Source organism: Heteronotia binoei, chromosome 5, assembly GCF_032191835.1.
Source record: "Heteronotia binoei isolate CCM8104 ecotype False Entrance Well chromosome 5, APGP_CSIRO_Hbin_v1, whole genome shotgun sequence".
Taxonomy (NCBI): Eukaryota; Metazoa; Chordata; class Lepidosauria; order Squamata; family Gekkonidae; genus Heteronotia; species Heteronotia binoei.
In genome coordinates, this window is record NC_083227.1 from 153,094,010 (window position 1) to 153,238,188 (window position 144,179).

The 144,179-nt window shown below is 43.6% G+C and overlaps 3 protein-coding genes and 1 non-coding gene across 7 annotated transcripts in view; 1 reads left to right on the plus strand and 3 right to left on the minus strand.

Moving 5' to 3' along the window:
* HTR4 (5-hydroxytryptamine receptor 4) overlaps positions 1–2,763 on the plus strand; it is a 360,697-nt gene extending 357,934 nt beyond the window's left edge. For 2 of the 3 annotated variants that reach the window (XM_060240604.1, XM_060240603.1), the window contains one exon: positions 2,449–2,762. In XM_060240604.1, the coding sequence (XP_060096587.1) occupies positions 2,449–2,536 (88 nt within the window). In that variant the 3' untranslated portion in view covers positions 2,537–2,762. Of the gene's footprint in view, positions 1–2,448 lie in introns of all 3 variants that reach the window. The other variant, XM_060240605.1, reaches the window with a different exon arrangement.
* Positions 2,764–26,868: 24,105 nt separating this feature from the next.
* TRNAP-GGG (transfer RNA proline (anticodon GGG)) lies at positions 26,869–26,940 on the minus strand. The gene has a single exon. It is a non-coding gene; the product is annotated as a tRNA-Pro (tRNA).
* A 3,731-nt stretch (positions 26,941–30,671) lies between these two features.
* FBXO38 (F-box protein 38) lies at positions 30,672–74,732 on the minus strand. Of its 2 annotated transcripts, XM_060240606.1 has the most exons (22): positions 74,579–74,732; positions 69,470–69,652; positions 66,988–67,121; positions 65,391–65,554; positions 63,757–63,922; positions 62,709–62,846; positions 61,320–61,457; positions 59,404–59,497; positions 58,780–58,910; positions 54,507–54,677; positions 53,417–53,559; positions 49,979–50,198; positions 49,178–49,297; positions 47,355–47,534; positions 44,331–45,023; positions 42,138–42,238; positions 39,488–39,590; positions 38,617–38,783; positions 36,320–36,465; positions 34,777–34,880; positions 34,063–34,176; positions 30,672–31,317 (listed from the first exon to the last, which is right to left on the minus strand). In XM_060240606.1, the coding sequence occupies exons 2-22, from the start codon at positions 69,595–69,597 to the stop codon at positions 31,139–31,141; spliced, it is 3,534 nt and encodes a 1,177-aa protein (XP_060096589.1). In that variant the 5' UTR covers positions 69,598–69,652; positions 74,579–74,732; the 3' UTR covers positions 30,672–31,138. The 2 variants fall into 2 exon arrangements, with proteins under 2 accessions (XP_060096589.1, XP_060096590.1); XM_060240607.1 differs by lacking the exon at positions 66,988–67,121.
* Positions 74,733–79,456: 4,724 nt separating this feature from the next.
* LOC132572071 (serine protease inhibitor Kazal-type 6-like) lies at positions 79,457–93,060 on the minus strand. Its single transcript, XM_060238859.1, has 6 exons — positions 93,003–93,060; positions 90,075–90,108; positions 89,440–89,491; positions 87,262–87,389; positions 86,960–87,011; positions 79,457–79,468 (listed from the first exon to the last, which is right to left on the minus strand). The coding sequence occupies exons 1-6, from the start codon at positions 93,058–93,060 to the stop codon at positions 79,457–79,459; spliced, it is 336 nt and encodes a 111-aa protein (XP_060094842.1).
* Between the last annotated feature and the right edge of the window lie 51,119 nt (positions 93,061–144,179).

The following is a 144,179-nucleotide window of genomic DNA, read 5'->3' on the forward strand; positions in this document are numbered from 1 at the left end:
GGCATTACAAGGAAACTGCGTGTTACAGTTAGCACTGGCAACAGCATGAATGCCTACCAGTTTATGCATTTTGAAATGGAGACAGTTTCTATTATGGTCCACTATCCTTGGTGCAACTACAGCTCTTCTGCACCGTGCATGTCTTAGCCCAATTAAAACCTTCATAACACATGCCCTATCTCGTTATAAACTGCAATGAGACTTTCCCGCTATGGCCTGAAACACCTTTTGTTCTCCCTTCCTCTTTTTGATCTTTCTTTGTTTTGTCCCCCTTTTTGATGTTTGTTACTGACCTGAAGAAGAGTTCTGGGGAACTCGAGAGTTTCCTCACTGCCTTGTAGTATTTAATAGGTTCGGATGAAAGACACCATTCTTTTAGATTATTGTTCTTGCAGACCAGCTTGCAGGTAAGTTTTGAGTCATGTCAGCTGCCTTTCATTTCTGTATAGCAACTATGTACACCTACTGTAATGAACTCTTGGCAGGCCGTAGAGTTACTATTGGCCATAAAAACAGCGGTTGTTCCCGAGAGGACAGCTTCCCACCTGTGCCTAAAATGAGAAGAAAAACTGAACAGATGCTTTACTCCTTGCAATAACTAACATACAGCCGCATTAATCTTTCTGCTTTGTGTTTTTATGATGCAATTGTGAATTATGTTGTTTGCATTTGTAATTATAGAGCTGAACAGATGGCAGAAGGTTTATTTCAAGGCAAACACATCTATTAAAGTACCATAGTCTTGGGTTCCCAAGCAGTTGTTAAATGTAACCCTGATTCCTTAGAACAGAGGATTATTTGCTCTCTCTTTTTGGTCCTAAATCAATTACAGGGACAGAGAACTTTGGGCAACAGGTATTATGCAGAGCAATTCATCATGGGTGATATTATTAAAAATGCAAAAGACAGGTGTAATCAAAATCTCTTGTTTGACTACATCCAGCTTACCTTGATTCATACATCTTACATTCCATGTTCCAATGCAGTATTGTTCTTTGCAGCATTGGACTTTCCTTTCACCATCAGAGACATCCACAGCTGAGCGTCCTTTCGGCTTTGGTATCTTTGTACCCTCGGAAAATGTAGTCATGTAAGATTACAGAGCCAGCATCATTTGGGACTTTACTTCAAACTTATATACAGTTTAATCACACAGAGAGTGTCCATAAACGTTGAACATGAACCATTGCTAAGTCTCTGGAAGCACTGGCACCTATCTGATTCCTATGAGGTTGCACAGTTTTTGCACAAAAGGCTTAATTATGCAAAGAGGTCTTAAACGACACTGCCATGTTCATAGGTGGGGTCCATCATGATTATTCCCAAGGAATGTCAATTCTACAGCATGTTTGCAAATGTAAAAAGATCTTGGTAGTATCTGTTAATAAAATCCTTTAGCACTCTGTTTTAGTTGTTTTGCTCCTACTAACTCAAATAGCAACAGTAAAATGGTAATAGTTGTGGGCTTGACTTAAATGGCAATTCACCTCACCCCTTACATCAGGGGTGTCAGACTCATTTGTTATGAGGGCCAGATCTGACATAAATGAGATCTTGTTGGACCAGGCCATGTGTATCATAAAGCGCAATGCCAGGTAGCAGAGATATAAACTTTATAAAGGGCACAGGCAAGCACAAACATTTTTTTAAAGCTTAAAATAAAAGAAGCTTAAAACATTAACACTTGTTGGTCTTAAAGGTACTTCCTTTGTATCTTTCCTATGTGATCCAGAAAACTGGGAAAGGAAGCTCTGGCTCTTTCCTTCCTTCTCCAGAGGACAAGGAGGGGAAGGAACCTCAACCAATGGAAGGAAGAGAGGCGTGGCTCAGTACAGTAGCTCTACTGTGTGATTGAGAGAGCCTGGCAAAGCAAGCTATTCCTCCCCCCCCCCCTTTCTCCCAAAAGGGGGGGGGGAGTCTCAGCCAATGGAGAAAATATAGGGTTTGCTCTATAGCTCCTGCAATTGAGCAAGCCTGGCAGAGCAAGCTGTGATGCTGAAGAAAGCAAGAGAGAGGGATGAAGAAGCAGATGGCAGCCAGTTGCTTGGGGCCTGATGGGAGCCCCCCAGGGGCCTGATTCGGCCCCTGGGCTGCATGTTTGACACCCCTGCCCTACATGATTTATGACTGTAAAGCACATGAATATGAATATATGAAGCTGCCTTATACTGAATCAGACCTTTGGTCCATCCAAGTCAGTATTGTCTTCTCAGACTGGCAGCGGCTCTCCGGGGTCTCAAGCTGAGGTTTTTCACACCTATTTGCCTGGACCCTTTTTTGGAGATGCCAGGGATTGAACCTGGGACCTTCTGCTTCCCAAGCAGATGCTCTACCACTGAGCCACCGTCCCTCCCCACATGGATCTAGAGAAACTGTGGAGCATTTCAGAAAGGATCCTCAAGATATTTCTTTCCATTTTTCTAATTCAGTTTCCCCACCTTTCTTTAGGTACACGGTCTTGCACAACGGGCATCACCAGGAACATGACAAGCTTCCAATCCACAATGACCCAGAATCCCAAGAGTCCTGCTTCTGACTCAGGATCCATAACACGATCCACCCTTCAGGACTGTCAAAAGATCATCATGCTCCAGGAAGTTACTGCCAGATCAATGTTTGCTGGATTTCTACAGTGCTCTGCTGTACAGCTTTGGCATGGGCACCTGAAAGCAAAGGGGTGCTTGCCGACAAGAAAGAGGGGGCACAGTTGGCGGTGGAGAAAGAAGATGTTGCTGCTGAAGCATTAATGATACCTGGAAAGTCACAGTATTTGGAGTTGATAAGCAAACAGTAATAACGCATACACTGGGTCCTACGCTTGCTCCAGTTATTAAATTTGTGTGTGCACATACAGCACATACACACAGACACCAACTTTCTTGTTTTGCAGCAACAAGATGATTTTTTTTCCTAGGTGTCAATTTGATACAAAGTGATAATATCAAATCACACTTTTTGCTTTGCCAAAAATAGAGACAAAGAGATCATTCTTAGCTATTTTCAATTGTAATTGAGCTTTTACTTAAGAAACCCACTTCTGTGCAGCCACAGAAGGAACTCTCTTTTCTCTCAGTATGTTTCCTAGCCAAGTTAAGGAGCAAAGATAGCTGAAAGAGAGCTGAATGTGGTCCATAGAAATAGAATTAACTATGATGCGGAGGGACAGTCTGTGAAGTTCTGCAGCTCCCCCCAAATTGTTCCATTGTGAGTGATATGATTATTAGGCAACATACAAAAAAAATCATTAATAATATGCAGCTTTTACACTCCGCAGCTTGTCACCGGGGTCTATACTTGGATAAACTTTGTGTACTAATGGTCTGAAGAAAAAGTTGCTCAAGAGGCAGGAGATGTAAGAAAACAGTAGTTCATATATAGCTCCCTAAGTCTAGTTCACTCAGTACTACTTGGGTGCTTGCTTAATTGTGTGCTTCTAAACACCTTGTGTTGCTGAAGGGTAAACTTGAAAGACGGCCCAGTGGGATTTCATTCACCTCTGTATTTGCCCTCAGCTCATTTTGCCACAAGGCTTGTCAGAATGTATGTGATTAATGCCATATCTATTGGGTGACTTTCGGCTTGCTAGGGTTCCCTAGATATCAGCATCCCAAGTTAAAAGGGAATCGGAGTCCCACTTCAGGAAAGAAACAAACTATCAGGCATTAGAAGACAAAAAATTGGGTTCCAGAAGCAAACACTGTTGAGAGAAAGGGCAATAGAAGAGAGAGAGAGAGAGAATCGTTTGGCATATTCTACTCAGTAGGAGACAGTGTGATCAGACTAAAGACCAGGCTGTGGGCCTAAAGTTACCTGATCAGGGCTTGAGTACACAGGTAGACTATGTAATGCTCCTTACCCACAGTGCAGCCTGTAACTCTTTTAGCTGATATATTGTCTTGGCACAAGTTGTAAGTTGCTGGAGCCTGCCCACTAAGAGTGTTGGTATGAGATCCCCTGCACCTTTGGAGATTATTCTTTTCTTTTTAGAGGTTTCAGATATTTCCTGTATGTTATTATCCCTTTAAAAAGTGCCCGTGCCTATTACAGCAACTTCCTGCATGCAGATTGTACGACCCTCCTTATTGGCAATGAGGTCTGTTCTTTGCATGTATGTTGGCAGGCGCCGCTGTAGTCTAATTTTCATGCCATTGTAAATGTGCAAGCCCAGGCATGGATCTGTATACTTCTTTGCTGAAGATCTAACCCAACGATGACAACCCTGTTCTGGTAAACAGATAGGTATTTTGTTACATTGTATAAACACGTCGGTTTTTTTGAGGGGGAAAAAATGTATCGAAGAAGACCTGACATTATTTATTATTATTTTTTTAACGAGAATGGGATTTTCCCATTAAAAGCTTCCAATCACAGGAGCGAAAACATGTTAACGTTAGTGGATTTATTTTATTTTATTATTGTTCTCTGTTGCTATGTGACAGGTGTTAATTGTGAAATAATTTTTAATGGCAGAGAAAAAAAGTGCAATTCACAGACCGTTTCATTGGCCAGCCCAGGTTTAGGAGACTTGGGGTGTTATAGTTGTGGTATGAAAGCCGTAAGGATGACTTTATGACCTGTGTTGCTATGCTGTCATTTGGGGGCACATGTAGCCCTACATCTGGAGTCTTGCTGTCATTTGGGGGCACATGTAGCCCTACATCTGTTCAGATACATTGAGTCCAGATGCACAAGGGGCTCTTGCTCTGCTGACCAGAACCTGCAAGGTCTATGCTGAATATATCTCTGGTTTTTCACAGTATATGCAGCCCAGTCCTTGGGGAAAGCTCCTGAGTTTTCCCAGAACACTGCGCACGCTTGCTGTTCTGCGCCCCGTGGGGAGCCTTGGGAGGCTCTGTCAGCAGGGACACAGAGAACATATATGGATCTCAGAGCACAATTGCCATGATCGCATCCCCTGTATTTTAAAGCCAGAAGAACTAGGACAGGCCAACTGTGTGCCTCAGTGGCGCGACTGATGGCCACGCTTCCTCATGGCCTGTTTCCCATCCTTCTTGCCCTTCAGCCGGAAATCCTCAGAAGAGCCAGCCATGTGACAAATGGTACCATCCGCTACAATTCTTCCTTTCAGCCTTCTTCTGTGGGATTGCCACTTGAGGACTAATTATGACGCTGCCGCTAAAAGACATTCATGAAGTCTGGGTCCTTTTGAAATGCCACCCCCACCCCAAATCTGTCACTCCTTCCCCCTTTCCCTCATGAGCTCTGGCCATGCCGGTGATCCTTAGTTAATGTGCACCTTGTGTATGTATAATAATAGTAAACATTCTGCTCACCATTGAGTCAGACCTTCTCTGATGTATTTGAAATCTTTCTCTTCGGTACCCTGTTCATTGGGTTGCCAACTCTGACTTGGGAAATTCCTGGAGAAATGGGGGAGGTGCTTGGGGGAAGCAGAGTTTGAGAAGGGGAAGGAGCCTAGCAGGGATATGAAGCCGTAGAGTCTGCTCCCCAAAGCTGTCGTTTCCTCCAAGAGAACTGGTCTCTGCAATCTGGAGTTCAGTTGTAATTCCAGGAAGACTCCAGGTACCACCTGGAAGTTGGCAACCCTACCTTTACGTGTTCTTCCTGCCAGGTAGGAGCTGGCTATCCATGAACAGTTGACCCATCCATGTTGGCGAACTCTATTGGATCTTCCTCATGGAATCAATACTATTTTTGTACGGGCCTCAGTTTTGTAGGAAAGACCAATAGTTAAACCTGCCCCCCCCCCACTTCCAAAGGATAAGCACCTTCCAAAAGGGTGGGAGAATATCTAAAGGGCAGCCGTATCAGAACAGATTCTATACCTGGTTGCTTTAGAATTTAATCATACGGTATCCAGTAGTAATTTGAAAACCTGATTTGATTAAAAAGCAGGTATGGAACTTGCATCTTTGATAGTTCATATGTAAGCTTGACTGAATTAGGTTATTATTGTGAACAAGTGCAGACTCCTTTATTTGACATGTTTGGAGGACATGGTTTCCTGTTAAATAAAGCAGTGTTTTGTTGATGGTGTCTTGGTCATTCTTCAAACATTCATTTTCTGTTAGAACAAATTTTCGAGGTATGTTCAACATGGTCCATTTTTCCCCGAAATAACCTATATGCATGAGAATCAAACAGCTTAATTGGAAACAATGGAATAAGAAAGAAAGAAAAAACTGTAATGCTATGCAAATGTCTCTTGATGTAAACCTACTGGACAAGTGGGAATTACTTCTGAGTAAACATGCACATAGGTCTGTCCCATTGATTTCTATAGTTTTTCATTACTTTTGCTGGATTGTTCCAGCATATTTCCAGCACCATGATGCTTACCACACATTTTCTCTGCACAACCTGGTTTAGTTTTATGGCGAATCAGACACTTCTCGCAGCTCAGATACCATACAGAGGCACTGAATTCTACATCCTGAATAAACTTCTTGACAGAGTTTGAATGCGTAGGAAGGTGTGGTCCCCTGAGTGAGTAGATAGTTGAGTGCACTCCAGAACACTGTGGTAAAAACAAAGACTCCACAACAGCCAGTTAACAGATATATTTTGGGTTAAACGTAAGAGGCAGTCAAAGCAGGCAATGGTCATACACAGAATAGCAGTCCTCCAATATGCAGCACCAAATCACAGTCCAATAGAGAAGTCAAAGTCAGTCCAATACATTACATGAATCAGCAAAGTAGTCAGTCAGTCAGTCCTCCAAAGTAACAGTTCAACAGAGTTTCTCCTTCACATATGTTATTCATCCAGCATCGCCCAAGGCCAAGGCACGGCATGTAAGCCAAGGGAAGGTGCTGTGGGTAATGCTACCACAGATATAGTGCAGCCACCCAATCCTAAGCCTGATTGGTAACATGAGCTACACCTGTGCTTCTCGTGACTTCTATCACAGCTGTATAGTTTTAGTTGCATAACCTTGACTCAGCAGTTTAGTTCTTAAAGGAACTCAACACTGACACTTCTTGGATTTTAAATAAAGTTGCCAGCTTGCCCATAAACAAAAATATCCCACCCTTTTAATAGAAGTACTTCACATCCCATCGAGCCACTGTACAGGAATTCTTTTTGCCTTCCGGTCAGTTGGCAGACTTAATTCTAAAGAAAAAACAAAGGGGCTGTAATAAGTATACTTCACAGTCAGAAAGCTGACGACTTCAAAGTGGCAACTGAGAGAAGAAGCGCAGAGAGATCACACAGTGTAATTAGAGGATGATCAACCCTGTCTGGGAGACGTAAAGCAATAACGAAAAGGTGTGTGCTTCTTAAATGCCAGGGTGCCAGCAGCCATAGCTGACTCCGCGGTGACTGCTGCAGCTCACATGAACCAAGAGGTCAGCCTACTGAACGGCACTGCAGTGAAATAAAATCTTATTGGTGAATGGTGATGACATTTCTCCCCAAGATATTATTTCAGTGCTGTCATCTCTGTGCTTGCGATTGTTCGTTGTAAAGGAACACAGTACATCTGTCTACCAGTCCCATCAGGATCAACTGCCCTATGCAGTTTAAATCCCAGCATGTGGGAGGGATTTTTTTTAAAGCCCTGCACAAAAAGATTGCCCACATCACACACTTGGGATCAGGATTACGCTTCCTTGGCATTGCTACTGTTTGTACACTAGGATTATAATGCTCGCTTACATAAGTGCCGGTGTGCACAGAAGACCAGATCTATGCAGTCTGTACACCCTTTGCTATTGCAGCCTGTAGTTTCTGTGAGTCAAGGTTTATATGCATTAGGTTGATCTCTGCATGGATTGGCCCTTGTGCAAATGTTAAGTCCAACATTAAGAACATAAGAGAAGCCATGTTAGATCAGGCCAATGGCCCATCCAGTCCAACATTCTGTGTCACACAGCGGTCAAATATATATATATATATATATATATACACACACACACACACACACACACACACACTGTGGCTAATAGCCACTGATGGACCTCTGCTCCATATTTTTATCTAATCCCCTCTTGAAGGTGGCCATGCTTGTGGCTGCCACCACCTCCTGTGGCAGTGAATTCCACATGTTAATCACCCTTTGGGTGAAGAAGTACTTCCTTTTATCCGTTTTAACCTGTCTGCTCAGCAATTTCATCGAATGCCCACGAGTTCTTGTATTGTGAGAAAGGGAGAAAAGTACTTCTTTCTCTACTTTCTCCATCCCATGCATTATCTTGTAAACCTCTATCATGTCACCCCTCAGTCGATGTTTCTCCAAGCTAAAGAGCCCTACGCGTTTCAACCTTTCTTCATAGGGAAGGTGTTCCAGCCCTTTAATCATTTTAGTTGCCCTTTTCTGAATTTTCTCCAATGCTATAATATCCTTTTTGAGGTGTGGCGACCAGAACTGCACACAGTACTCCAAATGAGACCACACCATCGATTTATACAGGGGCATTATGATACTGGCTGATTTGTTTTCAATTCCCTTCCTAATAATTCCCAGCATGGCATTGGCCTTTTTTATTGCAAACGCACACTGTCTTGACATTTTCAGTGAATTATCTACCATGACCCCAAGATCTCTCTCTTGGTCTGTCTCTGCCAGTTCACACCCCATCAACTTGTATTTGTAGCTGGGATTCTTGGCCCCAATGTGCATTACTTTGCACTTGGCCACATTGAACCGCATCTGCCACGTTGACGCCCACTCACCCAGCCTCAACAGATCCCTTTGGAGTTCCTCACAATCCTCTCTGGTTCTCACCACCCTGAACAATTTAGTGTCATCCGCAAATCTGGCCACTTCACTGCTCACTCCCAACTCTAAATCATTTATGAACAAGTTAAAGAGCATGGGACCCAGTACCGAGCCCTGCGGCACCCCACTGCTTACCGTCCTCCACTGCGAAGCCTGCCCATTTATACTCACTCTCTGCTGCCTATTACTCAGCCAGTTTTTGATCCACAAGAGGACCTGTGCTTTTACTCCATGACTCTCAAGCTTTCTAAGGAGCCTTTGATGAGGAACTTTATCAAAAGCTTTCTGGAAGTCAAGGTAAACAACATCTATCGGGTCTCCTTTGTCCACATGTTTGTTCACCCCCTCAAAGAACTGTAACAGGTTAGTGAGGCAAGATCTTCCCCTACAGAACCCGTGCTGAGTCTTCCTCAATAACCCGTGTTCATCAATGTGCCTACTCATTCTGTCCTTGATAATGGTTTCTACCAACTTTCCCGGTATTGAAGTCAGACTGACTGGCCTGTAATTTCCCGGATCTCCCCTGGAACCCTTTTTAAAGATGGGGGTGACATTTGCTACCTTCCAGTCCTCAGGAACGAAGGCAGATTTCAATGAAAGATTACATATTTTTGTTAGAAGATCCACAAGTTCAACTTTGAGTTCTTTCAGAACTCTCGGATGTATGCCATCCGGACCCGGTGACTTATTAGTTTTTAATTTGTCTATTAGTTGTAGACCTTCTCTTTTGTCACCTCAATCTGACTCAGGTCTTTCAACACCCCTTCCAATATTAGTGGTTCTGGGGCGGGCAAACACTTCTCATCTTCCACGGTGAAGACAGAGGCAAAAAATGCATTCAGCTTCTCAGCCATTTCCCCATCCCCATCTCAGCCATTTCCCCATCCTCCTTCAGTAATCCTTTTACCCCATGGTCATCCAAGGGCCCCACTGCTTCCCTGGCTGGTTTCCTACTTCTAATATATTTGAAGAAATGTTTATTGTTGGTCTTTATGTTTTTTGCAATATGCTCCTCATAGTCCCTTTTTGCCTGCCTGATCACAGTCTTGCATTTGATTTGCCACTGCCTGTGTTCCCTTTTATTAATCTCACTTGGACTGGTTTTCCACCGCTTAAAGGAGTCCTTCTTACCTTTTACAGCTTCCATTACTTTGTTTGTTAACCATGCTGGCCTCTTCTTATACCTGTTTGTGCCTTTCCTAACTTGTGGTATGTATTTTATCTGAGCTTCTAGGATTATAGTTTTAAATAGTCTCCAAGCTTCCCCAAGGGTTTTGACCGCATTTACCTTTCCTTTCAGTTTCCTCCTCACATGCCTCCTCATCTCAGAGAATTTACCCCTTTTAAAGTTAAATGTGGTTGTGGCGGTCTTTTTGGGCAACTCCCTATTTATACAAACAGTGAAATCAATAACATTATGGTCACTGTTCCCAAGCGGCGCAATCACTTTTACTTCTCTCACCAAGTCTTGGGCATTACTTAGGACCAAATCCAGGATCGCCCCACCCCTGGTAGGTTCTGAGACCATCTGCTCCATAGCACAGTCATTGAGAGCATCAAGAAACTCAATCTCTTTCTCTCGACCAGAACACATATTGACCCAATCAATCTGCGGGTAGTTAAAATCACCTATTACAACACAGTTTTTACGTTTAGCCGCTATCTTTAATCCTTCCATCATATTATAATCGTCCTCTCTCTTTTGATTTGGTGGGCGATAACAAACTCCCATAGTTAAATTTCCTTTTGGGCCCTCTATTTCAACCCAAAGCATTATTATTATTATCAAAAGGGAATCTAATTCTCTGACCTCAGTCTTACTGGACCGTATATCCTCTCTGACATACAGAGCCACCCCACCTCCAACCCTTCCCTCCCTATCCTTCCGATATAACTTATATCCAGGAATCACTGTGTCCCACTGATTCTCCTCATTCCACCAAGTTTCTGAAATTCCCACAATGTCTATGTTTTCTCCCAACACTAAACATTCCAATTCACCAATTTTACTTCGGACACTTCTAGCATTTGCATACAAACATTTATAATTTCCCAGGCAAGCTAGGCCCGCCATCTCCCTCCTGCCGCCTCGAGACTCTGGCAGACAGTCCATACTGTTTGTCACCATCACAGTGGACAACTCTGATCCATTACCCGGTAGAAAAATAGAAGCCAACCCTTCATCTCTTTGAGACGAGTCCTCCCGAACCAGAGACATTCCATCTCCTGTCGGCTTTCCCCCAAGATTTAGTTTAAAAACTGCTCTGCCACCTTTTTGATTTTAAGCGCCAGCAGCCTGGTTCCATCCGGAGACAAGTGGAGACCGTCTCTTTTGTACAGCTCCCGCTTGTTCCAGAAAGCATCCCAGTTTAGGAAAGGGAGGGTGGCTCAGTGGTAGAGCATCTGCTTGGGAAGCAGAAGGTCCCAGGTTCAATCCCTGGCATCTCCAACTAAAAGGGTCCAGGCAAATAGGTTTGAAAAACCTCAGCTTGAGACCCTGGAGAACGGTGGCTTAGTGGTAGAGCATCTGCTTGATAAGCAGAAGGTCTCAGGTTCAATCCCTGGCATCTCCAACTAAAAGGGTCCAGGCAAATATTTTGAAAAACCTCAGCATGAGACCCTGGAGAACGGTGGCTTAGTGGTAGAGCATCTGCTTGGGAAGCAGAAGGTCCCAGGTTCAATCCCCGGCATCTCCAACTAAAAAGGGTCCAGGCAAATAGGTGTGAAAAACCTCAGCTTGAGACCCTGGAGAGCCGCTGCCAGTCTGAGTAGACCAATACAAAGGTCAGGTTAAATCACTGCAGTCCTGAAACCCCACTATGCAAGGAATTTGAATGTTTCTTGCTAGCTAAAAAGAATTTCAAGGACATAAAACATTAGATTAGCGGTCATCTACTCAACATTCTATTATCAGTTGTGGCAAAGAGAGAGAGAGAGGAGGAGGAGGAGAATGGAAATACACATTTGTTCCCAGGATCTGATATGTAGCTATAATGCCTCTGAAAAGAGAGACAGTACTTCCACAGCTAATAGTTGAACTTGATGGACTCCATGAATGTCCAATCCTTCTTAAAAGCTATCTAGGCAGAAGTCACCTATGATTTTTAAAGGTTAATTGATTATGAGCCCTGACCTGGATGGCCCAGACTAGCCTGATCTTGTCAGACCTCAGATCCTAAATAGGGTCAGCCTTGGGTAGTATTTGGATGGGAGAACATCAAGGAAGTCCAGGGTCATTGCGCAGAGGCAGGTAACAGCAAACCACCCCTGAATGTCTCTTGTCTTGAAAATCATGTGGGATCACCATAAGCCTTTTAATGGTGCAAACAGTCCCAAAAGCAACAAAGGTCTGCAGTGGCCCAAATTTTACATTTTGTAAAAGAAACATTCTTCACTAGAAAATGTGTGTCTTGTGCCAGTGGTGTGATCTAATGCTTAAAAGCATCGGCCTGTAATCTGGAGAACCAGTTTGATTTCCCACCCCTCCGCATGAAGCCTGCTGGGGGATCTTGGGCCAGCCACAGTTCCTTCAGAACTCTCTCAGCCCCACCTACCTCACAAGGTGCCTATTGGGAAAGGAAGGGAAAGCAATTGTAAGCTGCTTTGAGATTCTTCAGAGAAAAGAGGGTTATAAAAAGCCAGCTCTTCTCTTCTTCTATGAGCTTCTTTTAGATATTATGCATTTGCTTTAAAAAGAAAGAGAAAATGGTCAAGGTTACCAAAGTTACATAATTTTATGTGCATTAATTTAGATAACGCTGAATTCTGCAGCTGAGATTAATAGAACATTTTCTGTTGGTTCTACTCTTTTATTACTCTGTGCATATGGTCTCTATTCATTATCCCTAGGGTTGCCATGTCCAATTCAAGAAATATCTGGGGACTTTGGGGGTGGAGCCAGGAGACTTTGGGGGTGGAGCCAGGAGACATTGGGGGCGAAGCCAGGAACAAGGGTGTGACAAGCATAATTGAACTCCAAGAGAGTTCTGGCCATCACATTTAAAGGGACAGCACACCTTTTTAAATGTCTTCCTTCCATAGGAAATAATGGATAGGGGCACCTTCTTTTGGGGCTCATAGAATTGGACCCCCTGGTCCAATCGTTTTGAAACTTGGGGAGTACTTTGGGGAGAGGCACTAGATACTATATTGAAAATTTGGTGTCTCTAGCTCAAAAAACAGCTCCCCCAGAGCCCCCGAAACCTCCAGATCAATTTCCCATTATACCCTATGAGAATCGATCTCCACACAGGGAATAATGAAGATGTTTCCCTCTCCTCCCCCCCTTTCTGGCAAATCTGATGCAGGGGATTGGCCTCTCTACTCACAAGTTGCTGCCAACTTCTTCACAGCAACACAGACACACCATCCCAAATTGAAGCCTTTCAATCAAGCCTCCGGAGGTGCAAAGGCACATGTTCCTTTGCGGGCCAAGCGGGGCTTCCCCCCCCTCGCCAGCCAGCTGACTGGGGGTGGGAAGCAGCCTGGGAAAATGGAAGAATGGCTGCTGCGATCGGGGCTGGGTGGGAAGGGAAGGGCAAGGAGAAGCTGCTGCAATCCGGGGTGGGAAGGGAAGGGACGAGGAGAAGCATCGGGGATCGGTGGGAAGGGAAGGGGTGAGGAGAAACTGCTGGGATCAGGGCTGGGTGGGAAGGGCCACCATTCCCCCCCCCCCGCTTTCTGGATTTTTGGTGAGCGGGGAGAGGAGGCTCCAAATCGGGGGTCCCCCAGCCAGGCGGGGGATTTGGGAAGCCTAATTATCCCCCTAGCCTATCGTGGGCTGGAAAAGCCCCACTAATGGATGTATTTTCCTCCTGGGAAAGGATCTGTATCTGCTACCATCTTGTTTAAGAGGGCAGGAGCTTAATGATGCACAAAGAAGTTGTGCTCTGTGTAAACCCCAGGGCTTTTTTTTTTTTTTTTAGCAGGAATACACAGGAACACAGTTCCAGCAGGCTTGGCATCAGGAGGTGTGGCCTAATGTGCAAATGAGTTCCTGGTTGGAGTTTTTCTACAAAAAAAGGTCCTGTGCGAAACTATGGTGATGTCAGGGGTGTATGGCCTAATATGCATATAAGTTCCTGTTGGGTTTTTTTTTCCTACAAAAAAAACCCCCTGGTAAACCCAAATGCAATATTGTGTCCATCTTATTCTCCACCTCCTGCAAAAAACAAAAACAAACCCAAAACACTTAACTAGATCTAAATTGATTTAAATACATGTATGCTGACTTCAGTGACTGATTATTCACACAACACAGGTTTTTTTTTTAACCAAACATAGTAAGCATTAAAAATAGTGCACACTCATTACATAAAAATGCAAACAAAATGATTAGGGCAATCAGTCAGCGGATTAATTTTAGCACATTTATGGATGATTTTGTACACTCCGTTGTGCTTTGATTGAGAACAAGTACAATGAAGACAGCAAAGAGCCAAAGATGGCTATAAATTTCTCTAGTGTTTATGCTGGAATGACTGAAAGTGGCTCAGTCTGCCAACTAGGCATAACATCTGGATGGGGCTTTGTCACTCATTCATGCCACAACTGATCATTCTCGAGCCAAATTTGGGGAAATCAAATGTTTGTCTTGTTATCTTGAGCAAAACTTATTGTGGTTCATTATTTACAAGTCAAAACAGGAAAATCTCCAAAATTGACTTACAGTTTTGCTTCAGAACATTGGAACTTCCTTGGCTAAATCTGCAAGCACAAAGCAGGAAACTGACAGTGCACTCCTGTACAGAGTTATTCATTCTAAACTGATTTTAATCAATGGTCCTAAAATGGAGCGCTTCTGTGTAGGATTGCTCTGTAAGTATAGCAGCTAAAAGAGCTTGTGTTGCAGGTAGTCCCTCTCTCTTTCCCGTAGGAACGGGCATGAACCAGCTCATAAACTAAAGTTCATGATGAATTTGGCTGGGTTATGCTTCACAAAGTCCAGTTAATGGCAAGTCGACCTACAAACTTCCAAGCTGTTTGTGGAGGTTTGTGCCAGATCATGGGCATTTCCAATCAGACTGTCTCCACTCAATCAAAATGTTTACTCAGCTTCAAAGCAACGATTTGGAGGTCATGTACAGGAGCACCCAGGGGAGGTCCTCCATGACTTTGATCCTTTAGCTTGCACAGGATGTGTTCTATACACTCCTGAACTTGCAGGACATGTAGAGAAGCATCTAGGTCATTTCCTCAGAAAGCACTTTCCTGGGGGCATTTCCTTAGGGATTTTTTTTTCATAACTTGGACCCTGCAAATCCAATCCTCACCAAACTTAGAGGACAGAGCAATCCACTGATATTTCTAGCATGCTTGGGGGGTGGCTGTTCTACCATCTCACAAACTGAAGCAGTTCATGAGATGACTGAAAGCTTGTGATGGTCTGTAGTTCATGACTGGGACATTCCACAAACCATGAACTGAACCAAACTGCATTTTCTCAGTTAGTCCCCATACCTACTCTCTTCTCCACGCACTCACTTTCATCCTCAACACTGCTATAATAATAGTGATTATGTACTAATATTTAGTATTTACTTACCTCATTTATAGCCTGCCTTTCTCCACATGTGGGGACTCAGACCTACGTTGTTATCCTCTTTTCCATTTTATCCTCACAAGAACTTTGTGAGGTAGGTTAGGCTGAGAGTGTCACCTAGCAACCTGAGAGGATTTGACCTTGGATGTCCCAGACCCTTGTCAAACTTACATCCTTGATCAAGGACAGCCAAGATATAAAACAAATGCATCTGACTCTTCCACCCTACTAAATTTTAACACATAAGGAAAAGAAGGTTGTTTTCACAAGTAGATAGGAAAGACTCCATACACTTTCTCCAGGTTTCATTCAGTACTCCTGCCACACACTGAGTGCATGGGTTCTTTTAACTGTGAAGCTTCTCAGTACTGCATGCATTATTATAAAGAGATTGGGAAGGAGCCTGCTTGTTTGGTCAAATATTCTTCTAGTTTTGACCTAATGTCCAAACAGTAGAATAATCTCCAATAAAACAGAAGTTGACTATACCAGCACTAGATATATTTTATAGCCGTGTGTTTGTGCCCCAAACCAATTATGAAAAAAAAAAACTAAAAATGGATGAGAAGTTCAAGACCTATATCTGCTACACCAGCTTAACTGAAATAATCAAGTTGTGATGTTTACTCTTAGACTAATGAAAATTTAGCCCCCCCGGGTGGATCCTACTCAATGCTTTTCACCAGTTATCACCTCCTCCAAATTCTGTGAACAGCCAAAGTCATTTATCAATAATCACCCACAGATGGATAGTCAAGCTGAAAGTATATAGGCCTGTGAGCCAAAAATTGCAAAGAACGCAGGGAAAAGTTATTTCAGTCATCTTTTAAGCAATCAGATGTAAGGAGACACTAAAACTAGAGGAAAGATCACAAGAAAGATGCTAATCTGTCAACTTTTTTCAACATTAGCATTATTCTCAGTGTTGTACCATTAATACAAAAAAACTGAGATACCACTCTGGAGAACAAAGATAAGATTTTTCTAAAATTGTCTCAGGACAACACTGTTCCATTAAATAGGCAAGGTCAATCCATTCCCACCCACCCTTGTGACCAGACACTGATTCTTGAAGAAAACGAATGTAAGATTCAAACAGTGCACATTTCTGTCATTTGACATCGTGAGGTAGCTGCATCTAGAAGCAGATCTCAAGCACCATTAAAGGACTGTGAGTTAAACCGGTTGTTAGTTGCTAAATTATTTTGTCAATTTATTTGCAAAATCCACTCAGCATTGCCAAACAGAGTAATCACACTTTCAGAAATCACCATCTTATCTAGAAAGTCTTCCTCTTTGATTTGTGTTATGACTGTAAGCCTAATGGAAAATAAGTGGGAATAGTGTACAGGTAAGCCCCAAGCTTAATTCTCTTCCATTTGATGATCATTGACCATCCATTTAATGATCTGATGCTGGCCCAAAGCAGAAGGCACTTTACCCTAAGCCAAGTCTCCTCATCTGCTAAGTAGTGGGGGAGAGAGACTAAATGTTTTTGGTTCACAACCACCCCTCTTCCTAAGCTGTTACTGCTTCCAGCCATCTGATTGTGTTTGGTTTTGAAGGGAAACTGAAGTAAAGTTTTAGGAACCAGTTTTCCCATTGTTTTCTGTTTCCTTCAGCCGCTCTGTCTCCTTTTTTATTGTATGCATGTTAAATGGTTATGGAATTGCTAGACAGTACCCAAAATGGAGGTCAAAATTTTGAAAGCAACGCCCTCAGGGCACCAAGGTTTTTTTTACTTGTGTGGCTAGCCAATTAAAGTCACACAGTGAGACAAAATCCAGACAGCAAAAAGAAGTAACAAAAGTTTTATTCGAATAAGGAACAACATACAGCCAAAGGTTCAGCTCAGTTGTTCACTGAGCTCCAGTTGTGTTCAAACTTTTATACTTTTCATCACTCTTTCCTTTTACATCATTAGTCTTACATCATCAAGTATGTACTCTTGGGTTTTCTTTGTCTCTAACATTCATCTTACATTTGACAAACAAGATGTTCCTGGCTTATTTTCAACTTTACTGACCTTCTCATCCACAGGTGTGTTGTCAAAACTTCCTTATTAAAAATGAAATGTAACCTCTTTCTAGACACTGACCTTCCTGCTACCTCCAGTTGGCTACTTTCCCAGATGTTCCATCTCTCATGAATTTACAACCTTAAGTTCATATTACAAGCAAAACTTAACTTTATATTGTATAATCTTGCTTCTACATACATAGGCCGTTTTCGCACTCACGTTTTACTGGCGCCACGACCCTCCTGACGCCGGCGAATCTGCATGGATTTCGCACCAGAAGCGCCGGCGCTCCACCAAGCGCCGGCTACTTCCGTCGCTAAGCCAGCGCAAACAGAAATCGCAAAGATGCAGGAAAACGTTTGCGCTGGCTTAGCGACGGAAGTAGCCGGCGCTTCTGGGAGCGCCGGCGCTTCTGGTGCGAAATCCATGCAGATTCGCCGGCGTCAGGAGGGTCGTGGCGCCAGTAAAACGTGAGTGCGAAAACACCCATAGAGACTTGTTTATTAAGGAATTTTACATAATATATGAAAAGAATTGATAATAATACCATATCAGTAATTTCTTAGAAAAATTGAACTTTTATATGGATTTTCCAACTTTAAAATAGCATTTACTGAAATAATTTATTTTTCTCTCTTGAATATTTATTCTTGTTTATTCTTTAATAAGGAAGCTTTTATTGATTTTTCAAGATACCAAGTTTATATTTTATACAGAAACTATAAATAAAACTTTTCTTCTTAACCACTTGAGGGTCTTCTTTGTACAGAAATCATTGCTGTTTCTCTTATTATTTTAATTAGTTGTCAGCATTTGATAGTCTGTTTTCACCTAGTTCAAAGGTTCTAGACAGGAATAAATTTTGAAACATCTGTTCTGTTAGAAGTATCTTCTAGTTGGCAAAAGTCCCAGTCTAATTGGCTGAAAATACTTTCCAATGACAAGGTTTACCTTTACTTGTTAAAAATAATAATGCTGATTGCAACATTAATTCCTTGCTATGATCAAGCTGCTTAAACTTCATGCATTTCCTTAGCTAAATATAATATAATGGGAAGGATGGTGGCTCAGTGTTAGAGCATCTGCTTGGTAAGCAGGAGGTCCCAGGTTCAATCCCCAGCATCTCCAACTAAAAAGCGTCCAGGCAAATAGGTGTGAAAAACCTCAGCTTGAGACTCTGGAGAACCACTGCCAGTCTGAGTAGACAATACTGACTTTGATGGACCGAGGGTCTGATTCAGTATAAGGCAGCTTCATATGTTCATTTATATGTTAATAACTCTTGAACAATTCAATATAATCCAGTATTAAACATTTAGAAGCCTTGTGATAAACATACAGTAGAGGAAAGCTATTCCACATTTGACTGCTAATAAATCATATTAACTAGCAAAGCCTCTCCTGTTGTCTGTTTATTCAGAGACTCTTAATTAAATATCTTTTAAACCATAATGCTCAAAACTATTATTTTATGAACTTTCTCAGAAGCAACAGATTTCTTAGCCAGTGTTAAAACATTATGAGCTATAAGCAACATTTTGGAACTTTAAACATCAATTCACCTTTTGAAATGTTGATTAACTTTAAAGAAAGGGCATTCTGCCAAGTTATTTTCTCTGTTCAGAAACGTAAGCCATAAATTTCCCATTTTGACATCTCATTAGCAGATTCCACTGTATAGCTTGTAGATAATTAGGATGACAAAGGTTGACGGAACACAGATTGCTCCTATCTGCCAGTGTTGTCAACTGCTTTCTGGAGGCCCAAAGCCTGCTCCAGGAGATTTCCCAAAGATCTATGAAGCAACACTCATTTAGGCCTTGGGCTTACTCTACAATTTCATTACCTTATATCTCAAAATCTGTTGTGTTTAAGTTATAGTGTCTGTACAAGTGTGGATACTGCTTCTTCAGTGTACAGGCTTTTGAAAAATTCCCAATTTTTATTTTAAAGTCTTTGGATGTTTTGACAAACCTGAGAGGTTCCCTTGGGTTCTTAGACGACCCCCTTCAATCCGTGTTGGCCCTGTTGTATGCATTTTTTTATTCACATTCTGGAGCTGATGTCAGAAGTAGAGATGTCAATATGAAAGCTATTACGTAAATAATTATATTGCAATAGTTATAACTATAATACCTAAGCAGAAGAGACAGCTACTTAAGGGTATTTCTGAAGGTAAAGGTATTAAGAATCCAAATATTGTTCTCCTTTTGCTCCCCCCCACCAAAATCCTATGGGATTTGGTTCACATTATTTCCCAGCTGTGCTTCTAAAAGCACATTTTCGACTCTTTCTATCTAAAAAGCAAGCGACCGGCTTCACCACAATAATCACTGTACTGCAGTTAATGACATTATATGATCTCTACCCTTGTACTCATGAATGCCAGCATCCCCAAGCTGCTTTCTCCCCCATGTGCTGGCTTCTAACTCTGCATCCCAAGATTCATTTAAGGCAAACCAGCTTTAATAGCAAAAGAACACCTCAGCTCAGTTTTTGTTTCGTTAGTGACATGAGGATGATTGTGTTTTAAGTGGGCTGAAAATAAGCTCCAGAGCCACAGAACACAAAGTCAAAAAAGCAAAATGTGTCAGCAAGATCTCTTCAGCTCTCAAGAATAAAACAGATGCTGTTGTTGGCTTTACCCTTTTGCAGAGAAGTTATTTTATTTGCCAAGAGCTGACACAAGAACTCCTTTTGAGATGCTCTGGAGAAAGGCACATATGTTGGTTCACTGTTGGAGTGGGGCAGGGACTTTTGTGACAAAGTATTGCAATATTGTTAGGACTGAATTTTTAACATAGTAGCCACTCACACTATTTTTTTTTTTTTACAGGACAGTCCCCTGTTTGAGTTTTACGTCCCGCATTCTTTAAAAAAAAAATGCTAATGGACATTATAAATCCCAGGCTAGAAGAGAGCATGAGTCGGGAGGGATGATTTTAGTGGCTATGAGATTTCTGCAAAACTGCCATGCTATCTCCCTGTTGTTCTAGTCATTCACCAAGTCTGCCTAGTGACTCATGATCGTTGTGGTAGTCAGGTTGTGATTGGCCTGGACTGATCACCATGTTCAAAAGCATCTGTAGACATAAAACCAGCTTCATGTTGGCAAATCCCCATCATCCTAATTTGTTGGGACTGAGTGGGATTGCACTTCATCAACCTTTGGGCCGGTGAACTATCAAGTCAAGAGTACTTGCATGCCATTGGTTGAGTCCACTCCTCTCTCCCACCCGAAAGGGGCACTCATCTGGAGCCTTCTTCTAGAACCTGTTGTATTTTTCTTCTTACTCCTAGTCCATTATAAAAACTGAGAACTCCTTTAGCTGACAACAAGAGGCCTTGATGGTAGGCTTTGGGTCTCAGTGATGGGCACTGGCCCAGCTCCAGTTGTGCTGATTGCCCTGATGGATGGTTATGCCGCCCTCAGCTGCACTTTTCTTGCAAAAGAGGAGGGGGTTTCTGCTCAGTATGGACTCCAGAAAAAGCAGCCATTACTGAAAGGGAGATGGAAGCTACAGATGTGCTGGAGCATTCCCAGGCTTGTCTTGGTTGTATTTCAGGTAATGAAGAACATTACTCTTTCTTTAATCTAGGCAACTCAGTGTGGTCAGAATCAATAGCTGAAATGGTAAACTACCAGCGAGAGGTATGAATTTACAGAAGTAAACTGTTATAAAGAAAAGTGGGATAATTAATATTAAAGGAATTGTGTTTGTTTACTTACAATACAAATCACAGAAGAGGAGACTTCATGGCCTCAGAAGTAAGTAGAAGCTTACCAGGCAAGGCACTGTTATTATGGTCAAGCAAAATCCCTACCTTTTGGTCTCAGGTGGGAGTCATGATGTTTACTCTTCTTACAGAAAAAGGGGAGGGACGGTAGCTCAGTGGTAGAGCATCTGCTTGGGAAGCAGAAGGTCCCAGGTTCAATCCCTGGCATCTCCAAAAAAGGGTCCAGGTAAATTGGTGTGAAAAATCTCAACTTGAGACCCTGGAGAGCCGCTGACAGTCTGAGTAGACAATACTGACTTTGATGAACCCAGGGTCTGATTCAGTATAAGGCAGCTCACTGACTGGACAGGCAGTTAGGTAGGGGAGAAGGAAGACTACCAAGAAAAAAAAGCAGTAATAGGCTTGTCTTGATTATATTTCAGGATTTATATAACTAATATTATTGTTCTGCAATAGCATTAACCACAAGGAGACACAACAGTTTCTTCAAGCACTGTTTGTTGTACATGTTTCTTTTCTTTGTGAAATGCTCTCCTGTGAGACATCTCGAAATTAGGTTGCTCTAGATTACTTGCTGTGCTTTTTTCTGAGGATGTTTGTGTCTGTGTGGTAGGACTGCCAGCCATTGGTGGGCACCAATGTTGTGCTGTCACTTCTTGTGAAAACCTAGTCACAACATCACTGTATTGGGTGTGATGCTGTAGGATTCCCCTCAAAATCGGTGACTTTATTATAGCCTTTGAGGATCCTAGAGCATTATGCCAATGTCATAATATCACTTCTAGGTTTTCACTGGAAGGATAATGAAACGACACTACCCCCACTGTCCTGGTTGCAGAGAGGTAAGCAGAGACCAGGTAAGCAGGAGACCAGGTAAGCTTAATTTGTGGTGATTATATTTAAAGGAATCTGCCTTCAGCCATTCCATCAATAGATAAAAATTTCATTTGTAGTTAAGTCAAATTAATCAAGTATTCTTCTGTTGCTAATGTGAAGCAAATCACTGTTATTATGGTCAAGCAAAATCCCTACTTTTTGGTCTCAGGTGGGAGTCGTGATTGTTTGCTCTTCTTACAGAAAAAGAACCCCCCCCCCCCCGAGAGAATGTTTTTATGTGATCCAGGTTTAGTGGGTAACACTTTGCTCATTTAAGAAAAATGTAATTGGTAGTACATGGTCGAAATGATGATTTAAAATTATAACTAGCCCCAGCTGGCCTTGATGCTTTTTGTGGGGGGGGGGGGTGTGGCAGAGGGCGCCCCTTGAGTTGTTTTGGTGGTCACCCCGATTTTTCAAAATTTTAAAAACTCTGCATGAAAAAAAATATGAGTTATCAGCAAAATGACCACCAACTGTTGGGAAAGTATATAGAAAATATTAATAAACAGGATGGTCAGCTACAATTTCCCCACATTATATAGGGCTTCCCATTTTAATTCTGACCTTGTGATGATGGGTGCTTCCACATACACTAAATAACACATTTTCAACACACTTTCAGTGCACTTTGTAACTGGATTTTGCGGAATTAAATGGCAAAATCCACTTGCAAAACATTGCTGAAGTGGATTGAAACTGCATTATTTAGCATCTGTGAAAGTGCCCGTTACCTCATCTGTCTTCTTCCTTCAGCTCTCCATTTCATCTTCTCATCCTGGCTTCCTCTTCCTTTGGACTCTCTTTTCCTTTCACATCTGATTCCTAAGCTGGCTGGTTCAAAATTAATACAAGCCTCATGGTCTACTCTGTGCAATGTTACCTTATTCTGAGCTCATCCTGCCTCTTTGTCATCCTTCTGGCAGCCCTACGCAGGCTGTAATCACATACACTAAATAATGCACTTTCAACCCACTTTCCAACTGGATTTTACTGTGCGAACTGGCAAAATCCAGTCGGAAAGCGCACTGAAAGTTCATTATTTAGTGTGTGATCTCAGCCTCAGATATTCAGAGCTAGCTGCTTTGTAATCATGGAAATGGCTCTTGGTAGTGGAGGTCTCTCGGGCTACTGGTTAATAATGCCACATCCCTGGCAGCTTTCCTATGAATTTCCCCTGCTGAGGCTGTTAGGCAAGACACTCATCTCTGGAGGATACCATTCCCCCCCCCCCCAATGATATAATGTTGTGAGCCGCCCTGAGTCCGCTTGCGGAGAGGGCGGGATATAAATTGAATGTAATAAATAAATAAATAAATAAATAAATGATAAATAAATACTTTTCCCTTCCAAACTCCACAAAGCAGTTCTGAAAAAAGCAGTTATCCCTCTGTGCAGGCACAGTGGGTGTCGAAGTGACAAATTTAGTAGGATATAGTAGCCACAGAGTGTCAGGCAGGAAACATCGTTCAAAAGGCTGAAACACTTTAAATGAAGTTCTTAGATTTCAGACTGGAACAGCAGGGCTCATCATTGAAAACATGTCATTTCCCCATCTATCTTAAAGAGCATTAATTTGGGTATATAAAAGCTCCAAGATAAACCAAAATTAATACTTCAGGATGAGTTTCCTTGTTTACTCTCATCTGCAAATAACTGGCATGATTTGTGGATTTCCAATAGTTATTTCCGCCGACAGAGCCAGCCAATAAAGACATCATTCACCAAGAACAAATAAAAATGAAAAATGAAAAAAAAAACCCTCCTTTTTTTGCTGACCATGAAATTCTCAAATAAAAGGTATGGTAACAGAAAAGCTGTTTTGTAGACGTTTTTATATTACAGCTCCCGGGAGAAAAATTCTTCACTAATTTTAGTACTTTCTCTTTTATGTTTTGAATATTTTTATAGGAACAGTATTTCGGCACCAAAAAGTTTTTAAGCCATTGTTTTATGAAGCAGCTCCATCTAGTGGTTGGATAGGACAATGCGCTAACTGTTGAATTGAAGACCCTCCTTTCCTTTTGGACTTAATGTACAGCTCATGATAGGACACAACATGCAAAGACTAAGACATTAACTGATGTTTGTCACTGATTTACGAATAAGAGTGAGCGCAAGTAAGAGGATAACATTTCAGACATGGGGGAATGTTAAAATATTTTGCAGCCATCACTTACAAGACTGGAATGCGGGAGGATCTTTTTCATGCAACATTTATCACAAATATTAAACAAACAGGACTTTAAATGGTAAATCAAGCAGAACTAATTCAAGTTCAGTGCCCAGTCTTCTGGGGCCTCATTTCTCTCTATTTGAAATGAGACACGTTATGCAAACCATCTTTAGAATGGTTGAAGATGATTATCGCTAATGTGATAAAGATATTCAGCATTTGGATTTTGTAATCAGATGGTGAATTCCCTAGATTTTATCATACCAAGGTTTGTTTTTTATCTCCCATTTTATTAGTCTTCATAAATAGCATTAAACTAAAATCTAAATACAAGAAGGAAAACTCAACGGAGTTTCCTAAAGGTGTATGACAGTGAACAGGAGTTTGTAAATACAAAATCCCATATCTGAAATCAATTTCATTTAAGAACTGGAGATTTGTCCTAAACTATAGTGTGTGTGTGAGAGAGAGAGAGAGAGAGAGAGAGAGAGAGATAGTGTAATGGCTGCAGCTGGAACCTGCAATATGTTTGGGAAGGGGGAGTTCTGTGCCAAGGTCATGTGAAATTTCAGTTTGTATAAATCATTTAAACTTTGCACATGCATGATTGTCTTGCACACTAGACATCTTCTTGCCCCAACAAAGTAACAAAAACACAGTCTAGAAATCTTACACAACTACACACAGGTTTTATCTGAAGGGAAGGGAATTGCTTTTGAGATTTACTAGCTGAGTCATATGCTTTTAAAAGTTTAATTATACTTTAGCAACAAGTATTTATAACACCTATAAAATCAGCCAAAAAACGGAATAGAAAAGAGGAAGTAAAATGGTGGGGTGGGGTGGGGAGGAGAACCAACACCAGTGATTTAATGCATATGGCTGAGAGGTGGGAGAGAAGCAAGTGTGGTCGGGGAGATAATACCCTCCCCTACATCAACAGAGACACCCAATATCCATTATTTCCAGTGCATTCCAGGTAAACATGGAAATGGTGTAAAAGAGGAAGTGACATTAGTGTAAATGTAACATATCTCTATATGTTAAGGTAAGTGACTAGTCATGTTATAGGTCACCTGCTGTCATACTGTCATGTTAGGGAGGGGCGGTGGCTCAGTGGTAGAGCATCGGCTTGGTAAGCAGAAGGTCCCAGGTTCAATCCCCGGCATCTCCAAAAAAGGGTCCAGGCAAAGAGGTGTGAAAAACCTCAGCTTGAGACCCTGGAGAGCCGCTGCCAATCTGAGTAGACAATACTGACTTTGATGGACCGAGGGGGGTCTGATTCAGTATAAGGCAGCTTCATATGTTCATACTGTGAGGTTTGACAGCCCATCCAGCAACTCTGCTAGCAGATGATGAATGTGTGGGTTTCCTGTAGCATGTCTTCTTTTTTTTTGCAGCCCACAGTAACCATGTTTCTGAGCTTGCTTTTGATGTTTACAACACTGGAATGTAACGCAACACGCTTGTTGAACTCTAGCAAGTATTTCAACTCAGGACTGGTAGACCACAAGGCAACTTTGCATGCATTGTAAATTGATATCTGGATAGGCACATCTTTCAGTACATACAAAGGCACCATGTCTGCAGTCTAGAACACTGATTTTTGTTGTATAACGTAAAACGTCTCCAGGTGTGAACATCTGATGACTAAGCAGATTTCCACTAAACTATGAAAGCAGCAGCTCTAATTCTTTATTCTATTTCTCACATTACTAGATTATCAAATTTGAAGGTAAATTGTAATTTTTTTTTTTTTTTTGCTTGGAAAATGTGAACTCTGCAAGCTTCAGGCAAAGGGTCTTAAATGTGCTCGGTCCATTTACATGCAAAGAGGCAGACACAAATGCAATCCTTTGAATAAAATCGACATTTGAGATTCCATTATAGGCCACTCTGGGGTTTTTATAGTATGGAGACCATGCCAATAATGAAAACATAATGACTCTGGTTCAGGAAATTAAAAAAACTTTTGTAAATGAAGGATCGGGATGAAGGACAGGGGTAGGCTCCAGATTCCAACAGAAGCTGAAGGTTGCAGGATGCTAAACTCTGGGAACAATAGACCGCCTCACAGCTCTCTCACTTTGAAATCATATGAACATAGGAAGCTGCCTTCTACTGAATCAGACCCTCAGTCCACCAAAGTCAGTATTGTCTACTCAGTGTCAGACGTGTAACTTACTGGAACTGAACTGTAGAATAGAAATGCTTGACATGACTAACGCCATGATGTGCTTTGATATGACCTCTGCTTTACTAACCCTGAGAAATGTAGCAAGTGCCTTTTCCCCAAGCATATTGTAACCGCAAGGAGCAAAATCTCACACCCGGCCGAGAAGCCATCTGCGGCTTTGAAGTCAACATATCCAAGGTCCCTTTCTCTGAGAAAGAGATAAGGCCCTGGGAAGACCCGATCGTCTCCGGGGGTGTGTGAAAAGGGCTGTATTGTTTCCTGCTTTTGAAATGTAGAAGAGGCTGGCTTCAGCCTTGGGCCAGTATCAAACTCAATCTGCCTTTCTGATGACTGTTTGTTCTCGAATAAATGGATTAATATTTGCAACAATATGATCCGTCTCTATTTGAAGTTCCACGTCTTGACACTCAGACTGGCAGCGGCTCTCCAGGGTCTCAAGTTGAGGTTTTTCACACCTATTTGCCTGGACCCTTTTTAGTTGGAGATGCCGGGGATTGAACCTGGGACCTTCTGCTTCCCAAGCAGATGCTCTACCACTGAGCCACAGCCCCATTCATGGCTCTCCAGGGTCTCAAGTTGAGGTTTTTCACACCTATTTGCCTGGACCCTTTTTAGTTGGAGATGCCAGGGATTGAACCTGGGACCTTCTGCTTCCCAAGCAGATGCTCTACCACTGAGCCACAGCCCCATTCATGGCTCTCCAGGGTCTCAAGTTGAGGTTTTTCACACCTATTTGCCTGGACCCTTTTTAGTTGGAGATGCCAGGGATTGAACCTGGGACCTTCTGCTTCCCAAGCAGATGCTCTACCACTGAGCCACGGTCCCTCCACTCAGTCATACTAATTAATGTATATAAAAAAATACAGCTGTTGCTTCAAACTCTCACCCTAAAGCAGACAGCTCCAGAGATGCACATAATGGACAATGCAATTGGATTCAAATTCTTTGCTGTTTTTGGTAGGCTGAATAGGAAACATGTTCATATCCAACTGCCACTAACAACTGGATCGTTTCATTTGAATTTGGGCTACGTTACCCTGCTTCACCAACATATAGCTGTTTTTAAATGGTTATGCAGATGGGTGATTATGCAAGCATTATGGCTACTCAGACAAAAGATGCATTGGGCTATATTTCATTTTGCACAGCACAGCAACACAAACAATTCCTAGCCCTTTCTAACTTTCATTATATGAAAAAAAAAAAAAAAGATTTAACGGATGGGGGGGAAAAAAATCTTAATATAAAGAAGTCATTCAGTCGCCAGCTGAATGGGATATACTGTATACACACAGGAAGCTGCCTTATATCAAATCAGAATGAAGATAAAAAAGATGAATGGTGCAAAGGAGAGAATCTTTCAATGATTGAATAGTCTGGGAGTATATAATCATTTATGATTCTTTAAGATTTTTTCCTTCGCACCGTGTTCTTCTTTTTCATCTTCAGTTTGCCATGGTATGGCCCCCTCTCTCTTTCCCCCCCCCAAACAATTTTATTAGTAACATATGGTAATAAATTTCAATTTCTTACATCATTAATAATTACTTTTTTTAATCTATCCCATATATTACTTTCTACCCACCCCCTCCCCCCGTTACTTGACCCCCACCGGTGTTATATACTTAAAATCTTAATATTAAAGGTACCCTTAATTAATAAGAACCAAAATTAATATCCTCCTCCCTCTTGTACTTAGTCATTATCAAAAATTGTCCAGTGTCCTTTTATTTTCCACTCTTTTTCTACGTATCTTCTGAACTTTTCCCACTCCGTCTTAAATACTTCTGAATCATAGTCTCTTAAGGTTCTTGTTAACTTGTCCATTTCACTCCATGTCATGACTTTTACAATCCAATCCCATTTCTCTGGTATTTTTTCTTGCTTCCACAACTGCACATACAACGTCCTAGCAGCTGAGAGCAAGTAACAGATTAAGTACCCTCTCTTCTTACAGCAAATGAGTTCAATGGTCTATGAAATTAAGTATTGTCTAGTCCAGCTGGCAACAACTGACATGGAACTCAGAATGCTTTCACATACTGACCACCTGATGCAGGGACCTTTCCATGAAAGAACTCTGTCACTGACCCATGACCCTCCCCCCAAAAGTTAACAGAAGTGCTGCTGAACTAATACGTAACACTTAGCCTGGGGATGTGGAATGGTATAGTAGCCCGCCTCACGGCCTCACTGGATCTCTATTCTTTAGTCTCTTCGGGGTATTTTACTTGTTTATTTGATGGGGCCACAGCAGCTTTGTTTGTTCTTCCCACAAAATATAGGCTCTTGAGAACTTTAACTTAAACCACAGATTTATTGTAACACAAAGTTCTTAACTTGGGGATATGGGAGATATTTACACAGGCTAAAACGTTGCTCAGTTGTTTCAGGCTTTACAATCACTTTTTCTTTTCTTGAGTCTCTCACAGTTACACAGTTCACAGTTTCCCTTTAACTCACTCTCCACCTCTAGCCAAGGTCTGGCTTCTTGGGATTGATGTGTCAAGTCTCACCCCTCGACTGGAGTCTCTCCTCTCAGCCCTTCTGGTGTCTCAGACCCACATCCACTCCCTCAACCTCCTCACTAGATCTTCAGAGTTGTCTATAGGTGTCTGTGACCATTCCGGTCTTAACTGACTCACACACACACAGCCCTCTTGGCTGGTTTTGTCGAGCTTGCAGTCTCTGGAAGACTTCCCCGTCTCCGCCTCAAGCTCCTTCACAGGATCAGCTGTCCTCTCAGCCTCTCTGGTAGGCTCGAACTGACCCTCTCAGTCTCTGTCAGGCCACCACACTGACAGACCCCTCTGACAGGCCACAACTCTGTCAAAGATCGACTGACTGACTCAAAGCCTCGGCAGCTTCTTTCTCTCTCAGACTTTTCCCTCCCTGAGAGCTCTCAGCACTTTGCCCCCACCCTCAGGTCACCTGACGCAGGCCCTGTGCGTCTTCAGTTTATGGTTAGCCCATTGCTTTCCGTCACACTGACCCATGACCCCCCCCCCCCCGAAAGTTAACAGAAGTGCTGCTGAACTAATACGTAACACTTAGCCTGGGGATGTGGAATGGTATAGTAGCCTGATCTCATCAGAACTTGGAAACTAAGCAGGATTGGTATATGGATGGGAGACCACTAAGGCAGGCTCTGCAGAGGAAAGCAATGGCAAATCACTTCTGCTTCTCACTTGCCTTGAAATCCCCTTGCTGGCGTTGCCGTAAGACAGTTGCAACTCGACAGCACATTCCACAAACATCATCCAGCAAAGAAACTGATCAATGATTGCTGACATCCAATACGAATGCATTTAGTTCACTGCAGTTATGAAGTTCAAGTTTCTACTGTTATCACCTGTGTGATTTGTATGCACTTGTTTTAGCTTACTCATGATTATGACTTAATAATAAGATAAGATATTGTATTTATATCCCGCCCTCCACTCCGAAGAGTCTCAGCGGCTCACAATCTCCTTTACCTTCCTCCCCCACAACAGACACCCTGTGAGGTAGATGAAGATATTGGATTTATATCCCGCCCTCCACTCCAAAGAGTCTCAGAGTGGCTCACAATCTCCTTTACCTTCCTCCCCCACAACAGACACCCTGTGAGGTAGATGAAGATATTGGATTTATATCCCGCCTCCCACTCCAAAGAGTCTCAGAGCGGCTCACAATCTCCTTTCCCTTCCTCCCCCACAGCAGACACCCTGTGAGGTAAATGAAGATATTGGATTTCTATCCCGCCCTCCACTCCGAAGAGTCTCAGAGCAGCTCACAATCTCCTTTCCCTTCCTCCCCCACAACAGACACCCTGTGAGGTAGATGAAGATATTGGATTTATATCCCGCCCTCCACTCCGAAGAGTCTCAGAGCGGCTCACAATCTCCTTTCCCTCCCCCCCCACAACAGACACCCTGTGAGGTGGGTGGGGCTGGAGAGGGCTCTCACAGCAGCTGCCCTTTCAAGGACAACCTCTGCCAGAGCTATGGCTGACCCAAGGCCATGCTAGCAGGTGCAAGTGGAGGAGTGGGGAATCAAACCCGGTTCTCCCAGATAAGAGTCCGCACACTTAACCACTACACCAAACTGGGAACCAATGACTACCATATAGTTTGCAGAGACTGATCACTTGGAGGCAAAATGAGCACTGCAGAATTCAAGCAGAACTTAGAAATAACATAAGCAGCCTCACGTTGAATTGACTGTTTTAAATTAATTTCGCACAATCTAGTCCACACGTGTTTTATTTGCTAAATTCCAAAACAGCCGGCTGCCTTAATGCGTATTTTCCAATAAAAAGAATAAACCATTGGCAGTTTTCCGCAGATCGTTTCAGTGGCTGCTCTTTCCGCTTCTGCCATTCTTCACCGGTGTAACTACTTCAATGCAGCTCCCCTTGAAAAATGCACAAGACTCAAGGAGTGTTGAACAGATTTACTCAGACTGGATTCATAGGTGGCTCGAGAGGAAAAAAGGCACAGATTAAAAGACTCCTGAACAGAGCATATGTTTTTTTTTTCTCATGACAAACAAACAAAAAAGACTGCTATGAATCATACAGGCTAAGAAATACAAACTTTTTTTTTTCCTTTGCTGTAAGTTGCCTTTATTAAAATGGAACTTAAATTAAATTTCATTATATAAACATAAGAAATAAAGTCAACTTTAGGAAGGATTTTTCCTATGTAGAATCCTCAGTACTCAAACGCAACTTCTCGTTATACATGTACTACAAACTCTATTCCAGTAGGCATTGGGGCAGTTGTGAAACACACAAGTTCCAAGACCTCTCAGTGCATAAGGCAGTGGAACAAAACCACTTGCTTTTGTCACTGGCGATGCCAGTCAAAAGGGAGGAAGGGCTGGAAGCCTGCAGGGCGATCCATTCAGATGTAGTCGTCCTCTACTGGCTCTCCATTCACATCACAGTAATGGATGAAGATTGCTACCACCCGCTGAAACACACCTTTCTTCATCTGACGAAGCTCTGAGATCTCTTCGCCTATCGTTTCCATGCAAATGTCGGCTGACAGCTGTCCTTTCCTCCGAGGAGCATAAATTGTAGCTAAAAATGTGCAAGAAAGAGAGAATGGAGGAGAGTGGAGGTTTTAGAAAACACTTCTTCAAAACAAGGCGTAAGCATTAGCATTTAATTTGTAATCCCCAAACAAAGAAATAACATCATTAGGGTTTGTAGAATCTTTCGGGCTCAAGTGCCGTGTTCTACTGGAGAAAGTTTTTCTTCCAGACGTTTCGTTCTCAGCTGCGGAGAACATCCTCAGTGGCGTTGCAGCCGGAGCAGGCGCTCTGACCTTGGCTGCTGTGCATTGAGTGAGACCAGGGCTGCTGGAGAGCTGCTATTTCTAGGTTGGAGGGGAAAGGACCACACTCCCTCCAGCCTAGAAATAGCAGTTCTCCAGCAGCCCTGGCCTCACTCAATGCACAGCAGCCAAGAAGGTCAGAGCGCCTGCTCCGGCTGCAACGTCACCAAGGATGTTCTCCACAGCTGAGAACGAAACATCTGGAAGAAAAACTTTCTCCAGTAGAACACGGCACTTGAGCCCGAAAGATTCTACAAACCCTAATGATGTTACCAGCCGTGAAAACCTGAAATCTTTGATAAAGAAATAACAAATGTAACAACGATGGTGGTTAGTCTACAGATAAGCATCTATATAAAAAGGCTTCTAGGCAATTGTCGTCTATATGCCATATGTTCAAGTATTAATAAGGTCGTAAGGTCCTCAGTCCATTGGAACACTGGAGGTGAGCATTTACCTCTCCACTGTTGTCAATAACCAGACAAATCACCAAAAGTATTGTGTTCATTAATACAGGAATGGAAGACTGAGGTCCCAAAATAAACAACAAAATCTGCATAAAGAATAATTTTAAATTCTGAAGAGAATTTAAACAAAACCACAAATATTGTTATCTTGCCTGACAATACAAGCCAAGGGCTCTAAACATAGGTCAAAAATAGGGAGAAAGAGGGGGACGTCCTCTAGTACTCCTCTCAAAAGGTAACGGTGTGGAAAATATGCTATTTGTCAGGGTCCTAGATCTGGGAAATGAATAAAATAATTGCAATCCATTTTAAGAATTAACGAGGAATGCCGAATGTAATCAACGTGGCAAAAATACATTTCCAATCTAGTTGCTGAAACATGTACAAGAAGAGAAAACGGAAGCAAGAGAAGTTCACTGGAAACCACTCCATAGCCATGAGATACATCATTCAGATCAAAGTATATAAGGTACAGAGATAGGTAAAGCTATTCGATTTAAGCATCAGCCTAAGGATACATGATGCTTGTTTTGTTTTTTTTAAATCTTCCCCTAAGAAACCATACATTGCTTTGTTCCCAAGAAATAGTGCAGTTGGCTTTTTTTTTTAAATTACCAGCGCCTGACAACTCTAGCACTCGCTTCCTATTTTGCAGTATTTCACTGTGCCCAGAAGTATATTATTTTGCATTAACTTGGCAAAAACCCCACCCTTTCAGTGAGGATTGCTGCATATTTCGTCTCAATTAGATGGAAAGAAAACAAAACAGAATAAAAAATCAAATTATAGGCAGAAATATTTTCCCATGGAAATCAAAATGAATGCAGAATTGGCACAGGTATGATAAGAAAACTGAACTGTTGAAACGTCAAAACGAGTCCAAAGTGGCCAAAGTAAGATTTCTGTATAATACCTGTAGGGCAAACAGACTACACTTGTATTTGGATGTGTACAGGATTTTCACTGGGCAGCTTTCAATTCCAAAGATGCTTCCTTGCTCACAGTTTGGGATTGTAGAACTGGGCGGAGGGGGCTGGACTCAGGAGACAGATAGCTAACATCTGGATTCTACCTTAATCCTCTCATGAATTCCCAATTTACCATCGCTTGGAAACAGACTAACCTGCCTAGCACAGGATATCTATCTCTATGCCTAAGCCCTATTTGGGGAGGGACGGTGGCTCAGTGGTAGAGCATCTGCTTGGGAAGCAGAAGGTCCCAGGTTCAATCCCTGGCATCTCCAAAAAAGGGTCCAGGCAAATAGGTGTGAAAAACCTCAGCTTGAGACCCTGGAGAGCCGCTGCCAGTCTGAGAAGACAATACTGACTTTGATAGACCAAAGGTCTGATTCAGTATAAGGCAGCTTCATATGTTCATATTTGAAGAGCTGACCACGCCCTTCTACCAACTCCTTTCCACGGCCATTCATTGGCTGGAGGCTCTAGGAATATGGTAGACACTCCAGGATCAGGGATTGGCAGAGGCATCCGGAGGGCAGAACTGGAAGCAGTCTGCCACAGACCCTCAAAACATACACTAGATAAAAAAACCTCATGTCAACACACTCAAATCCCCTGTGTGATCACACAGAAAGATAAAACCAATACAAATTACAGGAAATCACCAATTCAGCAACCAATGTTAACATAATGGGTCAAAAGACAAGAGACTCCCTTCTAAACAAAACTTGTTTCGACTGATATTGAAAGGACACCAGTGAAGTTATCCCATATGCCTCAAATAACGCAGATACTGCCTTGGATCTCTTTAGCGTGCCGAAGTGAAGTGACGTAAGAATACTGCAATAAATAAAGTCTAATACATTTAATAATCTATGGGAAAGGCACTTCTCAGAGCTCTGGCGGAACGAACTGCCCGTCAGAGCACAGAGTGAAGTCTCACTCGCAGTTCTTAATGAACAGGGAGGAATGCACAGCCGTTTATTCAAGCTAAGTTGCACTAGGAGCCACTGGACAGAAAGGAGGCACTGACACTTTATCAAGAATTTTTACTTTTACTTACTTTTTTCATCATCCTCAAAGTCATATCTGGCATAACCATTAGGCTCTGCTGTTCTGAGAGACCTTAACCAAGGGAAGTCTGTAATCATGGAGTAGGGGGCCCCATCCACAACACCTGCAGAGACAAAGGGGAAAAAATAACCCTGTTGCTCCGTCACCTACAACTGTCTCCACTCCAGCTCCAGTTTCTCAGACTATCTTAAAAAAAGGTTGCCCCACAAATCCAAATTGACATTTATGCTTTATACAAATGACTGATGGTGCATTTTTACATCTGCACGTCTGGCAGCTGATAGGTGGCTCTCTGAGAGAAGAAATCCACGCCATTCTACTGGCAGATTTCTAACTCTAACATTCAGAAGGCATCTCTCTCTCTCTCTCTCTCTCTCCCATCAGAGCCAGCATGCTGTAGTGGATAAGAGCGACAGGCTCTAATCTGGAGAACAAGGTTTGATTCCCGCCCCCACTCCTCCACATGCAGCCAGCTGGGTGTTCTTGGGTCAGTCACAGTTCTCTCAGAGCTCTCTCAGCCTCACCCACCTCACAGGGTGTCTGTGGTGGAGAGAGGAAATGGATTATAAGCTGCTCTGAGTGAAGGGCGAGGTATAAATCCAACTCCTCATCCTTCTCTTCTTCTCCTCCCCTCTATTATCCAGGATAATACAATTTTCTTTAAACAATGCATGCATAGTTGTTTTCTACCTATAATGCTTACCTTCTAGAGTATAAATGTCTCTCCCCCAGGGATACTTTGCATATTTTTTCAAGTCCTCTTCTGTTCGTGTGGCTTCAGGGAAGAACTCATATTTAATTAGCTCTCTGAAGAAAAAAGAGGAAGAAATAAGGAATCTGGTTAAACATCTACAGAACAGCACATGAATTCATCAGTGAAGAAATAAATATTGACATATATCAAACAGAAAATTTATTATACAACAATCTACCCGTTACATCTTTTCAGTTCACATCTCTCAAATATACTGGGGGTCAGGCAAGAAGCTGGTTTTTATACTCCGCTTTTCTCTACTCTAAGGAGTCTCAAAGTGGCTTAAAATTGTCTTCCCTTCCTCTCCCCAGAACAGTCATCTTGTGAGATAGGTGTGGCTGAGAGAGTTCTGAGAGAACTGTGACATCCAGCAGGCTTCATGTGGAGGAGTGAGGAATCGAACACTGTCCTCCAGATTAGAGTCCTCTGGCATCCAATACCTCAGACCTTGTTTAAAAGTTAATCCGCAAAAAAAAATAATTAAAAAACCCAACCCTACACAATAAGAATTTTGTTTTGTGCACTGAATAGCCAGAGCTATTAACATACAACAGGGCCAGCCTCACCTAGCGATACAGCTTTTTGTAAACCTGAAAAGTCCCAGATTGCAGGGTGGGCATCATCATCATCGTTTTATTTATATCCCGCCCTCCCCACCGAGGCAGGCTCAGGGCGGCTAACAACACATATCAATACATTCATTATACAGTAATTGACAAGACTAAATTAACAATTTAATTAAAATTCTAAAACGATAAAATTAATATTAATATGCTGGTGCTATTGTACAGATGGTAAGTTTACTTAGCAGCCTCTCTCTTTAGTCAGTGAAGGCCATTCGAAAAAGGATAGTCTTGCAGGCCCTGCGGAACTCTTTAAAATCCCGCAGGGCCTGCATTTCTTCCGGAAGCTGGTTCCATAGGTGTGGAGCCACAACAGAGAAGGCCTGGGCACGGGTATTCTGTAGTTTTACCTCTTTTGGCCCGGGAATAGTCAGCAGGTTCTTCCCTGCTGACCTCAGTGCTCTCTGGGGTTCGTATGGGGAGAGACGGTCCCTCAGGTAGGCAGGTCCTCGGCCATATAGGGCTTTAAAGGTGATAACCAGCACTTTGTAATGAATCCGGTATGTAACTGGCAGCCAGTGCAGTTCACGCAGCCCCAGCTGTATGTGCTCCCACTTTGACTTTAAGGCACACCCACCCAGGTTAATAGGCACATTTGTGCATATGCAGGTGTTACAAAAACAAAAAACAAAAGAACAAAAAAACCCTGAACAACCCTGCTGGAGTTGAACCAACAGGGAGACTAAGCAACAGGGCAGGGGAAGTTGAAGTGGGGATGCGCACGATGAGCTGGTGAGCCAGAAACACCAGGGGGTTGGAGGCAATGGAATCCTCCCCCCGCCCCCCGCCTCAACAACAATTCCTTATGGGTCCCCAACTTGTATAAGATCTATTTTGAGAGAAAGAGAGAAAGGCGGACGCAGACTTACTGATTAATGTTTGCTATGGTATCCATCCAGCTGCGAATGCGCACCTTGTTGCGAACGTTTGGAGGATTACTGAACTCATGGATTATACAGATGTGATATGGATAAGGGCCACTGAAAATCTTCTGCTCTAGAGTCAACGTGTCAACCTGTGGACAAAGTTACACTGGCTTATACAGGGCGCTTTTTTTTGTAGAAGAAGCCCAGCAGGAACATTTGCATATTAGGCCATACCCCCGACACCAAGCCAGCGGGAACTGTGTTACTGCTCAGAAAAAGCCCTTTGTTTATAACTAAGAGAAAGATTATCATCTGTCTGTCTGTCTATCTGTCTATCTATCTATCATTTGGAAGTCCTGCACAAGTTTCTCAATAAAGCTTTGTTAACTCTTCTTAAAAGCACAGAAGAACCAGCAAATCTTGCAGTAACCTAAAAACCATTCATTTCTTATGGAATATTAGCCCTTGGAATATTAGCCCTAGATTGGTAAATTAAATCCCTTTACATACCACTCTTATTTGTAGTCAGAGATGCCAGCCAGTTCTGGCTTACTTTTCTGTAGTTTTTGCTTTTTCTTATTTGTTTTACAGGATATTTTGGGTGCTTTACATTTTTAGACTATTTTAGCGCTAAGTATTTTAAGAGTCAAAAACTGGCTAATTAACAGGAAGCAGAGAGTGAGTATAAACAGGCAGTCTTCGCAGTGAAGGACGGTAAGCAGTGGGGTGCCACAGGGCTCAGTACTGGATCCCATGCTCTTTAACTTGTTCATAAATGATTTGGAGTTGGGAGTGAGCAGTGAAGTGGCCAAGTTTGCAGCTGACACTAAATTGTTCAGGGTGGTGAGAAACAGAGAGGATTGTGAGGCACTCCAGAGGGATCTGTTGAGGCTGGGTGAGTGGGCATCAACGTGGCAGATGAGGTTCAATGTGGCCAAGTGCAAAGTAATGCACATTGGAGCCAAGAATCCCAGCTACAAATACAAGTTGATGGGGTGTGAACTGGCAGAGAATGACCAAGAGAGAGATCTTGGGGTCGTGGTAGATAACTCACTGAAAATGTCAAAACAGTGTGCGATTGCAATAAAAAAGGCCAACGCCATGCTGGGAATTATTAGGAAGGGAACTGAAAACAAATCAGCCAGTATCATAATGCCCCTGTATAAATCGATAATGCGGCCTCATTTGGAATACAATTCTGGTCACCGCACCTCAAAAAGGATATTATAGCACTGGAAAAAGTCCAGAAAAGGGCAACTAGAATGATTAAAGGTTTGGAACACTTTCCCTATGAAGAAAGGTTAAAACGCTTGGGGCTCCGTAGCTTGGAGAAACGTCGACTACGGGGTGACATGATAGAGGTTTACAAGATAATGCATGGGATGGAGAAAGAAGTACTTTTCTCCCTTTCTCACAATACAAGAACTCGTGGGCATTCGATGAAATTGCTGAGCAGTCAGGTTAAAACGGATAAAAGGAAGTACTTCTTCACCCAAAGGGTGATTAACATGTGGAATTCACTGCCACAGGAGGTGGTGGCGGCCACAAGCATAGCCACCTTCAAGAGGGGGTTAGATAAAAATATGGAGCAGAGGTCCATCAGTGGCTATTAGTCACAGTGTGTATATAAATGTGTGTGTATATATATATATAGATATATATATAATTTTTTTGGCCACTGTGTGACACAGAGTGTTGGACTGGATGGGCCACTGGCCTGATCCAACATGGCTTCTCTTATGTTCTTATCTGACACAGACTAAAAGGCAGGAGTTAACAATACCACCATTAATAAGGATAATTTGGTAAGCTCAACACGTGGGCAGGATTCTATTTGTGGTAATGTACAGGTGCTGGTCAGATTAACAAACGAGAACTTGAGCATGATACATTCAAGTATAACGATAAATGTGAAAAGCCACATTGTGTCACCATTGCAGGCAGTACCAAATGGCCTCGAAATGTCAGTGCCACTAAAACATCCAAACCAGTATAGTTTGTTTGGATCCCAAAGACACGTTTCATGAGGGAAACACGAGGCTTAACAATGTTCCTGTTTAATTCAGGAAGTGTTACTCTAACATTAGACAGACGCTTAATCCCTTAACGAGGTATTCAGCATGCTTGTACTCCAATTTGGCTGAAAAGCTTCAGAATGAATGAAGCTGGAGACTCCACCAACCGGCTTTGAAGGTCAGCCTTAACTTTCACACTGGCCAAGTCTGACATGAAGAAACAGAGCGCCAACGTGAAACAATACTAGCAGCTTCATCTGAGTTAAGCGAAAGACGTCTTTATACCTGCTGCATTGGGCGTAAGTAAATTATCCTGTTTCTTTCCGGGGGCATCCGCAATATTTGATCCAACACTTGATCCATATTTAACTTTTTGCACTGAGCGTAGTCAAATCGATTGACAATTGGTGCATTCTCTACTTTTAAGTGCTTGAGGACGCGGCATCTGGTAGCTGCAAATGACAGGGAAACAAAACATGGTAACTCAGCGACAGATACACAAGATAATGCACATGATGATTTACTGTTGGATTTACCAACACGCATGCGCCACTAACCCAAAACAAGATCCTCCCCATTACAAAAGGCTGGTTGCAAAAAGTTCCAGTTGTTCTGCTGGCTTCTCGGTCTGTACCGACATTTACAAACCACCATATCGGTTAACAATTTTCACTTTCTCATTTTGCTAGGACACTGAAACTAAGAACACGTTGCGAAAGAGTCACTTTTTAACTATGTCCTTCTAAGCGTTCCTCAGGTCTGTGCTGCTCTCTTGGCTCTTCCCATTCTCATCACTTGCCTTCCTGTATTTTGTGGAGCTCTATTTCTGATAGCCCAGCAACAGCACAGACCGCCTGTAGGTGGAGGGAATGGCAGACGGTTCAACAAGCGACAAATGACAGCAGATAAATCTTTCCAGGTCAGTGGAAAGGCAACAGCCTACAGGGCACTGTCCACCTTCTATCTGACTGATAGTACCAACTGAAGATGAAGAACAGCATCTCCTCAGAATTTATTGTAACTTTTGTTTCTCCATTCCTGTTGCTTACATAATTAAATGAGAAACTATAATGGTTTACTATTTAGAATAGACGTGCCGAACTTGGGAAAAAGTCAACTCAAATTGTCAAAACTCCTGACAGCCAAACATACATACCATGAATAAACATCATTTTAGGGCAGTCTTTCAGCACTAGGTCTGTTATGCCACAGTTCGTCAATGTGATTCCAACAAGGTTTTTGGACTTCAGTGTCAGAACCTGGAGTTTATTTTCAAAATTAAAGAATACTTTAAAGAACAACATACATACACACACAATGAAATACAGGCCTATTATGCACAGGTGTTTTCCCTCACTTTCACTGTGCATGCCCATAGAGATTCTTTTTGTCATTCTGTATTTATTTTCCTCTCTTCAGCACTCAGTTCACTTTCTGGTCACTGTTTTCTCAGGTTTTCTATGAGTGCTTTTGTGCAGATTTTCTCCTGGTTTCACTTCCAAGCCAAAGGTAATTCAAAAGTGTAAAGATGCCCACAGATTCCGCCCCCCCTTTTGCTGCCATTCGAAGGTCACTCCCCTCCCCTCTACTCTGCACCTTCCACCACCCCTCTTGTCAGCGTACAAGCTCAATTTTCCCCTTGTTTTAAATTTTTAAACTTGTTTTGACAAGTGGTATGAGTCTAGTGATATGAGACTATTACTAGTCTTGGATTGCTGAATTTTAAAAACTTAAAACGACAAATGGAAAGTTTAAAAGGAGCTGTGCAAGGTTTAGTTGAAAGGGGGATTGGAGAGGAGGCAAATGACCACATCTCCATGTGTCTCATGCAAACAAAATAAAAGGGGAATGAAATTGACATGAGATGTGGAAAGAGAGAGAGAGAGAGAAACAGACAGACAGGGATGATGGGAAGCTTAAAGCTTTGAAAACACTATCCCCTTTAATGCTTTAGTGAACAAAGTTTTTTTTTCCCCTGGGGGAGGGGGGGTCTGTTTTGGAAATCTCCAGAAGCCTAACATTAAAATGGTGGCTGAGTCACATGGACATTCTGTGAACCAGTGAACTCAAGAATCGCTTGGGATCAATCCATTTGGAGGAAAGAGTGCAATCTGCACAGGACAGGCTTTAAAAAACTGCCAGGATTGTGACCAGCACGCAGGATCAAATTAGAGAATCAGGAAGAGAAAACTACACAAATTTGCAAGAAAGGGCAGGAAGCCAGTATTACTATACTAGGGCTTCAGCATAAATACCCTCCCCCGTTTTTTTTTTTAATTTAGTGGCACAAGACTCTAAAAGTCCTCCAAAGCTTCTACAAGAAGACTCCTCCCCCATACAAATTGCAACCCTGTGCAAAGCATGGTGGAGTTGCAGCTGACTTTGCACAGGCACACACACACACATGCACATTGTCAACAATCACAGCTGGGTTCCAGCAATGCCACTGGGTTCTACTGTGCATTCTGTATGCTCAACGTGTTCCCCCCTACTGAACATATGAAGCTGCCTTCTACTGAATCAGACCCTTGGTCCATCAAAGTCAGTATCGTCTGACTCAGGGCCTCAAGCGGAGGGTTTTCATGCCTATTTGCCTGGACCCTTTTTAGTTGGAGATGCCGGGGATTGAACCTGGGACCTTCTGCTTCCCAAGCAGATGGTCAACCACTAAGCCACCGTCCCTCCCCTAAGAGCTTTGGATGGCACTCCCCACAATTGACGTTCTACCTTTATTTAGAACACTGCATTTTTAAAATTGTAGCTGCAGAATAAATACACTGGAGGAAAGAGAACGGGCCATGAGGAAGGCAAAGAATCCAAAGCAAAAATTAAAGGCTTACTGCTCTGAAATCGGCAGTAAAATGTGCATGCGTAATGGGCCATGGGGCAACAAATGTCCTGTAAAACATAATCAAAAATATTCTTACTGTAAGAGATGGGACAATGTTTTGCAGTATGGAACTGCACAAACTGAGCAGCTAAATGGAGAACGTCTAACATTGTTAACGACTGTGACCTAACTTCTTGCATCTCTTCTGTTGGCATTTCCATTAGTTTTATCAGCAAGACAGACAGTGATTGACACAGATTGCAAGGGAAATGTCTATTTTCAGTTAGGGGTGCACACAAAAAATTTTTTCGGTATACCAAACTCCCAAAATATCAATGTATACAGATATTTCCAAATCCCAATATTGGTATAATATTGGAATTTGGGAAATAACTGGTATTACTGAATATATTCAGAGCCATACCTTCCCTCCCTGAGTCGCACCGCAGATTGGCACATATCAGGGAGTGAAAGGAAGGTAGTAATCCCTTTAAATACCTTCCCTTTACTCCCGTTTTGCTCCGCTTGCTTCAGATCTGTTGGGTTTAATTGCCAGGGGTTTCGATATAGCTGAATAACATCAGCATTTTTCAGGCTCAGCTGTATCAATACCCAAATACAGACCTCTGATCTATATCTGACTTACATAATACCCCAAAATACTAATAAGAGTATTTATTCAGCTCAGTTTCTGCTGAATGAACACCCCTAGTTTCAGTCATTATACACAAAGCGCTCAAGGAGTAAAATATGTCAGAAAAGAAAATTAGCAGAAAAGGATATACCAGAAATCCTCCAAGATTAACTGATGTCAGAAGTGTTGTCAAATGCAGACAGAAAAATGATTCCCCCTCCCCAGGTAGATGGTGTCATTCCCCAAAAATACAGCCAGCCATCATGACCAAAAGGTTTGTGGTATTGTAGAGCAACCAATCATTTGGACTTTCAAAAAGCTGACAAATGAAAGAGGCCTTACCTGGACATGATCATCTTCAATCACAGGATCGCTGGTGCTGGTGGACTTGTCTGCTGTCCGTTTTCGCTTCACTGCATGCCGGAGCTTTGGTTTGGTTGCTTCTGGAGAGGTGGTGGTGGTGGTGGTGGGGGGGGGGGTAATAAGAACACTGGAGTCAATTTGTCATCTCACACAGAAGAAAATGAAGATGATGATATTGGATTGATACCCCACCCTTCACTCTGAATCTCAGAGCGGCTTACATTCTCCTTTCCCTTCCTCCCCCACAACAGACACCCTGTGAGGTAGATGAAGATATTGGATGTATATCCCGCCCTCCACTCGGAAGAGTCTCAGAGCGGCTCACAATCTCCTTTCCCTTCCTCCCCCACAACAGACACCCTGTGAGGTAGATGAAGATATTGGATTTATATCCCGCCCTCCACTCCGAAGAGTCTCAGAGCGGCTCACAATCTCCTTCACCTTCCTCCCCCACAACAGACACCCTGTGAGGTAGATGAAGATATTGGATTTATATCCTGCCCTCCACTCCGAAGAGTCTCAGAGCGGCTCACAATCTCCTTTACCTTCCTCCCCCACAACAGACAACCTGTGAGGTGGGTGGGGCTGAGGGGGCTCTCACAGCAGCTGCCCTTTCAAGGACAACCTCTGCCAGAGCTATGGCTGACCCAAGGCCATTCCAGCAGGTGCAAGTGGAAGAGTGGGGAATCAAACCCGGTTCTCCCAGATAAGAGTCCATGCACTTCACCACTACATCAAACAGAATAGCAATAGCATATCCTGAATGGCTGTTTAGAAAACAGGAGACAAAATGTCTTCTAGAATAATAGTTCCAGAACAGTGTAATAAATAAGATACAAGAACTTATAACTTAGTGCAAGGGAAAGTGGTTTTGCTTCTTAATCAAAAACTGCACCAAAACTGCTCTTCATGAAATCTCTAGTCTAGAATCACCAACCTAATCATAAAGAAGAAAATACTTGCTTAAGTATTGCACATTATCACATTAATTTATTGTGCTGATGATGGACAGAAGACTCCGACAACTGAAGCATGCTGAGTCACATGACACAGAACTTTAGGCAAAGTGAAAACAGAGTTGTCTTATCACAAAGTATAGCAAACTTCTGTGACCTATTTATTCCGCAGTTCTGCACATGCAATCCAATCATGTAATGCCAGGAGGGCACGCGGACCCCCTGACAACACAATGACACCCTTCTCCTTTAGCCAGACCACTGTTACAAATTTTGAATTTACAGCAAAAGAGTAATAAGCCAACTGCTCCCATGTATTGCAAATATCTGAGGAATTTAGAGTTCCTTCCAATTCAGTAATTCTACGACCAAACACCATACAAACATAAGTCAAGTCTGCTTTGCTAAGCCAAAGTTACGTACGTCAGCTATGCAGAATCTATAAGATTTGAAATACAAGAGGAACATGTTTTTGTTCACAGATTCACATTAGATTTCCCCTGAAATTTACAGGAAAGTGACACATACCAGAGTTCTGCTCACTGAAGCAGACAAAAGGGAGGATTGTTAAATAAATATCACCTGTCTACACACAACAATGAAGCAAAGACGACTTGTGAATGAAAATCACTAAAGGAGGAAGTCACTGCACTTTCAGCAATCGCAAGAGACTCACCACTTTAATTTTGAAAAAGACAACCCCTCAGAATTCCTAACCTGTTGGATCCCCAAGCACAGCTCTGCCTGTGGAATGCATCTTTCTTCTCTGCCCCCTTCCCTGCTGAAGCACCTAGGCGGCCCCACCCCGCAAGCTGCTCCTGGGGGTCCAATGACTTTCATAAATAGTATAGGACACAGCGCAGCAAGCTGAACTTGATAAAATCCACATAAATAACAGGCCCTCTATTATACAAGTGAGAAAGCCTTTTAAAACAAGGCTAATGACTGTTATGTTAATGGAGAAGTCTGAGATGCACCTTGGGAAAAAAAAGAAGAGCTCTTCTATCACTTCTTCCATCAACCAATTATTCTTCTGTTTCAATTAATGAGCAGTTGTTGTTTTTTTAACAGAAAGAAAATGCGTGTCTGCTGACAATAATTTACTCCTTCTGTTATTGTTTCCCCGTGGCATTCCCATGTTTGCCCCATGTTCCATCCCGTCCTCTGATAAATACACGATGTCTATTCAATGACGCTTATGCAAAAGCACCCGTACCTGATTGAGACACTAGGGGCACATGGGAAAGTCTGCTTCTGGCTCTTGTTACTGGCCTGCGGGGGAAGCCTTCATTATACGCCATTTCATACCTCCCTTGCTGCTCAGAGGGAGCGTTCTGTTGCTCAGCGGGTCCGGATACTCTCTCACTAGTCCTCTCACCGCTAGTGTCCCCTGAAGAACCACAGGCTGGCAACGTTCTCAGTGAGAATTCTGCCCCTCCCACATTTGGTCCGTTCATGCCACAAGTGCCGCTGGTGGACGGGCATTCGTCATCGGACACCCCATTCGTCCTCCTTTGTTGGCTCTGGGACACGTAGCAGGAACATCTGGAGCAAAAAGAGTGCTCCTCGCTGTCATTCTCATTGGAGCCTTCGCTTCTGCAGAGGCACTTCCCAGGATCTTCGGCAGCAGGAGCCTCACTGGAATTATTAGCTGTCCTTGTGTCATCAGGGCTTTGAGAAGCAGTGGCGGCCAAAGTCCCCGGGGGTCCTGTGCCACCACCGCAGCCAGGGTAACAATCTTTGCTTTTATTCCTCTCGGTTGTCACATCGCTGGCCGCTTTCATATCTGCCTTGATCTGCTCGCTAGTGACTTGACAGCCCTTTTCACAGCTGCTCTCCTCCGAGAGAAATAACTTCACTCGACTGGCGTTGCATCTCTTCCGCAGTGGAGCTTTACCCTTGCCGCTCACTGCAACAAAAATAAGACTGGGTAAAAGGTAACAACACGATGACAGGTAAAGTTTATTGTCTATGGACAATGGCTGCTACAATCTGATCAATATGACACACACGTATAGAACAGTCACAAATGGCAGTATTAAAATCATCTAACCAAAAGGTACTGATCAAATAAAAAAAAAAATGACTCTCTATATATGTCTCTAGCCCCCCATTTTCTTGGCTGCAAGAGCAAAAACTAAAACTCTATAAGAGACAAATGAATCAGTGTCTGAGAAAATAAAAGCAGCTGAAGGAAGGCTTAAACCCATTAAAACCTGTAAGAAATTTGGTTCTAGGCTCAGAATAGAGAGGACAAGATGATATGACAAGATGGGGAGGGACAGTGGCTTAGTGGTAGAGCATCCGCTTGGTAAGCAGAAGGTCCCAGGTTCAATCCCCGGCATCTCCAACTAAAAAGGGTCCAGGCAAATAGGCGTGAAAAACCTCAGCTTGAGACCCTGGAGAGACACAGGGCAGGGCTATGGCTCAGTGGTAGAGCATCTGCTTGGGAAGCAGAAGGTCCCAGGTTCAATCCCCGGCATCTCCAACTAAAAGGGTCCAGGCAAATAGGTGTGAAAATCCTCAGCTTGAGACCCTGGAGAGACACAGGGAGGGGCTGTGGCTCAGTGGTAGAGCATCTGCTTGGGAAGCAGAAGGTCCCAGGTTCAATCCCCGGCATCTCCAACTAAAAAGGGTCCAGGCAAATAGGTGTGAAAAACCTCAGCTTGAGACCCTGGAGAGCCGCTGCCAGTCTGAGTAGACAATACTGACTTTGATGGACCAAGGCTCTGATTCAGTATAAGGCAGCTTCATATGTTCATATAGTGTGACAGATCTTCTGGAACTCGGGCTCTGCAAATGCAATGGCAAAAGGACCTGCTGTATTTTGGAGTAACGTCCAACCAACAGAGCCGCTGGCATGGTTTGAAACCGGACTGAGGTAAAGGCTATTCTCATGTTGGGAGAAGGAATATTAACCAAACAGAGGCTCTAACATGGTCCCTTGTGAACAATTTGAACCACTGGGAGAATTTGAAATGGGAAATTGACTGCATAGTGAATCACCCAGTCCCGGATGCTAAAATAGGTACACCCTGTTATAGGTACACCCCGAGTGTCATCAGATACAGAATAAAAGTGGAGAATGTGATTATAACTGGCTCACTTGGCAGCATCGTTTTGTAGCACTGCCTGTGAAATAAACTGTTTTGCTTTCTCCGTAAGAACGCTATAAGGCAATGGGAAAAGTTAACTTTTCCACATCACAGAAAACGGAAAACTATTAAAACAAATTATATTCATTAGTCAGCTTAGGCAGATCACATTTGTTTATATAGTTAGCAGTCTTCTACAGTACCTATCCGGTCAAATGACATCCTGTTCAAGTGTATCAACCCTACTTTTATTGGATATGCATTTTATTTACCCAGGGCATTTCTTGCAATAGTTGACAGCAAACAGATTTTTGATAGGTTCTTTCTAATATATGCAGACATTACTAGAGATGTAAAATTTCTGGAAATTTTGAAACCACAAGGGGGAAAACGCCCCCCTTCCAAAAAAGAAAAAAAAAAACCTATGGGGGAAAACTGAAATTATGTCATACTTATTTTCCTATCGACCGTAAGGTTCACTTACTGATTAACAATATATGCATCATCTATAACTTCATTAGCACATAAAAAGTGCTTTGTCATATTTATGGCATTTAATAGTATAAATATATTTGTTTTCCAAAAAAACCCCTACAAACATACCTATAAAAAAACTACAAACATACATAGTCCTGAGATCACCAGAGGACAATTCAATTTTAAAAAGAAAATAAATGGACTTGGTAAATCTCAGAATAAGCTGACAGAGCATTTAAACTTCTGTATAAAACTTCTCTGTACACACCCAATTTAATTCATTACTGTTACAAAAGAACAGATATAAACTGTGCTCTGCTTCCATTCCTGACTGAATGATCCACAGTCTCAAAAGCATGAAGGAAGAGGATTCTGTCAGAACTAGATAGGTTTCTAGAAGATCTAGGGCTGATGGTATTCTCCTTCTACATGGTAGGAAAGAGATAAAAATGCATTTTAAAAACAGAAGATTCCATTAAGGCTGGTCTTTTAATCAATCACAAAAGCCAAGAAGACTTTTTTATAGAAATACCAAAGACTGCCAATGAAAAGATAGGGTAAGCCTACCTCCATCCAATAGTAAGGTTCCTGTCATGGATCATATGCTTTTAGCTCAAAAAGGACTATTTTTACTACAATCGTGAAAGAGAACAGATCCAAACTCTCACCTGAAGGCTCCCGGATTTCCACAGGCTCTCTTATTTTCTCTTCTCCGTCTGAATAATTTTGTGCAATGCTGTTTGTAATGTAGGATCTTGAGGTCGCTATGTTTTCATCTTCATCTTCGCTATCTGAGTCATGAACGGTAATAGGTGCTAGCTTTACATTGGGCTGAAGGCCACTGGGTCCTGGAAAAGAGTTCCACCAACGGGTCAGTATTCTTGCCAGAGACAGTGCTGTCAGGTTTGCCTCGGCTAAGCAGCTTATTCCCTCTTCTTTTGGATTCTAAGCATAGGTCCAGACCAGCTAGCTTTGGGACAATCTGCTGTTGGTAAACTACTGCAGACTAGGGGTATGAAAAAAAAATCAATATTTTTCAGGTTTGAATACACCGAACGCGAAAAATATCGATATTTCCCAATATTCTCAAAGCCCAATACCAGTACGGTGTTCAGATTTTTTTCCCAGCTCCATTATACTTTATGGGGGCCATTTATCAATCAAGGGATAACTGGGGCTGGAGGAGGCCTGTTTTTTGAGGTAAAGGCACCAAATCTGCAGCATAGCTGTTGGTGCTTCTCCTCAACGCCCCCGCCCGCCAAGTTTCAAAAAGACAGGACTGGGGGTGTCATCAGTTACACCCAAAGAAGGTGCCCCCACCCTCCACTGCTTTCAATGGAGGAGAAAAAACGGGCGTTGAAAGGGATCGCAGTCCTTCTCCAAGCTACGAGTGAACTCTGAAGGCATTTAAAGAGCTTGCAGTCCCTTTAAACACCTTCTCCAAGCAGTGAGTCCACCTGAAAGGTGTCCGAAGAGACTGCAATCTTTTTAAAACACCCTTTGACTATCAGGCAGTCAAAAAAAAAATCCAAAATTTTTTTATGACTGTTACCAAAAAATAGATATAAACTGTACTCTGCTGCTGTTCCTGACTGAATGATCCACAGTCTCAAGAGCATGAAGGAAGAGGATTCTGTCAGAACTAGATAGGTTTCTAGAAAATCTAGGGCTGATGGAATTCTCCTTCTACATGGCAGGAAAGAGATAAAAATGTCTTTTAAAAACAGAAGATTCCAATAAGGCTGGACTTTTAATCAATCACAAAAGCAGAGTTCTATATTTTTGTGACTCTGGGGGCTTGGCCGTTTTCGAATCCATTCAACTACTACCTGTCCTTAGTTACTACGTCGCATTAACTCCACTCAGAATCCAAAGATTTCTCCTCTCCATTGTAAGTGTGCTGTGCAGTTATTTGGGGTTCTGCATTTTATCTCCATATGCTCATATCATATCAAAATGGCCCTCCTCAGTCCCCATATCAGCAATACTGAGATGACAATATTTGTCTGCCTTACAAAAGTGCTGCCAAGATTACATTATCTCAAAATGAAACCCACGATGCTGTTAGGTTGAAATGGCAGAGGTTAGGTTTAAATGGTCCATCAGCCGTTAGGTTTAAATGCCTGTGAGCTATTAAACCCATCTGTTTCGCTCCCCTCCCCCCGCTTTGAAGCACGGGGAAATGAAACCGATGGGTTAAAATGGCTGGCAACCGTTTAACGCTTCCCTGGCAAATCAACCCCCCTTTGAATCTGAACTTGCCAGTTCAGGACAGGTTTTTGGGGTTCGTGCCCATTCCTACTCTGAATATCTGAAACAATTGTTCAGTATTGCTTACTGTTACTAGTATCAGCCATCACTGCCAATTAAAAGCTATTTCATTGTTCTTAATACTTTGTATTCCACTAAAATAAAATCTACTGCAATATACCATAGCAGAATGGTTCAGTGAGCTAGTGAAAACTGCGGGAGGGATGCTGACATGAGTTACCTGCTTGTTCCTCATCAACCTCCATGGGAAGGAGTGCCTGATTTGTTGCAGAGGCTTCACTGTGGCTCTCTGCCAGAGCCACTCCATCTTCTTGCGCTGCCTCCTCTATATCGTTCAGTGCTGCAAAGGGAGATAAGAACCACTCAGACAAGAAAGATGAGCCAGCGGAAACAATTCAAGCATAGCTGCATGGTGATCTTAGCAAGACTTCGAAGTAGTTCAACTTTAGGAAGAACATCTGTCTGTGGTCCAGGAAAACGCATAAAGTAGGCTCTTGGGGTATTTGGAAGATCTAGTTTTCACTTTTGATGGCTCTGCACCATAAAGGCATCTACAGGGGCTTCTCAGGACAGAAAGTATGGCCTTTAAACGAAAAGCAGAAAAAATTATCTCCACTGAGGCACTAGAATACTAATGTGCGTTCTCTTTCTAGCTATAGAAAAATGTATGATGTTTACTGTACCAAAGGCAGCATTAAGTTTTGCTGGCATCGGTAAGCAGAAGTAAAAGATGATAAGCTTGCTTAAAACTATATTGCTGTGGCCTGGAAAGCCACAACGCTGACAGGTCAAAAGGAATGGTGTGTAAGACGATGCACATAACAGGAACGTGTTACTAGACGTTGTAGAGACGCAACTGAGTTTTTCAAAAATTCATTTTTCCCTGCGGACACGACGAATTTTAAAAACTTACGACTCTCAAATCATCTCTTAACAATTCGGGGGGCATTAAACGCTCGCCATCAATAACTGCTAAGGAGCAATGAAAAACGACGAAGCAAAACCGTTCGAGTTTATTTACCCTCTGCTGCAATCTGCTGCTCTTCGGCCTGTTCCTCCTGCTGCAACTCATTCTCATTCTGGTCGTTTTGCTGCTGGTGGTTGTTGTTATGATGTATGTTTGCATTATTGTTCTGGTGATTGTTATTGTTGTCGTTTTCATTGTTGGAGTTCTGATTGCTGACCAAGGCGGAGGACACACCAATTCCTGTGCCAGCACTCAGACCTACTCGAGCACATCCCTGAAATACAAGGCAAAGACTAAGGGCAACCTGCACAGGATTCTAAAACAAAATAAAACAACCACACAATACTACCAACAATGTCTTCACTTTAAAGACATCGCAATGGACTGGCTCCAGCGTCTCCCTTCTGCTACAGGAGGGAGCCGGCTTCAATCCAACTGTTTCTTACACAGAGAGACCTAAAATTTTGGGATACGACTTTAAGAAAGTTGCAGAGACTTTTCTGCTGGGATTACAAATGGAAAAATTTCCAAAAGAAGATAGAACTCTAATTTGGTACTTGCTCTCAGCTGCCAGGACATTGTATGCGCAGTTGTGGAAACAAGAAAAAGTACCAGAGAAATGGGATTGGATTGTGAAAGTTTTATCGTGGAGTGAGATGGACAAATTAACAAGAACTTTAAGAGATTATGATTTGGATGTGTTCAAAAAGGAGTGGAAGAAATTTAGAGGATATATAGAGAAAGAGTGGAATGTAAAAAGACATTGGACAATTTTTTAACATGAATATGAGAAAAGAAAGATATTGAACTTTGATTGGTTAAGGGTATCTTTATAATTGAACTTAAGTATATAACCTCGGCAGGAGTCTAGTAACGGAGGGAGGGGGGATTGGAAAATATCATATGGGTTAGAGATAGTAATGATATAATTAGATACTGTTACCATATGTTATCAATAAAATTGTTTAAACATGAACAATGTCTTCACTTTAAAGACATCACAATGGACTGGATCCAGCGTCTCCCTTCTGCTACAGGAGGGAGCCGGCTTCAATCCAACTGCTTCTTACACAGAGAAACCTGCAGGGCAGGTGATTCCACACTGACATGCACTACTGCAATTACAGTGACACCTGAGCTCTGAGTGTGCCATCTCTGATCTCTCCACAGCTATTTCAAAGCTCCTGTCCTCAGAGGACAAAACCATAGCATAAATCCTGTCTGTTAAGGCTGTTCAGAGAGATGAAACAAACAAGCCAGTTGATCAAGATGTCTAGCTATTCTAGAATGATTAAAGGTTTGAAAAACTTTCCCTATGAAGAAAGGTTAAAACGCTTGGAGCTCTTTACCTTGGAGAAACGTCGACTGCGGGGTGACATGATAGAGGTTTACAAGATAATGCATGGGATGGAGAAGGTAGAGAAAGAAGTACTTTTCTCCCTTTCTCACAATACAAGAACTCGTGGGCATTCCATGAAATTGCTGAGCAGTCGGGTTAGAACGGATAAAAGGAGGTACTTCTTCACCCAAAGGGTGATTGACATGTGGAATTCACTGCCACAGGAGGTGGTGGCGGCTACAAGCATAGCCAGCTTCAAGAGGGGGTTAGATAAAAATATGGAGCAACATGGCTTCTCTTATGTTCTTATTCAAAAGTTGCACTTCTACTGACTATCAGTTCAGTATCAAGTGACAATCTACAGCCAAGATCAGGGAGCTGTTATCCAGCCATTAGGATACAGCATTAGGAAACACTAGCACAACATGGGTTCTTAAAGTTCATAAACACACAACAGCTGATGAGATGACTATCAAACGGTGAGCATGTACCTAGTCCCTCCCCATCTCATCCTCATCCTCTTGGAATCCTCTCCTCTGAGTGACAATATAGTGTTCAGGGAAACAATCACATTTCCAGATAATAATTATGCTGATGGCGGGGGGGGGGGGGGGGGAACTGGGGGAAGATCCTGCTAGTTAACAGCAGCTAAACAACATCTCACTGAATTTGTCCTCCTCGTCTCTGCACAGAGAGGAAGGCTTGTCAATGCCTGGAGGCACAAGTCAACGGGCTTTTGTCCTTCAGTTCTTAGCCTGAGAATCAGGCCTACAGCTGGGTAGAAGACCCACTAGAAGGCCTGCTGGACTATCAGAAGCCTCCCTCCTCTTATAGAACTGGATTGTAAAAGTCATGACATGGAGTGAAATGGACACGTTAACAAGAACCTTAAGAGACTATGATTTAGAAGTATTTAAGATGGAGTGGAAGAAGTTCAGAAGATACGTAGAAAAAGAGTGGAAAATAAAATGATATTGGACAATTTTTGATAATGACTAAATATAAGAGGGAGGAGGATATGAATTTTGGTTTTTATTAATTAAGCGTACCTTTAATAATAATGTTTTAAGTATTGTACACCGGCGGAGGGTCAAGTAATGGGGGGAGGGGTAGGTAGAAAGTAATATATGGGATAGAGAAAAAAAAGTAGTTATTAATGATGTAAGAAACTGAATATATTACCATATGTTACTAATAAAATTGTTTGAAACAGATAAAAAAAGAAGCCTCCCTCGTCTTTTTAAAAAAAACAAACACAAAATATTCTCTCTGCGTATTGGCAGCTGCTTTGGGCCCCCACTGGAGAAAAAACAATATGCTCAATAAATATTCATGCACTTTAAAAAACAACAACACAACCACCTACTGATTTTTCTCTCTCTTTTATTTCCAGTGGGTTTGCTTAGTTTCCCTAGTAAGGGGTATATTAGTTGCTAGGTATATTAAGGCTGAGATGAGTGCAGGAACTGAACAGTAGCATCTAACGTCATAATGGCAAAGATGTCTCCCAAAAAGAGGAAACGGCATTGCTCAAGGAAGGAAAGAAGCTCTCCATTACAGGTTCCCCAAATGCATTATCGTTGTCCTCCTCTACCTCTCGGCTTCAAATAACAACATCAAAGCACTTGAGGAGAACGCAGCATTTAAGGAAGAGAATACAGACAGACTCATAGAGGTGTGAGGGCTACGTACGGATATGTACAGAAACATGCAATCTAGTCGCAGACCTCTGTGCACTGCTCACTATTTGTGCAGTTCAATTTTAATACACTCCGGGAGCCCTTGGCATATCTTCTTAAGCATCAAAACAAAAATAATGGGCAGAGCCAAAATGACATACAGGGCAAGGAGACCTCTAGCAAAATAAGAGCCTTAAAACAATGTATCCTCTTTTTTAGATAAGTAGTCTAATAATCTGCACCATGCTTGCCTTAGTCCTGTTATAAGTAACTGGAGTGAACAAGTTTGCATTTTCAGGAATTACTGTGTTCCCAAGCTAGTCACTCAACTATTTTAATTTGCTTAAAGCCAGTCAGCAGCAAAACTATTAGAATTTTTAAAAGTGCATGCCAGAAAAGGTGTTTTCATATTATTTTGGGGCTTTTTAAAAAACACACACATGCAGAGCAAATGTTAAAACAACCACCACTAACCTTGGGAGGTTCCCGAAACATCTGGTCCAGAGAGATAAATTCCAGGCTTGGCAGCAACTCAATAAACTGACTAAAAGAGTCTAGTTTTATTGCATGACATCTTACTAAGGTGAGATCAAACAACCGAGTCCATCTTGAGTGATCTATGGAAAAAGTAGAAAAGTGGGCTTACTACAGGTTTTCTTACCTAATAAATTTCCCACCAACTCCTTCCAAATGCAAGTAAATCATAAGCCTTCCCTCACTGCTTCAAAGGCTTTCTCCATTGTTACTATACTTTTTAAAAAGCTGTATTTTCTGTGGAGGGATGGTGGCTCAGTGGTAGAGCATCTGCTTGGTAAGCAGAAGGTCCCAGGTTCAATCCCCGGCATCTCCAAAAAAGGGTCCAGGCAAATAGGTGTGAAAAACCTCAGCTTGAGACCCTGGAAAGCGCTGCCCGTCTGCGAAGACAATACTGACTTTGATGGACCCAGGGTCTGATTCAGTATAAGGCAGCTCCATATGTTCAATGTGTTCATATGTTACTCTGATGCACCCGCTGATTACTGAATTCAGATTAAAATCATACATTTACATACAGCCACAGAGGCTCAAATATAACTAGAGAAATCTTCAGATAATTAGGTATTTCAAACACAAAAATTAACTTCCACTTTGGATCACCATAACCATCAATAGTAGGAATATAAGAAGAAAAAGAAGATATTGGATTTATATCCCGCCCTCCACTCCGAAGAGTCTCAGAGCGGCTCACAGTCTCCTTTACCTTCCTCCCCCACAACAGACACCCTGTGAGGTGGGTGGGGCTGGAGAGGGCTCTCACAGCAGCTTCCCTTTCAAGGACAACTTCTGCCAGAGCTATGGCTGACCCAAGGCCATGCCAGCAGGTGCAAGTGGAGGAGTGGGGAATCAAACCCGGTTCTCCCAGATAAGAGTCCGCACACTTAACCACTACACCAAACTGGGTGTCCTGATACTGGCTATAATGATACTTACAGAGTCTAATAAAGGACTGTAACGACCACTGACCATGATCACATGAAGAAATATAATCGGCCAGTATGCGGCTACATTTTAATGCATGCAATACCTGTGATCCAACTGCTTGGGTTATGTAGATGCGGACAGTTGTATATGACAAGGTATTTAATGGAAGAGAAGACTTCATTCACTGCTTTCATTCCTATATCAGTAATTATTCCCGGATTTTCAACGACATCAGCTAAGCCATACTTCACGAGATCCGCATTGATCATTTTACCTACATACAGAAAAACAGAGATTTTAGCTATGGGCTCCTGTCACTAACAGAAATTCAGTCGGGCCACCAGTTACAATTATGTTACTTAAAACTGTGGTTGACTTGCTAAAAATGGCTGGACCAAAACAGATGGAACGAAGCCTTGAAAGAAAAACAAGCAGATGCTTCAGAAGGTCAGAAGCTCGCATCCAACTGAGCCTTTATTTGTGATTGGGGAGGGACGGTGGCTCAGTGGTAGAGCATCTGCTTGGGAAGCAGAAGGTCCCAGGTTCAATCCCCGGCATCTCCAAAAAAGGGTCCAGGCAAATAGGTATGAAAAACCTCAGCTTGAGACCCTGGAGAGCCGCTGCCAGTCTGAGAAGACAATACTGACTTTGATGGACCAAGGGTCTGGTTCAGTATAAGGCAGCTTCATATGGATATGGATTGCTCTAATTAATGCTCCTATTCTCCCAAACTTCCCTATGCTTGCACTACACCAGCTGAGACACAAACGACTCCATATGCAAGATCAGGCTTGCTCCTAAATTTCTATAGAGTGGCAGGACAAAGGGCAATATAAGAGCAACATGACTGTATAGGGGAGGAACCCTTCTATTTAACCATACATTGCCTTTTCCCTTCGTTTCACCCAGTGGGACTCCAATACCAGTTATAACCTTTGCAGTGGCAAAAGTGGGTTTAGATAGTTAAGCGCGAGTGGAGGGAATGAATAAAGGGGCTACGGCTCAGCGGTAGAGCATCCGCATTGGTATGCAGAAGTTTCCAGGTTCAATCTCCATCATTTCCAGTTAAAAGGGCCAAGTGGTAGATGAAGTTAAAGGCCTATGCATGAGACCCTGGAGAGACTCTGCCACCCTTACTAGGTAGTACTGACCATGATGGACTACAGGTCTGATTCAGTAAAAGGCAGAAGAAGAAGATGATATTGGATTTATATCCCGCCCTCCACTCTGAAGAGTCTCAGAGCGGCTCACAATCTCCTTTACCTTCCTCCCCCATAACAGACTCTGTGAGGTAGATGAAGATATTGGATTTATATCCCGCCCTCCACCCCGAGAGTCTCAGAGGGGCTCACAATCTCCTTTCCCTTCCTCCCCCACAACAGACACCCTGTGAGGTAGATGAAGATATTGGATTTATATCCCGCCCTCCACCCCGAGAGTCTCAGAGGGGCTCACAATCTCCTTTCCCTTCCTCCCCCACAACAGACACCCTGTGAGGTGGGTGGGGCTGGAGAGGGCTCTCACAGCAGCTGCCCTTTCAAGGACAACCTCTGCCAGAGCTATGGCTGACCCAAGGCCATGCCAGCAGGTGCAAGTGGAAGAGTGGGGAATCAAACCCGGTTCTCCCAGATAAGAATCTGCACACTTAACCACTACACCAAACTGTCTCTCAAGGCAGTTTCATGTGTTCAGTCAGCTTCCCCCCTCTCATGCTTTCAAGTCCTCTGTTGCTTTATAGGGGACTTGCTGGACCTAATCCTGTTGTTCTCAAGTTGAACTGTGTCCCATCTCAAAGAGTGGCAGGAGCAATGGGCTGCAGATTTGGGGGTCGAAAGGAGACATAAGAACATAACAGCATTGCAGTCAACCTCCCAACTCAGGCACTGATATGAGACCTCTCCAGAGCTTGAGGGCATATGCATAATTTGCCACTTTGTCGGGTGGATCTCTAAAGTGAGCTTCTAAGTGCAAAACGCATGTGCCGCCCCTTCCCTCACTCCCAGAGTGGGACAGGCAGTGCTCTCTCTAGGACGCAAAGCATACCAACCCGGAAACCAGCGGCAGCTATAAGCCTCCACTGTTTCCCAAATGCAAAAGACAATAGCAGCACAACATACAAAATACAAATATACCAAAAATATTGTGCAAATCACACTATTAAATAGCTAGTACAAATTAAATTATATTACATAGAAACATACAAAGATTATCGTATATCCAAAACATTTTAGCCACACAGAAGTCTCAAAAGTATTATTTCAGGGAGGACCCCTCAAAGTCTCTTAATTTCACAAAGAGAGTACTAAGACTCAAAAGCAAAGTTCCAAAGGAGTCCCTCCGTTGCTTGTCAGCTTCCGAAGGAAAAATTCTTGCCTCCACGCAACCACCGTTTTTTAATTGCGTTCCGCTGCTCCTGCAGCTTCCTCATAAGCCAACTGAGATTCACAGCCAAGTTTTCTCTCAGGCGCCCATTTCAGTATCTCAGTTAACGGCCGTTAATACCCTCTTTGGGTGCTCTCTTTGTGAAATTAAGAGACTTTGAAGGGTCCTCCCTGAAACAATATTTTTGAGACTTCTGTGTGGCTAAAATGTTTTGGATATATGATAATCTTTGTATATTCCTACATAATATAATTTAATTTGTACTAGCTGTTTAATAGTGTGATTTGCACAATATTTTTGATATATTTGTATCCACTGTTTCCCAGGCTGGGAAAATACAGGTGCGTGCTACGGTACCTGCCTCTCTGTTTGCTTACACTCTCTTTTGGGAAAAAGGGTAAGTCGTGCAACAATAACAGGCAGAGAGGACACAGAGGAATTGATGGTGGTGGATCACAGAAGGAAAGAACGCCCTTGCTGCCCTCCCTACAAGTTTTCTTTCTTTCTTTTTACCGGATTGTGTTAGCATGCTAGCTATTTTCATGAAGTTACCGTTCATATTGGGGATATCATTCTCATTTAAGAGTTCCCGGAGACACAACAGATTTACATAATAGTGACGGATCCCTCCAGAAACATCTGATGATAGCAGAAGTCAGAAGAACCAGATTTCCTTCAGTAAACCCAAGTACAGCTTGTTTTAAGAAAGCACCGGCAGGAAGGAGTAGCTGCTCGTGTATTATGCAAACATGCTATCTGCACATCTGCCGTTTATATGACACGCCAAGCCTTAGGTCAGGGGTGAGGGCAGAATCGCTTCCTGCAAAATTTCAAACTGATGAGTTCCTGCCCCAACTGCTTCTTGAAACGGCAGCTACTATAGTGGAACTTCACACATCGCTTCCTCTACTCTTTACACCTAACCTCAACTACTCTTTACACCTAAAGTCCAAGCAAGAAAAATGTGTGTATATGGTTATGCATGGGTGTCATGAGTATGCAGTTCTGCTACCCTAGGATTCTGAAAATGAGGGAAAGGCACACTTCGATCTTTACAAGGGCTCACGGATCACTGCCGTGCACATGACACTGGAGAATTTTTGTTAGTTGTATAATCACAACTAGTATTGTGGTTCTATTGTGTACGGTGGATACGTGCATTGTGTAATGTAGATACATGTATTCTCTAATAAAGAAGATGAAGATGATATTGGATTTATATCCCGCCCTCCACTCCGAAGAGTCTCAGAGCAGCTCACAATCTCCTTTCCCTTCCTCCCCCACAACAGACACCCTGTAAGGTGGGTGGGGCTGGAAAGGCCTCTCACAGCAGCTGCCAGAGCTCTGGCTGACCCAAGGCCATGCTAGCAGGTGCAATTGGAGGAGTGGGGAATCAAACCCAGTTCTCCCAGATAAGAGTTCGCACAACTTAACCACTACACCAAACTGGCTCTCCAATGTGATTTTAAAATAAATATACAGAAGCAGATCAGAAATTTCCCTATCTTTAATTTCGCTTTCCACGAGCTGTCCTTTGGAGAGCTGTTACACAGTGCGAAATCGCCAATCTGCTCTTATTTTCAGTTCTTATACAGTCACATGAGAGAATCCATATGCCCACAGAACTCGGGTGTGTTTAAATAAAACCTTGTAAAGACTTAGATACGCTTTCCCTTAGATTTCCCAATTAAGGAAATGCAGAGTTGTTACACCCATAAACACGCCATCCCCTCCCAGTGTCCTCCATCTTCACTGACACCAAGGAGACAAGGACTGCACAGCACTCCTTAATGCCAAATGAAAGAGCAGGACATTGAATGGGAAAATATCAGAGCAGAATCCAAGGGAAACCACAGAACAGAATACCGTCTGAAGGGAACTGAGGGAAATTTGCTTATCCTTACTCTGCTTATCCTTAAGATCAACAGATAAAACCCAGACCAATTTTGCCTCAGCTGATCAGGAGCGCAAAAGAAAAGGAAAGATTTTCATACACTGCAGCAAAAACTCATCAACATATCCTAGATGAAGGGTTTCAAATTGTGGAAACTCCAATTCGGCCATTTTTAGTGCGGAGAATACACCATCTTTGGTTAGGGAAGGCTGGATTCGTACTTCATGCAACCTGAAAAGTAGAGAAATAACGCATGAAAAAAAATCATACCTTCCACACACAGTGTGTGCATGTGTGCGGGTTAGAACCTTTGGTCCAAATGAGGCATGTGTGAAATGGGAGGCTGGACTAGATGGACCACTGGTCTGTTCCAGTATGGTTCTCTTATTCTTAAGATAATAGCAAAAACACTTTCTTAAGTTGCTCCACCGAAGTCTAAGGAGCGGACGCTTGGCACACTCATGAGACAATGCATTGCAGACACCTATTTTTGGAAGTTACCAGACGCTTCAATGGCACTCTTTGAGAAAGCTATTATTATATTCGTTTTACACAGTCCAAGCGTGTCCCAGAAGAAAGCAAGGGCTGCGGTAGAAGAGCATGGAAGCCGTTACTCTTGGCATGGAGCTTAAGGTGTTTTAACTGGAATGCAGAATTTACTAACATAAAGAGGATTCGCTGGCAAAGAAAACAGAAGAGAAGACTGGGGACATAATGCAAGTACCTTCGTGCAGCGGTTATGATGAGGTAGCCGAGGTCCACTTCCAGAGCATTCTTGCAAGCTCCCAGAACGATTGTGTGCAAATTTCTGAAACCTCCTAGTTTGACAGGAAAGAGAAATAATGCAGTATGAAGACACGCCACAGAACTGTGTAGAGTATGAGTGTTTTTGGGGGGAGGGAGGAACACACACAAAAAAACCCAGCTTCTTTTTAAGCTAGGTTCTGTTGACTCTTGGTAGCGCTCATGATAGCAGTAATATATCAGATCTTGTTCTGATCCGTTATTTTTTTTTTCAAAGCAGACATCCACCTCAGGAGTTGGAAGAAGTGTGCGCTTTATATGGTTCAAATGAAAATATGTGTCTTTTTCACCATGGACGTACAAAGTCAGCTGTGTGTATTTTGTTTCTGAGCTGTGTACACGCAGTAAAAAAAAAAATGAGATGCTGATATTCTAAAACTGTAAAGTAAGGGGTGGCCAACGGTAGCTCTCCGGATGTTTTTTTTGCCTACAACTCCCATCAGCCCCAACCAGAATGGCCAATGGCTGGGGCTGATGGGAGTTGTAGGCAAAAAAAACATCTGGAGAGCTACTGTCGGCCACCCCTGCTGTAAAGTATGCACTTTTTATCTAACAGATTAATTGCAAAGTAGCAGATGTTGTCTGTGGTCTTCCTGGGCCACACTCCCAAGCGGTTACTGTATTAACAGCAATATTATATTACTCATCTCTTTCTCAATAAACAGACTCTTACTGTACCTTGGAAAAAGCAGTATACTTTCACACCCAATTAGATTCCATCCACATAGTCCTCTGTTTTCTCAATGGAAGGATCTACAAGGGATCTACTTGTGTGCAAAACCCATTCATAGTTCAATTTTTGTGCAAGGCTGGAGCAGGTTGAAAAAAAATTGGCATTGTACACCTCACACCTATACGGCAATATCCGTGTAATGCAATGGTCCCCAACCTTTTTGGCACCAGGGACCGGTTTTGCCACCACCGCCACGGTCCGCCCCCTCTCCTCCCTCGTGCCGCACCGTGCTCTGCCCCCCCTCCCCCACCCGCACAATCAGAGGAACGATGAGGCTCGGAATCAGCCCTACCCACTTTGACAAGGCCCAGGCTAATTGTAAGTTGTTTGAAGAGCAGGCTGGAGAAGCCTCCTCCAGCGCACTGTTCAAATAACTCAGAATCAGCCCGGGCCCTGCCAAAACAGGTAGAGCCGAGCCTCATCCCCCCCACTGCACGTTCAGAGTGGTGCTGCAATGAGACTCCAGCAGCTTCAACACGGCCTGGGTTGATTCTAAGTTATTTGAATAGCACGCTGAAAGAGGCTTCTCTCCCTCTCACTTCCAGAAGTGAGGGAGGGGGCGAAACCCCTCCTCCAGTCTGCTCTTCAAACAACTTACAATCAGCCCGGGTCCTGTCGAAGTGGGTAGGGCTGACTCCGAGCCTCGTCAATCCTCTGCACCTGTGAGCGAGGGAGGGTGGTGGTGGAGCACAGCGTGGTGCTGGGGAAGGGAAGGGGCGGGCCATGGAGGTGGTGGGGAGCCGAGCCTTGTTGTGCAGGGGTGGGGGTGGAGGATAGGGAGTGGCAGCCCGGTTGCTAATAGGATTTAGACTGGTACCGGTCCGCGGACTGGGGGTTGGGGACTCCTGGTGTAATGCATATAGAGGGCCATCGGTGAACCAACCCTAAGCCTGAAGCAAAATATTCAGGAGTTTAAAATTCAAATATACAGCAGAAGAAATTAGAAATTCAAATTCACTCACTTTCAAATACTAACAGAGACACTTTTTGGAAAACAACTACAAAAATAATCGCTTTTATAAGACGGTGTGAAAAACTAATGGGAAACAATTCCGTTTTGAGAACTGCTTGCTATTCTCATTCCCAAATAAGAAACTGCATACCAGATCTCCAGCTGTCTTCTACAACATGCTGGATAAGACCTCCAAGGAAGGGAACTCGAACTAATTCTAGATGTTCCAGGTTTCGGGCAGAAGCCAAGCCTGTGACCAAGGGGACGTACTTCAATGAATTTGTGGGTCCTATGAAAGAAAGAATTTTCAGCAGTTAGTATTATCATGGGTGGGTAGATAAGTACAGATTTAGGGTATGGATTTAGAAACATATTATACACAATGACATTTTAAGCAGCCATATCCACATAGGAATACTGCTAGATGCCAGCACACACATACATAGGCTAGTTTTGGGGCTGGATCCCACAGAGGATTTCTGTGGATGGAGCAGAGGGTGACTCCCCCTCCTGTGGTTGACCTCCAATCCCACCCTCACCATGCTGTTCCTGAGGTTTCCTGATGGCCTAGAAGCAGAAACTGGGTGGGAATTTTGGGCTGCAACATGAAGGGGGCAAGAGAGGAAGTCATGCTCCAAGAAGGAAAGCCCTTCTGTCTGTGGAAATCCTCCATGGGAATCCATGTCTTTATATTTCCATCTATCAACTTCTAGATGGGCTCATGTTCCTTCCTGTGGATGGCTTCCATTTTTGTTTTTATCCACTTTTTGTATTTTAATTGGTATAATTTTAATTTATTATTAAGAAGATAAAGAAGAAGATATTGGATTTATAGCCCGCCCTCCACTCCGAAGAGTCTCAGAGCGGCTCACAATCTCCTTTCCCTTCCTCCCCCACAACAGACACCCTGTGAGGTAGATGAAGATATTGGATTTATATCCCGCCCTCCACTCTGAAGAGTCTCAGAGCGGCTCACAATCTCCTTTCCCTTCCTCCCCCACAACAGACACCCTGTGAGGTGGGTGGGGCTGGAGAGGGCTCCCACAGCAGCTGCCCTTTCAAGGACAACCTCTGCCAGAGCTATGGCTGACCCAAGGCCATTCCAGCAGCTGCAAGTGGAGGAGTGGGGAATCAAACCTGGTTCTCCCAGATAAGAGTCCGCACACTTAACCACTACACCAAACTTGCTCTCCAACTGATTTAACTGATTTTATATAATAAAAAGTAGGATACAAATATTCTGGGTATACACTGGAGACGCTTACACCGCATAGAGGATTAATTTATCCAGAATTCTAATCTCCTTTACACCATCTCCCTTCCCCTCAACTGCCAGGAGCTTGAAAACCACCACCAAAAGTGAACTTCAGTTCTCACGGCACTGTTGGCAGAAGAGTCAATAATAAACAAAATGACTATTCTACTATTCAGGACAGCTATGTTCTACAGCCCTTTACCAAGTGTTATATGTTAACACTGTATTACAGTCAACTTTCTGAACTCCCATACAAGTAAATGTGACTGGGTCGACTCTTTTTACCTGCACAATTTCTCATGACAAAAGTGCGTAAGCTGATGCAAAGAAAATCTTTAAAAGGCTGTGGTTTGGTGAGCCTCACCCACTTCAGATACAGATGCCTCAGCATTGGGATACAAGGGATGTCAGGGACATTAACTCCTAAAAGGCAGCAATATAAAGCAATGTCAGGTTCAAAGATCAACAGTACATTTCAGGGATAAAAATTTCACTACTGCTCCAAGTAATTTGTTCTCAATTTTTGTAGGAGGTTTTTGGATTTGTATCCCAAGGCAAAAAAACAGCAGAGAAACTAAGAAAGTACAAGCATGTGCACGTCAAATTCACACAGCTGTGCAACAAAACACAACCTGAAATAAACAGTTACTGGAATAAATAAACTGGGATAATAATAATAATAATAATAAAAAATTTATTTTTATATCCCGCCCTCCCCCGCCGAAGGCAGGCTAAGGGCGGCTAACACGACATGGTATGTACCATGATTACGGTAAAATACAATCATTACTACAAAACAATTAAACAATTAAAATAGATAAAATTACATTTATAAATTAAGTTAAAATTAGATAAACAGTTAAACCATTGTAAGTTATAGATTTCGGTGCTACAGTTCAAACTATGTATAGGATGGCTAGATGTCGTTTCCCGGGTTTTATCTTAATGTGAGCTGAAAGAGGGCAGTTTTGCAAGGCCTGCGAAACTGATTTAGGTCTCGCAGGGCTCGCACCTCTTCTGGTAGTTGATTCCACCATTGGGGAGCCATTGTTGAGAAGGCCTGCGCCCTCGTTGTTTTCAATCTAACCTCCCTTGGTCCAGGGACTTTTTAAAGATTTTGAGAACTCTGACTGTCAGGTTCTGTGGAGCATTTAGCAGGTGCGGACTGCTGTCTCAGAGTCGTGGTTGGGGGCCTCCCTGAGACATCTGACTGGCCACTGCTAGAAACAGAAAACTGGCCTGATTTCGCACGCCTACACTTATATTCTTATAATACGGCTTTTTAAAAAAAACAAACAAACTGAATTCACCAAGTACTTCATTAAATTCTTACCTACTAAGTGCAAAGTCTGAATTTTTGCTCCTATTGGTATTTTCAGTTTGTTTTCAGGTGGTATCGGGAAAGCGCCGTTACGATTACGAAACTTCCCCAGGATGTGAACTTGCGGCATGTACGTCCAAATTGCTTCCACCAGCTCCAGATGGGATGTCTCGACACCCTAAGGGAAGGTAACAGAAGAGTGAAGGTAAAACAAAAACAAAAGAAAAAACCCACCACCCATAAAAGCCCTCTCTTGACTAAATTATATTACAGGCCAAGAATCAAATAAAAAAAAGTTAAACTAAACTTATGTGCCCCAAGCAAATAGTGGCCATATTGTTGTAAGAATTTGTAATCAGCCATGTGTTGGAGAAGGGGATTTTACCCTTGCTCTTTTATAAATTCAGGGGAGCTAACAATTAAGAATGAAGCAAGAACATTAGCATCGCTTAAAGATACAGATCCAGTGCCATAAGTCCATTCCATCACACAAAGCCCATGTTTTAAGGGTTTTTTAGGTTGGTTTCTTTTTTAAAGCAGCAAGTTTAGGCACAGACACTCTTACGGCAAGTATCACACAGCTACAATGACACCATAAAATATAAAATGAAAAAAAAATGTGACAGCTGCTGCACTATACACACAATCTGAACCTTTTTTAACAGCAGTGATTTTTTGGGGGGGCCTTAGAGTTGTACGTGGGTGCACCTGTGTGTTTTAAGTTTAAAAAATAAAGGCAGAAAACGGCTGATAAACTTGCAGGGAGAATAAAAATGGCTTCTAGCTGCGAAAGCTGGGATGAATGTCACATGACAGCTACCAATGCTTCTGCAAGCCTGTACAAAACAGCTACCCATAGTTCTATAGCCATTGAACTCTATTAGACCCACATGGCTTCATTCTGCAAGTAATCCACAGATCATGAAACCAAGTTTTATCACATGCAGATAAGTACACATCTTTGTGTTTCTCAGCCATGGATTTTGGCTCTGTGGTTACCATAGAGATTTTATGGCAGAATTCCAGATTAAAGCAGAAGACTGCAGCTGCCAAGTAAAATAGTAGCTGAATTAAAATTACAAGTGCTTCAGCTGCTCAGATGACATACAGAACTAACTGAAAAGAGCTGAACATTAACAATGAAATAAGGCACCATCTGTCTTTTCATAGAAGTTTTTATTTCCCAGAGCCAGTTTGGTGTAGTGGTTAAGTGTGCGGACTCTTATCTGGGAGAACTGGGTTTGATTCCCTACTCCTCCACTTGCACCTGCTGGCATGGCCTTGGGTCAGCCATAGCTCTGGCAGAGGTTGACCTTGAAAGGGCAGCTGCTGTGAGAGCCCTCTCCAGCCCCACCCACCTCACAGGGTGTCTGTTGTGGGGGAGGAAGGGAAAGGAGATTGTGAGCCGCTCTGAGACTTTTCGGAGTGGAGGGCGGGATATAAATCCAATATCTTCATCTACCTCACAGGGTGTCTGTTGCGGGGGAGGAAGGTAAAGGAGATTGTGAGCCGCTCTGAGACTCTTTGGAGTGGAGGGCGGGATATAAATCCAATACCTTCTTGATTCTCTCTTCACCACCCCAAGCATTAAGGATAATAAATGCCAATGATGAACATTTCTTTGCTTTGAATATATAAACACTGACCAGCAGATTTGGGCAAGCTTGCAAGGCCTCTAAAACTCCAGGAATACTAAAAGCTTCATAGCCACGAACTCTGCGCCTGTCAAGATGCCTCGGATGAAGCCCATATAGCTGTTCAATGTCTGGCATCTTCTTCAGGAGCGTCAGGAAGCTGGAATCTGTGAACCCTTGGGAAGACAATGCACATTTTATCTAAATGCAGGATGAAGTGTCTATACAGCAAGGAAGGCTTAAAAGTGCAAATTGAGACTCTACAACGCAAGACCTGTTACTGTGGCATTAGTTTAATTAAATGGATACAGAAAAAGGGGAGACTGTATCCTCTGTTCTGTTATTCTCATCCTTTCAGAATTTCAGAATCCTTCAGTAGCTAGGACAGATAGTGTGCATGTGTGCACACACATACAGAGACACAATATGGACTGCATACAAGAAAAGGGTAAGACTGATATGTCAAGTTTTCAAGGGAATTCTGAAGCCAAAAAGGCAAAATTTAAATGCGTATGCTTCTAAACCATATATATGTCAATAAAGATATTAATGCTTAACAGTTTGATTAGACTACAGTTGTTCATTCTAAATGGATGTTATTGTTCTTTGAACAAGTTTTTCTCCCACAAACCTACATTGGTTTATATTCTGGCCCACATGCTCACATACAGATTATGTTATCAAGCAAAGTCACCCAGCCCAGAGTTCCTCAAGTCTCGTTTCTTTACTCTTTTAAGGACAGACACCACACATCGTCTCTTTAGAAACAATAACATATTGTTTCTCCACCTACCCTGGCTCGTCTAGATGAATACAAAAAACTCTGCAAAGTTTTCAGTCTATCACTCTAGGAAGCAAGTCCCACTGATCCAGAACAACCCTTAAATTGACTCCTTTTCTATTTTAATCTGGATGGCTGCCCTATCATTTTCTGCCTCGACTATCAGAGTACAATGTGCTCTCCACCCCAACCATGTGAAGTGAAACGGTATCTACTGCGTTCATTATTCTTGCAAGCTTCCCTTTAAAAAAGCAGCGTCATCTTTGGCAACCTTCTTATATGTACTTTGTAGAATGCCCAATTTTTGGTGCGTGTTATAATCACCGTATCTTATACTCATATTTCCTTTCCTAAGTGTCACAAGCATGTACCTGCAGCTCGTATCGCTAGATGTCCATTGTTGTCGGACTCTCATTTTAATTTCTCTCTCAATCATTTCTGTCATCGTGACAAAAAAGCACAAACATTTCCCAAACCAGCAACCATTCAAGTCACAAACTCTGGGGAGGGGAAGGGGGAAGTTAGTCCTCGATCATTCTGCTTCAGAAGAAAACCAAAAGCCATGCTTCGCTGGTTAAGACACAACAGCAACTGGAGTGTGCAAGGCGAAGGCGTGGACAAGCCCAAGGTTCACTTACGCCCTACCCAGTCACAGATGGTGTAATGCCTAAACCAACCCGGAATGCTGAATGTGCTGAAAATACTATAGAAATGTAAAGAGATAAAGGTGATATATACACTTTCCACCCCATGAAGTGCTTTGTAAAGGCAGCTAATTATAGTCCGGGCCAACATATCACAGCGCAACAGTGAAAGAGCAGCACTCACCTGTCGGCATGTATTCCCACCAGCGGCCAGCACAGAGATCCACAACCTTCACCACCCTCAGGTATAGTGTCACTGCTTCTTTTAGCTTCCTGGAGAGGCATTCCATGCACATGATATCCTGCAGGGGGAGATACCTGAGTGGCGGTGGAGGGGGAAGCAGACAGAAATGGCAGTTAAGCTACGTATGGCCTCTTGGAGATTTTTACTTACACCAGTGCCTGTGGGCACCATGGCACCTGCTGACACCTTTCTTGGCACTCGCCAATTGTCTTTTGAAAGTGGGTGGGGCTAGATAGAGCTTTTGCCTCCAAAGTCTTCTGATTGGCCGTCAGAGATTTGATCGGTTGTGCAGATTTTTTTAAAACGCTGCTTTCAGCAGCAGCTGTTGTCACAGCACAAGGATCTTCGTTGCGTGGCTGAAGGTAAGCTGCAGCAACTGTTTTGCAGCTGTCTCCACAACACTGTGTCAAAATTCCAAAGGCTCCCATGGGCCCAAAAAAGGTTGGGGACCCTCGATCTCGCACATAAAATCTATACGGTGCAATACCCATTCACAGGTACTTCCTCTGATATTTATAAGGGAGAACAAATTCAGCAGGGTATATAAAGCGTTTACTAAAGGTGCGCTTTTGTTGTGGAAAAGAGTGACGATACTGCTGTCTTGAGGACACACGTATTAACAATTAGTTAACAAGTCAGCTAGTGCAGAATGCAGCGGCCAGACTGCTAGTGGGACTACCTCGGTGGGAACACGTGCGGCCTAGGCTGCGGGAACTGCACTGGCTGCCAACTGTCTACCGAGTTCGTTACAAGGTGCTGGTTATCACCTTTAAAGCCCTATATGGCTGAGGACCTGCCTACCTTAGGGATCGCCTCTCTCCATATGTTCCCCAGAGAGCACTGCGTCCCAGCTCACAAAATCTCTTGGACCAAGGAGGCCAAATTAAAAACAACCAGGGAGCAGGCCTTCTCTATAAAGGCACCCCAATGGTGGAATCAGCTACCAGAAGAGGTGTGGGCCCTACGGGATCTTAATCAGTTCCGTAGGGCTTGCAAAACCGCCCTCTTCCAACCAGCCTTTTAAGATAAACCTGGAATCATCATCAAGCCGTCTTGTACATACTGCGACTGTAGCACCTTTATACTGTTTTTAGATTGATGATTTTAATGTTAACTTATATATTGTACAATTTATATTGTTCTGTTTATTGACTGTATTATTTTGTTTTATCGTTATACCATATTTTATATCATGCCTTGTAAGCCGCCCTGAGCCTGCTCCGGCGGGGAGGGTGGGGTATAAATAAAAACTTATTATTATTATTATTCACAATTAATACAACTTGGTTGAAGATGGTATAATTCCAGTTAATACTCGGTAAAATCTGGAAAGATGATCAGGTTTGGCAAAACAATATAAAGTTATGTCTAATCTTACCCTTACAGGCAGGGAGGCAGCAAACCCTACAAATACCCATTGTTCTAAAATGTTATCATAACTGCTACGGTAAATCCTTACATTTATATGGTGATATTGGACATTAGGTTTTAACAGTATGAAAGAGCTCGAGTCATTCAGATTCACTGAAAGGTTTAAAAAATGCATTCCCTAATAATGATTGCTCTCTAAAGCGGCAGTACATTTATTGGTACAGCCAAGCAGAACTCTAATCTGCTCATGAAGTAGTGTACAGAGCGTGGACTCTGTCACGCTCCTGTTGTAGAGCTTCCTTCCAGCGGTGTTTTAATTTGGAAAATTTTCAAGGCGGCTCTGATTTGTATCCAACAGAATTCACTTCATGGTTACATCGTGTTCAGGATCCCCTCGCCCTCTGAAGAGTTTTGTTAGCTGCACTGAATCTCCTTTGGGCTAGAAGAGTGGGGGAAATCAAACTACTAAATAAATCAACAAAGAAATATGATTCTTTCTGAACTCCAATACAGCCGCATTGTGCATTCTAGCTAAAAGAGTACATACAGGGAAAGGGGAAAGAAACAGCATTGCTAAGTAAGAAATGGGATATTTGTTTAGGTCTGCAAATATAACACTGGACTGTTCAACAGATGTCTAGATGCCATCACTCAGGGTTAATGAAGTTGCTATTTGAAAGTATAATATAAATTCCAACACTAATTTTCACGTCATGGAAACCAAGCATATAGAACAGTTCCTTGATATCAAGCTGATACTGAAGAAGCAATTGTTGCTCCTACTTGTGAAGAGTCACAAATGATTCATGGGTGCAGTGTGTCATAAAAGTTATTTCTAATTCATAGTAGGTACAAGCAATTTCAAAAATATCAGTACATGCAGTCCTTCAGATGAAACTAACTTCTACACGGTCTCCCAACTTTGTCTATATAAGTGAAATGGCATGTATTGTGCTTTGTAGAGTGAGCAGATGGGGGGGGGGGGGGGGGGAATAAAACCATCATTTATTAAAATGAACGTAACTAAGCAACAAATACCTTCTTCACCTACCTAAAGATATGGCATAGCACTTCATGTGAAAGCTGGTTCATATAGTCCTTGAGTTCAGCAACTTTGGTACATATAGGGCCTTCCCTGCTTGTGGAACACATTTTCATATTTTTCCGCCTTGGTCCCATCTTGGTAATGTTTGCCAATTAGATGGATCGGTGCTCACAGGCAGATAGTGTGCATCTGGAAGAGAAAATGATGCCATGAGGAGAATGTAATAATGCAATGAAATATACAGGAAAACATAAGACTTGCCACACTAATATGAAATTTAAAAAATAATAAAATACAAAGGACCTACAATTTTAAAAATGCGTATGTGAAGACATATATTCAAAACATCCCAGGTACAATTAAATATAGAAGGAGTATTCTGGACAAGAGGAAATGTGATCTCAAGAACAAGCAGAAGAAGAAGATATTTGATTTATATCCCGCCCTCCACTCCGAAGAGTCTCAGAGCAGCTCACAATCTCCTTTCCCTTCCTCCCCCACAACACACACCCTGTGAGGTAGATGAAGATATTGGATTTATATCCCGCCCTCCACTCCGAAGAGTCTCAGAGCGGCTCACAATCTCCTTTCCCTTCCTCCCCCACAACAGACACCCTGTGAGGTAGATGAAGATATTGGATTTATATCCCGCCCTCCACTCCGAAGAGTCTCAGAGCGGCTCACAATCTCCTTTACCTTCCTCCCCCACAACAGTCACCCTGTGAAGTGGGTGGGGCTGGAAAGGGCTCTCACAACAGCTGCCCTTTCAAGGACAACCTCTGCCAGAGCTATGGCTGACCCAAGGCCATGCTAGCAGGTGCAAGTGGAAGAGTAGGGAATCAAACCCGGTTCTCCCAGATAAGAGTCCGCACACTTAACCACTACACCAAACCGGCTCTCCAAAAGGATCTAGTTAAAAGATCTAGTTAAAAGTCTTATCATCAGCCACCAACCTTGGAGAAGTCTACAATATTTGTGACAAAATTGATTCTATTTTATCAGAGGCACAAAAGCAGCCCCCAAACTTGATTTTTACGTTACACACATGATCCAGCCTACAACATACTGTCGTAAAGCTGCCATAGTTTGCTTATATTGTTTTACTGTTTTAAATTGCCTTGTGGAGTTGGAGAGTACAGAACAGAAGGCTTTCAAAGGGCGCATGTGGATAAGGGTGATTGAGCAGACATTATATACCAGGATTTCCAAAATATTTGTGATAAAAATCTCACTGAGGATTACTGACAAAGCACAGTAATCATGGGATAAGACGAAGGGGCCTCTTATGGACTGAAAGATGGTTAAAAGGCAGGAAGCAGAGAGTAGGAATAAACGGGCAATTCTCACAACAGAAGCAAGTGAAGAGTTGTGTCCCAAAAGCATCAGTATATGGTCTGGTGCTATTTAATTTGTTCCTAAATGAACTGGAATTGAAGGTGAGCAGTGTCATGGCCTGTCAGAACTTAAGAACTTCAAACGGATCCCATACTTGGTTACAAAGCTAGGATTTTATTAGAGAGAACTAAGCACTGGAAGAGGCAAGATAACAGTGATGGCGAGAGCCAGCACCAACTCAATTTTATACACGTAAAGCAAACATCTCACAAAGCCACAATTCACACCGTTACAGGCACATCTGTCTTCTCACCATCACTATCAGTAGAGAGGATGCCTCCCTACTCCGAAGGCCATGCTGTTCGGCTTCAAAGGGTCCCAGTGTGAGAATGTGCAGAGACATAACATAACTCATTCTACAGCCCCAAATATTTTGGATACCAGTGGGGCAAGGTTAATTACTATTCAAGCACTTTGGGTTAAGCAAGGGTTACAACATGGAGTCGGTTTGGTTCAGTAACAAAGCAGCTCTGAGCCACAGTAAGAGTACAATACAGCATTGGTCACATTATAGGGCACCAGCAGTAAAGATACAAGTTCTGACATGGCCAGACCTGCAGATGGCATCACATTATTCAGGACGGTGAAACCCAAGGAGGATTGTAAAGTGCTATATTTGGATCCCTTTGGGTGAGTGGGCAATAATGCAGCAGATGAGGTTCAATCTAAGTAAAGTATAAAGTGATGTTTACTGGAAGAATCTTAATTTTAAATATATGCTGATGGCGACACAAGTGGCAAAGACTGAAAGGGAGCAAGATCTTGGGACTGCAGTGGCCAGAACAATGACAACGGCCAACTCAACATACAGCCGCAGTGATAAAGGTCAACTCCATGCTGGGCATTGTTAGGAAGGAGACTGAATATAAAATAGTCAATATTGTAATGCCTTTGTACAGAGCTATGATGCAGACTCAGTTTGAATGGTGTGTATAGTTCTGGTCACTGTATTTCAAATAATACTGCAAAAGTGCCGAAGAGGCCAACCAACTATGAGGAAAGGATAAAAAGTCTGGAAGTTTCCAGCTCTGAGAAAAGACAAAGGGACAAAGCAAATTTACAAAATTATACAAAGTGGATAGGGAGAGTTCTTCCTGCTCTCCCATAATATTAGAATTTGGAGCAGCCAAGGAATATACTCAGGAGGGATGTAAGGAAGTACTTTGTTACTTAATGAGTGATTAACAGAGCAATCCTAAACAGGTCTACTCTGGCTTATTCAGTGAGGCTTACTTCCCAGAAAGTGTTGCTGGGCTGCACTGTAAATTATGGAATTCACTGCCAGCAAATACAGTGATAGCAACAACTACGGTATATATGTAGCTTTATAGTGAGTACTGACAGATTCAAGGAAGAAACATCACTAACTCTGACACATAAAGAGACCTTTCATATGTATAGGCAGCAGACCTTGAATACCATTGCTAGGAGGCAACCTCAGGGAAAAGCCTTGGTCTGTGTGCTCCTTAGGTCAATGCCTGGCTGCTGGACCACTGGTCTGATACAGCAGGACACCTCTTATGAAAAACCTTAAATAAATCCCACATAAATGCAGCAAAACATAAGGCTTTATTTCATCCACACACATGCTTTTTTCTCCACCATCAGTGACTCAGGTGAAAAGACAGCTTTGCTTTCCTAAATTATTTAATGCATTCAAATCTATGTTCTTCCTAAGGACAACACTACAGAAATGCCTCTTAAAGCAGAAACAAAATTAATAAAAGGAAGCAAACAAACAAACCTCCAGGGACCCACAACACAATTTTAATCTGAAGTAGATGTAACACTCCTGAAAGCTTCCCTGACTCACACCTACTCTTGACCCAAGGAGCCCACTTATCAGCTTTCACTATATTCTATATGTATGAGGTAGTGTCAGAAAATCATTCACTGACACTATGAAGCAAAAGGCAGGATTCAAGAAGAATCACATGGATAGCAAACAGAAGCAAATTAGCAATATAAAAATATGCTAGGGGAGACAAGAAACTTCTTGACTCTCTGCTCTTTTTTTCCTGTCAGACAGATTGACCTAGATATTTACATCCCACCCTTCCTCCAAGGTGTTCTCTGCAGAAGCAGCTCTGGGTTCTATCTCCAACTTGTCTTCACAACAGGCCTGTGAGGAAGGTTAGGCAGACAGGAGGAAAAAAACGACATAAGGTCAGCAGTGAGTACCACGGCTAAGTGAGATTTAAACACACGTCTACCTGATCCTAGGCAGATACTTTCATTTATGCACACGTTGCTTTAAAAAACACCCAGGCTCACAAACTCCGGCGATAGCCCTATGAAACACAGTTAGAACTGCCCCACGCACTTCAGTTGGATTTATTTCCATGTAAACATAATTGGGGGAGGGACGGTGGCTCAATGGTAGAGCATCTGTTTGGTAAGCAGAAGGTCCCAGGTTCAATCCCCGGCATCTCCAACTAAAAAGGGTCCAGGCAAATAGGTGTGAAAAACCTCAGCTTGAGACCCTGGAGAGCCGCTGCCAGTCTGAGTAGACAATACTGACTTTGATGGACCAAGGGTCTGATTCAGTGTAAGGCAGCTTCATATGTCCATATGTGCCCTTGCTAGCAAAAGGCCCCATATCTACGGGTCCAGAAAAAAGGAAGCAGCATGGATAAGCATAGAAGAAGATATTGGATTTAATAGCCCGCCCTCCATTCCGAAGAGTCTCAGAGTGGCTCACAATCTCCTTTCCCTTCCTCCCCCACAACAGACACCCTGTGAGGTGGGTGGGGCTGGAGAGGGCTCTCTCAGCAGCTCTCCTTTCAAGGACAACCTCTGCCAGAGCTATGGCTGACCCAAGGCCACGCTAGCAGGTGCAAGTGGAGGAGTGGGGAATCAAACCTGGTTCTCCCAGATAAGAGTCCGTGCACTTAACCACTACACAAGACTGGCTCTCAGTAGACAAACATTCTGTGAGGTGGGTGGGGCTGGAGAGGGTTCTCACAGCAGCTGCCCTTTCAAGGACAACTTCTGCCAGAGCTATGGCTGACCCAAGGCCATGCCAGCAGGTGCAAGTGGAGGAGTGGGTAAATCAAACCCTGTTCTCTCAGATAAGAGTCGGCACAAGAAGATATCGGATTTATATCCCACCCTCCACTCTGAAGAGTCTCAGAGCGGCTCACAATCTCCTTTCCCTTCCTCCCCCACAACAGACACCCTGTGAGGTGGGTGGGGCTGGAGAGGGCTCTCACAGCAGCTGCCCTTTCAAGGACAACCTCTGCCAGAGCTATGGCTGACCCAAGGCCACGCTAGCAGGTGCAAGTGGAGGAGTGGGGAATCAAACCCGGTTCTCCCAGATAAGAGTCCGTGCACTTAACCACTACACAAGACTGGCTCTCAGTAGACAAACATTCTGTGAGGTGGGTGGGGCTGGAGAGGGCTCTCACAGCAGCTGCCCTTTCAAGGACAACCTCTGCCAGAGCTATGGCTGACCCAAGGTCATTCCAGCAGGTGCAAGTGGAGGAGTGGGGAATCAAACCCTGTTCTCCCAGATAAGAGTCTGCACACTTAACCACTACACCAAACTCCTGGGAGGTCACCCCATCCGCAGCGTCCCCCTCCCCATTCTCCAGGCAAGCACAGAAGAAGCACCAGGAGGGCAGCCCTAGGTGGGAAATGCATCCAGACAGCAAGCTGCCCGACCCGGACCACCAGCAGGGGGGAAAGATGCCAGAGAGAAACCAGCGCCCGGCTTCTCACCTGCTCTGCGTGGCACAGCTGCCCCTTGTTATTGGGACTCTGATGCGGGAAGCCACTCTAACAGGAGACACTTCCTCCCACAGCAGCAGCAGAGCACTTCCGCTTCCTCTTCGTCACGGGCCGCTCCCGGAACCTTCTAGGCCGGCCCTCCAAAGAGATACGAAAAAAAATGAACTTTCCGTGCGTGCTCATTTCCGGTTCAATGCGTGCGCCCCCTTCCTGGTGCGGGAGGACGGTCGGTAGGGAGAAACGTACATAAATGGGAATAGAGGCTTGATTCAGCAGGGCAGCCGTGTTGGTATCAAGCAGCGGAGCACCTTTAAGGCTGCCGACGTTTTTAGCATGCGGCTTAACTGCATGAGCCTAACCGCTGGCTGACTGCTGCAAAAATCCCCGGAGAATGAGCTGCAGTGCGCAGAATGTAGTGAACTGTTTGCGCGCTCTCGATAGCTGTTGCGTTCTCGTCGTGGGAAACTTCATTTGGTCCGTGATGCAGCAGCAAGGTTGTTAGGGGAGCTGCGGTAGAGGAGCATCAGCGCATCGCTTCGTTCAGCAGATCAGCGACCACGCAGCGCGTCGTCGTCGTTTAACGTCATGCTTCTTTTGTAATGCAACGTAGAACACGGTAGCTTTAAAGCTCTGCAGCGGAAGGAATCTGCCCGCCTTGCCGATTTTTTTTTTTTTTTAAAGAAACGTTACATTCTTGTTGGTTTTCACCGCTCTCGCCGCGCACGTGGGTCTGAGAGCTGCAACTGAGAAGCGGAAATCGTGTTACAAAAATCATCTCGTCCCCAGCCCCGTTCCTCTTGGCGTTCAAATAGGGTTGCCAATCCCCAGGTGGGGGCAGGGGATCCCCCGGTTTGGAGGCCCTCCCCCTTCAGAGTCATCAGAAAGGGGGGGGGGAGGAGAGGGAAATGTCTGCTGGGAACTCCTATTCCCTAGGGAGATTTATTCCCATAGAAAATCATGGAGAATTGATCCACGGGTATCTGGGGCTTTGGGGGGGGGGGGTGTTTTTTGAGGTAGAGGCACCAAATTTTCAGTACAGCATCTAGTGCCTCTCCCCAAAATATCCCCCAAGTTTCAAAACGACTGGACCAGGGGGTCCAATTCTATGAGCCCCAAAAGAAGGTGCCCCTATCCTTCATTACTTCCTATGGAAGGAAGGCATTGAAAAGGTGTGCCGTCCCTTTAAATGTGATGGCCAGGACTCCCTTTGGAGTTCAATGATGCTTGCCACAGCCTTGATCTTAGCTCCACCCCCAATGTCTCCTGGCTCCACCCCCAAAGTCTCCTGGCTCCACCCCCAAAGTCCCCAGATATTTCTTAAATTGGACTTGGCAATGCTACGTTCAAAACCAAGCAGAAGCCGAGCAGCGCCTTTAAGACTTGAGACCAATTTCGCACTAGAGCTTTAATCCTGGTTTAACTCTATCCCCAAACTGACTTTCTACACTAGAATCAGAGAAACCAACTTTATGACTCTATGATTCTCTGGTTTTAGTGCAGAAAGTCAGTTTGGGGGCAGAGTTAAAGCTCTAGTGCGAAATTGGTCAACTTGACGTCTGCTTTGTTCTACTACTTCAGACCAACACGGCTGCCCACCTGGAATGCACCGCATTCAAAACCAATTATCTGACGGAAGTGTGGAGGCGCACGAAAGCTTATACCCAGAATTAAAGTTTGTTGGTCTTAAAGGCGCAACTGAACCTTGACAGACAAATCTTGCTTGGAGGCAGAGCTCCCTTGTGAGGCATGTGGAGTGAAGTTGACAGCGGCTTATTGTAAACAATACTGAAATGCAACCCTTTAAGGTGTTTGGACAGCTGCCTGAGTGCCTTCCATAAAAGGCAGAAGCAAAGACTGGAGTTCGTGCTCCATCTAGCTCAATGTTTCCCATTTGCAGGGTCGGGACCTGATACCGGGCCACGGAAGCCTCAATACCGGGTCGTAAGAGAAGCCAAAGCTAGCCCTGCTCCCAGCAAAGCATGAGCTCTGCTCTGCTTCCTTCATTTCCCATCTCTTTGTTGTGCAGATAAAAGCTAGGCTTGAAGACTGACACAGGCTGCAAAGCCTGAGCTCCGTTTTCTTTCCTTCCATCCCCCAGTGTCTGTGTTGTGCAGAGAAAAGCCAGGCTTGAAGACTGACACAGGCGGCAAAGCCTGAACTCTGTTTTTCTTCCTTCCATCCCCCAACGTCTCTGTGCTGTGCGGAGAAAAGCTAGGCTTGAAGACTGACACAGGTTGCAAAGCCTGAGCCCCGTTTTCCTTTCTTCCTTCCATCCCTCAGCGTCTCTCTGTTGTGCAGAGAAAAGCTAGGCTTAGACTGACACGGACTGCAAAGCCTGAGCCCCGTTTTGCTTCCTTCCACCCCCAACGTATCTGTGTTGTGCAGAGAGGAGCTAGGCTGCCTCTCCTTCCTTCTCTGCCCCCCCCCCCCACAAGTGTTTGAAATAAAAGCTGGAGTTCACTGGCACTTTAGACCCATGAAGTGTTCTTCAAGGTATGAGCTTTAATGTGCCTTTCAGTATGTTCTTTTGGGGAGATTTCCCTAAGAGGCAAAGAAGGGGGAGATGTTTTTTTCAGCCAAGAGGGGCAGGGAGTGGGCATTCCAGGAGCTTTTTTTTTTTTTTTTAACCAAATGACCCCTGGGCAGAATTGTTGCTGGCTGGGGTCATCTGATGGTAAGGCTTTTTTTTTCTTTGTCCCCCCTTCTTTCTTTTTTTCCTTGCAAGTGATGCTCTGTCTGTATTCCTGGTGCTGTGTGTGTGTGTGGGGGGGAAGCAACAGTGGGAGGGCTTCTAGTGCTCTGGCCCCACTGGTGGACATTCTGGTGCTTTTTGGGCACTGTGTGAGAGAATTTTGGATTGGATGGCCTTCTGGCCTGACCCAACATGGCTTCTCTTATGTTCTTTCTTTCCATTGTCTTTCTTTTCTTTTCTTTTCCTTTCCTTCCATTTCATTCTTTCTTTCTCTTTCTTTCCTTCCATTTTTACTGGATGAAACTTTTCTGTTCATCATATTGTTGTTGCAGTCATAGCAGCTCTGCCAATGTAAAGTTGGCACCCCTAGTTGTAGTCAGCTGGCCTTGCTATGAGATTTCTGTGTGAGAGGTGTGAGGCAGAAAGAGATTATTGGAGATTACTACTGTATATCTCAACAGCACTGGAAGTGATGGTAATATGAACTTGGCACCATTTTACTGGTTCTGCTTTTAACAGCTATCTGACACCAAAACTAAACTCCTCCTGTGGATATTAAAAAGGATGAAAGAAGTTCACTAGCTAAATATCTGCACAACAGATTGCTTTTAAAGGCATCGGAACCACAGCCAGTATAAAGCTGCAAGCCTCTCATAAATATCCTTTTTGGGATAACTGCAGAAAAGCTTGTATGAACTTCATATAACTTGAAATTAATTCATTAATTGCAGTGCAATTCTCTGCTACCTTTCCCAGCAATTTCTCAGTGTTTCAGTCAAGGAAAAGTATGAAAAATAGCTGTCAAAAGATTTTCTTGAAACCAAGCAAGCTTGGTTGTAGCTTGAGGCAGGGTTCCAGTAGTAGCAGCTGAAGGAAGAGCCTTCTAAATGTGTCAGCATATTTTGAGGTAGAGCAGCTGCCTGGGCCCAGTGTGGGTGGTACACAGTGCTGGCATTCCTGATGGCAATGGCAACAGCACTCCCAACTGCATACACTGTCCAGTGCTGTTGAGGAAGGGGTGTGTAGGTGGTGCAAGCAATTGAACATGGGCATTAGGAGTACTTGCAAGCTAGAGAAGAACACATAAACAGATAGGTGCATGCAGGTGTCGGGGGTGGAAAGAGAGGACCCTAGGAATGTATGAAAAAGTTGCCGACCACCCACTTTCCACCCCATTTTGGCTCAGCATGAGTTTCAGAGAGATTTTTTTGAAAACAAAGTTACTTCAGAAGAAGAGGCAGGTTTTGGAGGGGTGCCCTGGAAGTGACATCACAGGAAGTGGTGGAGTTTTGGTTCAGTGTGCCCTGAAAGTGACATCACTTGGCCCTTGACCTGGAAGTGACACTACAGGAAATGACATAATTTCTGTCTCCCGGCTCCACCCCCAAAGTCTCCTGGCTCCACCCCTGAATTTTAGTGGGTCATGAAGGAAATGTATAAAAATAACTGGGCCATGGGGGTGGGGGAGTTTGGGAAACTGATCTAGCTCACTACTAATGTTTTTGTTGTTTGTTTGTAAAAAATTACTTTGTAAGCGTTTTAAACTGCAAATAACTGTAAATAAGGCTGAAAGGGTGACTGATGATAATCCTCTGGTGTAGGGTTGGACTTGGAAATGATTTACAACAACCTTGCATTATAGTCCAGTTTTAATCTCCACAATAAAAATTATTTCCAGCGAAAGTGGTTTTGAACAAATTATTCCCTCAAGACACTACACAATGATTTGTGCTGATTACAAAACAAAGAGAAGAAGAAGAAAGAAGAATTGCAGATTTATATCGCGCTCTTCTCTCTGAATCAGAGACTCAGAGCAGCTCACAATCACCTTTACCTTCCTCCCCCACAACAGACACCCTGTGAGGTGGGTGGGGCTGAGAGGCTCTCACAGCAGCCGCCCTTTCACGGACAACCTCTGTGAGAGCTATGGCTAACCCAAGGCCATTCCAGCAGCTGCAAGTGGTGAAATGGGGAATCAAACCTGGTTCTCCCAGATAAGGGTCCACACACTTAACCACTACACCGAACTGGCTCTCACACCAGAAATAACTTAGTTCAATTTCCTTTATTCTATCAGGGATTCAAGACAAACTGACAATTTTTTTTTTGTATCAAAACATCCCAAGAAGGCCTGTCTTCTTTTTAAGAACAATGCTTCCTTGTCTGCATTAAGGCTTTCAGTATTTGCCCTGGGAAGATGCAAAGAGAAAAATAAGAGTTAGACTCATAATACCAATATTGCATGAAATTAAATTAGACAATTTATATTTTAAAAGTTTTAAAGGAAGAGGCGGCTTTACTTTAGTAAAGTACTATCGCCAATGTAAGGACTGTACTCAAGGATGTACAACATTCATGTTATAATTAAGCTCATTTCTATCCTCCCCTTCTTCGGCATTCTGTAAGCAGAGAGATGTGGGAATCATTCTCCATTATTATCAGTAGAAATATTCTAAGCTATGGACAGTAAGAAGAGTGAAACAAGAGAGATAAGGATCTTGTTGACCAGTAGCATTCATGGGGTTTGAAGAGTTCACTGCCAATGTCTTGGTTATAAATCCTCCTGGTTAACAATGCTGCTTACAGATCATAAAATGCTGCCTGGGAGCTGACTTGTGAAGCAAGTTTTTAACCACAGCAAATTATTTTGAGTGTCAACATGCAAGCCAAGGATCCTGCCATCCAGGCCTCAACTTGGGCAGGAGTTCACAGGAGTAGCAGAGCTCCAGAACTTCTAAATTTTATTGTGCTTTTTCTTTCTTAACCCCCCCCCCAAAAAAAAAAAACCCAATCCATTGTTCAAACCCCCTTGAGAATTTTGCTAAACTCTAAGATTTGACAAACTTTCGAATATTTTTTTTAAAAAATGGGAAAGCAACCAAAGCATATAAAACAGACAGATGGAAATTTTCATCATGCCACTGCGGCCACATAGGAGAAAGTAGGGTTGCCAATCCCCAGGTGGAGGCAGGGGATCCCCCGGTTTGCAGACCCTCCTCACCACTTCAGGGTTATCAGAAAGCGGGGGGAGGGGAGGGAAATGTCTGTTATTCCCTATGGAGATTTATTCCCATAGAAAATCATGGAGAATTGATCCGTGGGTATCTGGGGCTCTGGGGGGCTGTTTTTTGGGGTAAAGGCACCAAATTTTCAGTATAGCATCTAGTGCCTCTCCCCAAAATACCCCCCCAAGTTTCAAAAAGATTGGGCCAGGGCGTCCAATTCTATGAGCCCCAAAAGAAGGTGTCCCTAGCCTTTATTATTTCTTACGGAAGGAAGGTATTGAAAAGGTGTGCTGTCCCTTTAAATGTGATGGCCAGAACTCCCTTTGGAGTTCAATGATGCTTGTCACTGCCTTGATCTTGGCTCCACCCCTAATGTCTCCTGGCTCCACCCCCAAAGTCCCCAAATATTTCTTGAATTGGACTTGGCAACCCTAGGAGAAAGTAATTTTAAAAGTATGATGGGAGTAAGGTTTTCCTATGGCAATTATCATTCAAGAATCATTTTAAGGTAGATGCCAAACTGATTTAATTTAGTATACCTTCCGGTGATGTCAGGGGTGTGTGGCATATGCAAATTAGTTGTGCAAAAGACTTGTGCTAATGAGCTCTGGCACCTCTTTTTTCTACAAAATGACCCCTGCTGCCATCAGATAACAAAAGAAAGCCCCTGCCCCTGATATTCAGACTTAACACTACCTATGTATTTTTATATGCTGGAACATTCAATGAAGAAATTTCTCTGGTGGGCAACCCTTTTCTATCCTCCCAATTTTTTCATCACCTGTATCAGGCAGTGTCAAGGGAAAGGTATTATGCTATTCATGATGCTATTCATAGTCTGATCTCTTTTTTCACATCTTTGAAAAAAAAATTAAATATGGGGGGAAGGCCCAAAAAAAGGCCCCAAAAATTGTCAATATGGGCTGAGGAGAAGCAGTTGGTGCTGAATTTTATTTTTCTTAATTTTTCAAAATTAACCACTCACAAATAGAATATGAAAAATCAACCTCTCAGAATTAGATATGGGCCAGAAGAGACCCAAGGGACCAACTGTAGTATGTGTTATGTATCGAACATAAGTTGTTATGCAGCATGGCGATCGCCACTGAAGGTGACCGCTGGGTCCCCAGATGTAGCTCGCCAGAAGCCCCGCCCATCATGATCTGTGGCGGGAAGTTTGACTGGCCAGGATTGGCCTGGTTAGTTGAGGAGGCAGTTCTGGGCAATGTATATAAGCGGGGCCCGGCCCGCATGCTCCCTCTCTTGTAATGTGCTACTGAATAAACCATGTTGCCTTCAAACCGTCTCGGTTCTCAGTACATTACAGTATGCAAAGACTTTCTGTGTAGTCCACAGCATAGGACTTCACTGATAATGCTCAGCATTATGTGTCTCTTTCTTTCACAATGAAATATAGAAAAAAGGTTGTGTAGCCCACACAAAGTCGTTTCACTGGAATCCTTTCTTTTATATATCTCAGCTGCTCAATCCTGTGCAGAAGATAACGGTACTGAGTTGCTATCTAATAGCAGGGTTCTTTGGGAAGTTATTTTTGTTATTCACACGGATGGAAAGGGTACAGAGACTATTTGCCTATGTCTCAACTAGCGATGGAGTATATTAGTGAGCAGTGCCACTGTTGTTAGCCCTTTATACAGTTAACTTTAAAATTCATTGCAAATCACAGCTGTACATCTGTTTCTGTGATGTGGTTTGGACACTGAAGGATCTTGGAACATAAAGCCTTTAAAAATCTAGTTCATAAAGGTCTCTTAAATCTTTTTGTTTTAATTTCCGCCCCCAAACTATAAATAGGAGAAGAAAAAACTTCAAGTGAAAAGATTTAGCAACAAAAATGTTGTATGTCTTTAACTTTCCGGACCTATTTTGTATGTTGTTTAGAGAAATAAAATAACAAGTGATTATTCTTATTCCATCAGAAACCTGCTGTGTTTTCCTATGCAGCCCTCAAAGGGAAAGGGAAAGGGAAATCCCAGGAAGCAAATACAGCACTCACTTTTTCTATAGAAGCCAGAGGATTTGGTGCAAACTGCATGATAACACTAAAGGTAAAGGTGCAAGCACCAGTCGTTTCCGACTCTGGGGTGACATCGCATCACGACGTTTTCACAGACTTTTTATGGGGTGGTTTGCCATTGCCTTCCCCAGTCATCTACACTTTCCCCCCAGCAAGCTGATAACACTGGGGAAGGAAAAAATTGCCCATACTCCTTTTGCTGCAAGTGGATGATGGTGAGTGGCAGGCTCCCTTTCTCCTCACACACCTTCCTTCTCAACAAACGTGGTTAGTAGTCATCTTGCAAAAGAACGGTTCAGAGCTCTAGGGGATAGATTCCTTTGTAATCTGTAGCCTTATAATGCTGTTGGTAGGAAATGGAGGGGAGGTATGACGAGCTCTCCCCAAACCCATCCTAAGCAAAACAGTCTAGAATGTTTGCTCCAATAACTTGCAATTGTCTTGGTCTGGGCTTGGAGATTCCAAAGCACTGATGAACATATGAACATATGAAGCTGCCTTATACTGAATCAGGCCCTTGGTCCATCAAAGTCAGTATTGTCTTCTCAGACTGGCAGCGGCTCTCCAGGGTCTCAAGCTGAGGTTTTTCATGCCTATTTGCCTGGACCCTTTTTTGGAGATGCCAGGGATTGAACCTGGGACCTTCTGCTTCCCAAGCAGATGCTCTACCACTGAGCCACCGTCCCTCCCCAAGCAGTTAACTTTAAAAGTTAACTGATACAAGCAATTGCAAGATTTTGGCACAAGAGACCCACAGCATTCTCACTGAGGCAATCTTGATGCTGGCACCACTTCCCAGAAAACACATTATGATACTCCACCTCCATGGAAACATAATGGCTTTTGTGGTAGGTGAAACATCATACCCTACACTATCCTCACAAAAGTTTTAAGGTTTGAGTGACCAGATTTTTAAAAAATACCCTGTTGTCAAGGTTTTCATAATATCAATCTTATAATAACGTTAGATGGAAATTGTTGGGTTGAGGTAAGAAAGGACGGAGCATACTGTTTTCCCATTGCACAAGATTGTAAGACAGCATAGGGACCTTATGTGGAGACAATTCAATCTGAAATGTCTTCTACGTGTTTGTTCACTATTTCTCACTTCAGGAAAAAGTCTTATGGCTTGTATGTATATCTTATGCAGGCTATATGTAAGTACTAGATTTACCTTCCTTTTACATTTGCCTTCATGATGTAAGGTTAGAGTGCCTTTGCTGCTTCTGAAAAAGCAATGAAATCATGTTACATTTGAAGAGACTAAAGAACGTTTCTGAAAAAAAAACAGATGGGCATTTCCATTGTAACATCTAAAGATACATCTTTTATGGACAAATCCGCTTGTTTTTGATTTTGTAGTAAGACAAAAAATATCACCTCGCTGAGATGGATGCAACATGTATGCATCCCAGATACGAGAGGAGAGCAAGAGACATCAGCATACAGATGCTGTGTCTTGACCATCTCTCAATCCAGTGAGGGATCAATGAAGCAGCCCCTCTTCCGGTCTCACACCTATTCCTTCCAGGTTTTGCTAACCTGGTTTTAGCCTTCTGGTAGGAAGTGAACTACCAAGGGTAGAGGGCTGTGGTCTATTCTAAACTCACAGCTGAGGCCAGAAACATCTGGTTCTCTGTGGAGCAGGTTCACCATATTGATGCCAACTAGGTATCTAGTAATATCAACGGGATGTCTTTTATTGATTTTGTTGGCTTAAAACTGCCTTTATATAAGCCATCTCTGTCCACAAAAAGTGTCACTCAATATAATCAATTCACCTTTCAATATTCTAAAAAAGAAATTATATAGCTTGTTTCCGGCAAAATCCCTGACACATCATTTAAAGCATATTTATGCATTGCTTGACAACAGTCAACTTACCTCCAGGCGTCACAAAAATAACATTTGTTACTGTATGTTATCCCATCACTACCACAGATAGGTTCATATATATCTATGCATCCAACAGGCTCGCCCTTCTTTGGCACAGGATATTTGCTGCAAAAAGCCTGCCAAACAAATGATAGAATAATAATAATAATAACATTTTATTTATACCCCGCCCTCCCCACCAAGGCAGGCTCAGGGCGGCTTACAGGTATGGCAAAGCCATTGAACAATAAAACAGTTACACAATTCAATAAAATTACAATTTACTGTTAAATTTTTACATAATCTAAAACAATCTAAAAACAGTCTAAAATAATCTCTACTCGCTGTTATCTCAGTTATTAGTATTTGTGATGGCGTGGTGTTTATTTCAAGCTCCATCTTGAAAGGCTAGCCGGAAGAGGGCGGTTTTGCACGCCCTAAGGAATTGACTAAGGTCCCGTAGGGCCCGCTCCTCTTCCGGCAGCTGGTTCCACCATTGGGGTGTTTTTATAGAGAAGGCCTGTTCTCTAGTTATTTTTAGTTTGGCCTCCTTTGGCCCAGGTACTTCCAGGAGATTTTGTGAGCTAGATCGTAGTGCTCTCTGGGGAGCATATGGAGAGAGGCGGTCCCTAAGGTAGACAGGTTCTCGGCCATATAGGGCTTTAAAGGTAATAACCAGCACCTTGTAACGAACTCGGTAAACAATTGGCAGCCAATGCAGCTCCCGCAGCCTAGCCTGCACATGTTCCCACCGGGGTAGGCCCAATAGCAGTCTGGCTGCTGCGTTCTGCACTAGCTGCAGTTTCCGAGTTCGGCACAGGGGCAGCCCCATGTAGAGGGCATTACGGTAGTCTAGCCTCGAGGTGACCGTTGCATGGATCACTGTTGCTTTATCCACCTCTGCCTTGTGTGGATAAAATCCATTAAGCATTTTCATTAGTGCATGAATAATATTGCATGTTCCTCCAGGCTTTTGGTTGAGGAAGCAATGGCACTCTTGTACCCTCAACCCCCCATAAACATTGCCCATTTGGTACTGACGATGTTATGTTCATTATCTGCCATGTAATTTAATGAATGTTTTATTAACTCATTTTTCATTTAATATATTGTATTTTGATCTGTTGTTAGCCACCCTGAGCCCTGCTTCCAGGAAAGAGCGGCCCATAAATCAAATTAAATAAATAAATGTTGAACTGCAGTGGTCTGAGGTACAAACCAATAAACTCTATAAATCCAGTTGAACTGGATAAGGATGGAATGGGGGGGGGGGGAAGCATTTGGTGGACATTACCCTTACCTTACAAAATGGACATGACTAGATGTTTTATATGAGCCTTTGTTTTCTAATTCTATATTACGTTTTTATTCTACCATTTGCTGATCCAAAAGTCAGCCAGACCAATAACATTTATTTATTTTATTTAGTTAATTTATATTCCGCCCTTTTCCCAAAACAGGCTCAGGGCGGATGACAACATAGATAAAACAATTAAAACTTACAATTAAATAGGACTGGTGTAATCTGGCTACTTCTTGAAAACAAGATTCTGATCCAATTGGTATATATATCCATGTGTTACCCTGAATTTAGCAAATACTGCTAAAATACTACTAGTGAGAGTAGTATAGTAAGTTGAGGAAACAACTCTTTGAACCAAGTACCCATAAGCTGCAGATCAGATCCTGTAGGAGATGAAAGCCATGAAAGGCTGACGATCTGCTATAATATGAGGTAAAACTTCCAGCCGCCCCCTCCCAGACCATCTCTGTTAACATGTAAATTATTTAGCCCCCATCTAATTAATCTTTAACTCTTAATGTCTGCTTAGTACATTCACCACACAGTAAAAGGGAAAAACAGAGCTGGGTGTCAGCATACTGAGGGCACCTCAGTCCAAATCCGTGGACAATAATCATCATGTAGATTAACATCCACACATGGGGGAAAACAGGAGTCCTAAAAGGTGCCAGGAGTAGAACTAAAATGCACAGCATCATCCTCTTAAGCTTTCAACACCCCCCCCCCCATTTTTGTTAGTGGTTGGGTAGGGCTAAGGAACATGTAACTTTCACTTTAATACATTTTTTAATGCAGCACAGGATGCCTCTTCTAGGTATTTCATTTAGGGTTGCCAAGTCCAATTCAAGAAATATCTGGGGACTTTGGGGGTGGAGCCGGGAGAAATTAGGGGTGGGGCCAAGATCAAGGCTGTGATAAGCATAATTGAACTCCAAAGAGAGTTTTGGCCCTCACATTTAAAGGGATGGCACACCTTTTCAATGCCTTCCTTCCATAGGAAATAATGAAGGATAGCGGCACCTTCTTTTTGGGCTCATAGAATTGGACCCCCTGGTCCAATCTTTTTGAAACTTGGGGGATATTTTGGGGTGAGGCACTAGACGTTATACTGAAAATTTGGTACCTCTATCCCAAAAAACAGGCCCCCCCAGAGCCCCAGATACCCACAGATCAATTCTCCATGATTTTCTATGGGAATAAATCTCCATAGGGAATAACAGAGTTCCCAGCAGACATTTCATTCCCCTCCCCCCCCCTGCTTTCTGACGACCCTGAAGCGGGGAGAGGGTCTCCAAACCGGGGGATCCCCTGTCCCCACCTGGGGATTGGCAACCCTAATTTCATTCTAAATATCTTTTGCTATTGTTGTACAAGTTTGTTGGCTATTTCCTAGTTGAGGGAATGTTTCTTTGGCTCACAAGTAGATATAATAAGGGCTAACCATAGAGAATAGATTTACCTCCTCTTTACATTCACCTTTATACCGTATTGTTAGAGTGCCTCCACTTTGCCTGTAAAAGAATGGAGTAAGGTTAGATGTCAAGACGGTAAGGAACATGACTGAAAATTTAATGAATGCAGACAAGCAAATTCATTGTAACATTCAAAGAAACATCAATGATTTACTTTAAGCCGCTCTAATATGAGGTACAATTATCCGTCCATTCTTCGCTTTTTTTTTTAAAAAAAGTGGTTTGTTTCTAGCAAAAGTTTTGATACTTTTTAAAAAGCATTTTCATGTCTTAGTTAACTGCTACTTACCATCTGGCAGCACAAAAAACACACTTGTTCCCATGCGTGAGACCGTCGCTGCCACAGATAGGCTCGTACTCCATTGTGCACACAACTGGCTCACCCTTCTTCGGTGGAGAATACTGCTCACATATAATCTGCCAAAGGAATGGTGGAGAACCGTCCACATACATTTAGCACCCGACGATACAATGTTTATTCCACCATTTGGTCTTCCGAAAGTCACCAAGACAAATTATACGACTAGAATGCAACTCAGCCCCTTCATGAAAGCAGGATTCCACTCAAACCAATGTTCAGGCCACACAATGTATAAACATGCTACCCATAACTCAACACACTTTGCCAAAGCATGACCTGCTTGGAATAGGGACATGCCAGCCAAAGCTGATTTTAAAAAGTACTCAATACTTGAACGCTACAGGGCTGATGGGGATTCAGATCCATCCAGTACGGCCTGGGAATCTTCTGAGCACCTCTGCCTTGTGTGGATAAAATTTAAATTGTTTCTGCCTCAGCGAGTTCATTTCTGTCTAATACCCATTTGGCATGCTCACCACAAAGTGAGCAACAGATCTGCCTGTTGGCATATAGAGGGCAGCTGACTTCAAGCCTCTGAAAAAGTCTTCATCAGCAGTTCCATCTAGTTGTTAAACACAAGTGGGAAAACGGAGCCCTCAAAAGCTCAGCTGGAAGGAGGGGTGTGCATTCAGTATAAACCGAGCCAACCTCCCCACTAGGGTTGCCAAGTCCAATTCAAGAAATATCTGGGGACTTTGGGGGTGGAGCCAGGAGACATTGGGGGCGGAGCCAGGAGCAAGGGTGTGACAAGCATAATTGAACTCCAAGGGAGTTCACATTTAAAGGGACAGCACACCTTTTAGAATGGTCCAATCCTTTTGAAACTTGGGAGGTGTTTTGGGGAGAGGCACTAGATGCTATACAGAAAATTTGGCACCTCTACCTCAAAAAACAGCCCCCCCCAGAGCCCCTGACACCCACAGATCAATTCCCCATCATTCCCTATGGGAATCGTTCCTGGAGGTGCATAATGGCTGTGGGGGTGGGGCTTCCCCCGCCGGCCAGCTGGCTGGGGGAGGGGGGAAGCCTGTAAAACCAGGGGATCCCCCGCTGGGACCTGGGGATTGGGAAGCCTACTCCCCACCCCCCAAACACCTTACCAGTATTTGGGGGGGGTATTATTTAAGCCAAATACAAATAAGATGTTTGGCTACTGGTGTAACTGAGACAAAAATAAAAGCCAGATTTTTTTTTTTGGCTTTTATTCAGTATATTCAGCTATATCAAATGGGCAATGGGAGCTGAGAGCTCAGCTGGGGCTGGCTCCTCCTGCAGCTTAGTTTAAACCAAGCTGCAAGAGGAGCCGGCTCTTGCCATCTCAGCCCAAGAGCCACCCCAGAATCAGCTTGGGCAGTGGGGCATGAGAGCTCCCTGCCACACAAAGATCCTGGGGCCAGTTTCTCCTGTGGCATGGTTTTGAAATTCCAATTTTTTTTTTGAGGGGGGGGGTGTCCAATAGACCAGAACAATATATATATATATATATATATATATATATATATATTGTTTTGTATACCCCTAATGGGAAAAAGCAGAGCTAAAATCTCACAGCAACACCTTCTGGAAGCATCAAGACTCCAAGCCCTAATCCAGTACGCTGCAAAGTTATTGAGTAATGGCCCCCAAAGCAATTTACTTGATAGTTGTTGGGTAGAGGTAGGAAGCACGCTTCTTCAGCACAAAAATTTAATGCAGAAGAAGAAGAAGATATTGGATTTATATCCCGCCCTCCACTCCAAAGAGTCTCAGAGCGGCTCACAATCTCCTTTACCTTCCTCCCCCACAACAGACACCCTGTGAGGTGGGTGGGGCTGGAGAGGGCTCTCCCAGCAGCTGCCCTTTCAAGGACAACCTCTGCCAGAGCTATGGCTGACCCGAGGCCATGCTAGCAGGTGCAAGTGGAGGAGTGGGGAATCAAACCCAGTTCTGCCAGATAAGAGTCCGCACATTTAACCACTACACCAAACTGGCTCTCCTGCACTTCTGGGCCTGCACTTCTGGGTGTTTTAATCTGAAAGATCTTTGCTATTTGTGGGCTATTACCCACTTCACGGAAAGGCTTTGTGGCTCAAATGTGTATATAATAAAGGTTAAGTCTAGACTTACATCCTCTTCGCATACACCTTTATATCGAATCGTCAGAAGGCCTCTGTATTTCCTGAAAAAAGAAATGAAATAAGGTCAGATGTCAAGAGACTAAGGAACATGACTGAAAATTAAATTTATACAGATGGGCATGTCCATTGTAACATCTGAAGATACATCAATGAAATACCTTTATTAATTTTTTTTAAATATGAGTCGTTGTTGCCCTTGCAAATAAAAAAAAAATGTAATCAATCATTAGGGTTTGTAGAATCTTTCAGGCTCAAGTGCCATGTTCTACTGGAGAAAGTTTTCCTTCCAGACGTTTCGTTCTCAGCTGCAGAGAACAAAACGTCTGGAAGGAAAACTTTCTCCAGTAGAACACGGCACTTGATCCCGAAAGATTCTACAAACCCTAATGATGTTACCAGCCGTGAAAACCTGAAATCTTTGATAATGTAATCAATCCATTCTTCATTTTTTTTAAAAAGTTGCTTATTTCCAGGAAATGTTTTGGTAGCTTGTTAAACGGATTTTTGCACCTCAGGTACATCTTACTCACCATCTGGCAGCGCAAAAAAAGCACCTGTTGCTATGTGTCTGGCCATCACTGCCGCAAACAGGATCATACACCAGCGCGCAGACAATAGACTCACCCTTCTTTGGCACAGGAGATCCATAACATATATCCTGACAATGAAATGCCAGAAACATTTTCAAATATATTTCACACTTGACAATAAGCTGTTTGCTTATTAATAAACGAACGGCACTGAACTGAGGCACAAACAAACTCCTGTTCCTTAGAACTCATCTGAACTTGATAAGGATGCAATGGTGAATTGTGGACGTGGCGAAAGAATGCAAAACAGACTGTATATTTTTATAGGAGCATTTCTTTTCTAATTGTATATTGCATTTTATTCCATCATATTTTCATCGCGAAGTCACCAAAACTAACAACAGCTGTACAACTAGAGTGTAATGCAGTATCTTCTTAAAAACAGGATTGCCCTCCAGTCTATATTCACACCCCAAGAAGGTTGGGAAAAGTTCCATTAAGCCAAGTATCCACAAGCCACAGACTTCAGCCTGTTGATTAGGGTTGCCAAGTCCAATTCAAAAAATATCTGGGGACTTTGGGGGTGGAGCCAGGAGACTTTGGGGGTGGAGCCAGGAGACTTTGGGGGGGGGGAGCCAGGAGCAAGGTTGTGACAAGCACAATTGAACTCCAAGGGAGTTCTGGCCATCACGTTTCAAGGGACTGAACACCTTTTAAATGCCTTCCTTCCATAGGAAATAATGAAGGATGGGGCACCTTCTTTTGGGGCTCATAGAATTGGACCCCCTAGTCCAATCTTTTTGAAACTTGGGAGGTATTTTGGGGAGAGGCGCTAGATGCTATACTGAAAATTTGGTGCCTCTATCTCAAAAAACAGCCCCCCCAGAGCCCCTGATACTCACGGCTCAGTTCCCCATCATTCCCTATGGGAATCGTTCATGGAGGTGCATGATGGCTCTGGGGGCGGGGCTTCCCCTGCTGGCCAGCTGGCTGGGGGAGGGGGGAAGCCTGTAAAACCGGGGGATCCCCCGCTGGGACCTGGGGATTGGGAAGCCTACTGTTGATCCTTGAGAAGTTCAAATGTACAAATGGCTGGCTATAGAGCTAAAATCCTCCAAATTGCCTTTTGGATACACCCAAGTCTTGAATTTCCATGTTGGCCAGGGCATACAATGATACCAGGTAAGTACGGTTGACAGCTCTGAGTTGGGAAATACCTCTGGATTGGGGGCAGGGAGGGTGGCGATTGGAGAGGGCAGGGTTTGGAGAGGGAGCTAAGCATGGTAAAATACCATAGAGTCCACCCTCCAAAGCACCCATTTTATCCAGAGGAAACAGGTCTCTGTAGATCAGTTGTAAATGGGAGATCTCCAGGCCCGCCTGGAAATTGGCAACCCTGCAGGTAGGTGATATATGGCTTTATGTCAGCTAGGAGGAATTAAATTTCTTTCCCGTTGGACACAAGTGGAGAATAGCAGAAACAGCTGTAAGGAATTCAGATCTGTCCTCTGAGTAAAAAGAATAGATTATAATGGGGAAGATTCTCCAGAAATGCAGGCGCTGGAGGTAAGGCTTTCGTGTACAGCAGCCTGTTAACATGGACATTGTCATAACTGAAAGCAGACAGCTGTGAAGGCTATTCCAAATTTATAAAAAATGTGATGTTGGACAAGTGAAAAGCCCTGTTGTGGTCCTTTTAATTAGGACAAACCAATGGGAGTATTGGGAGCTGGATAGGATTTGTATGTTAAACATAGCATCAAGACTGAAAACCCAATCACAGAATTTGGAGCCAGCCAGATGGGCATCCTGGCAGCTGTCTTATAGAGAATAATGCCAAAGAATTTGATGGATGGATGATTATAAGCAGCGACCTAGGTAATATCTTTCTGCAATGGGGTACAGCACTGCTTTGAGAACTGACCAACTGGAAGAATGAATTATATATAGAGAGAGAGATTTATTTCTCACAGGATTTATCTGCTTGCATCAAGCATATTTGGGAGGTGGGAAATTAGTAAATAAGAATGTCAAGAGATGGGTGCAAGATGGGTGGATTCACTACAAGATAAATTGAGCTCGGTTCGGGTCCTAAATAACAAAGCTGAAAAATATTATTAACCAGTGGGTGGACTGACCTTCCAGCTTAGATATCCAGCATCTGGAAAATAATTTAAGAAAGTGTTAAGAATTACCATCTGTGGCAGAAATTCCCAAACTTGCTAAGGCTCAAGAGTGCTACCTACAGTGTCTGGGATCTTGGATCTCTGGAGATTAGAATGAGCCCTTCACTTCCATTCCACATTGGACCATCCTGGCAGACTTAATCTCTTGGACAAAGGTCAATACAGATTGGACAGACCATCTTTTGTTGTCACATAGCCATTTCCAGGTGTTTGACAGAGGTGGGATTGTATTGTATATGGCTCTGATAAGTAAAAGTAGTCTCTGACTTCAGAGATGAGGATTTGCATGGGATTGAAGAAATCAGCTTGTCATTCTTATAAAGGAAACTGGCTTAGGTCCAACACCACTTAGCATAAATATCTGGACATTTGAGGTTGCCAAGGTGGCTAAAGGGTGGCAAAACTGGAGCTTGGGAGCCACATGTAGCTCTTTCACACATGTTGTGTGGCTCTTGAAGCCCTCATTGCCTCGTCGGTCAGGTTGGAGAAGGCTTTGCCAAGCCAGCCAGAAGCTTGGAGAATGCATTTAAAGTTGCTTTCTTTCCATTCCCTCCCCCATCTATTTGCCTTCTTTCCACCTTTCAGTTATTCCTTCTTTCCTTCCAGGTCTCAAACATCTGACATTCATGTCTTGCGGCTCTCAAATATCTGACGTTTATTCTGTGGGGCTTTCCATTAAGCAATTTTGGCCACCCCTGATCTATATTGTGGTCCTTTTTTATTTATTTAAAGTTTGGTTTTTACATGCATTCTCAGCCTCATGGCTTTTGAGATGACTTATAGGGGGGGCAAGGATGGGGGGTGGGTGGAATGAAAATATAGAATAAATGTCTTACCTGAAAAGAAGCAACAAGTTGCTAGGGAAAGTATAGCAAATGTAGCTGTGATCTTCATGGTTATTAAAACAGTCTCTTGTTCTCTTTAAGTGCATGCAGTAATCTGCTCCTTACATGAAGTTACTGAAAGGTTTGGGCAGATTTATAGTACCCTACATCTGTAGAAAACATCATTCTTTCCCTGTATTATGACAAGGTTGAGAACAATGATCGTCTTTAACAATGGACATGCTTACTTCATCTCTCTTGGAATACATGTAATTGTGTTTTTCACTTTCATCCCTTAAACTCTTAATTTCCCCCCTAAATCTTGTTTTGGAAACATATATAATTTACAGTGCAAGGGTAAATACATAAGGTAAGGTCTTTGGGTTTATACCCAGAAGTTGCCTATTGATTCACCCTCCTCTTTCCCCTCTTTGTGCTAGAGTGAGTGTGGTATAATGGCTAAAATGTTGGACTAGAACCAGAAAGATCCACGTCCAAATGTTAATTCAGCCATAAATTGACTGAATGACTTTGTGCCAGTCACTCTTTCCAATCAACCGCATCTTTGTTAGGAGAAAATGTGAGTGTTGCGGGGGGGGGGGGGGCGACTCTATGTAAGTTACCTCAGAAATTTTCCCCTTGATTTCACATGACCTTTTCCTCTCTGTTGAATAAAATATTTTGCTATTTTTGAACTTCCAAAAGCTCTGAATGCCATTTCAGGGAGCTGTTGACCTTTCTCTTGGTCCTGGGTTGAGTCATACTGTGACAGGTTGGGGCAGCCAGAGTTTTTCAAGAAAGAAAAAAAAACAGATAACTAGGGCAGCTCAGTCACAAAGAGAAAAAATGGAGGGAAAATCTCTAGGGAAGTGGATGGGTGCATCATAGCACTACACATCAATTTGGGTTGCCCATATCTTCTTCCTCTTTCAGTCCTAATTGAAAAGTCTGGGCCACAGAGCTTACCCCAATTGGGGCTTGTGAGGGGAAAAGGTGCTAACTAATACTTTTTTTTCTTACATATTAACCACTCATTCACTGGGAGGGAGAAGTAGGGATAGGGATTATATAATTTAGCAAAGATCCAGCAATCTGATGCAGTTACCAATAGCGAATGGAATATATGTAATATATAATAACATGAAGGTTCTTTCTACCATATGTGGTGGTGAAAGAGCGAAAAAGTATTGGCAGATGATTCAACAAGAGATTTCTAAGATCTTGGGATACGAATTTAACAAAGCTGCAGAGGCTTTTCTGTTGGGATTACAAATGGAAAAATTTCCAAAAGAAGATAGAACTTTAATCTGGTACTTGCTCTCAGCTGCTAGGACATTGTATGCGCAGTTGTGGAAGCAAGAAAAAATACCAGAGAAATGGGATTGGATTGTAAAGGTTATGACATGGAGTGAAATGGACAAGTTAATAAGAACCTTAAGAGACTATGATTTAGAAGTATTTAAGATGGAGTGGAAAAAATTCAGAAGATACGTAGAAAAAGAGTGAAAAATAAAAGGACATTAGACCATTTTTGATAATGACTAAGTACAAGAGGGAGGAGGATATTAATTTTGGTTCTTATTAATTAAGGGTAACTTTAATATTAAGATTTTAAGTATATAACACCGGTGGGGGTCAAGTAACGGGGGGAGGGGTGGGTAGAAAGTAATTTATGGGATAGATTAAAAAAGTAATTATTAATGATGTATGAAAATGAAATTTATTACCATATGTTACTAATAAAATTGTTTGAACAGGAGAAAAAAAAAAAGAGTAGAGTATTTTGTCTTAGAAGTAGGTAGACCAATGGGGGTGGGGGCTGTAATAAGATCAGAGTCTAAATTAATAAATGAAGTCATTCATGTGTTTTCCTTCTGGCCAGTAAATCCAGCATTACGGGGTACAAATCCAAAAACTACAGGTCAGGCACCGTTTGGGGGTCTGTTTTCCTTGATCCTAAGGATGGAGCAAATTTTGCCATGAACATGATCAAAAGTCAAACTTACTGTGTTTGAAGCTGAGTAGCTATGAGCTAATCATCCAGCCTGTTCGGCTTGTGCTAAACATCTGGGAACACCTGACATGCAGGTTTTCAACAGAGAGCACTGAGATCTAGCTCTCAAAATCTTTTAAAAATCCCTGGGCCAAGAGAGGCTAGATTGAAGACAACCAGGGAGCAAGCCTTTTCAGTAATGGCCCCTCGATGGTGGAATCAACTTCCAGAGATGGTGCGAGCCCTGCAGAACCTGAATCAGTTCCACAGGGCTTGCAAAACCTTTCTCTTCCAGCTTGCTTTTAAGACAGAACCTAGCTAAATTGACCTGTAGCCATCTAGCCATCTTATGCATGATTGTGATCTATAGCACCTTATAGCACCTGTTTTATTCATTTTAATTAACTTATGTAACTGAATTGTATTTTAATTGTTGTTTACATTGTATTGTATCCAAATCATGGTATTCCATGTCTGTGAGCCGCCCTGAGCCCGCCTTTGGCGAGGGAGGGCGGGATATAAAAATGAATTTACTTTACTTACTTTACTTTACTTTTAGCAGCACTGCACGTGCCCAAAAATGCTACTCATTCAAACTGATCTGGAGCCATTAGCACCACTTGGGGACTACTTGAGGGTAGAATTTTATTAAAACACGCCATTTATTTATGATTGATTTCTGTTATTTGTGACTAATTTAATTGTTTATTTGAACAACTGGGTGCTGAGTGGGGCAGAAGAAGAAGAAGATATTGGATTGATACCCCGCCCTCCACTCCGAAGAGTCTCAGAGCGGCTCACAATCTCCTTTACCTTCCCACCCCCACTCACAACAGACACCCTGTGAGGTAGATGAAGATATTGGATTTATATCCTGTCCTCCACTCCGAAGAGTCTCAGAGCGGCTCACAATCTCCTTTCCCTTCCTCCCCCACAACAGACACCCTGTGAGGTAGATGAAGATATTGGATTTATATCCCGCCCTCCACTCCGAAGAGTCTCAGAGCGGCTCACAATCTCCTTTACCTTCCTCCCCCACAACAGACACCCTGTGAGGTAGATGAAGATACTGGATTTATATCCTGCCCTCCACTCCGAAGAGTCTCAGAGCAGCTCACAATCTCCTTTCCCTTCCTCCCCCACAACAGACATCCTGTGAGGTAGATGAAGATACTGGATTTATATCCTGCCCTCCACTCCGAAGAGTCTCAGAGCAGCTCACAATCTCCTTTACCTTCCTCCCCCACAACAGACATCCTGTGAGGTAGATGAAGATACTGGATTTATATCCTGCCCTCCACTCCGAAGAGTCTCAGAGCAGCTCACAATCTCCTTTCCCTTCCTCCCCCACAACAGACAACCTGTGAGGTAGATGAAGATATTGGATTTATATCCCGCCCTCCACTCCGAAGAGTTTCAGAGTGGCTCACAATCTCCTTTACCTTCCTCCCCCACAACAGACACCCTGTGAGGTAGATGAAGATATTAGATTTATATCCCGCCCTCCACTCCAAAGAGTCTCAGAGTGGCTCACAATCTCCTTTCCCTTCCCACCCCCCACAACAGACATCCTGTGAGGTAGATGAAGATATTGGATTTATATCCCGCCCTCCACTCCGAAGAGGTTCAGAGTGGCTCACAATCTCCTTTACCTTCCTCCCCCACAACAGACACCCTGTGAGGTGGGTGGGGCTGGAGAGGGCTCTCGCAGCAGCTGCCCTTTCAAGGGCAACCTCTGCCAGAGCTACGGCTGACCCAAGGCCATGCTAGCAGGTGCAAGTGGAGGAGTGGGGAATCACACCTGGTTCTCCCAGATAAGATTCCGCACACTAAACCACTACACCAAACTGGCTCTCTTACGTTATGCAGCAAGGGTGTGTGAAAATGTATATGTACAAAAAGCCATATGTTCTATACTGCATGATTTGTTGTTGTTCAGTCGCACAGTCGAGTCCGACTCTTTGCGACCCCGTGGACAAAGTCATGCCAGGCCCTCCTGTCTTCCACCATCCTCTGAATTCTGCTCAAATTTGTGATTACGATGAAGCAAACTGTCAAGCGGCTATAGATGTATCAACAAACCATCAGATATATCACTGAAAAACCAACTGTTTGACTGCAATGAGCCCAGCAAACAGGCACTTAAATATCCCTACTTGATACTATGATTATCTTAATAGGCCAACAATAATTACATGGGCTTTGGTCCTATGACTGCATTCCGCACGTACTTCACTCCAGCCATAACAAAACTTACTTCCTCTGCCGCTAGCGCATCTTTTCATTGTAAAGATGGGCAGAGGACTTAGAGCTGCGCTTTGGGCCAGGACAAGCAGTATGTGAAATGTGGTGATAGGATCCAACCCATGGTTTCCATGTTGCATCCTCACAGATGCTGCCCATTCAGAGACTAGTAAAAGCATAGTACCGGTTCTCTCACAGACTATTTCAGTAAGGTGTAATGAACAACACAGGGTACTCTTCTGTGATAGGGTAGGCTTGGTCTCTGCAGGCACACAGATTTAACATAGCAAATTTCTCTACTCACAGACTGCCCCGCTAGCACCAAACCAAGGGGCTGAAATGTTTGAAAAATCCTGATCTCCACTTTAGCATTTTATATTCTAACAGTGACGTGCGCCATAATCTGTGGATGTTTAAATCCATACATTTGGGGCTGTTTACACAGAAGTAAGATTTTTCAACAAACTTGGGAAATACCACCCCTCCCTCCCGTTTGCAAAAATATCGGAAAACTTAAAAAATGGTTGCAGGAGTTTATATCCACTCTCTCCTCAGTTTGCTGTCCCCATCTCTGCTACTCTCTTTCCTTGCCAACCCCTGGTTCTTTAAGGATGACCAGCATGCATGCTCAGTGCATCTTCCTTCCTTCCATAGATGAGCCAAGGTAGCCTCCTCACCACTCAAGAAGGAAAAGCCACAAAGAAACAACTGCTTTGCCAGCCTTGCCTGCTCTTCTTGAGAGCCAGTTTGGTGTAGTGGTTAAGTGTGCGGACTCTTATCTGGGAGAACCGGGTTCGATTCCCCACTCCTCCATTTGCACCCTCTAGAATGGCCTTCGTTCAACCATAGCTCTGGCAGAGGTTGTCCTTGAAAGGGCAGCTGCTGCGAGAGCCCTCTCCAGCCCCACCCACCTCACAGGGTGTCTGTTGTGGGGGAGGAAGGTAAAGGAGATTGTGAGCTGCTCTGAGACTCTTCGGAGTGGAGGGCAGGATATAAATCCAATATCTTCTTCTACCTTACAGGGTGTCTATTGTGGGGGGGAGGAAGGTAAAGGAGATTGTGAGCCACTCTGAGACTCTTCAGAGTGGAGGGCTGGATATAAATCCAATATTTTCATCTACTTCACAGGGTGTCTGTTGTGGGGGAGGAAGGTAAAGGAGATTGTGAGCCGCTCTGAGACTCTTCGGAGAGGAGGGCGGGATATAAATCCAATATTTTCATCTACCTCACAGGGTGTCTGTTGTGTGGGAGGAAGGTAAAGGAGATTGTAGGCTGCTCTGAGACTCTGTCCTTGAATGGGCAGCTGCTGTGCGAACCCTCTCCAGCCCCACCCACCTCACAGGTTGTCTGTTGTGGGGGAGGAAGGGAAAGGAGATTGTGAGCTGCTCTGAGACTCTTCGGAGTGGAGGGCAGGATATAAATCCAGTATCTTCATCTACCTCACAGGATGTCTGTTGTGGGGGAGGAAGGTAAAGGAGATTGTGAGCCGCTCTGAGACTCTTCGGAGTGGAGGGCGGGATATAAATCCAATATCTTCATCTACCTCACAGGTTGTCTGTTGTGGGGGAGGAAGGGAAAGGAGATTGTGAGCTGCTCTGAGACTCTTCGGAGTGGAGGGCAGGATATAAATCCAGTATCTTCATCTACCTCACAGGATGTCTGTTGTGGGGGAGGAAGGTAAAGGAGATTGTGAGCCGCTCTGAGACTCTTCGGAGTGGAGGGCGGGATATAAATCCAGTATCTTCATCTACCTCACAGGATGTCTGTTGTGGGGGAGGAAGGTAAAGGAGATTGTGAGCCGCTCTGAGACTCTTCGGAGTGGAGGGCGGGATATAAATCCAATATCTTCATCTACCTCACAGGTTGTCTGTTGTGGGGGAGGAAGGGAAAGGAGATTGTGAGCTGCTCTGAGACTCTTCGGAGTGGAGGGCAGGATATAAATCCAGTATCTTCATCTACCTCACAGGATGTCTGTTGTGGGGGAGGAAGGTAAAGGAGATTGTGAGCCGCTCTGAGACTCTTCGGAGTGGAGGGCAGGATATAAATCCAGTATCTTCATCTACCTCACAGGGTGTCTGTTGTGGGGGAGGAAGGTAAAGGAGATTGTCAGCTGCTCTGAAACTCTTTGGAGTGGAGGGTGGGATATAAATCCAATATCTTCATCTACCTCACAGGGTGTCTGTTGTGGGGGAGGAAGGGAAAGGAGATTGTGAGCAGCTCTGAGACTCTTCCGAGTGGAGGGCGGGATATAAATCCAATATCATCATCTACCTCACAGGGTGTCTGTTGTGGGGGAGGAAGGGAAAGGAGATTGTGAGCCACTCTGAGACTCTTCGGAGTGGAGGGCGGGATATAAATCCAATATCTTCATCTACCTCACAGGGTGTCTGTTGTGGGGGAGGAAGGGAAAGGAGATTGTGAGCCGCTCTGAGACTCTTCGGAGTGGAGGGCGGGATATAAATCCAATATCTTCATCTACCTCACAGGGTGTCGTGGGGGAGGAAGGGAAAGGAGATTGTGAGCCGCTCTGAGACTCTTTGGAGTGGAGGGCGGGATATAAATCCAATATCTTCACCTACCTCACAGGGTGTCTGTTGTGGGGGAGGAAGGGAAAGGAGATTGTGAGCTGCTCTGAGACTCTTCGGAGTGAAGGGTGGGATATAAATCCAATATCTTCTTCTTCTTCTGCTTCTTCTTCTTGACTTCTCTACTCTGCCCTTAGCCAAGCCTGCTTATCGCTTGGGGTAAAGGGGGAGGGAGAGGGGTGTTGGAGTTGTTGCTGTCCTTATGTCAAGCTTGCAGTGCCGGAAGCAGGTGGGGGGGCGGTACAGAAATCATCACTGCCTCCCACTGAGCTGGCAATGCTAGAGGCAGGCAGGGGGAGTTGTTGCCCACTTGCACTCAGATGGCAGTGCTGGAGGTGGGCAGGGAAAGGAGGAGCAGAGGCCATAGCTAAGGGAGCAGCCTGGCAAAGGGGAGTGACAGAAATGGGGGGGGGGGGTGAGTGACAGACATAGGACTAGGAACCAAGGGGCAAAGCAAAAGCAAGGGGAGTAGGATGTCTCTTCCACTAGTTTAAATAGGATACCGAGGAAACAGTAGGGGAGGGACGGTGGCTCAAGGGGAGGGGCGGTGGCTCAGTGGTAGAGCATCTGCTTGGTAAGCAGAAAGTCCCAGGTTCAATCCCCAGCATCTCCAACTAAAAAAAAAAAGGTCTAGGCAAATAGGTGTGAAAAACCTCAGCTTGAGACCCTGGAGAGCTGCTGCCAGTCTGAGAAGACAGTACTGACTTTGATGGACCCAGGGTCTGATTCAGTATAAGGCAGCTTCATATGTTCAAACCTAAGACTTAAAATCTTTGGCTATTAAAAGGAACCAAAGATGCCCATTCAGCACCTTCCCCCAGGCTCGCTTGAAGATATTTATTTATGACTTGGGAGAGAAGTTGCCATTGGGACCCCCCAAGCATATTTATTGTAAGTAATAGCAACCTTCTTCTGCCTTAGAATGGAAATAAAAGAAAACATAAAAAATAAAACTGCAACTGACGTTGTGACAATTCCCATTGTTTTTGGTAAACAAAGAAATTATTCTGTTTTTATACACTATTGTTCAAGGTCATTGAATGAAACTGAATTGTGTTGTAATGAATTCAAAGCAAATACATCTGCTGACTTTATAGAATTAACAACCGATTCCAACTACAGTTGAGTTACGTAGCTTGCAGGCTGAGGGGCATTTTTAAATTCTGTTGATGGGGCATTTTTAAATTCTATTTGGGTTTTGTTTTTTTGGTTTTTTAAATGTTTTATGGGTTCTGAAGAAAGTTAATAGTTTTGAGAAATGATTGGATTGCACAGGGGTGAAAGATTTGGTATCAAAGACAACAAACTAGTTGAATGATAAGGAGAGAAAGGAACATGAGGATTGATAAATAGCTGGGGTTCGGTCATTGTTTGTGATGGCCGCTAGTATAGAGGTTTTAACCAGGAACATGAAGATTGATAAATAGCTGGGGTTCGGTCATTGTTTGTGATGGCTGCTAGTATAGAGGTTTTAACCAGGAACATGAGGATTGATAAATAGCTGGGGTTCGGTCATTGTTTGTGATGGCCGCTAGTATAGAGGTTTTAACCAGGAACATGAGGATTGATAAATAGCTGGGGTTCGGTCATTGTTTGTGATGGCCGTTAGTATAGAGGTTTTAACCAGGAACATGAGGATTGATAAATAGCTGGGGTTCGGTCATTGTTTGTGATGGCCGCTAGTATAGAGGTTTTAACCAGGAACATGAGGATTGATAAATAGCTGGGGTTCGGTCATTGTTTGTGATGGCCGCTAGTATAGAGGTTTTAACCTGGAACAGGCAGTTTAATGGAAGTAGGACTATCAGTGTGTGTTCTACACATGGTTTATGAATTGAACCTTCAAACTTAAGATGCTGGGAAAGACACAAGGCTTGGCTATTTTGATCATGCTCTGCTTGTGTACTTCCTGACTAGCTACAAGAATCAGAGTGAGTGACCAGATATACCTTTAGTCTGGCCCAGTAAAGCAGAGTTTAAACCTAATTAGGTGAATGTGACATTCTGTTATCTGTTTCTTGTTTTCATACCTGAGCTTACGTTTTTTACTAAGCCATCAAAATGGATTCTTTATTTTCTTATCTGTGTGCGTCTGTGTATACTCATGCATCCAAACACAGGATTGTAAGCCAGGTCAGAATCTTTCCAGGAATTTACTCATGATGAAAATTTTAAATGACATCACTGCAGTTCTTGGACACTGTTGCAGCCTCTCGTTGGCAACCATTGGCCCACATTTTTCAGCCACTGGAAATTGCTTTTCGTTATGCCATGGATGGCTTGAACCATATGCCATCTTCTTTATGTGATTACTTCCCTTAAGATAGTCAGGCCACATCATGTGACAAAACTTATGTTTGAAAGTTGGCTTCATGTTTGAATTCATATTTCAAGAGTTTTATGTCATGGAATGCAAAAAAATGGCACCCAGGATCAGTTGCCTCATGGTTACTGCACTTGCCCAGGGTGATATGGACAAGGTCCCATTAGCAGTTAAACCACCACTCGTCCTCACTGATCCATTCCCTTCCTAGTTGGTTCAGGGCAGCACAGAGAGGGTGTGAACATCTCTAGAAGATGTTATCAATCTGTCCTGAGTTCAGGGATTTGAAGGAGGTGATGGTGAGGTTGCTGTCGAAAAAGCCATCCCTAGATCCCTTGGATCTGGCCAATACCACCCATTTTTGAACATGCGGTTCCTGAGTAAGGAGACTGAACAGGTGATGGTGTTACCCCTACAGTTGATTGCCAAATATTGCCTTTTATATTACGTATATTGGAGGGAAATAGCAAAAAAGGCAGGGCTTAGGTGGGGTAAAGGGAGATTTTACAGAAATCTTTTCCCTTTAAAACCTGTATTGGAGCTAATTACCAGACTCATATAAAAGAAATAAATTTTATTATAGAATGATAGAAGGTAGATATACACACAAAGTAGAGAGCGTACACATAAGATATCGAGGGGGAAAAGTAGTCATGGGTAAAATAGGAGGGAATGGGGTTGGGGGCAATGCTTTACCTATCTTGGAGAGTGGAGAAGCCTGCAGTTCAGGAGAAGGGAGGTATACAAAAGACCTGATCTGTATCCGGGTAGTTGCTTGCTACCTGGATGCCCAGGCAAAACACCCACAAGCCCTGGCATGGGTGATTCTTTATATTATTTTCTGGGGTGTGAGTGCGAAAGCTTGAACAAAGGGTGAGGACATTCCCCCATCTTTGATCACTGATTCCCAGACTTTACCAGAAAGGTGGAAAGTATCCTAACAGGATGTTTCCCAGTCCCAGTGTATAAAATGGACAGTTGGTACTGATCAACAGGTACTAAAATTTTCTTTGATAACCATAGGAGAATCCTTATTTCCTGGAGGAGATGGCCAGATTTATTTACACTACAATGGATGGAACACTTGAGATAAGAGTCAGGGGCAGGAAGGCATCCCTGAGTAGCATATTTAGGGAGATTTTACACTCCAGAGAGATAAGACACTGGGACTCAGCTGACTCTTAATAATTATCAAGAGGTACAGGGGAATTAAAACACATGCCATGTAGGTCAGGTCATGTACACATGTCATGTAGGTCAGTTTTCCACCTTCTCCAAGGGCCTGTCATTGTAGGTTACTTTATGTCTATGTCAGTCTTAGATACAGATGCACAGTAGGTACCTATTGCCTAGGTGCCCTGGGTTGTCCTGCAGGTAAAGTTGCACATAAACTCAAGTATTGTAGACATCTTCCATTATGGGGTATGCAGGGGCTGTTATAGTGGCAGAACAGCTGCAGGCTTTCCTGGAGGAAATGTCAGCCTTGATCCGTTCCAGTTTGGCTTCTGACCTGGCCATGGGATGGAGACAGTACTGGTTGCCCATACAGACGATGTTTGCAGGCAACTGGATCGAGGCAGGTCTGCACTGTTGTTGCTGTTGATCTTTCAGCAGTGATATGGTCGACCATGATGCATTGACCCACCACCTCACTGCTATTGGATTATAGGGGACAGTCCTTCAATGGCTGTGCTCATTTCTTCAGGGGCAGGGAGGGGACAGAGAGTGGCATTAAGAGAGGGTCTCATCACAGCACCCACTGGTGTGCAGAGTCCCTCAGAGAGCAATCCTATCCCCAATGTTGTTTAATATCTTTATGTGCCCTTTCACCCAGTTAGGGGTTTTGAGCTAGGGGGTCATCAATACATGGATGACATCCAGCTGTATCTGTTAATGGATGGCGGCTGGATACAGTCCCAGAATATCTGGCCAATTGTTTGGTGACTGTGGTAGGGTAGATAAAGCAAAGTTGTTTAAAGTTTAACCCACAGAAGACGGAGGTCCTGTGGCCAGGCCAGGGTAGGGTGACCATAATGTCTGAAGGCCAGCCAGGGACACGTGGGGGGGGGGGGGAGGTAGGGGTGCGCGCGAAGCGTGCCCGCGCCGCCGGAAACAGGAAGTGACGTCACGCCACCACAGGAAACAGGAAGTGACATCACTTCCTGTGACATCATTTCCCCGCGTCACCTGCTGGAAATGGGAAGTGACATCACTTCCTGTGACATCATTTCCCCCAAATGCCACTGCCGGAAACAGGAAGTGACTTCACAGCACTTCCTGTGACATCCCCAAAAATCCCCCAAATATCACCGCCGGAAACAATTTTGTTCTGAAATCCTGTATATACTTCATCAGTATATGGGATAAGGCACTTTCTCAACTGTGCTGCATAATGCAGCCTATTTATTTTGTCCTGTTTGCTCTGTTGGCTCTATCTGCGCCACCTTCATCACTTTCGGGGTGTGGATCCCCCAGTGGGGTGCTCTCCCGACTCCCTCCGCCGGCTGTTTCTGATAGCCCTGCGCCCCCTCTTTCATTTGATATGTGTCCCGTGCGGGTGCCACCCTCCCGCCGGGAGATGCCGCAAAATGAGCCCCCTTGAGGCTTATGGCGGCAGGGCTCGGGGGAAGCGAGCTAGACTGCTGTTCTTTTGAGGGGTTATAGAGTGTTTCGAGCCCGTCCCTGTGGCATCGGTCCCATCGTTGTGGGGCCCCGGGGGCCGGCGCAGCGGCACGCCGAAGCAGCCTGTCACTAATAACACAGGTCGAGATGCAGGACAGGAACCCGGAAGTGACCGACAGGCTGCTTCAGCGTGCCGCTGCGCCGGCCCCCTGGGCCGGGAGGGAGCGTCCCTGCGCGGGGAGGCCTTCGCTGGTCGGCGCTGGTCCCGGAAGGCCCTCCAGAGTCTCTGGAAGGCCTTCCGGGACCAGCGCCGGCTGCTCCGCGGCCTCTCCGCGGCCTCCGCTGGTCCCTGGAGGCCCTCCAGAGACTCTGGAGGGCTTCCAGCGACCAGCGGAGGCCGCGGAGAGGCCTCCGCCACCGCTGCCGGCCCCGCGCGCGGGCGGGGAAGGCGGCGAGTGAGGGAGGGAGCGTCCCTGCGCGTGCGCAGGGGCCCTGCGCAGGCGCAGGGACGCTCCCTCCCTCACTCGTCGCCTTCCCCGCCGGCGCCCGCGGCCCACCGCCTCCGGGGCTGGCTAAACCGGGACCTTTAATGGTCCCGGTATAGGCAGCCCGGGAGCCGGGATTGGGTGGCCAGAACCGGGAATGTCCCGGGAGACTGGGACGGTCTGGCCACCCTAGGCCAGGGGGATCTGGGTTGGGAAATTCAGCTTCCCACTCTTAATGGAATACAGCTGTTACTAGATCCCTCCGCCAGGAATTTGGGTGTGATCCTAGATAATTCCCTCTCATTGGAGGATCAAGTCACAAATGCAGCCAGGACAGTGTTTTTTAACCTTCTCCAAGCCCAGCAATTGATCCTGTCCTGTCCTGTCCTGACCTGACCACAATAATCCATGCAACGCTCACCTCTAGATTAGACTATTGTAACTCGCTCTATGCAGGGCTGCCCTTGAAATTGCTCTGAAAACTGGTCCAAAATGTGGCAGCACGGGTCCTTACTGGGATCCCTTTAAGAACACATATACAACCTGTGCCCTATCAGCTGCACTGATTCCAGAATGAGTACTGAATCAGGTTCAAGGTTTTGGTGCTTACCTTTAAAGCCCTAAATGGTCTAGGACCATTGTATCTACAGGACTGTTTCTCCCTTTATAATCTTCAGGGAGCATTATGCTTCTCTAATAACAACCTATCGGTTATCCCTGGCTCTAGAGTGGTCCAGCTATCCTTGACCAAGGCCTTTTCTGCACTGGCCCCAGCATGGTGGAACTCCCTGTCTAATGAGACTCAAGCCCTGCAGGTGGCGCTGGAGAAGGGGGCAGGGGAGGGGGCTACACATGGGATTTCTAGCCTGCCCTATTAATATGCAGGGTTGCTACGTCACAGCGGGGTGGACGTAGATGCTGATTGGCCTGGCTATGCCACGTGGTGTGAGTTAGTAAGGTCGTTTCCTGGAGGAGGTGCTTAATTAATTAAATATGCAGGGTAGCTACATCATGGTGGGGCATAGATGGTGATTGGCGGGGCTAGGTCACGTAGGGGTGGGGCTAGACAGGACACCTTCCTGGTGGGAGGCGCTTAATTAAATATGAGGGGTGCCTACATCATGGCGGCGCCCCCAAAATAGGTCACTTCCATCCTCAATTTAACGCAGTTTCCGGTCACGTTCCTCTGGGGTCATGACCTGGGTGACATCACTGGCGTCATGACCCTGATGACGCGGTTTCCGGTGAGGTCACCGGATGTGCCGTCACTGGTCACGCCCCCTTCATTAATTATGCGTGGGGGCTATTTACTACTAGTGTTACTCAGCTATTGTTGTTTTTTTTCCAATTTCTTTTCTAAGCATTAGCTAGCTGGTTGCCCCTTTTAGCATTGCAGACCTCAGGACCTAGAGGTGGTTCCTCCCAGGCATTTTTTCGTAGCAGGAACTCCTTTGCATATTAGGCCCCTGATGTAGCCAGTCTTCCTGCAGCTCATGGTAGGCCCTGTACTAAGAGCCCTGTAAACTCTAGGAGTATTGACTACATCAGGGGGGTGGGGCCTAATATGCAAAAGAATTCCTGCTACAACAAAAGACCTGGTTCCTCCACTTTTGGGACTTTGAAACACCACCCCCAAACACGGACATTGCCATGTGACTTCTGCAACATGATGATGTCACTTCCAGGTGACATCATTGTGCTGGGGACATTGTGTGGCAACACAGTTTTTTGGGGGCAAACTCTGGTTTTGAAGTCAAAAACCCCAGAGTTTTGCCCAAAAAACAGAGCATTGTATGTGTGTCCCTGGCACAATGACATCACTTCCAGGTGATGTAATTGACACGTGTAGAGTAGTAACCTGGGACTCTAACCCAGACCTGGGACTTTAACCCAGAAAGAACTGTCCCTCTGACAGAAAATACTCACACGTTTGGGTCCAGCAAGGATCGTTTATTGAAAAAGCATGGATTGCAATGCATGGAGAGTTGAGAGCAGTAAGGTCCACCCAGCAACTCTAACTCTGTGTCGCAGCACAGCTTAATATATAGTCTATGCAAAAAACCCTAAAACCTGTGAGATCCTCCAATAAGAAGATCCCCTCCCATTCTAAACTAAACAGCACCTCGCATGCCCCAAGTCACGAGTACATTTCCCCCCTCCCAAATTCCCTCTTTATCTTATTTTCCTGCATATCAACCCTTCACCCCCTTTCCAGCGCCTGGTACAAGGCCCCTAGCACAGACATCCTCCTGCTCTAACACATTCCTTTCTTCAGACTAGAGAGAAACAAGAGGCCTCTCTCTCATAATTGCATCAGGGACGTCACATGCAACATCCCACCCATCCCTGGAATGCCTCCCAACCACCCCCGCCACAATGGCAAGGGGACCTGGCAATCCTGGCACCTTTGAGACTGTACCACACCATTTTAGCTAACAGCAAAATAAAGAGCATGAACATGTACAGAGAGCACATTTCTTGCCCGTGTTCTCTCTGGGCTGCACACAGGGCAGAAGGAAATTTTTAAAAGGTCTCTGATCTGCATTCCTCCCCCTACCAGTCTTGTTTATGTAGATAGACCCATCCCGTACCCAGCAAAAAGCAACAATAGCAGCCAGCAAGCAAAGTTATTTCAACAAGGAAACATAGGCCCTAGCTTTCCCCAGTGTTCCATTTCCGAAAAAAACAATGTAATGATAAAGTGACTGAAAAGTGAAATAAAATAACATAGAGACTCACTAGGGTTGCCTAGTCCAATTCAAGAAATATCTGGGGACTTTGGGGGTGGAGCCAGGAGACTTTGGGGGTGGAGCCAGGAGACATTAGGGATGGAACCAAGATCAAGGCTGTGACAAGCATAACTGAACTCCAAAGGGAGTTCTGGCCATCACATTTAAAGGGACGGCGCACCTTTTCAATGCCTTCCTTCCATAGGAAATAATGAAGGATAGGGGCACCTTCTTTTGGAGCTCATAGAATTGGACCCCCTGGTCCAATATTTTTGAAACTTGGGGGGTATTTTGGGGAGAGGCTCTAGATGCTATATTGAAACTTTGGTGCCTCTACCCCAAAAAACAGCCCCCCCCAGAGCCCCAGATACTCGCGGATCAATTCTCCATGATTGTCTATGGGAATAAATCTCCATAGGGAATAATAGAGTTCCCAGCAGACATTTCCCTCCCCTCCCCCCGCTTTCTGACAACGCTGAAGCAGGGGGAGGGCCTCTAAACCGGGGGATCCCCTGCCCTCACCTGGGGATTGGCAACCCTAAGACTCACATTTCCACGAAATGTAAATTGGAGCCAAGCAAGTATGTTGGGCACAACAGAGGCCTTGCAGTCTGACTGTTGCTACATTGAAAGTGGGTGGAGCCAGCCAGGGTTAAGGATGAGTAAGTTATTTTGAGCAGGCCGTTGGCACAGGGCCTTTAAGGCAGTGTATAAATTCTTTTTTCTAAAATAAAAAAAATATTTTTATAAATAGAACCAAAAAGAAAAAGAAAAGAAAAACCATATCACAGTTATAATTGCATCGAAAGAAAAAGAAGAGTGTAAACATATAATAAAACAATGGCATTGTAAATGGTAAACATTACAATAGCAACCGTTTTTACTATGCCTTCTTGTAATAATATAACAAAACAATTATTACTTATAGTAGTCACTCTCTGAAAATGTAAGCTTTATAGATAGCATTTACACAAATCCATTTAGTTGTATAGCGTATATCTGAGGAAGGGAGGGACCTCAGAAGGATATAATACCATAGACGCCATTCTCCAAAGCAGCCATTTCATCCATGGATACTAGTGTGTTGCCAGCCTTCAGGATGACAGATTACTTTCCCCCCATCATAGGAAACAATGGTGAGATGGGGGCACCCACATTGGGTGTTCCTAAAATTGGACTCCCTGGTCCAATCTTTTTTTAAACTTGACGGTTCTCTGGGGGAGAGGCTCCTGCAGCTGCACGACAAATTTGGTGGCCTCTACCTCAAACCCCCATCCCCCCCAGCTCCCAGAAATTACACCCTATGTTTTGCCATTGACCTCAATGGCCCATAGGGTCAGGGCTGGCCCTAGACTTTTTGACACCCTAGACAAGGCGAACTTCTGGCTCCCTCCTCTACACTGATAATGTCACCAAGTCACTTGGGGAGCACCCAATTTAGCGGCCCCAGAAGGTTGGCACCCTAGCCAATCGCCTAGTTTGTCTTTTGGCAGAGTTGGCCCTGCATAGTGTATAATGGAACCATATATTCAGGAATAGCCAAATATCTCCTGAATCAGATTTGGGCACTGAACCTGATGCTCAGGGGTATTCCCCCATGAATATTTTTGCCCCTAAATACTGTTAATCCGAATTTTACAGAATTTTTTTTTTGTGCATCCCTAATTCCTATTGTGACTTCTGGTATATCATATGAAGTATTCTACAAAGGGTATGTTTAAGAAAAAAACCCATAAATATCTAAAAGTAATAATAATCACTAGATTTACCTTTTTCTTCCATTCCCCTTCATACGCTTGCATTAGAGTGCATCCACTTTTCCTCGGGGGGGGGGGGTGGAGATTAAGGTTATACTTCAAGAAACTAAGGAATACAAATGCCCATTTCAGTTGATAGAAGATGATGATGAAGAAGATGATATTGGATTTATATCCCACCCTCCACTCCGAAGAGTCTCAGAGCGGCTCACAATCTCCTTTCCCTTCCTCCCCCACAACAGACACCCTGTGAGGTAGATGAAGATATTGGATTTATATCCAGCCCTCCACTCCGAAGAGTCTCAGAGCGGCTCACAATCTCCTTTCTCTTCCTCCCCCACAACAGACACCCTGTGAGGTGGGTGGGGCTGGAGAGGGCTCTCACAGCAGCTGCCCTTTCAAGGACAACCTCTGCCAGAGCTATGGCTGACCCAAGGCCATGCTAGCAGGTGCAAGTGGAGGAGTGGGGAATCAAACCCTGTTGTATACCGGGTTCGTTACAAAGTGCTGGTCATTACCTTTAAAGCCCTATATGGTCGAGGACCTGCCTACCTTAGGGACCGTCTCTCCCCATATGAACCCCAGAGAGCACTGAGGTCAGCCGGGAAAAACCTGTTGACCATCCCCGGACCGAAAGAGGTGAAGCTGCAAAGCACCCATAACCGGGCTTTCTCCTCCATGGCTCCAAGCCTATAGAACCAACTTCCAGAGGAAATGCGGGCCCTGCGGGACCTTGAACAGTTCCGCAGGGCCTGCAAGACCATCCTCTTCTGACTGGCTTTCGCTGAAGAAGAATGAAATTGTTAAGAAAACCGCCATCATAAAAGTAAACATAGCACTAGCACTTTTATTAGTTTTAAATTTAATCAGAATTTTAATTAAATTGTTAAATGTAGTTTTATTCCATTTGTCTAATTAATGTATGAATTATGTTGTTAGCCGCCCTGAGCCTGCTTCGGCGGGGAGGGCGGGATACAAATAAAAGTTGTTGTTATTGGTGTTGTTTATTTTGGGTACTCTACGCCCAATATAGGTCAGAATCCTTGAAGATATCTCGAGAATTAAACATTGCATCAAAGATGTTCCTTGAGCTGAACATTTTCGAACCTCAGGGCATAAACCTGAAGACTTAAGATTTATGGTAGTGTATAAATGGAATGCACATCCCTTTAACAGACAAGATGCCAAGAAAGTTCTGTTACAACAGGAGGCAAAGCTGATTTATAGGTTTGGAACTGTGGAGCCTTCAGGTCTTAATCATGAACTTGGTCTTTCTTGTTTTCTGGGTTAAAGACTGTCTAGATATTTTAACTGTAAAAAACTGTTATGATAACTTATATGTATATTTTCACTGTTAATTGCTCACACCTGTGAATTGGTATATACATTGGGGAAAGTTTTCCCTTTTTGGATGCAATTAACTTGCTGACCAGATGGAGGCAGCAGCATTCCAATTTTGTGGATGGATTTGTGAAAGAACTGGTGAGCATTTTGTACCCTGCTACGTTGTTATTTTTAATATTGTATACTGATAAATTTGTCATGAATGTATTTTTGTAATTTTGTAATGGATATACCTTTCAGAACATTGTGAATATTTTCTACACATATAACTGCAAGTTTTTCAAGTTTTGCTCTTTGGAGGAAGGACCTGGCCATCCGAAATGAACTTTACTCTGCTAGCGGACCGTTGGAGCTCTTTTTGGACTTATGATTTGGACTTATTCATGATTTGGACTATCTGCACACTGTTAAATATATGTGCATAAGTATGCACATGCGGTATGTAAAATAATGAGGTTGCTGAAATGCACTTTTTTCCTTGTATGAATTATATTTTGTAATAGTATTTTTCACAGAGTGATTTGTTTTATTTGCTTGCAACTATCACCTGGAATTGGCATTTAAGTGTTTTTTTATGGTTGTCAATGTGAACTTTTGTGAAGCAGTTTTAAAATTAAAAATTAACAATAAATATTAATATATAAATAATTTAAAAGTATATAAAGTAGTAAAACATTTGTTCTTGTCACAGGGATTGTTTTGTTGTTGTTTGCATATATCCTCACTGTGTTTCCCTTGTTGTTCTTACTATGTCTAGTTTTTAGGGATTAAAAATGATTAAAAAGTAATATATTGACATTAAAGGTTATAGTATATATATTAACCGATGGGTTGACTCCTACATAAGATAATAAAATTAATTGTAGAGGAGATATAAATATGAAACAAACTTTTTATGTCAGCTGGTTTTGTATAAAACGTTAGGTTGCCTTAAAGAATTAAAGAAATCATATTAAAGTGTTACAAATAAGTTGGCAACCCTGTTTAAGGTCTGTGCACCTTTGGGGCCATGAGACTGCTTAGCTAGCTGGAGGCAATTATGGGGTACATTCACCTGAAAAGGACCAACAGGAGGCAGTATCTGCAGAGCTTTTTTGCCAGCCACAAATGAAAAATACTTACTCCTTATACATATTTGGTCTCATTGCTGCATTATTAAATTTATTGGAGAGAATTATGCCATACATAGCAGTGAAGGTTTTGGAACCAGATATAAAGTGGCTTGCTCCAAAAGAAAAGAAATATATTGCAACAATGGGTGAGTGTTAAGAGTGCATGCATGCTCCCTGTAATAGCTCAATTGTTTGGAAATTGACTCCTATATAAGATAATAGAATTAATTGTAAAGGAGACATAAATATGAAACAAACCTTTTTTATGTCAGCTGGTTTTGTATGAAACATTAGGTTGCCTTAAAGAACTAGAGAAATCACATTAAAGTGTTATTAATAAGCTGGCAACCCTGATTAAGGTCTGTGCACCTTTGGGGCCATGAGACAGCTGGAGGCATTTATGGGGTACATTCACTTGAAAAAGACCACAGTAGGCAGTCTCTGTAGAGCTTTTTTGCCAATGAAAAATACTTACTCCTTATACTAGGCTTCCCAACCCCCCTGCCCTGCCAGGGGACCCCTGAATTAGCAGCCTAATCCCCCGCTCTCTAAAAATCTGATAGCGGGGGTGGGAGGTAGGGTGGAACGGCGTCATGTCTCTTTCCCTGCCTGGCTTCAGGCTTCTCCCTTCCTACAGGTCACAAAGACCCGCTCACCGCCGGCCTGCTATTCGCTCCATCCCGGCCTCCCTTCGCGAGGTGCATGCTGGGACTTGTAGTCCTTGCATCCTCTCAAGTCTGCTGAGCATTATTCTCTATGTGGAGATTGATTCTCATAGGGTATAATGGGGAATTGATCTGGAGGTTTCGAGGGCTCTGGGGGAGCTGTGGTAGAGGCACCAAATTTTCAGTATAATATCTAGTGACTCTCCCCAAAGTATCTCCCAAGTTTCAAAACGATTGGACCAGGGGGTCCCATTCTATGAGCCCCAAAAGAAGGTGCCCCTATCCTTCATTATTTCCTATGGAAGGAAGACATTTAAAAAGGTGTGCGGTTCCTTTAAATGTGATGGCCAGAACTCCCTTGGAGTTCAATTATGCTTGTCACACCCTTGTTCCTGGCTCTGCCCCAATGTCTCCTGGCTCCACCCCCAAAGTCTCCTGGCTCCACCCCCAATGTCTCCTGGCTCCACCCCCAATGTCTCCTTGCTCCATCCCCAATGTCTCCTGGCTCCACCCCCAAAGTCCCCAGATATTTCTTGAATTGGACTTGGCAACCCTACCTTATACATACTTGGTCTCATTGCTGTATTATTAAAATTATTGGAGAGCATTATATCATACATAACAGGGAAGGTTTGGAACCAGATAGATAAGTGGCTTGCTCCAAATGAAAAGAAATATATTGCAACAATGGGTGAGTGTTAAGAGTGTATGCATGCTCCCTGAAAATAGCTAAATTGTTTGGAGATAAAGTTTTGGTTTCACCCCTGGGTCTTTGAAATGTATCATAGTAGTTCCTATACAACCAGTATTAGGTTGTTTTCGCACTCACCTTAATCAGCAGCGACGACCCTCTTCACCGCGCAGGATCTGCGCGGATTTCGCACTAATTGCCGCGGAGCACCCAGAAGAGCCGGAAAGTCCCGGCGCTTTTGCGGCGCAAACGGAAACTGGTTTTTGGCGGTTTCCGTTTGCGCCGCAAAAGCGCCGGGACTTTCCGGCTCTTCTGGGTGCTCCATGGCAATTAGTGCGAAATCCGCGCAGATCCTGCGCGGTGAAGAGGGTCGTCGCTGCTGATTAAGGTGAGTGCGAAAACGACCTTAGAGTTTTGTTACTTGTATTTTCAAGGTGGTGCCTTTATGAAGCCTCCGTGTTTGTATCCAATCTGCATGAAGAGTTTTGTGGCCAGCAATGGAGTTGAAGGCTTTGCTATGCATCTATTGAAAGGAACTGGCTTACTCCCCTGTAATATACAGCACAAGCGGAAGATATCATACCGATGAAGTGTGAAACTTGGGGAGGGACGGTGGCTCAGTGGTAGAGCATCTGCTTGGGAAGCAGAAGGTCCCAGGTTCAATCCTTGGCATCTCCAAAAAAGGGTCCAGGCAAATAGGCGTGAAAAACCTCAGCTTGAGACCCTGGAGAGCAGGGGAAGGACGGTGGCTCAGTGGTAGAGCCTCTGCTTGGGAAGCAGAAGGTCCCAGGTTCAATCCCCGGCATCTCCAAAAAAGGGTCCAGGCAAATTGGTGTGAAAAACCTCCGCCTGAGACCCTGGAGAGCCGCTGCCAGTCTGAGGAGATTCAGTCTGATTCAGTATAAGGCAGCTTCATACGTTCATATGAAACACGAAACACGTCTATTATTAACTAGTTATTTGTATGCTGTATCAGTTTATAACTATGGGCTCTGTTTATAAGCATTTAAGTGTTTTTTTTTAATGGTTGTCGATGTGAGCTTTTGTGAAGCAGTTTTAAAATTAAAAATTAACAATAAATATTAATATATAAATAATTTGAAAGTATATAAAGTAGTAAAAAGTTTGTTCTTGTCACAGGGATTGGTTTTTTTGTTTTTTGCATATATCCCCACTGTGTTTCCCTTGCTGTTCTTACTTAGGATGGAGGAGAGAGGCATTGGGCAGGAGCACAGTGCCTGCCTCCACTTGAGACAGCTTCCAGACACTATGCAGGCTGCCTGATGCAGGTTGTGGTGCAGTGGCTGCCGGGGTAGGAGTCACATGGGGCATGTACCTAAGGTCACCTAGTGGGCACATCAGCCCTGACTGGAACCATCGCCTTCAACATTTGCTCAAACCACTACAAAAATCATGAACCCTCCACAGCTTCACCAGCCACATGTCAGTGACCAGAACTCCTAAAGCAGCTTCCCCCCCCCCCCCCCGCCACCGCCTTGGTGTGATTCATCGACACCAATCCACTGTTCTCCAAATCTTAGGTCTGCTCCCACTGACCACTCCTTTCTTTGCACTTCAGTTCCGCTTAGAGACCTGACCTTCCACAGAAATGCACATATATATTTCATGGTGCTGAGGACCAAACATGGGAACTAACAATGGAGAGATCTAGGTTCATAAGGCCCATCTGCTATGGTAGTTACTGGGTAACTTTGAGCCAGTTACTCTCTGAGCCTAATGTAGCCTGCACAGTTATGGTGAAAACAAAAACATAGATGGGAAGAATAAAACTTGTAAATTTGGTGTAGGTATTAAGAGCCATTTTGGTATAGTTTTTCAGCATGTGGACTCTAAACTGGGGGAACCTGCTGAGTAACCTTGGGTCAGTCACAGTTCTTGAAAGAGCTGCTCTCTCAGCCCCACCTACCTCACAGGGTGTCTGCAGCGGGGAGAAAGGAAAGGAGATTGTCAGCCGTTCTGAGACTCCCATAGAAAGGCAGGGTATAAATCCAATCTCTTCTTCTCTTCTCTCTAAATTGCTTTGGGTCGCTCTTTGTGGAGAAAAGCAAGGTACAGATGATGCAACAAAATCTCATTAAGGCGGTTCAAGACTCCTGTTTTATCTCAGCTTCCAATGACACACCGGTTCTTGCATGCCACCTGCCCCAAACAAACGCTCAGTACCTTCCCTCATCCCAAAATCCTATATTTCTCCTCTCCTCCCATAGCTTTTCAAGTGCAGTTCCTACCACACACCCCACTGCACACACTTCAGCTCTTCCCTTCCAACCCCCTCTCTCCAGTTCCTTATAGCCCTCCCACAGATACACTCTGGCATTCCATTCCTATACTTCCCCAAACACCTGTTTCCATCAGCAAGAGAGAGAAGGGGGGATGGACCCTTCAGTCAGCTAACCTGATGTGAGTCTTTTCACTGCTCATGCTGCTGCCACCACCCTCCTCTTCCTTGCTCATAGGCTGGAAAACAAACCTGGAAGGGCCTTCTGTTTGACACCTCTGCATAGGATACCAGTAGGGCACCATCACCTAGCTGGAAAGTAGTACTTGTACCAGTGGTGTGGTATCACCCCTGAACTTTATTTGAATCTCAGAGCATCATATCAGTGTCCCATCAGTGATGTGATGTCACTTCCAGGTATTTACTAGAAGGAATATTACATCACCATTTTCCCTATCCATATCTCCATCCCCTCCATCTCCTGCTGGTTGCCACTTGTTGCAGTGGCTGGCATTCTTAGATCTATCAGAAGGACTACGCAGCCATTCAGGCTATGCAGCTTAGCACTGAAACTGCGATCTCCATTCCGCAACAGACTTGCTTTCATTTCTCTGATGGTAGTTGTAATAGCTAATAATATATGGGATTCCCTGGGATCTGCTGTAGTTGTTTAAATGCTAGTATTAATCCCCAAGCATCTGAACTCAGAGAAGAAATGTGAAATAAGAACATAAGAGAAGCCATGTTGGATCAGGTCAATGGCCCATCCAGTCCAACACTCTGTGTCACACAGTGCCCCCCCCCAAAAAGGAGGTTCACAAGTGGGGCTAGAAGCCTTTCCACTTTGCCCCTTGCCCCCGCAAGCACCAAGAATACAGAGCATCACTGCCCCAGACAGTTCCAATAATATGCTGTGGCTAGTAGCCACTGATGGACCTTTGCTCCATATTTTTATCCAAACCCGTCTTGAAGCTGGCTATGCTTGTAGCCACCACCATGTCCTGTGGCAGTGAATTCCACATGTTAATCACCCTTTGGGTGAAGAAGTACTTCCTTTTATCCATTTTAACCTGACTGCTCAGCAATTTCATTTAATGCCCACAAGTTCTTGTATTGTGAGAAAGGGAGAAAAGTACTTCTTTCTCTGCTTTCTCCATCCCATGCATTATCTTGTAAACCTCTATCATGTCACCCCCACAGTCGACTTTTCCTCCTGTACCTGTTCCATGATTTAGAAGACCCCTCCAAAGGATCTTGCAAAAATACACATGGTTTGAGTCTCCATTATAAACTCCCATTTAGGATTGGGGCGAGTTGTGGCTCCCTAGAGATTTCAGGCTGGGAAAACAGCACGGTGGGGAAGACTTAAGTCTCATTTCCCTATGCAACACCATCCCAACCAGGTGAGGCCATGCATGCCTGTGAATTAAGTTCAAAGCACAGGTTTTCAAGTGCAGGTCAAATCAAAAGTCATTGTGGCAGAAAGATGGTGGACAGGAGGACTTTTAAACATGAATTGGCCCTAACTTGGGTACCTAAATACAGGTTTCCCTCCCTACATTAGAAAAATTGGATTTATAACCAACCCTTCACTCAGAGTCTCAGAGTGACTTACAATCTCCTTTCCCTTCCCCTCCCCACACTCTGTGAGGTAGCTGGAGCTGAGAGAGCTCTCAGAGAACCAGCTCAGCTGAGAACCTGTGACTGACCCAAGGTCACACCAGCAGCTGTATGTGGAGGAAGAAGATAATGCTGGATTTATATCCCACCTTCCACTCAGAATCTCAGAGTCTCAGAGTGGCTCACAATCTCCATTATCTTCCTTCTCCACAGCAGACACCCTGTGAGGTGGGTGAGGCTGAGAGAGATCTCACAAAATAGTGATGTATATGGGTTTACTTGATTTAGACTTGTGGAAATCTTGCTCATAATTAGATGGTCCCAGACCTTTGCAATCCAGCATCCTGTTACTTTCCAAGTCTGAGCTGTTACTGTTTTAGCTGCTGAGAGAAGCAAAATTGCTAAGGATTTTGTTGATGGTATATCTGTAGTATGCTGCCAATGGTTTAATAAAATCAATCCAGGTTTTTTCAGGAAAAGTAACACCTGTAAGCTTTTGAATACAATGTAAAATCTTTTTCCAAAATATTTTTATCAGGTTACACTCCCACCACCAATGCATATAGGATGCAATAGAACCGCAGTTTCTCCAACATAATGGAGAAAAACAACCGTTGATATGGGCTTATCTTACCGGAGTTAAGTACAATCTAGAGAGCACTTTGTAATTTTGTTGCAATATATTTACAGATTTTGTGTGGAAGGCTTCTGAGTTCCAAATAGCTTCCCATTGATCTTTAGCCAAAATTAAATTGCTCTCAGTACCCTTCATATCAGAGACGCATCAGATGTATGCCTTACTAGCTAATCATTTGAGAGGATTTGTTCATGTTATTGGCAATTCCATTGTCACAGGTACTGACTCCTCCAAGTAATTAACCTAGATTTATATGTTCAATGTGATTATTTATTTATTTTAGTGCATTTTTTATCATGCCCTTCATCCAAGGAGCTTCAAGGCAGTGCACATTGATTTTGCCCTCATAGCAGCCCTGTGAGGTTGGTTAGGCTGAGAGGGAGAGTGGCCCAAAGTCATCCAGTAAGCTGCATAGCTTCACAGTTTATAATAGATTGGAGGTTTGAACCTAGGTCACCCAGTTTGGTGTAGTGGTTAAGTGTGCAGACTCTTATCTGAGAGAACCGGGTTTGATTCCCCACTCCTCCACTTGCACCTGCTAGCATTGCCTTGGGTCAGCCATAACTCTGGCAGAGGTTGTCCTTGAAAGGGCAGCTGCTGGGAGAGCCCTTTCTAGCCCCACCCACCTCACAGGGTGTCTGTTGTGGGGGAGGAAGGGAAAGGAGATTGTGAGCCACTCTGAGACTCTTCGGAGTGGAGGGCGGGGTATAAATCCAATATCTTCATCTACCTCACAGGGTGTCTGTTGTGGGAGAGGAAGGTAAAGAAGATTGTGAGCTGCTCTGAGACTCTTCGGAATGGAGGGCGGGATATAAATCTTCATCTACCTCACAGAATGTCTGTTGTGGGGGAGGAAGGTAAAGGAGATTGTGAGCCGCTCTGAGACTCTTCGGAGTGGAGGGCGGGATATAAATCCAATATCTTCATCTACCTCACAGGGTGTCTGTTGTGGGGGAGGAAGGTAAAGGAGATTGTGAGCCGCTCTGAGACTCTTCGGAGTGGAGGGTGGAATATAAAGCCAATATCTTCATCTACCTCACAGGGTGTCTGTTGTGGGGGAGGAAGGTAAAGGAGATTGTGAGCCGCTCTGAGACTCTTCGGAATGGAGGGCGGGATATAAATCCAATATCTTCTTCTACCTCACAGGGTGTTTGTTGTGTGGGAGGAAGGTAAAGGAGATTGTGAGCCGCTCTGAGACTCTTCGGAGTGGAGGGCGGGATATAAATCCAATATGTTCATCTACCTCACAGGGTGTTTGTTGTGTGGGAGGAAGGTAAAGAAGATTGTGAGCCGCTCTGAGACTCTTCGGGGTGGAGGGCGGGATATAAATCCAATATCTTCTTCTAATCCAGTACCTTGACCACTACACCACCTTAGTTCTGGACTTTTTTATACACAGGGCCGGCGCTAGCAGTTCTGCTTCTAGAGGCAGCCCCCTGCACTGTGCTCTCCCCCCCAAAGCTCCCTCTATGGAGCTGAAATCGCGCACACGGCATGATGACGTCATCAAAAATGGCAGGGAGGAGAGAGTGACGGGCTGCACACAACAGTGCTGCCATGCCACCGCTTTCCCCCTGCAGTAAGCTCAGCGCGCTAGACCCCCAAATCTCCAGGAATTTCCTAACCCAGAGCAAGGGATGGGCCCACTTGGACCAAAAAAGATTGCCTATCCCTGTTATGCAGCATACCAGAGAGCACACTGAGGGTTTTTTCTTGTACTACACTATCCAAAACAAAGGCACTACTGGCTTAGAGTTTGGGAAATGGATGAGGAAAGCCTAGGTTGAAATTACTGCTCAGTTGTGAAGCTTAACAGCAGAAAGCCACTAGCTTATGTCTCAGAACTGGTGTGAGACTCGCATGCTGCTTTGAACTTCCTAGTAGAAACTGATGACACAAATCGATAGTGTTTACCTAGGCTTACCAGTCCCCATGTCCAAGCAGGGGATCTCCCAGTTTTGCAGGCTCCATCCCACCTCCGTCAGTTGGCCAGCAGGGGGAAGCCATGACGTGTCTTAGATTTCCACAGGTTTAGAAGAAACTTGTGAACATTTTGTGTTTTGGAATGTGTGTGTAAATCTCAGCAGGGCATGGAAGCTGCATGGGGGGATGAACATGTGGCTCTTCCTGGTAGGGTTGCCAATCCCCAGGTGGGGGCAGGGGATCCCCCGGTTTGGGGGCCTTCCCCCCGCTTCAGGGTCGTCAGAAAGCGGGGGGGGGGGGAGGGGAGGGAAATGTCTGCTGCAAACTCTGTTATTCCCTATGGAGATTTAGTCCCATAGAAAATCATGGAGAATTGATCCGCGGGTATCTGGGGCTCTGGGGGGGGGCTGTTTTTTGGGGTAGAGGCACCAAATTTTCAGTATAGCATCTAGTGCCTCTCCCCAAAATACCCCCCAAGTTTCAAAAAGATTGGATCAGGGGGTCCAATTCTGTGAGCCCCAAAAGAAGGTGCCCCTATCCATTATTTCCCTTTAAATGTGATGGCCAGAACTCCCTTTGGAGTTCAGTTATGCTTGTCACAGCCTTGATCTTGGCTCCACCCCTAATGTCTCCTGGCTCCACCCCCAAAGTCTCCTGGATCCACCCCCAAAGTCCCCAGATATTTCTTGAATTGGACTTGGCAACCCTACTTCCTGGTGAGTGTGTGAGAAAGGAAGAGAACACAGTCCCTCTGTTTCTTTCGCATTCATTCCAGAAGTCATTTGTATAGTAAAATTGATAGTAAAGAGTTAATTAGAACCTGATTATGGGATGGAGGAAAACTCCATCCCCTAGACCTCTCCCTTACTTTCATTTTCTTGTGTTAGTCTGAAGTTGGTTGAAAAACAGCAGATTGTTACATTCAGGAGCTCCTGTGAGTAAAGTTATCTATTTTGCCTCAGTGAGATCACAAAAGTGTGGGCTTTTTATTTGTTTATTTTAGGGAATGGAAGAGTCTCTAGGCTCCACCCTCAAAGTCCCCAGTTATTTTCTGAGTTGGACCTGGCGACCCTATGTTTACCACATCTTGGGATACAGCAAATAAGCTACCAGTGTGGTAAGTACCATCCGTTACCACATGAGGGTGTGCTTTCACAAGGAATATTTACCATAATCTATTAAACCGACAAATATCCAAAGCAAATACAGTTGAGTTTCTGAACATTTTCCCCTGAAAATCAGTTGAGAATAATTGGCAAACCGGATAAAAATTAAAACATCTTTAAATTCTAAAAAAAATAGAAATAAAAAAATGGCAATTTAAAAAGTGAATTTGGAAGTTCAGAAAACACGAACGTATGCAAGGAAATCAGGTATTTTAATCATAAATACATTTTCAGCTACTTTTCTTGAAAGGTGATAAACAAAAAGGAGTAGACTAGCACTCTTAACTTCAGCAGTAACACTGAGAATCAAAAGCGATGAGACAAAGATAAATGGAACAGCAAAATGAAAGATAATATTTTCCACTCTCTTGGAAAAACTGATAAGGACACAAGCCTGGAGAGGGAAGATATATGTGATATTTTATGATACAGCACTTTGTTTTTTGAAGTGGTTATATAACTGTACCCTTAGGTGTCAATGGTCTTGGTCATTTCATCTGCCTGGAAGGTTAAACTAAGAAGAGGGCCCTTACAGCAAATACTTTACCTATGTCTATTGCCCCCCTAGTCGGAATGATGAGACAGACACAGAAGTGGAATAAAGGGCCACTTTATTTACTTAAACAGCAAGGGAAGAAATGGTGGGGGCAGATCAAGCCAGGCGTCAAACCGGACCACCTCCTTGACCCGAAACGGGCGAGCCCCCTAAGCCCCGGGTGTGGGCCAACACTACAGCCCAGACCCGGCCGGCCCGGCAACATGACCCCGCTCACAAAGCTCCACCATCCATAAAGCCGTGTAGCCCGGAATGTGGACACACTCCATGTGACGGGATCCCCCAGCCTCCCTGGAGCTGACCTTGGGCCGCGCAGCTTAACGATCGCCCAGGAAGGCCATTCACCAAAATGGTGGTGCCACGGGAACTCACCAAACTCCAACAAATTCCCAACAAAAACAGCCAGTGACCAAATGATTAAACGGCACCGCCAATCCAATTGCCAGCACCCGCTACCAGCAGTACAGGGTAGGCAAAAACACTCCCCGAGACCAGCCAATTGTCGGGGAGTGAAAAATTCCTACCCGGCCCCTGAAACAGGCGACCAGCCTTTGCCTGCACTGCATGATGGGTGGGTGGGCGGGCCGAAAAACTTTTCTAACTGCGTGGAAGGGGGGCGGGGCCGCCCTTTTAAGGGCGCTCACCGCCCCTCCCCTCCAGATTGAATGACTTGTCTCCCTCCATCCGGGGAGGCAAAAAATGCCCCCCAGCCTCAGCAGCAGAAGCCGCTTGGCTGGGAGGGGGCCGAATTGGCATGACTACAAGATAGAATCATAGAATCATAGAGTTGGAAGGGACCCCCAGGGCCATCTAATCCAACCCCCCCACACAATTCAGGAAACTCACAAATACCTCCCCCTAAATTCACAGAATCTTCATTGCTGTCAGATGGCCATCTAGCCTCTGTTTAAAAGCCTCCAAGGAAAGAGAGCCCACCACCTCCTGAGGAAGCCTGTTCCACTGAGGAACTGCTCTAACAGTCAAGAAGTTCTTAATGTTGAGCTGGAAACTCTTTTGATTTAATTTCAACCCATTTGTTCTGGTCCTACCATCTGGGGCCACAGAAAACAATTCCACACCATCCTCTATATGACAGCCCTTCAAGTACTTGAAGATGGTGATTATATCACCTCTCAGCCGCCTCCTCTCCAGGTTAAACATGCCCAGTTCCTTCAACCTTTCCTCATAGGACTTGGTCTCCAGATCCCTCACCATCTTTGTCACCCTCTTCTGGACCCGTTCCAGCTTGTCTATATCCTTCTTAAGACGTGGTGCCCAAAGCTGAACACAATACTCCAGGTGAGATCAAAAGCCTATAGCCCATACAGAAAGTCTGTAGCTGAAGTTTAGATATTCTTTAATCTTAGAATGGGTAAGCATCTGAGAACACCCTGAGGGACTGGGTTAAGGATCAGGGGGATCCAGGTTCAAACTACCTGAGCCATGAAATTCAGTGGGAGACTTAGGACTGGTGACTATCTCTTTTAGCTTAATTTTCCTCGTAAGGTTGTTGTGAGGCTAAAAATGGTAAAGGAAATTGTGTGCACTACACTGTGCTCCTTGGAGGAAGGACATATCCAAAATGAAGAAATAATCTAGCACACGCAGCTGAAAATGCACTAGATTATTTATTTATATGCTTTGAGAGAAGAGAAATTGCAGGGTATAAATATTTTAATAATAAATGCACATACATAGAAATATAATCTATCAGTACATGTAGTAGATTAGGATATTTTAGAGAAAGATTTAGCACAGCTTTTCCTCTAATGGGTAAATTTATACATGGATAAGATTTTTTTTTAACAAAGGGGAGGATTCAAAAATATTATACCCCCCCCCCCACCTACAAATCATACAGTCCAGCATATTACTAATTTAATACATCATCTCATTCTTAGTAAAGTGTACAATGGATCCATCATAATCCATCATTGATGTTGTAACCCCACCATACTTCTTAGGATATAAATCCCATTGATTTTAGTAATCTTGATAAACATGTTTAGAACTGAATAGCGCATAACTATTGACTTCATTGTTGCTGGTTTCCGTGGGGTTTATTTATTTTCTTAGATATTTACACTCCACTTTTGTCCACATAGGGGACCCAAAGCAGTTTATACTATCACAATCCCTTCGTCCATTTTGTCCTAACTGTAAGCATGCGAGGTAGGTCACCCTAGAAAGAATGAGCAGCCCAGTGTCACCCACTGAGCTTTCATCGCAGTGTACCAACTCAGATTATCAGTTCTGAAGACAGTCCAGCAGTTCAGCTACCTGGGGTGCATCATCTCCTCAGATGCTAAGATCGACAAGGAGATCGACAACAGGCTGGCAAAGGCAAACCGTGCCTTTGGCCGACTGCATAAAAGAGTGTGGAGCAACAAGCATCTGAAAAAAGGCACAAAGATCAATGTTTACAAAGCGGTTGTGATGACAACCCTCATCTACGGCTCCGAATCGTGGGTTTTATACCGTCATCACCTGCGACTCCTTGAGCGCTTTCATCAGCGCTGCCTTCGCACCATCCTCAACATCCACTGGAGTGACTTTGTGACCAACACTGAAGTTCTCAAGCGGGCAGAGGTTACCAGCATCGAGGCACTGCTGTTGAAGACGCAGCTGCGCTGGGCAGGGCATATTTCTAGGATGGAAAACCACCGCCTTCCCAAGATTGCCCTGTATGGCGAACTCTCCACCGGGCATCAAAATAGAGGGGCACCAAAGAAGAGGTACAAGGACTCCTTGAAGAAATCCCTTGGCACCTGTCGCATCAACCATCACCAGTGGTCTGACCTAGCCTCAGATCGCAAAGCATGGAGGCACACCATCCACCAGGCTGTCTCTTCTTTTGAGAACGCACGCATAGCTGGTCTTGAGGACAAAAGGAGATTGAGGAAGAATCGCACTGCTACAGCACCAACCCTAAATCAGACTTTTCCCTGCAGCCACTGTGGCCGGACCTGCCTGTCCTGCATTGGTCTTGTCAGCCACCAGCGAGCCTGCAGCAGACGTGGACTATTGCACCCTTCTTAAATCTTCGTTCGCGAAGCCAAGCCGAGAGACCAACTCAGATGGGAGCCTTCCAGACCATATCTTTCCGAAACACCTGCAATTCACTGGCTCTCACTTATTGAGTTAGTCTATTTGAATGCTGCTTTTCTTCCCCAACTGGGATCTCCAGGAAGCTCAATTTAGACAAACATGACATTGTATTTCTAAGGACAAACATGACATTGTATTTCTAAGGATTTCATTTCAGATACTACGTGCAGTATATCGTCATAAGGATACTGCATCTACCAGCCATTATCATCATCAATACAGACCCAATACAAGTAATCCAAATTACTTAGAAATAAATATGCTGTTTAGCTATAGAACTCCTGTTTATGACACGATGTAAGATGTTCTTTGATGTGGCCCAAGGTTGCCTGCTCAAAGTGAACATCACAGTTCCTCTTCGTAGAACTGATGCCAGTCTCAACGTTAACATTTTATACTGACTGACAAGTAATTCCTGGAAATTCGTCATCAAATAATCCCAAGGCTGAATCTGAGATGACTGGAGATCCCTCCAACATATACACACACACTTTGTATTATACAGACTGGGAATAGGGCCCATTGTGAAGAAAAATACAACAGGCTCTAGAAAGAGGCTAAGGGCAAATGTCTTCTCATCCACCCACCAAGTGAAGGCATTTACTCCCCCCCACCCTTGGTGTCTTCTCACCCCACCCCCAACTTTCCAACCCCACCCCTTCCGATTACCACCCACCCCTACCCACCTCTTCCTCTTAACTTCCCCTGCACCCTTGGCACTCTACTACTACCCTCAACATTCACTTACCTCCAGCCTTGCTGTCTTCCCACCCACTAACCAATTCTTGGCCTTCACTCAACCCGCCCCCCACTCTTGCTGTCCACTGTCTTCTCACCTGTAGTGTATCAGCAGCCCTACGCGCCATGCGCAGAGGCGACTGGGCTGTCCCAGGCGCCTCCAGCGCGGGGCGCGAAATCCCCTGCCAATCACCAGCCGCGGCGGGAAGTTTAACAGGTCAGGATTGGCCTGACCTGTCCAGTAGGCTGTACCAGGGACTGTACATAAGCGGGACCCAGCCCGCGTGTTCTCTCTCTTGCAACGTGCTCCTAATAAAGAATGTTGCCCTACTCGCGTCTCCCGATCGAGTACGTTACATCACCCACCCTGCAGCTGAAACAGATGCTGCCTCCCAATGTGTGTGTGTGTGTGTCCCCATGTCTGGGTGGCTCAAAGCCACCCAGACATGGGGTGCAGGGGGGCATGATGATTGTTGCACAGGCACTGAAGCTCAACATTCCTTTTGTGTGCAGTGTATTGTTGCCACCTTTTCCTGTCATATTCAGCCTTGCACCATTTAGCATCAGTGTGAGCTTCTGGCGTGATCTGGGGGTTTTTTTTGGGGGGGGAGGGGGGCTGGCACGATTGTGTTATGGTATACCATAGAGTGTGCACCTCAAGACATACTGTAGAGGATTTTCTGTAGGGGAACTGATCTGACTTTGAAGTGCTAACTCCTATGCCACATGGGCTGTCATAGAGGGGCTGCCACTGAACAGTAGCAAACAGCCAGGCCTAGGGTAGCCAACCTCCAGGTGGAACCTGAAGATCTCCTGGGATCACAGCTGAACTCCAGACAACAGATATCTCTCCCCCTGGAGAAAATAGCTGCTTTTGAGGGTGGACTTTACGGCATTATATTCAGCTAAGGCTCTCCCTTCACTGACAGAACTGATCATGGTTGCCTAGTAATAGTCGCTGCCTAGCAGCCTTGCCCCAGTGGCCCAATCCTCATCTGTCCAGGGGCAAGGCTGAGAGGAGGAGGGAGGGAGTGACAGGAAAGAGGCAGCCACTATGACCTCTGAGGAAATGATCCTGGTGGGGCCATGCATTGCCACTGAGTTTAATTACCCTGTGCCATTCCCTGTGTCTTCACTGTCACCCCACCACCACTGCCTACTTTATCTTCCAAATGCCATAGAAAGTGGGAAGGCAACAGCAGGAGGAAAAGAGGAGTTGACTCAACCAACGGAATGCAGCAGAATTTAAGTGGCAATTGATGGGTCAGTGGCTGATGAAGTGCACACCACAGCCAATGGGAGAGCCAAAAAGTGCAATATGCTTGAACTTTTATATATATATATATAGGATAATAAGAACTAATGAGAAATTATTTGCTAGTAAGTAGCAATTTTGAGAGTTGGTGTAGCGTGGTGGTTAGCAGCCATCCTAAGCAGTTTTATGCCTTTCTAAGCCCACTGACTTCATCATACTTAGAAGACTATAACTCTGCTTAGGATGGCACTACAAGAGTATCAGCTTGTGAGGTACCCAGTTCAAATCTTAATTCAGTCAATTCATAAGGCAAGGTACTGTTCTTTCCAGTCCGTAGATTTTGATCATTCAATGTTACATAAAACCATTCACAGCCGTGCACGATTACAAACAAATGAAATGTACCATTGTAGCACTGAACTGCCTGAGGACAGATCTGTTTATCCCGGCACACAACTTATGGTTTCCACCATAACTCCTTCCTCTTCTTCTCCCATTATATAACTTCCATTGGTTCCCTCTTTATTTTATGGTCCACTCCTTTCCCCATCTCTCTATTGCAGCTCCACCAGAAGTACAATGTCCCATTTTCTGATGGGAGGTACATGGATGTGGTAAAAGATGGCTTTTGGGGAGGGGGGGAGGACAGGTGGAGGAGAGTCAGCTGGAGATCCCCTGAGAGATTAGTGTCTCTAGTTTACAGATAATCTGTTCTATATGTTCCTGAACCTCCTGAACTGTTGGGTAGCTGTGTTGATCTGAAGCAATAGAATAAAGTTAGAGACCAGTGGTACCAGGGCTGGATTAACAATTAGGCCAAGTAGGCACTGGCCTATGGACCCCCACACCTTTAGGGGCCCCGGGCTGGCTCCCCCCCTGGTTTCCCCCGTGCTTGTAGCCCTCAGAGCCTGCATGTGCAGCCAGCAATTGAGCCACTCTTTGCCCAGTTTGCCTGGTGAGGCTGCTACTGGCGTCATCGCCAAGTTTGCCTCTCTCTGCCTCTCCCCCACAGCTTTGTCAAAGAGGCTTTTGAGAAGGTGCCTGCAGGCTGCAGCAGGGACCACAGGCCATGGCAGGGCAGGTGCTCTGACTTTGAGATAATTTGCAAGCCCCCCTCCCCCCTGAGATTTTGACAGCCTAGGGGCCTCCACAGGGTTTAATCCGGCACTGAGTGGCACCTTTAAGACCAATATTTTTTTTTCAAGTTATGAGTTTCACCGGTTCAGGAGTGTATAGAATGGATCCTGTGCAAGCCAGAGACATCAAAGTCACAAAGACATCAAAGTCGCAGCTCCTCTACATCCCCTCCAAGTTGTTGCTTTAAAGTTTTGTAAACATTTTGTATCAAATCATGAACTGGCACAAACCTCCACAAACAGCTTGAAAGTTCCTGCCAAGTTACCTACCACAAACTTGACTTTGCAATGTGCAAACTGGTCAAATTGGTTTTGAATATTCATGAGCCAGTTCATGCCCATCCCTAACCAGAGCTGGCAACCCTACAGATGAAACTGAAGGTGGGGAGAAAATGAAGAAAATCAGTGGGGACATTGGTACAGAATACCCTTATATATCTAATTGGGAGGCTGGATATATTTTTATAATAATAATGGAAGCAATCATTTCAGTTCAGATAATGTCTTTAATATTGAGCATACACTCATTTTTTTAATAAAAAAAATTATCTTCTCACCAAAAGGATACATAAATACAAGTTACAAATTCAGTTACAGAATATGTGTGCAGGAAGGAAAATAAATAGAATTCTGACAATATTGAAATAACCTTCCTCAAAATAGCTTATGTATTTCCTACAAGTAAAATAAGCCCCAGTAGTAGTAGCAGTAGTAGTAGTAAAATAATAATAATAATAATAATAATAATAATAATAATAATAATAATAATAATAATAATAATAATAATAATAATAATAATAATAATAGATTTCAGATTTTCATGGCTGGTAACATCATTAGGGTTTGTAGAATCTTTCGGGCTCAAGTGCCGTGTTCTACTGGAGAAAGTTTTCCTTCCAGATGTTTTGTTCTCAGCTGCGGAGAGTTGGGGCCCCACCAAACAATGGGCACATCCACAAACCAATTGCCCTTTCATCACACCCTCTCCAGCCTAGAAATAGCAGCTCTCCAGCAGCCCTGGCCCCACTCAATGTACAGCAGCCAAGAAGGTCAGAATGCCTGCTCCGGCTGCAACGCCACTGAGGATGTTCTCCGCAGCTGAGAACGAAACGTCTGGAAGGAAAACTTTCTCCAGTAGAACACGGCACTTGAGCCCAAAAGATTCTACAAATCCTAATAATAATATATTGTGCATTAATAAATACAAAACACAGGTCTTGAATCTTGGCATGTGCATATGGAAGAATAAGATTGTCTTCCATTAATCAGGGTACAGATAATGCATAAGAAGAAGCTTGTTGTGTTTGAATGTCTAGAGATTGAGCTCATGGCCAACCAGCATGATTCTGATTTCCTCCTAGGGCTGTCAAGTTCTACACAAACTCTGGAGTTGTCACAAAATTACAACTGATTTCCATATGACAGAGATCAGTTCTCCTGGAGAAAATAGCTGCTTCGGAGGGTGGATGCTACACCATTACACCTCTTCTGAGTTTCCTTCTCACCTGAACTCTGCCTCCCCCAGGCGCTACTCCCAAATCTCCTGGAATCTGCCAAGTCAGAGTTATCAACCTATTCCCCTCCATCACCATATGTTCAGTTTTGCGTGCAAAGATTATCAGTTCAGGACTAATAGGAGGGAGGTCAGTCTGACAGCCTCATCAGAAAAGGCTAAACTTTTGAAATGCCTTCCTACCAAGCTGAGGCTAGAAGGAACTTCCCTTGCTGGGATTATACAATACTGTAGCAGCTTCTGGCCTCTTTGCCACTGATGGATGGCTATTCATCTCCACAGGCACGTCAATGAAAATTGTAGCAGAGACTTTCTGACAGGGACTGGGGGGGGCAGTTTCCTGTGGCTGCTTGTGGGTCTGTGTGAACTAGCAAAATCCAGTTGGAAAGTGCACTAAAAGTGGACTGAAAGTGTATTATTGTGTGTGTGTGATCACAGCTTAGAAGTGGCTAGTGGATTTACATCTCCCAAGATCCCTTCAGTTCCTCCGATTGGGTAAAAGCAGTTTTGGAGGAAAAGCTGTCCAGAGGGGGTTGGGATCTGGAGGAAAGCATAAAAGGCCAAGCCACAGACAGAATGTGTTCTCTTTGGGGAAGGTTGCAGGAGAGAAAGCAGCAGGACGGTTCCCCCACTCAAGGAGAGTGAGTCTTTGGTACAAGAGGAAGGAAAAGTTTATTTAGACATGTTAGAGCTGTTTCTTTCTTTCTACCAAACTGTACTGTTTTCATATTCACTGTGCACTAAGAAACGTATTGTTTTGAGCACTTACAATTCTTGTTGTCATTGTTAAACTGCCTGAGTCCTCAAGTCTCTTCAGTCAGGGTTAAAGGGCTTTGCTGAAAAGCAAGATACAGGGGGGGTCGGGTGCTCTGAGCCCTTCCATACAGACCTTTACTAGAGTGGTGGCAGCCAGTAGAAGCCAGAGTGGTGGCAGCCAGTAGAAGGCTCTTCCTGGTCCCCCGTTTTGTGACACAGGCAATCACCACTCTCCCTAAGTTTTCCTCTCTTGCTCCTGAATAGTCTTCATTCATATGTGTAATAACAACAATAATATTTAATGAAATCTACTTATTAAGTAAATTACGGCCGAGAGGAACTGACTGCATTTTGTCAGATAATATAGTTGTTTCACTAGGGATGCACTGAATGAAATCCTACATGACCAATCGTTTGGATTGTGCAGCAACTCTCAGTTTATTGAAGGGACTGTCGTCAATAGAACGGTACTTCCTTATCTTGCTGCACCCCAATTGTCCCTAAATGTGGCTCTGGGAGGTGGGGACAGAGGATCCCCTCAAGCAGCAGCATAAAGGGTGTTGTTAGCAGTCTGCAAGGGGAAGCAGAACTAATGAAAATGACCCCTCTTCCCAGGGATCCTGGGAACTGGCCCAGGGATCCTGGAGGTTTTTTTTGCCTTCCTCTGGTCACTGGGGGAGTGAGGGGGAGGGAGGTAGCTGTGAATTGCCTGTATTGTGCAGGAGTTGAGGTGCCTTCCTGCTAGGGTTGCCAATAGGCTTGCCAAGTCCAATTAAAGAAAAATCTGGGGACTTTGGGGGTGGAGCCAGGAGACTTTGGGGGTGGAGCCAAGAACAAGGATGTTACAAGCATAATTGAACTCCAAGGGAGTTCTTGCCATCACATTTAAAGAGACAGCACACCTTTTAAAATGCCTTTCTTCCATAGGAAATAATTAAGGATAGGGGCACCATATTTTGGGGCTCATAGAATTGGACCCTCTGGTCCAATTGTTTTGAAACTTGGGGGGTATTTTGGGGAGAGGCACTAGATGCTTAGGCTTCCCAACCCCCCCGCCCTGGCGGGGGACTCCAGAATTTATAGCCTCCTCCCCCGCTCTTCAAAAGTCTAGAAGCGGGGCGGGGGGGGAGGGGAACGGCGCCAATTTCATGCCACTCTCCTGGAAAGAGCCTGCCTGATTCCCTGCACCCACTGAAGGCTCGGCACTGGAGTCCAGTCATCACCCAGGCATGTTAAGAAAGAGCCTAAAAAGAAGGGAAGGGAGGGGGGGTGTCTGTCCTGTCCTGTTAGTAAGGAAGATTTGTAGAGCCTGCGCGATTTGTAGATCTCATTGCTCAAACGGTGGTTGGTGTGTAAATAAACATTCCTTCCAGGCACCGAGAGAGGGGAGATCTAGCAAACATTTTCTCCTCACACAAACCTGCCCTGTGCCTTCACTACAGAACAGAAAGGCATGAGGTGTTCTTGATGAGATTTTGAATGATGCATGAACTGATAAACTGCCTTGCCCTCAACCTGTCAGCAGCAACTTCTGCAGAACTTTGCAGTAGAATACTTATTGAGAACTTTTGGGGTTGCTTTGCTTTTAAGAAGAAAAGCCCCTCTTCCAGAACAGGAATTGCAGTGGGTGGGTGTGCAGGCAAGGAGTAGTCTTCTGACGCTGTTTTGCTCTGTGACTAAGGTGCTTTCTACAATGATTTAAGGTATTGGTTTAGAGTGCTTAAGTTTTCGTTTTATGTGCTTTTCAGCCGGGCTGGGCTAAGCGCAGTCCCAGCCTTGTGTTCTTGTGGAGACTGTTTATTTTTTCATTGTCTTATCTGATTTATTGCCTCCTCTGCTTTTATTGCCTTTGGCTACCCCATGTTCAGCTTAACTTTAGTATATGCTGGCCTGGGTGTCTGGAACATTCTGAAGAAATTTGTCTTAATTTTTAAAACCTTGCTAAAACTTTGAACCCAGTGGCACCTTTAAGACCAACAAAGTTTAATTCAAGGTATATTTTTTCATGTGCAAGCATACTTATTCAACTCATTTCCAGATTACAGAAGTCATTTTCACTTGAGAAAATGGGTGTTAAAACTAACCTATTTTTATTTGCTAGCATTGTTTAGCTAAGTTAATTATCTTGCTCTCCTTCCCCCCCCCCTTAAGATATAGCAGGTTTTTTTTATCACAACAAACACACCAAACAAACCAATCCTATAACAACTGGGGGGAGGGATTTTCCAGGTAAAGATCAGATAGTTTGACAGGAATTGTATTTTTTGTGAAAAAGAAGCAATATAGTTTATTGCATTATGAATATGTTGGTTCTAGATGACATTTAAACATATTTTTGAGCAATGTTTCCTCTAAGCTGAGTTAGTGTGAGCTAGTTCAGTTTTTAGTCTCCAGCTCACACATTTTTGTCTTAGCTCAGGAAAAATGGCCCCACATGAAACTAATTTATGCAGGAGCTCATGACTTCAATGCCAGTAGCTCACAAAGTAGATTTTTTGCTCACATGACCCCACAGCTTAGAGGGAACATTGCTTCTGAGTCTCAGGTGTTCTAAATGCAGTACTGCAGATATTGTTTTGATACTGTGTTCTTTTCTAATCCCACTAAATGGAAAGACGAATAACTGATACTTGAAAGTATTTCCTGGAATTATGGCATATCTCCAGATTACAAAGTCAATTTCTACTGGAGAAAATGGATGCTTTGGAGGGTGGCCTTTGGGAGCATTGTAACCCCCTGAGTTCTGTGTCCTCCCCAGGCTCCACCTCCAAGTTTCCAGGAATACCCCAACCTGGAGCTGGCAACCCTACTCCTGCCTCTGGTCAGTGACAGGTCCTGGCAACCCTAGAGCTATTCTATTACATGATGGTAACCAGAGCTGCTTATTAGGATTTTTGGTAGGGGTGATATATGCAAACCTCCACTCTCAATTGCTAGACATAGAGGAGGACATAATATGCTCTAGTGTGCATATAAGAATTTTCTCTGGTGTGAATTATCTTAAGCTTCCAAATTGCCAAGTTCCTGAAGCATAAAGAGCTACAAATTCTTTTTTGTGGCAAAGGGAATGCAACTGAGAAATACCTGACCACAGAATTACCATAGGTATGATAGAGCTACTTAGGCTTGTAATTGTGTTTGACCTGAGAAGACAGCAGTAACTAAGTCTTACTAGGTTGGGAATGGCTTCCACTGTTTAAGGGGGAAGCCCATATCTGTTTTGAATTAAGTGACATTATTTAGCAAGCTTTCATCCAAATTTGTCAATTAGAATCTTATCATTTGAACTGAGTCTAGCACTAAAGTCTCTCTCCCCCCCCCCCCCCCTTTAGAATCAGGTGTGCTGGAGTATCTAATAAAAGTTCTTCAATAAAAAATTCAGATTAATTACAGCACCTTGCTATATCTGATCATTTTTGCTGGGGAGGGATATATACATTTAGTATTAGAAGAGACCCCATTTTGAAGTGTAGGAGGATAGCCATTGCCCATGGGTTTGAATTTTTTAGATGGACACATTCAATTTAAGTGATGTAGAAATTAGGATTCCTAAACCCCCGTGAAGGGTTTTAGAGGTGGGGTTTGATGCAGTGTGCTGGAAGTGATATAGAGGAGTGAAGCTCAGGAAGTGACATCACTTGACCTTTAACTTGGAAGTGATGTCACTTCCTTGCTCCTGGCTCCACCCCCAAAGTCTCCTGGCTCCACCCCCAAAGTCCCCAGATATTTCTTAAATAGGACTTGGCAACCCTATAGATGCTATACTAAAAATTTGGTGCCTCTACCTCAAAAAATAGCCCCCCCAGAGCCCCCAATACCCACGGATGAATTTCCTATTATTCCCTATGGGAATCGTTCTCCATAGGGAATAATAGAGTGCCTAGAAGACATTTCCCTCCCCCCATGCTTTCTAAAGGGGGGGAGGGCCTCCAAACTAGGGGACCCCCTGCCCCCTCCCTCTCACACACACACACTTACCAGATCTTCCTCCGGACAACTCTACTTCCTGTGAAAACGAAAGCAAAGAAAGGGAGGGGCTGTTCTCAGAAGCCCTTTCTGCTTCCTGCTTCCTGCCCAGCCTTAAAGGGGCAGACATTTTGCAAACAGCTCAGGAGCTCTACAACATGAAGCCTAAAGGTCTGTTCTCCCCCCCTCCCCCCCCCCCGCTTCCAGAGTTTTGAAGAGCGGGAGATGAGGCTGCGAACCCAGAAGTCTCCCGCCAGAGCGGGAGGTTTGGGAGGCCTAGTTGCCAATCCCCAGGTGGGGGCAGGGGATCTCCCGGTTTGGAGGCTCTCCCCCCGCTTCAGTGTCATCAGAAAGCGGGGGGAGGGGAGGGAATGTCTGCTGGGAACTCTATTATTCCCAATGGAGACTTATTCCCATAGGAAATAATGGAGAATTAGTCCGCGGGTATCTGGGGCTCTGGAGGGCCTGAGGTTTGAGGTAGAGGCACCATATTTTTAGCATGGCATCCGGTGACTCTTCCCAAAATACCCCCAAAGTTTCAAAAAGATTGGATCAGGGGGTCCAATTCTATGAGCCCCAAAAGAAGGTGTCCCTATCCTTCATTATTTTTTTATGGAAGGAAGGCATTTCAAAAGGTGTGCAGTCTCTTAAAACGTGATGGCCAGAACTCCTTTTGGAGTTCAATGATGCTTGTCACATCCTTGCTCCTGGCTCCACCCCAATGTCTCCTGGCTCCACCCCCAAAGTCCCCAGATATTTCTTGAATTGGACTTGGCAACCCTACTTCCTGCTCTATGTTTCTTTGTTTCTACAAGTAGAAATATACTGCAGGATCCAACCCATAGCTTGGAGAGGAAGAAAAGCAACACTCGCAATGCCAGAAATATATGACTTGGCAGTATCTACTGTAGTGTGTTACTCAGTTGTGAGCAGAATTACCTGGTAAAGCAGTTTGCCTGTTCTGCCAATCAATTTCAGTTAAAAAAGCAGGAACTTCTTAGTACTGTAAGCTTCAGGAGGATTGGCTACATCAGGGGTGTGTGGCCTAATATCAAAGGAGTTCCTGCTACAAAAAAAGCCCTGTAAAAAAGAGATTTTTGACTGTATTTGCTCTTTTATTCCTCTCTGTGTCATGATTGTGGAACACAGCAGCAAATGGTTGATGCTGTCTTTTTCTGATGCAAGTACACAATGTGTAACACTGGCTGCATCTCAGCTAGAATTGTGAAAAGATTACATTTGTAATTTGTGAAAAGATTACATTTGTACATTTGTAACCATCTTCCTTATCTTCACACCCCTTCCAACCCTCCCAGCAATTAACACAGAACAATGGTCACATTCAACAGCCAGTTTCCTTATCACTACCCTTCCAGGAAGCCCCACCAAACAATGGGCACATCCACAAACCTATTGCCCTTTCACCACACCCCTTCCAGCCTAGAAATAGCAGCTCTCCAGCAGCCCTGGCCTCACTCAATGCATAGCAGCCAAGAAGGTCAGAGCGCCTGCTCCGGCTGCAACTCCATTGAGGATGTTCTCCGCAGCTGAGAAAGAAACGTCTGGAAGAAAAACTTTCTCCAGTAGAACATGGCACTTGAGCCCGAAAGATTCTACAAACCCTAATAATACATTTGTACTGTCCACCGTTTTCAAAATTTGTATTGAAAAGTGGTGTAAAAATTGACAAATTAACAAAACAGCATTACATAAATAATAATGTGATTACTAATATTAATTATATAATAATATGAAAAAAACCCACAATTGATTCCATTATAAATACCCAATACCCAATACAAAACCAATCTTTGCCCCATTTTCAGCTTCAGTTCTTCTGGCAATTGCATGGAGGAATTTTTATTTTGGTGTCGTGAGTGTGATGATTTTGGCCATTCTTTTGTGACTCAGCACTGAAAAGTAAAATGAGACATTGTCAGAAAAGGTAACATACTTACATCCCCACCATGTATACATTTGCTAACTTCGATACGAGTTTGACGCTTCCTGACAACCATGGCTTTTTTGAGCGGGAACAAACAGGAATGCTGTGCTTGGTGTCAAGGGTGTGTGGCCTATTATGCAAATGAGTTCCTGCTGGGCTTTTTCTATTAAAAAAAGTCCTGCTGACAACTAGGATCAAATTTCTTCCTCTGCTTAGATTATCCTTCAAATCAGCTCCCCACTTTTCCTTAATTATATTCTGATCCTTTTCCTGGAGGTTGTAAGATATTTGCTGTTAATCACATAAGTAACTCAAAACTATCACACGCAAGTGGATTCATAACTAAATATATTCTATTGAGTAGCAACCCAGTAATAGTGAAATCCGATGCAGTTATTCCAGTCTAAGCCCATTAAAGTTGATGGACTCGAGTCATTCTGCATAGGATTGCCCTCTAAATAAAATTAATACATGCAACAGAACAGCATAGAGTAGCAGGTTCTGCCTGGAAACTAGCAGGATACTAGAATGGTGAGACATGGGGTAGAGTGGCTATTAGCAATGGCATGACATCACTTCCCAGAAAAACCTGAAAGTGACATCATGCATCCCTAGGAATTTCTAGTTTTATCATAGACTTTCCAGCAATTTCTTGAGAGACATGACATCAGTTCTGAGTTTTGATTTGATTTATAGCCTGCTCTTCCCACAGGGTGTATTACAACATAATCATAAAAACATTAGAACGTACATTTAAAATGTTTAAAAACTATAATAATTTATAATAATTTAACTACCATTCTATAATTCTGCAACTCTACAATAAATAAGATAAAATGAAATGATGGCATCCAGAACTGATTTCATTGTATTCTAAGTGATCCAGAAGCCATGTTAGTCCAATAAGCTTCTCCAGAATACTAAGTTGCATAGTCATAAGTTTCTCCAGAAATAATGTCATGATGTTGGGCCTTCAGTTTGTTTTCTCTCCCTGTAACACTGCTATATTTTATCTTTGTTCTATGTACACATGTGTTACTTCTTTCCTCCTCTAAACTTAATTCCTCCTTTTTTCTTTTTTGCTATACCCATGGCCCAACTTTTCATCTCCACTGATGCGAACCATGATTATTTATTTATTTATTTATTTATTTATTATTTTTATTTGATTGGATTTCTATCCCGCCCTCCCCGTCGAAGCAGGCTCAGGGCGGCTCACGGCATAAAATCCCAACAGACAATTAAATTAATAAACATTAAAATTACGCATTCAACATAAAACACAATTCAATAGTTAAAACAGTTAAGAACAAGATATTAGTTGGGTGCTATTTCAGTGGTGGCAACATTCCTTCCACTTCCCTGAATACAGACGTCGTGTCAATTAAACGTTAGCCGGAAGAGGACAGTCTTGCAGGCCCTGTGGAACTGCGCAAGGTTCCGATTAATGCTATAGAAGTTTCTTCTTTTTAACCAGTGTACTTCTTAACGTATTTCAGACATGGTTAAAAAAAAAACCTTGGCTAGCACTGGTGAATTAATCCTAAACTGTAACTAAAGCTGGCAAGGGATAGGGGTGAAGAATTTGCACTTGAAAGAGGAGAATGAACAACATGAAAGTAGGTGAACTCATCATGGACTGCTCATAACCACAAGCCACAGTTTGCCAGTATTGTCTGACATCTCTCAGAGAAGGTATGAAACTCATAGGGAGCACTTATTGTTTTTCATTTAAAGTACATGTATATTCAAGCTGGAGATATCCTACATTGACTATTGTATGGAACAGATATCATGTAGCCTCATCGTTTTTTTCCCAAAACCAGGCTTGCCAATCCCCAGGTCCCAGCGGGGGTTGTTCCGCTTTCCCAGACTCCTTCCCGCCCCCAGTCAGCTGGCCGGCGGGGGGAAACCCTGCCCCCAGAGGACCATGTGCCTTTGCACCTCCGGAGGCTTCAGTCTTAAAAAAGCTTTCTCCCAGCTCCATTTTCTCCATTACTGCAAACATAAAATCCCAATTTAAATTGTCAAATGCTTTCTCTGCGTCTGCAAAGAATAATGCTACTTCCTTTTCTGGATGTCTTTCATAATATTCTACAATATTTACAACAATTCTGATATTGTCTCTTATTTGCCTTTTGGGAAGAAACCCCGCTTGATCTTCCTTTATAAAGTTTATCAAATATTGTTTAAGCCATTCTGCCAAGATTCTTGTGTATATTTTATAGTCATTATTTAATAGTGAGATTGGTCTATAATTTTTTACATTCGTGACATCTCTATCTTCCTTTGGAATCAACAAAATAACAGCTTCCTTCCACGTATTTGGTATTTTCCCTTTTATTCTTATCATGTTCATCAATTTCTTAAGTTGCGGTATTAACTCCTCTGAAGGTTTTAAAAAATTTAGCTGTATATCCATCTGGCCCAGGTGCTTTTCCATTTTTCCATTGCATTAATTGCTGCTTCAATTTCTATTTTTTTCAATTGGATCATTCAACACTTTCCCCATATTTTCTGTTAAGGGTGCTATTTTAATCTTTTGTAAATACTCTTCCATCTTTTCTTTCTTTATTTTAACACCCTTAAATAATTTGGCATAATACTTAAAAAATTCTCTTTTTATTCCTTCTTGATCTACCACCTCTCTTCCCTCCACCACAATTTTATTAATAATTTTACTTTCTCTCTTTTCCTTCAGTTGCCAGGCCAAATATTTTCCAGGTTTATTTGCTCCCTCAAAAGATTTCTGCTGCAATCTTTTCAGATTCCATTCCAGTTCTTTATTTAACAAATGTCTCATTTGTGTTTGTAATATTGTAATCTCCCTCATAATATTCTTTTTCCCTGGCCTTTTTCTCAGTTCCCCTTCTTTTTTCTTTATTTCATTTTGAATGTCCAGCATCTGTTTTTCTTTTGCCCTCTTGTCTTTATTATTCAATGTAATCATATTCCTCTCATTACTGCTTTATAAGCATCCCACACCATCTGAAATTCTATATCTTCTTTATCGTTTATTTGGAAGAAGGCTTCAGTTTCATTTTCTAGAGATGTCACTATTTCTTTATTCTGTAGTAAATCTTCATTCAATCTCTATCTTCTCGACTTTTTAGACAATTTTGTAATCCACATTATTGGGTTATGATCCGTCCCTATTTTAGGTAAAATCTCTATTTTCCTTGTTATAAGGCCTAAATCTTTAGTACCCCACAACATGTCAATTCTGGAAAAGGTTTTATGTCTTGCTGAAAAAAAGGTATAGTTCCGCACTTCAGGATTAAATTTCCTCCATACATCCTCCAAATTTTATTGTTTGACCAATTCAAAAAAAGACTTTGGCAATTTTCCTTCCTAATTATCCCCCCCCCCCACACACACACCTATCCAGTGTATTCTTAATTGTTCCATTAAAGTCCCCCATTATCAAAACTTGATCATATGACACTTCATCAAATTGTTGTATAATATCTTTTTAAAAAGCACCCTTTGCTCCATTTGGTGCATACAGTCCGAGTAACAACGGGTTTTTTTGCATTTAATATTATTTCTACCGCTACAAATCTTCCATCTTTATCTTTAAACACTAATTTCGGGTCCAATTCTTGTTTAATATAAAAAAATCACTCCCCTTTTCTTCTGTTCAGCCAATGAATTAAATTCTAGTCCAATTGCTTATTCCATAAAAATTTGTAATCCTTTTGTTTGATATGTACTTCTTGTAAACAAACTATATTACAATTTTGCTTTTTAATCCAATGAAACGTTGCCTTTCTTTTTTGTGGTGAATTTAGTCCATTTACATTCCAAGATAATAATTTGTAATTCATCATGGTGCAAATTCTTTATGTTTTTCATAAAATCCACGCAGTTCCTGTGTGCTTGTAATTGTAATCCTTTTTCCTTGTAGCTCAAAGCTCAAACCTTCAGGTATTATCCATCTACATCTCATTTCATTGTCCCGTAATTTTTCGGTCAATTTCTTATATGCTCTTCTGTCATTTATCACTTGTCTTGGCAACTCCTTCATAATTCTTACTCTGCTGCCTCCCACTATCAATGTCTTTTCAAAGTTTTTATTCATGATTTTGCCCACCATTTCTTTTGTCATATATCTTATAACCACATTTCTTGGCAGATTATTTTTTTTCTGCATATAATGAATTCACTCTATACATATAGTCATACATGTTTCTAGTCCCTACAGGATCTTCCTCCAAAAATTCTGCAATTATTTTTATTATATATTCTTTCAAATCAGTTTCTTCATCCTCAGGTACTCCTCTCAGATGTATCTGGGTCTCCATCAATTTGCAGTCATGAATTGCCACTTTTTCTTGTATTTTTAACAAGGTGGAATCATATACTTTCACTCTCCCTTCCACCACTTACACTTTTTTTGATGTCACCACAGTCTCATTTCTGAGATCCTCTATATCTTTTTTTAGCTCTTCAATATCTTTTCTAATTTCTTTTTTGGAAGCAGTTATCATCTCTTTCATCCCTTTCATTATCCTGGCTTCCATTGCATCTAATTGGTCCTGCATTTTCTCCAGTGAAGCAGTCCTTGCATGGGTTTGCTTGTGGTCTGACATGTAAAAACACCAAAAATTTTGACCTCACCAAATTAAATTTCAACTATCAGATTTAAAAGAGTGAGGCTTGTTTTTTCCAATAAGCCTAATTTCGCTGTCCTCAGAGCCTCCTGGGCTCAGATATTATTTTTTAATTATTTTATTTTTTCCAAAATTGCAGTCGCGACTTTCTGCTTCACTTTAATTTTTTTTCCTTTTTCCTCTAGAGGCTTCTAAAATGGTTATTAACAGTAATGTCCAATAGTCATCACCTCTGTCGGCTCCAGTAATTTTTAATGTCCCCAACACTTTTAAAATTTTATTTAAATTTTAGCCTCCTAGCAATGGCCGCTGATGTTTTTCTATGATATTATAGTCCTAGAGTAGGCTGGCTGCTTCAGTGATTTCCCTTTTCCATCCGATACTTTCTGCTTTGCTTGCCACCAAATCCTGTTTTCACTGGTAGAGAGATCTCACGATACTTGACGTATTTCCCGTGTTGGCTGTGGGAGCTGCAAATCTATGACGATGGGGCTTTTTCTCCAAAACCGCAAGTAGACAAAACAATACATTCCTTTCCACTTTTTAGCACTGTCCTTTAAATTTACAAAGTCCAAATTTTGCCCCTTCTCCCCTTCTTCTTCCAAGCTTTCTAGATTTCAATTTCCCACCTTCTGATTTTATTTTGTTTAACTTTAATTAGTCCCGGAATGAAAGATAGCAACCTGTACCTTTTCTGTAGTTATCCAGATCAACACCGGTCTTGTATAGCTTTAGATGTTTAGCAGTATCAAAGAAGATTAGGATCCTGTCGAGCTTATGTCAAATAAATGACTCTGGAAACTTCTGCAGATGATGAAAATGCAATTCATCTCCGGAGACCCCTCAAAGGAGCCCCCCCGCCGGGACTCCCTTTTAGCCAAGGTAAATCTCCTCAAAGTTTCCTGTGCATATCTTGGACTGATCTCTGACTGAGAAAAGTAGGCAGTAGGCATTAGATTGCCTTCCACTACCCCGAACAGAAGTTCCAGCCTGCTCCCCTTCTGAGAAGCAGTTCAGCTCAGCATTTTCCAACCCCGGAAGTCCCCCTGTTTTGGGGGGAGCTGTTTTTTGAGGTAGAGGCACCAAATTTTGAGTATAGTATCTAGTGCCTCTCCCCAAAGTACCCCCCCAAGTTTCAAAATGATTGAACCAGGGGGTCCAATTCTATGAGCCCCAAAAGAAGCTGCCCCTATCCATTATTTCCTATAAAAGGAAGACATTTTAAAAGGTGTGTTGTCCTTTTAAATGTGATTGCCAGAACTCCCTTGGAGTTCAATTATGCTTGTCACACCCTTGTTCCTGGCTCTGCCCCAATGTCTCCTGGCTCCACCCCCAAAGTCTCCTGGCTCCACCCCCAAAGTCCCCAGATATTTCTTGAATTGGACTTGGCAACCCTACCCAAAACTCATTCCGACAAAGCAGATTTTGGAAACACTTCCATAACTTGTGACAACTATGAAATGAGTTTATATACCCTGAACAAAGACAACTCTGTTATTCTACCTTCAACAACAACAGCAAAAGAAACCAACAGCTTCCCCTCACCCCCCTAAAAAAACCCATTCATCCCTGGCAAGACTCAGAAAAACTTCACCGTCATATAGCTGTTCTGGATTTTCCTCTTTAGACCATGAAGGATCACTGCTGCCTCCTCTTCTGCCTGGCCTTTGCAACCTGCCATTGTTCTAGAAACAGTACTACCAGGGCATTTAAGCACTCTGGAAAAAACTGGGGTAGCAGGAAGACACAGAGTAATTGGAAATCCCCAAACTGATACTGTTCATATAAAAAAACCCCTTCAAAAATAATGGCTTCACTATATCTGTAAATAATGACATATCCATCAGACAGAAGTACCTGTGCTATTGAAAGAAAAAAAATGATAGAATAGACCACAGTATATTATAAGGCTTAACTGGAATAAATAGGGGAGGTTCATCCTTTCTAAAATAATATTACTGTATAGCATATTACGTGACACAGTGTGGTAAGCTGCAGTATTGCAGTCCAAGCTCTGCTCACAACCTGAGTTCAATCCCGGCGGAAGCTGGGTTCAGGTAGTTAGCTCAAGGTTGACTCAGCCTTCCATCCTTCTGAGGTCGGTAAAATGAGTACCCAGCTTGCTTGGGGTAAAGTGTAGATGACTGGGGAAGGCAATGGCAAACCACCCCGTGAAAAGTCTGTAATGAAAATGTCATGATGTGATGTCACCCCAGAGTCGGAAATGACGGATGTTTGCACAGGGGACTACCTTTACTTTTTTCCAACAAATTAGGTGCAAATAGTTACCAACGTATTAAAAAAGAAATTTGTGCTGGCAAAAATCCATCAAAATATTCCAAATGTCTTTTTAATTTATTTTTATTGAATACTATGAGTTATACCTGCAAGGCTTAGACCATTCACTCCAAGAAGAGTTCTTGTTGTAACAGTCCCTGGATCGAATATAGAGCGTTCCATTTGTTGGAATTTTAATGTTACAGCCTAGATGATTTCCATTTTCTAGTTGTATAGGGTTATCAACCTCACAAATCTGAGAATGAAAACACACCTTGCTTCAATAAAGTGTAAAAAAAATGACAATAAGAATAAATGAAACACATTTCCAGCAAGACTTCCAAAGGTTCCTTCCTGGACATGATTGCTCTGTAAAGCTTTGTGAAAGTTACGGAGATCAATATATAATAACCATGTTGATTCTACATGTTTGAAAAACTCTTCTCTATTGCCCTGTTATTGGTTTTCAATCAGTGGACTACCTCTTTTCAAGTCCTAAATTTTTTTTGGCATCCAGCCATTTCATAAGTTGCGTGCTTCTTAGGTTTCACAAAGAAATGTATCATGGTGTTCTGTCCTCTATATGTCATGGCTTCTGCTTTATGATCTAATTATCAAATTGGCACAAACATGATAATGCTTGGATGACTACAGATTTTGGCTACTATGTCTTCTCCATGAACCTCAATTCATGGGGACAGATATAATTTTGTTTGGGCAGCAGCATGCTGACCCAGAAGTGAGCTGGCGGAAACCGGGGTGCCCCAGAGTGTCCAGATGCATGTGGAACAGGGATGAGCCATGGGCACCCCAGGGGGGTGTCCAGAGCACTCATGCACCCTGTCTGTGGCTCCCTGGGTGCTTTCTGGGTGCTTCCCAGCCATCCAGATGGCCAGGGAGGCACCTCGGAGGCATCCCAGAAATTAGGTACCACTTTTAAAGCTGGCTTCAGTTGAGTTGGGGGTGGGTTGGGGGCGGGAGTGGGATGGCAGGCAGATGTCCGCATTTGGACATGCTTTCTTTGTTCACTTGCCCGCTGTCCCTGGGGCAGCTTAAATCGCCTGTCTGAACCCAGCCTTTGAGAACCTGATTTTTCACCTTTACCACCATATGTTCTCTCTGGATTTTGGCTTTATGTACTTAATAAACAAATGAAGAAGAAAAACCTTGCATGCCGTTGTAAACCACAAA

Bases quoted from the DNA above. Each gene is read 5' to 3' on its own strand.
- FBXO38 (XM_060240606.1), bottom strand. From the start codon at position 69,597: ATGGGACCAAGGCGGAAAAATATGAAAATGTGTTCCACAAGCAGGGAA. The intron at 54,678-58,779 runs GTATGAAAATCT...TTCTGTATGTAG, and splicing joins TGATGAGTTTTTGCTGCAGT to GTAAAATGATCAATGCGGAT. The intron at 45,024-47,354 runs GTGAGAGTTTGG...TTTTTGTTGCAG, and splicing joins GGAAATCCGGGAGCCTTCAG to TGAGCGGCAAGGGTAAAGCT.
- LOC132572071 (XM_060238859.1), bottom strand. From the start codon at position 93,060: ATGAAGATCACAGCTACATTTGCTATACTTTCCCTAGCAACTTGTTGC. The intron at 87,390-89,439 runs GTAAGTCTAGAC...TTCCTTTGGCAG, and splicing joins AAGGTGTATGCGAAGAGGAT to ATTATATGTGAGCAGTATTC. The intron at 87,012-87,261 runs GTAAGTAGCAGT...ATTCTTTTACAG, and splicing joins GTTTTTTGTGCTGCCAGATG to GCAAAGTGGAGGCACTCTAA.